General features: G+C 40.7%; 1 protein-coding gene across 1 annotated transcript; it reads left to right on the forward strand.

The window, feature by feature from the left end:
* The first annotated feature begins 7,549 nt into the window (after nucleotides 1-7,549).
* LOC126198659 (putative beta-carotene-binding protein) lies at nucleotides 7,550-114,109 on the forward strand. The gene is made up of 6 exons (XM_049935134.1): nucleotides 7,550-7,639; nucleotides 37,263-37,361; nucleotides 67,315-67,465; nucleotides 98,340-98,476; nucleotides 110,053-110,205; nucleotides 112,839-114,109. Exons 1-6 carry the CDS (start codon nucleotides 7,552-7,554, stop codon nucleotides 113,039-113,041), a joined length of 831 nt encoding a protein of 276 aa, XP_049791091.1. The 5' UTR covers nucleotides 7,550-7,551; the 3' UTR covers nucleotides 113,042-114,109.
* The last annotated feature ends 30,070 nt before the right edge of the window (nucleotides 114,110-144,179 follow it).

Raw genomic sequence — 144,179 nt, forward strand, 5'->3', positions numbered from 1 at the left:
CAGGGAGGGTTTAATACTGTTTGTGGTGATCGAGGCCAAAGTGACATGTCAACTGTCTATAGAGCATGTTGGGTTACAGTTGCGATATGTGGGTGAATGTGGCTACATTCCTGTCAAGTCTTTCTGCAATATGTAGACGGGGCATCCAGTTTCTGTAGCCTTTCTACACCACGTCATTCAGACACAGTGAGGTGTTGACAACGGCGTCTTTGTCGCCTTAAAGACATCCTTCACTAACAGTAACGTACCGCATCCAATCCCAAAGGTAACTAATGCTCAAGATCGTTACATCGTGTATTTAAAGCAAATCTGATCAGCATCCTCATAGTGGCGCTACTAGCGCCAAACTTATGCGACTGGTGCGAAATGTGTTCAAAAATGTTAAGATGTATGTGAAATCTTATGGGACTTAACTGCTAAGGTCATCAGTACCTAAGCTTACACACTACTTAATTTATCCTAAGGACAAACACACACACCCATGCCCGAGGGAGGACTCGAACCTCCGCCGGGACCAGCCCGCGAAAAATGAACAGACAGTATGTTTCAGATGTAGAAACATTCCTACCAATTTTTGCTTATGTTGCACAACTCCCTGGTGTTGTGATTTTTTTTCTGCCAGTGTAGATTTGCTCGAAATCAGGGCGGTCAGACTACAGTATTAGAGCATGTTTCCTTAGTACGCTGATGTTTTATGTTTGATGTTTAGTGTAAACGCATAGCTGTTAGAATTAAACCACCTCTTGAAGCATGCAGGAGCAGCACATAGAACAGTAGGCCTGCAAACGCTGGACGTTCCCCAGGTATATGCCAAGGCCGATTTCTTTCCTTAGCGGTATACACTTGCAGAAATGATTACCTCGACGTCGAACAGTAACATATCGCCGGCCGGAGTGGCCGAGCGGTTCTAGGCGCTTCAGTCTGGAACCGCGCGACCGCTACGGTAGCAGGTTCGAATCTTGCCTCGGGCATGGATGTTGTGATGTCCTTAGGTCAGTTAGGTTTAAGTAGTTCTAAGTTCTAGGGTCTCAGAAGTTAAGACCCATAGTGCTCAGAGCCATTTGAACCACGTAACATATCTTTCTTCCTTCATACTTTACTTATCATAAGATAACTTAGCGGAACAAATCCGGGTCTCTCGTAGGTCATGCATTTTCACTTTCAGTAAGGCTGTTGTTACTTTCAATATGTTTCATCAGTTAGTGGAAAAACAGAGGACGAATGACGAGCAACACGTAAGAGACAGTGGACATGACGCTTCATCTATAAAAGCAAATTAACTGACATACTGAGTAAATCAAAAACCCTGGAAATGTTAAAGAATTAAGACTTACCTGATCTGTCTTCGCAGAGATGGGGGTATGCTAAATAAAGAGCGTGGTTCTAAGTGTTTCGTGCAATAGGACTTTATGATAACCGACGTTAGGATCGTCTAAACTTCCAACTGAAAATCATTTTTCTGGCGAAACATTCTAGAGAGTTATACAGTACATTAATCCATATGGTCACAACTTCAAGTTGGAAAATACAATTTCCTTTACATGAATCATATAGCGTCAACTTAATTTAGTATTATTTCTCACATTTACATACAGAAATCATTAATTACATATACAGGGAGGTCCACTGATCGAGACCGGGGCAAATATCTCACGAAATAAGCGTCAAACGAAAAAACTACAAAGAACAAAACTTGTCTAGCTTGAAGGGTGAAACCAGATGGCGCTATGGTTGGCCCGCTAGATGGCGCTTCCATAGATCAAACGGATATCAAACGCGTTTTTTAAAAATAGCAACCCCCACTTTTTATTACATATTCGTGTAGTACGTAAAGAAATATGATTGTTTTAGTTGGACCACTTTTTTCGCTTTGTGATAGATGGCGCTGTAATAGTCACAAACATATGACAAACATATGCCTCACAATTTTAGACGAACAGTTGGTAACAGGTAGGTTTTTTAAATTAAAATATAGAACGTAGGTATGTTTGAACATTTGATTTTGGTTGTTCCAAAGTGATACATGTACCTTTGTGAACTTATCACTTCTGAGAACGCATGCTTTTACAGCGTGATTACCTGTAAATACCACATTAATGCAATGAATTCTCAGAATGATGTCCGTCAACCTCAATGCATTTGGCAATACGTGTAATGACATTCCTCTCAACAGCGAGTAGTTCGCCTTCCGTAATGTTCGCACATGCATTGACAATGCGCTGACGCATGTTGTCAGGCGTTGTCGGTGGATCACGATAGCAAATATCCTTCAACTTTCCCCACAGAAAGAAATCCGGGGACGTCAGATCCGGTGAACGTGCTTCGACGACCAATCCACCTGTCGTGAAATATGCTATTTAATACCGCTTCAACCGCACGCGAGCTATGTGCCGGACATCCATCATGTTGGACGTACATCGCCATTCTGTCATGCAGTGAAACACCTTGTAGTAACATCGATAGAACATTACGTAGTAAATCAGCATACATTGCACCATTTAGATCACCATCCATAAAATGGAGGCCAATTATCCTCCTCCCATAATGCCGCACCCCACATTAACCCGCCAAGGTCGCTGATGTTCCACTTGTCGCAGCCATCGTGGATTTTCCGTTGCCCAATAGTGCATATTATGCCGGTTTACGTTACCGCTGTTGGTGAATGACGCTTCGTCGCTAAATAGAACGCGTGCAAAAAATCTGTCATCGTCCCGTAATTTCTCTTGTGCCCAGTGGCAGAACTGTACACGACGTTCAAAGTCGTCGCCATGCAATTCCTGGTGCATAGAAATATGGTACGGGTGCAATCGAAGTTGATGTAGCATTCTCAACACCGATGTTTTTGAGATTCCCGATTCTCGCGGAATGTGTCCGCTACTGATGTGCGGATTAGCCGCGACAGCAGCTAGAACACCTATTTGGGCATCATCATTTGTTGCTGGTCGTGGTTGAACACTTCCTGTTTCCTTAAATTACGTTAACTATCCGGCGAACGGTCCGGACACTTGGATGATGTCGTCTAGGATACCGAGCAGCATGCATAGCACACGCCCGTTGGGCATTTTGATCAGAATAGCCATACATCAACACGACACGACCTTTCCCGCAATTGGTAAACGGACCATTTTAACAGGGGTAATGTATCGCGAAGCAAATACCGTCCGCACTGGCGGAATGCTACGTGATACCACGTACTTATACGCCTGTGACTATTACAGCGCGATCTGTCACAAAGCGAAAAAAGTGGTCCAACTAAAACATTCATATTTGTTTACGTACTACACGAATATGTAATAGAAATGGGAGTTCCTATTTTAAAAAAAACGCAGTTGATATCCTTTTGACCTATGGCAGCGTCATCTAGCGGGCCAACCATAGTGCCATCTGGTTTCCCCCTTCAAGCCAGACGAGTTTCGTTCTTTGTAGGTTTTTCGTTTGATGGTTATTTCGTGAGATATTTGGCCCGGTCACTATCAATGGACCCCCTTTATATGCACTACTTAAAGTGGGAAGCGAGGTACACAAACGAAGTAGGAACGCAGACCACAAATTCAGGGAAAAATGACGCAGCTCAATCGATTTCACGATTAACTATTTTCTTCTCCAATTCGTTGCAACATTGAAACCCCCAGCTACAGGGACTACGATTTAAGGAATGCGTGGTTAAAATTTCCTATGTGTTTAGAACGGCAGACAAAAACACTACATAGATTATAGAGTTACGGTCTGGAATGTTTGCATAACACTTTTACACAATGGTAAAAAAAACCTGGGATAAACTTATTTTACTTTGTAATAGCCTAGACCAATTTGTGCAAGAAACAAGTGAAATAAAAATTATTTCTATACTACCTCCAGTCAGTCCTTTCTAAACTTGTTTGCATCTACCTGAGGTCGTAAACTTACAGAAGGTTATAGGTGGTGTGACATATTGCTGCGCCTTATGTTATTCGAATCTGCCGACTCATATAAGAACCGAAATTATTTTTGACAAATGCCAATACTGTCTAGTACGCGGCATATCAGAAGCTAAATAAACAATAGCCACAGTGGCATATAGTTCTTTAACTGTATCACATGTTTACAGTGTTATGAAAACGGATATCTGAGTCGCTGCGAATGCATTGTGAGTGAAGGTTATGCCTTGAAAGTTCAGCTTTTCGTTCTTGATATGTCACTGCTTATTAAGTTGTGAAATGCATTATTTATCATCAAAACTGTCAATCATGTTTCGTGTTCTTTTTTTAATTTCCCCTTAATTGGGTCCGCAGCTCTAGTGGCCAACCTTGCTACCTCTGGATAATGAGGTCCTGTGTTCGATTCCCGGCCGGGCTGGGGATTTTCTCTGCCTGGAGACTGGGTGTTTGTGTTGTCCTCATCATTTCATCATCATCATAATCATCATCATCAGCATTGTTGTGCAAGTGGATAGATTGGACTGTGAAAAAATTGGGACTTTCTACGGGCGCTGATGACGGCGAGGTTGAACGCCCCATAAACCAAACGTCATCATCATTTCCCCTTAATTGGATGTGTTACTTCACTCTCGGTACAGTAGTATATAATTGTTACTATTACCGTCATTGTAGACATTTGATTGTACTGTTGTAAAGTTGTTGTTTAAGAGACCTTAGTTACGTGTAATTTCGATAAATCACAATGACTTAACAGGAACCTGGCATACGCCCCTTGTAACTACAGAAAGACGTGAAGCGTTATATGATATTTATCTGTTAGATATTCTTGATTAAGACATCATTTCGTTACGACTGCGTGATGCCAAAACAATCTGCTCGTGTTGAGTCAATCAGAACTAATATGACAGAGCGAGGTGGCGAATTGGTTAGAACAATGGATTCGCATTCGGGAGGACGACGGTTCAAACCCTCACACGCCATCCAGATTTAGATTTTCTGTAATTTCCCTAAATCACTTCAGGCAAATGCCGGGATGGTTCCTTTGACAGGGCACGGCCGATTTGTTTCCCTATCCTTGACACAATTCGAGCTTGTGCTCCGTCTCAGTAGCGTTCTCGCTTCCCACGCCCGGGTTCCCGAGTTCGATTCCCGGCGGGGTCAGGGATTTTCTCTTCCTCGTGATGACTGGGTGTTGTGTGATGTCCTTAGGTTAGTTAGGTTTAAGTAGTTCTAAGTTCTAGGGGACTGATGACCATAGATGTTAAGTCCCATAGTGCTCAGACCCATTTGAACCATTTTTTTTGCTCCGTCTCATGTAAATGTACATGGATACTCTGCAAATCACATTTAAGTGCCTGGCAGAGGGTTCATCGAACCACCTTCTCAATTCTCTATTATTCCAATCTCGTATAGCGCGCAGAAAGAATGAACACCTATATCTTTCCGTACGAGCTCTGATTTCCCTTATTTTATCGTGGTGATCGTTCCTCCCTATGTAGGTCGGTGTCAACAAAATATTTTCGCATTCGGAGGAGAAAGTTGGTGATTGGAATTTCGTGAGAAGATACCGTTGCAACGAAAAACGCCTTTCTTTTAACAATTTCCAGCCCAAATCCTGTATCATTTCTGTAACACTCTCTCCCATGTTTCGCGATAATACAAAACGTGCTGCCTTTCTTTGAACTTTTTCGATGTACTCCGTCAGTCCTATCTGGTAAGGATCCCACACCGCGCAGCAGTATTCTAAAAGAGGACGGACGAGCATAGTGTAGGCAGTCTCCTTAGTAGATTTGTTACATTTTCCATGTGTCCTGCCAATAAAACGCAGACTTTGTTTCGCCTTCCCCACAACATTTTCTATGTGTTCCTTCCAATTTAGGTTGTTCGTAACTGTAATACCTAGGTATTTAGTTGAATTTACGGCTTTTAGATTAGACTGATTTATCGTGTAACCGAAGTTTAACGAGTTCCTTTTAGCACTCATGTGGATGGTCTCACACTTTTCGTTATTCAGGGTCAACTGCCACCTTTCGCACTATTCAGATATTTTTTCTAAATCCTTTTGCAGTTTGTTTTGATCTTCTGATGACTTTATTAGTCGATAAACGACAGCGTCATCTGCAAACAACCGAAGACGACTGCTCAGATTGTCTCCGAAATCGTTTAGATAGATAAGGAACAGCAAAGGGCTTACAACACTACCTTTGGGAACGGCGGAAATCACTTCTGTTTTACTCGATGACTTTTCCGTCAGTTACTACGAACTGTGACCTCTCTGACAGGAAATCACAAATCCAGTTACAAAACTGAGAAGATATTCCACAAGCACGCAATTTCACTACAAGCGGCTTGTGTGGTACAGCCTTCTGGACATCCGGAAATACGGAATCGATCTGAAATCCCTTTTCAATAGCACTCTACACTTCACATGAATAAAGAGCTAGTTGTGTTTCACAGGAACGATGTTTTCTAAACACATGTTGACTGTGTGTCAATAGACAGTTTTCTTCGAGGTAATTCATAATGTTAGAAAACAATATATGTTCTAAAATCCTGCTACATATCGACGTTAACGATATGGGCCTGTAATTTAGTGGATTACTCACAGTACCTTTCTTGAATATTGGTGTGACCTGTGCAACTTTCCAGTCTTTGGGTACGTATCTTTCGTTGAGCGAACGGTTGTATATGATTGTTAAGTATGGAGCTAATGCATCAGCATACTCCGAAAGGAACCTAATTGGTATACATTCTGGGCCAGAAGACTTGCTTTTATTAAGTGATTTGAGTTCCTTCACTACTCCGAGGATATTTACTTCTACGTTACTCATGTTGGCAGCTGCTATTGATTCGAATTCTGGAATATTTACTTCGTCTTCTTTTGTGAAGGCATTTCGGAAGACTGTGTTTAGTAACTCTGCTTTGGCAGCACTATCTTCGATAGTATCTCCATTGCTACCGAGCTGAGAAGGCATTGATTGTTTATTGCCGCTAACATACTTCACATGTGACCAGAATCTCTTTGGATTTTCTGCCAGGTTTCGAGACAACGTTTCGTTGTAGAAACTGTTATAGGTATCTCGCATTGAAGTCGCGATGTTAAACCAAATCTTCCTTCCTTGGGAACTACTATGTATGGCTACTCAGAGAAGAATGCAATCGAAACTTTTCCTCAACGTGCGTGGACGACGTTGTAAATAACTGGCCCAGTAACTGATATTGTCGTACAGATAGTTTTACTGATGTTGAACGTATGTTACACATTCAAAAATGCTTCAAATGGCTCTGAGCACTATGGGACTTAACAGCTATGGTCATCAGTCCCCTAGAACTTAGGACTACTTAAACCTAACTAACCCAAGGGCATCACACAACACCCAGTCATCACGAGGCAGAGAAAATCCCTGACCCCGCCGGGAATCGAACCCGGGAACCCGGGCGCGGGAAGCGAAAACGCTACCGCACGAGCACGAGCTGCGGACTGTTACACATTTTCCTTATAATTACGTAAGTTTGCAAGTTACCTGCAAACAGCTGTAGCCGCCGTCGAGTTTTTGTCGCGGCCGGAGTGGGGGCGCGTAATGACCTCGCGACGCCGCGTATTCGCCGCAACATATAAGTGCGACCGTACCTGATGTTTGCACTACACGTTCTGCGAGACATGCACCACCGACTGGTCCCCTTTTTCCTGCTCGTCGCCGGGATGGCGGTCGCTGAGTTAGGTAAGCTGCTCCACGCTGTCAGCAAACTACCCCATGCTGCAAGTATCGGCTTCATGCCTTAACGAGCTTGTGGTGATCCCAGATGTTTTCTTACCACGAAATGTATATATGAACACAGGTGTTGATTTTGTATTGACCGAACCTTTCATCTGATTCTGTATTCTACAGTTAGAAGGCCTGTCAGCAGTCCTCCCCAGTTTCTGTACACAAGACACTACTAGTGTCTTTAATTTTGCTGTACTGAAGTTGTTGCAGTCCCACTTCACTGCAGTTTTTGAACTGAACTAGGGCTTTATTTTCACCGTTTTATCAACTCGTCATTATAAAAATGCACTCAGAAAATGTGACAACGGCAGCTGAAAAAATGTTGTGCAAAGTGAAAATCGTAACACGATAGGACATCAGAATTATTTTTACCTACCTGGGGAACCCTTAAAAACTATGCTACAGATATTAATTGTAAGTGTACACCTTAGTTTTCAAGTAACAATGTGATACTAGTGTATTTACTATTGAAGTGTAAAAGCGGGGGACTTATGACCACAGCAGTTGAGTCCCATAGTGCTCAGAGCCATTTGTAAAAGCGGTTTATAGTGCGAATCAAAATTGTTGAAATAAAAATTAAATGGCTCTGAGCACTATGGGACTTAACTTCTGAGGTCATCAGTCGCCTAGAACTAATTAAACCTAACTAACCTAAGGACATCACACACATTTTTTTATTTATTTATTTTATTTATTTATTGCCAAATTATAGACCTGTCACCTGTTGTTTAAAACAGGTCGTACATCTTACAATTTTTGTTTTTCATCTTTTTACAGTTTTCTTTCCTTTGTTTTATCTACAACATTTACAAAGAATGATACTTTTTAAAATAATAATAATTTAAGGTTGAAATATAAATAAAATTTTGTTGTTTTTAAGAAGAATATAAAAAGAAGATAGGATAGATGAGAGATTTGTTAGTACCATCACCGAGTGTGACTGACGGTGAATACCTCGGAATGGTTTCTTCGAGCCGTTGACCGCCAGTCACACACATACACACAAATGGTTATTAGTAGAGAAATAATGTTGCTTATCCTATTTGTTACTAATCCTATGTGTTAACTACTTTAGGTGCCCATCCATGTACAGCATTTGGTGTTTTCTTGGCTAGATTGCCAGCAATTTGCTTATTTACTGTCACATCTCAGCTTCGTCCTCCTGTTCCTCCTCATTGTCACTATTTTCGTTGTCACTGTGCATATCGCTGTCCATCCTCTGGAGATTTCTGTTACGCTGCACATAGGGATGTCTGTGATGTCGTGTCCGCATATACTCTTCATGTGTTGTTTTTGAAATACTGTTTGTCAGCCGCGCGGGATTAGCCGAGCGGTCTAGGCGCTGCAGTCAAGGACTGTGAGGCTGGTCCCGGCGGAGGTTCGAGTCCTCCCTCGGGCATGGGTGTGTGTGTTTGTCCTTAGGATAATTTAGGTTAAGTAGTGTGTAAACTTAGGGACTGATGACCTTAGCAGTTAAGTCCCATAAGATTTCACACACATTTGAACAATTTGAACATTGAACTGTTTGTCAGTGCGTTTAATTGTGCCCATTGTTCTTCGTCTCTTATTACTCTGTATATATCTATGTCTGTATCTGTGTAATCTAAGTGTAGTGTATATCTATTGTTCACGTATTGCCCGCAGAAAAAGACAGTGTGTTCTGGGGAGCCTTCTTCCCCGCATGTGCATGTAGGTGTCTGCCTCAGAATCACGCGGTTTAAGTGCGTGGGATAAGGTCTGTGCCCGCATCTCGTGGTCGTGCGGTAGCGTTCTCGCTTCCCACGCCCGGGTTCCCGGGTTCGATTCCCGGCGGGGTCAGGGATTTTCTCTGCCTCGTGATAGCTGGGTGTTGTGTGATGTCCTTAGGTTAGTTAGGTTTAAGTAGTTCTAAGTTCTAGGGGACTGATGACCATAGATGTTAAGTCCCATAGTGCTCAGAGCCATTTGAACCATTTGATAAGGTCTGTGCCCGGTTAAGAAATGTACCATACCGCGGCTGGGATCGATATGTCTCATTCTCAACCGCTCCCTTATGTCAGGGAGGAAGTCGTGCAGTCTACGTCCCTTATCACTTACATCCCACTCATCTTGCCATGTATCCAAACGCCAACTTTTAAGGTGACATATCGTCTCTAAGGGCACACCGGTTATTGTGTGTACCTTATCTAGTGTCCCCACCTTTAACCAGTACCTTGCAGCTCTGTATTTGATCGTGATATCTATGGGGCATATTCCGAGCACCACACACAGTGCATCCGCTGAGGTGGTACCGAAGGCTCCAGATAGCCTAAGTAGGATACTTCTCTGCCCTCGTCTGACTGATGCTTTGGTGGTGACCACGTTCAGTCTATGTGCCCACGTGCTAACTGCAAAGCTGAGTACTGATTCGAAGAGCGCACAGTGGTATGTACGTATGACTGGTAGAGGTAGTCTGTACTGTTTTGAATTTAGCCTCACCAGTTTGTGGAGTATTTTTTCTGCTTTGTCTGTTGTTAGCCTTATGTGTTCGTGGAAATGCCCGAGGCAGGATTCGAACCTGCGACCATAGCGGTCACTCGGTTCTAGACTGTAGAGCCTAGAACCGCAGGGCCACTCCGGCCGACAAAAATTAAAATGTCAATGAATTATTAAATATTGGTCGATGTTTCAAGATTCTATAACGACTGAAAATGAAGATTACGCTTGAAATAGGCTAACCTCTCATAAACTGTACAATTTCCAGCATTTTTATGGTTACTGGAGCACTTATAATGTGCAGCTCATTCTCTCAGACACATATGCCGAAAGTCAGTGACTAAATTTACTACAACTTTAAACATATAACACAGCAGGTGTAGAGATGCAACGTGGTTCTATTTACAAACAGGTGTTCTTATTGTAAATTGTACCACTACAAATAAAATACTTTTTTTTCACACTTACTTCCACATATTGGGTGTAGAACCGTACACAACATCTGAGGCACTTCATCATTCCTCCTGGTCAATGGCGTACATGTTGTAGAACAGCTTGAAGATCTATTGCCTCACTTGATTCTACCAATTATAGTTTCTTTCGACTTATTTCTGTTCTTCTATGATTTTTTATGAAGCCTCTTTTCCCTAAACAGCAAATGAAGTTAATCTACTACTAATTCTTTTTTGTAGGGTTGGGATGGAAGAGGTGTCGTGTGAGCCTAATGAAACTTTCCTCCTACTTTTTTATTTTGTGGGTATCCGATTCAGGAGTGTATCTTTTCGATTAGTTTACCTTGAAGTCGCTGGGAGTTCTTGAATTGCCGGTCCATTCATTTCTTCATACTCATATCTAGCTTCTGATTTTGAATTGATTTGTCGTCACCAAGAAGTCTGTTCAACGGTCAGATTCCAGTTTTTACGTCACTGGAAGCGTTTTGGCCCCAGGCGGCCAGCAAGCAACACTTCCGAAGACGGTAGCGAATGCGTGCGAATTCTAACGTTTCTATTGATTTGTAACATAGGTTTTACAATGGGGAGTCTACGAAACGCCGTAAAATCGATAGTTACCAAATGATACATTTGTCACTCTTTAGCTTCAAAGGGTCCGGTAACGTACGAAATAGTACATTACGGGACATTCAGTTTACGATTTTCTTGTAACGTACAGATGTTTACCGAATAAAGTCGTTTTCCTTTCATAATAAAAAATTACAAGCAAATACTTGAAGACCTGATGTTTTGCAAAAAGACGTGTATCTACCCAAGAAAGTGAAGTTTCGTTTACCCATATTAGTGAATTTGGAGAGTAGGAAACCTATATGGAGCCGGCCGAAGTGGCCGCGCGGTTCTGGCGCTGCAGTCTGGAACCGCGAGACCGCTACGGTCGCAGGTTCGAATCCTGCCTCGGGCATGGATGTGTGTGATGTCCTTAGGTTAGTTAGGTTTAACTAGTTCTAAGTTCTAGGGGACTAATGACCTCAGCAGTTGAGTCCCATAGTGCTCAGAGCCATTTGAACTATTTTGAAACCTATATGGAATGTAATATCTATATTATTTCAGGTACGAAACAAGCCATCACAGTTGTAGCTTAAGAGAAAAACAACACAGACATGATAATAAGTTGTCAAAAGCAACATAACAAAACTGCTTCCCAAGTTAGAGGAAACGCGCTCCACAACTGTTGCTAAATTTTAACCTCAAACAGCAAGATTCATCAACATATCCGCTTTTGAAGGAAAATAAGCACATTTACAAAATTATTCGTGCATTAGAAAGCCGAGTATAGTGTAAGAATGGGCGAATGAATGGAATCCATAAAAAATGTTCAACTGTTGTGGAGAGTGCCTGTGATAATAGCAACAGCTGGCAACAGAAATATAGGTTTTACATGCATGAATGAAATGTTTATATTCTCTTGCTTCCAGCGGAATAAGCTGCGAACATTTGCATATTCGAAAGTATTTCCTCGTGAATAAGTTGTAGCTTACGTCATTGAATCGGCGTGGTTCGGCTGATTATACGAGTGTTTCATGGAAATTCATGTCTCTTGGCAATTTACTAACGCATGGAGTGCACATTTATAACAACTATTCCGTTAATTAAGTAGAAAATAATAAAAAACGAACATTATCATTTCAACACATGTGACTGTCTGCCTCTTCACCACTTGGAGCTCCAGCTGTCAAAGGGTAACAACTTTCGCACCAGAGATTGTTGTAGCAGCGTTTATTAGACTGTGTTATAACACAGAAGGACACCACCGTCTAATAAATGCAACCACAACACTCTTCCCTGCGAAAGTTGTTACCGTTTGACAGCTGACAGCTGGAGCGACAATAGCGCTCCAAGCAGTGAAGAGGCAGACAGTCACATGTGTCGAAAAGATAATGTTCCTTTTTAATTATTTTCTACTTAATTAAGGATATAGTTGTTATAAATGTGCACTACACGCGTTTTAAATTACCAAGTGACATCAATTACCACGAAAAACATTTAAAATCAGACGAATGACGCTGATTCAATTACATAAGCTGCAACTTAATCATTGGGAAATACCTTCGAATATGATGTATGTTCGCAGCTTACTCCACTGTGAGCAAGAGAATATAAATATTTATTTCATGTATGTAAAACATATATCTGTTGTTGGCCATTGTTACTATCATAGACGCTCACCTGGACACTTACACATTTTTTATGGAGTCCATTGATTTGTCCATTCTTATACTTCACTCAGCTTTCTAATAATAGTTTTGCTAACATAATTTCTTTTATTTCATAAGTGAATGTGTAGAAGATTCTTGCCGTTTGTAGCTCAAATTAAGCAATTATGGAAGTGGTTTCTTCTGTGTTGGGAAGCTGTTTTGTTGCTTTTGACTATTTATCATCACATTGGTGTTCTTTTCTCTTAATCTACAGCTGTGGTGACTTATTTCGTGTGTTAAATAATGTAGATATTACGTTCCATATAGGTATTTATAGACTCCAAATTCACTAATATGGGAGAAAGTGTAGCGGACAAAACTTCACTTTGTTGCGTAGATATACAAAGTCTTCTTGAGAAACATCAGGTCTTCCAGTGTTCAGTAGTAATTTTTTGTTAAGAAAGGAAAAAGACGTTCTTAAGTCAACATGTTTACGCTACAAGAAAATCGTAAATTGACTGTCCTGTAAAGTACCGTATCGTACCTTCCAGGATCGTCAGGAAATTAAAGTATGATAAATACATCATTTTGGAGTTATTGTCGATTTTAACCAACTTCGTAAACTCCGTATTGTAAAAACTGTGTTACAGATCAGTAGAAACGGTAGTATTCGTACTCATTCGCTATCGTATTCGAAAGTGTCGCATGATGGCCGCCTGGGGCGCTGCTATCGCTGTGGATAACAAAAACGAGACAGTGTCTTGACTGTTTTGTTACACTGTGAGGATTCTGTTATTGTCACTGGTATACGTTTCGCATTAGTTGCAAAGATTTCCCTTGCTTCGTTATTAAGAACTTCCATTCCAAAACTGATTTTAATGTTTACTTTATAATAATTCTCTTCAGAAGAGATAAAAAACTCGCTTAGCTTTAGAAAGATCTTAAGCAGCTCACTTTTGGGTAAAATGTCTTGAAATAAAGTCAGTAAGTCTCAAACACGTAATTTCACTGAACTAGAAATCTTAATATCTTGTATCAAAGCTTGACCTGTGTAACAAATGATACTTCAATGCCTAGAAACTTCATTTGACTGAAACATAATAGGATTATCAAATCACTCACCCACAAACCAGTCTTCAAACGATTTTCTGTAAATGTTCAAAATTGTTGTGTTCTTCTTTTAACATCTTTACTGCAATAACTGTTACATTGCAATAATGCTGAGGTGGGCCTTAATAAAAATGATATTTCATTTAATTTTGATTTTACGATTAAATGCTTTCCTGAAGTTCTCCTTTTTAACAATATTAATCTCAAATTATTTGTTACGTTAATGAATGTTAGACTCGCTGCATCTTAAAACATGGGCATACAAGCTGAACAATGTAATAAACTTTTCATATTAATTTCCTTGGCTAGTCAGTTCACTTTAAAGCAAAAGATCTTTAGTTATTAATTACAATTGCGGCCCACACACGCGCGAGAGTATTTTTCTTACCTCCGTTAACCATTGCCACATAGTCGGAGTCCTGGCTCTGGCTCTCGGCTACGGTACTGAAAATAAGAATCTTAAAGCTACGTATTTCTGCAACTTCATGTGGCTGTGGAGAAAAATTAATATTATGTTAATAGCGGGCGAGTATTTCGATTCCGCTAATTTTTCATGAGTTAATATCGCCACGTAATGGCGTCGTTGGCTGCATCGACCGCTGCGATTGTTGAACTGTAAATTACTTGAATGCAGGTTAATTCAAGGAAGGCGGACATGAAATCGGGATCACCTCTTACAAATTAAAAGTGCACAATAATATTAAATGAATATATATATATATATATATATATATATATATATATATATATATATATATATGCTTAACTCATACAAATATGCTTACATTTGCCAGCACTCGCAAGATGTCCGTCTATACACACTCAAGACAAAAGAGGAAGTGAAAACGACTAAAAAATTAACAAAAGAGCGTATCTTGTCTCTTTAGATCACTTTGTTATATTTCTTTGCATTGCATTTCTTTGCATTTCTCGACAGAGAAATTATTGTTTTACGGCTACATGATAAAAGTATATTATTCAATTTTTGAATGTCTCTTCTTTATAAATATTGTTTTTTAAGTCGTTTCGTAATATAGCACTGGGGACGCTATATTGCCCCCCGAAATGTTTATGTCATAAAAAATGTTCGTGTTTTTTGACATAAATATTTCCTCTTTCATGTCCACAGTGTCCACACGCAGATTTTTCTTTCACAGTCTACATATGTCACATCGTATATTTAAACCGTTGTAATTACTGAGGTGTGTTGCACACAAAGTGTAATACAGATGAAGTTATCTACATAACAATATAATATACAATTGGTTACGTATACAGTCATGTACAAAAGGACATAGAATACAATTAGTTTCATTTTGGCTGCTTCTTTTTAGGGTTGCAACTTTTGCAGTGTTAGTCCGTAAACTTGAGGTCCCAGGGGTGTCAACTGTTCGCTCCCCATTTGGCGCGGCCGTAGGGAAACCCTGGGGAAAACCTCGGCGGAGCGACAGACTAACTGCTTTGGTCACTTTCACATAATTGTTTCTGGGATGTCATTGGAGTACAGGAAGTGCATACATTACAAATATTTTTTTGTTGCACTATGGAAAGAAATGAGTTCATTATAACAATTGATTGCGGTGTCGTTGATGATCTACGCCGCGACATTTAGCTCGCGACGGCGTCGGTTGGTGTGTTTTGGTGGTCGGCGTTCGCGGCGGCTGCGGAGAGGTCAACGCCCGCTCGACGCCAGCGTGTCTCTCGCCGTCGCGGAACGTCAGAAACAGCTGATCGGCTACACGGTTGGCGATGCGCTTCTGTCTCGCCCGGGCGTGGCGGAGTGGGATGATATTCGCCCCCCGCGCTTGTTGGCAGTAGTCAGCTCTGCTACGCATCTCCGACGTAGTACATGAAACATACACACAACCAACGTAATATTTGTTTCCCGCTGCAGATGGTTACACTAGTGGGAAAGAAGCATTTATTAGTGCGGCAGTTCAAATGGCTCAAATGGCTCTGAGCACTATGGGACTTAACATCTGTGGTCATCAGTCCCCTAGAACTTAGAACTACTTAAACATAACTAACCTAAGGACATCACATGCCCGAGGCAGGATTCGAACCTGCGACCGTAGCAGTCACGCAGTTCCGGACTGCGCGCCTAGAACCGCTAGACCACCGCGGCCGGCAGTGCGGCAGTTGTTGTTAAGTTTTCGCCAGTTTCCGAGTGTCAAGCTAGCACTGTCTTGCAGAATACATGACATGGATCTTCTCCCGTGAATGAAGTTTTGATGCGCCACTGTTTCCATTACACGTCAGTTTTTGTCTTGATAAAATTATTTATGTTTTCGCCGCACTCGCAGGCACTGGTGAGTGTCCCAGTACGAGCTTAGCACAAACATTCGCCGTTTCTGCGGTCGCTGTTTTGCAACAGTCCACGCATCGCATTCCAATCTCGCATTATTGTGCTCGCTGAAACTACAGTCTGTCCCAAAAATATTTACTGTGGGTTCACTTCACGTTAACAGTTCACATTTATAAGCAAATTCACAGTTTTTCGTGCGTAATATTGGCGTTTGGCGTCCTTACCGCTGTTGAACGTTCAATACTAGCACTTCACTGTCCGTATCACAGTTTCACCTTCACAGTTTTTCACACTGCTTAAAGTAACTGTTTCGATTAGTTCACAAACACTAATGTATTTCATTCAGTCTGAACTGGATTTTGGCTAGTGCTGGATTTTACCAGTCCCTCGCACTCATTATCTCTTTTCATTTTCCTCTTAGAGTCGTACTTGCCTTTAGATTTTTTGGCTATACAATTGTATTTCCGTCTCATCTGCGGTGAGTCCCCATTGTAACACTACGCTACTGCGCACGATACTTATTAAAGCCTGTACTATGGTAAGTTGCCGGGCTTCACCTTATAAGAAAGAATTTTGGTATATATGTTAACCGCGTGTACCTGAATGGAGGCAAAATCAGACTTTCACCCACTCAGTAACAACAATGATACGTCAAGCAAGTCTGAAGTGCAACTACACGTTAGGACGGACAAGAAACGACACCGCAGATGCTACCAAATTATTAATAATACGGTCGCCAGCCTAATTAGGCATTAACTGAGTTTCTTCCCAGTACAAGTTGATGTACGTTCATACAAAACAACACGTAATGACACTGCATAATATGGTAAATTTTAGAACCCGAAAATCTACTGAACTAATGATTTCACTTTCTGTACTAATGTGAACAAGCCATAAATACACAACAATACACTATAATGTTTACTACAAACTTCGTACTGTCTATTGATCTGATTAAAATCGGGCATAGGTTACCCTAGAAATAGCACTTTCGAAACACACATACAATGTCAATTTTGAAAAAGGTAAAACACTAATAAATTTTGGTTTTATATTGACTTTAACTTTGCTGGTCAAATTAGTTCAGTACACTTCAGAATTTGAATGAATAGAAAAGAAAAAGGGGGGGGGCTGAAACTGTTATGATCACTGTGCTGAAATTTTAGTTTATCTAAATCGTTAAGCACTCAAGATTTCCAATATATGAGTTACTACTCTTTTTGGCTTATTTCTTGCTTATTTAACTACCATTATTTTTGTCTCAAATTGACTAAACTTCATTACTAAACCAATTTCAAAATTATCTTCCAACTTTATCAGACCTATATTATTTGCATATTTATTCATTAACAACACAGTTCTTTAAACATCATTCTAACATAGATAGGTCTGCAGGTAAGTATTATTAACATAAACTTTAAATCTTCATTTCGGGACACTCGGATTGCACAACATGTGGAAAGGACCCTGTCTAGGTTAGTGATGAGGATAATTAAATGATAGGACAGTTCTGGTAAAAGTTAAGTTGTTATTGAACAGTCAGGAACAAAAGTAACACTGGTCCACACGAATACAGTACTAAAAGATTCAACCTGTTCGTATCGATGCGGCGGTTGGCGGGCGGCGAGATGGCGAGGCGCAGAGCACACATACAATCACAGCTATGGCTCTTGATGTATCGGCACTTTACTTCTTCATAGCGTCGCAATAATTTTCCATTTAGTGCCTATAGAATTTTGCCATGCTGTATAGTCGTTGGAAACGGCACATCCGAGGCTCAACGAAACCACGTTTTCCAGGAGAGCCTCCTCGATCCAGAACGTGTTGCTTAGATCAAAGCCCAACTCCGACTACTACTGCTGAACCCGTTATGCCGTGCCGCGCCCGTGTGCATTTTCCCGCGCTCGCCTGCCATCCACCTTTTACCGCTCCCCTACAGACAGGGTATTCACCAAAGGTTTTGGATTCCTCATATCCTAATACATTGCCTACGTATGGACCAGGCGCATAAATACAACTTTTACATCTTACAACAGTTTCAACATTTCTTACATTTCCATTTTGTTATAATATTGCTTGCAATTTGACATAAACATTAATATTCACATCGAAAATTGGTTACAGTTCCTTTAACATCATGGCATCAAAAGAAAAAGAATTGAAATCAGAACATCGATTACACTAATTTAACGAAAATCAGAAGAAAAAATTATTATATGTACAGTTGTTGTTGTTACACCATGTCATGTCTGCCCACTCATTTCGTACTTGCCCTCCAGAGCCAGGCTCGACTTACTGAACTTTGCCTCTCGCATTATTGTGCACATTTTATAATCTAGGCTTAGCGTGAAAGTTCCTAGATTAATTTTAGATTTGTGACTTTTGTTTATACTACAAATTCGTGCAAGTCTCTGCCTTAGCAGATGGCAATATATTTTAAACAGTGCTTAGCGGTAGTCGCGTTGACTGATTTGCTTTGTACCTTGTCCACAACACACGAGGTACCTTGGGTGATGTACACCCTGCACTCATGTTGTTTAGTAAATTATGATTGAGCATATTTCAAGATCGGTATAGACATAAATACATGGAACAACATATACTCTATAATATTGAATTCATAAGTTTCATTACTACTACAGTTCAAAAATATTCATGACACACTAATGAAAAATTCTTTCATCATTAAATGCTGTTGAATTTTTTTAAAAATATTTTTTAAAAGCATTTTTAAACATGAAATTTGTAAAATATTCTTAAACCTACGTTCATTTTTTTTCTTTCAAAATGCAATTGCTTAAAAATACTATTATTCCTTAACATCTACAAAATTGAATCGCACTAATCTTGTGTGCCTCATTGTCTTTAAATGTTACACTAAAATCTGAACATTTACACACTATAAACTTAAGCTAATACTCATATATGTAAACGTTGCTCTACTGAGCGAACGTCCTTAAGTCTTTGTATTTTTTCTTATTTCCTTCGTAATTGCCTCCTTCTTTGACCACGGGATGGTGTAGTTTGCGTGACAGAAAGTATCGTGAGGTACCACTTCGATGTTATAGGTGTAGCTCTCGATAACACCGGGTTTTTCGGAAAACACATTCTCATAATCTGTAAGTAGCTGAGTCAATTCGTTTTGTTGTGCTTCAGTCAAATGTTCTGACTCCCTGACTTTCATGGCTATCTGTTTCCTTTTTTCCTCTCTGTCTTCAGTAATAAACTCTTTATAACATGCTTGTCTTGTACTTAAGTCAGAATATAAATTCATTACCTGTATTCCTTCGAATCTCTACTGAAAGCTCCGGCAATATTTACCGTGCACTTCCCGTGTCCTCAACAACGGCAAAATTACCCGTCTACCCTCATCCATAAGGCTTACTTCCCCGCACAAGAGGTCGATTTTTGCGACCCTCTGGCGTAAAAATTCCATCCCCAGGATGCAAGCAACACCTAATCCTATAACTACTAGGAACGAGCTTTTCATTGCTTCATTTCCCACCGTAAACTAGACTTGCACCTGGTGCTTTATGATATGAGATTGTGCACCTATTGCACCTGTTACACGACAATTCTTCACTGGCAATACTGGTATTCTATTATTTTGACTCAAGTACTTGTAAAAATTTGCACTCATGACATTGGTTGACGCACCGGTATCGACTACTATCTGTATTGGTGCTCCGTACATATCTGCTTGCAATATAGCCTGCACAACACTTTTGTCGGTTCGGTTACATTTCTGCGGCATGTCTACAAGTTCCTTTTCTATTTTTATTCTCTCATTGTATCTCAGCATACGAAGTTTATGGCTGTCATCCGTGGATGTGCCCTCACTACACCATCCTGCAACCAACAACGGAGAGCGTAATGTGGCTGTTTTTAGTTTAACGGATGAGCATTAGTGGGTTGACAGTTGTCTGTCACTTCCACTAACCTCACATTGTGGTTCTGGTTGTTGTTGTTGCTACTGTTGGGTTGGCCGCCCTGCCTCCCCGATGGCGTATTTTGATATTGTGTATGGCTCTGGTTTTGCGGTGGTCGGTTGTAACTTCCTGACATGTTCTGTGACGGACCTGGGTTGGCGTTCCATTGTTGCGCTGTGTTTTGTTGCCACTGTGGTGTCGGTTCGTTACGACCACGCCACTGGTTTCGGTTATTCCGCCATTGCGGATTGCCGTTACCATTATATCCATTAGTCATGCGTCCATCATGATGTCTCTTTCGATTCTGACGATTATAACCGTTGCCGTTATAACCATTGCCATTGTTTGTGCCTCGATTCTGTTGCCGGTGCTCTTGCCTATTCCCGTTACCATTTGGTACTAAGTTACTACCGTAACTGTGGCTGCTATTGTAATCGGCTTTTTGTTGATTACAGCCTGCATGGTTCCACTTGTTTTCGGTTTTCATATCTTCGATCAATAAGTCAACAGAATCCACTATTTCCATGAATTGTTCTATATCGTATTCCGGCACATTGATGAAATATTTTTTAATTTCACTGGGCAACTTCATTTTTATTAATCTGATTATGTCACGATCGGACATTGGCTTGTCCCAGTACCTGGTTTTGTTTATATACTTTTCGAAATATTTGCGTAACGTTCCCATCTTAGGATTGTACATTTCTGTACTGTACAACTCCCTTCGTAGTCTTTCTTGGACGCTATCGGACCAGAATTTTTGCAAGAATGCACCTTCAAACTATTGCATCGTTAGACATTTTTCGGACACGTCGGTGGCCAACAGTGCCGCGTCATCTTGAATAAAGGAGACCACGAACTGTATTCTTTGTCTTTCCGTCCATGCCCTGGGAAACACATTCCTGAAGCTCTTAATAAATACCACAGGGTGGACATTTCGTTTTTCGCTATTGAAGGGTTGGAATGTCCTGTGTTTTATTACATTGTTCTCTTTCTTTGCACATCTGATTGCTACATTCTGTGACACTCATTACATCGTGATGTGCGCTGCACGGTATCGCATGTTGTTCGTGCTCATAATTCGCATTAGGTTGTGGTTGCGCACTCGCACCCTGGATACCGTCAGCGTTATTATAGTAACCAGTACGCGGAGTCGGATTCATTATCTGTCCGCCACTGTTTACATTGCTTTCCAACACAGACAGTCTCCGCGCGACCTCCTGTTGCCAATTTGGCAACTCCGCTGTCACACGGGATTTGATCTGTGTTAATTCGGCACGTAGTGCGGCAGCGCTAGCGTCAATATTTACACTCGCGGCCGCAGTCGCTTGTTCTACAGCTGTTTTTACGTCGCTTTCAATCTTTGCAGATATCTCGCGATCCTTTACTTCTAGCCATTCATTGAATTCTTTGTCGACTTTTTGAGCTTGCACTTCCAAATATGTATCAATACTTTTCCGTGCATCTATCTCCACATTATCCACGCGGTTGGTTAAAGTCTGGACATTGTCTTCAAGCCTAGCCTGCGATATCTGTAATTTTTGCATCTCGCCGGCTAAGCTTTGCTTTGGATACTGTCTAGCTTCGCTTCAGTGCGCTGCTCTTACTCACTGAGCTTTTGCGTAAATTCTTTCCCTTGGTCATGTAGCATTTGCGTTAATTTTTTCTCCTGCTCATGTAGCATCTGAGCCAGTTTTTCGTCTCTTTGTTTTTCCCTCTGTTCTGACATTCTTTTTCCCTTTCTTTCTGTTCTCTTTGTTGCTCTTGCTCATAGAGCATCTGAGCCAGTTTTTCGTCTCTTTGTTTTTCCCTCTGGTCTGACATTCTTTCTTTTTCCCTTTCTTTCTGTTCTCTTCGTTGCTCTTGCTCATAGAGCATCTGAGCCAGTTTTTCGTCTCTTTCCCTATCTCTTTCTTCGAGCCTACGCAGAAATTCAGCAAAAGGGTGTGCATTTGGTGAGCATACTGGTGCCCCACTTAATGTAGCACTCGATTGGCCCCCCTGCCCAGGCAGTGGAGTTGTTACTCTATTCCCATTCTGCTGTCGAGCGTCATTCACCGTCCACAGATCCTCGCCCCCCGCTCCGGAAATTATGTTATCCGAGGCGGTGGCTTGGGATTCGTTTACATATTGCAAATGACCCTAACTTTACATATTAACAAAATTTTGTTCGTCTGGTACGGATGCTTTAGCTTGTCCTATCTTACCCATAATAAATTCACTTTAAGCCACTGACGAATCTTTAACACTGATACACGCACGATTAATTATCCCCTCCAAAAATAAACACATAAATACACAAAATGAATAATTATCCCCTCCAAAAATAAACACATAAATACACAAAACACCGAAGGTATCTCATGTGCACATGGGTTCGATATTCCGCACAGAGCTACACAGGATGCTTGCACAATAGGCCTTACCTTTATTTTTCTTTCTCGTAATCCCTTTTCTTTTCTACACTTTTTCTTCTCCAGCTCTCCTCAGGGTGTGGTTTTGTTGTTGTACATGTAAAGGAATTCATATAGGCATTACTATTTTACAACAATTAGACACATACATAATTACATTCATTACAATAGAGTCAGATTTAGTAAATTTCGTATTTTCTTTGATCGGGCCCCAAAGTTGCGGCGCCAATCTCGCGTCCGTCGGCCGTCGTAATTTAATATATTGTTATTGTTATTGTTATTTTTGATTGTTGCCGACTTACGTGGTGGGCCTTAATAAAAATGATATTTCATTTAATTTTGATTTTACGATTAAATGCTTTCCTGAAGTTCTCCTTTTTAACAATATTAATCTCAAATTATTTGTTATGTTAATGAATGTTAGACTCGCTGCATCTTAAAACATGGGCATACAAGCTGAACAATGTAATAAACTTTTCATATTAATTTCCTTGGCTAGTCAGTTCACTTTAAAGCAAAAGATCTTTAGTTATTAATTACAATTGCGGCCCACACACGCACGAGAGTATTTTTCTTATCTCCGTTAACCATTGCCACATAGTCGGAGTCCTGGCTCTGGCTCTCGGCTACGGTACTGAAAATAAGAATCTTAAAGCTACGTATTTCTGCAACTTCGTGCGGCTGTGGAGAAAAATTAATATTATGTTAATAGCGGGCGAGTATTTCGATTCCGCTAATTTTTTATGAGTTAATATCGCCATGTAATGGCGTCGTTGGCTGCATCGACCGCTGCGATTGTTGAACTGTAAATTACTTGAATGCAGGTTAATTCAAGGAAGGCGGACATGAAATCGGGATCACCTCTTACAAATTAAAAGTGCACAATAATATTAAATGAATATATTTAACTCATACAAATATGCTTACATTTGCGAGCACTCGCAAGATGTCCATCTATACACACTCAAGACAAAGGAGGAAGTGAAAACGACTAAAAAATTAACAAAAGAGCGTATCTTGTCGTCTCTTTAGATCACTTTGTTATATTTCTTTGCATTGCATTTCTTTGCATTTCTCGACAGAGAAATTATTGTTTTATGGCTACATGATAAAAATATATTATTCAATTTTTGAATGTCTCTTCTTTATAAATATTGCTTTTTAAGTCTTTTCGTAATATAGCACTGGGGACGCTACAGCATTAATAAATCATTGACATGGATTTCATCTGCTCATGGATAAACTTGAACGTGAATTGGCTACCTATTTTATTTCATTAAAGTTTACAAATATTTATTTAATTTTTTTCAATTATTAGTGTCGGTTTGGGCGAGTCGCATCAAGGGGCCTTCTTCGGACGTCAGCCACCGTTTCAACGCCAACATTGATTAGCAGAGAGAAACTGCCACTTCTCTTACTGTCTTACCCTATACTCCAACCATGAAAAACAAAACAGAACAAATATCTCTTGCAGTATTATATTACAAAACACTAGATATAAGATCTTTTCATTTCAGCATCGTTAGAAAACTTATGACTACTTGCAATCCTTGTGTTGCGTGGTGGAGATTGCTCAATGGTACAGGCACTGACCATTGTATCTGCTCACAACCCCACCGCTAACCACAAGACACAGGAGTTCAAACTAATAGAAACAGCTAAATGCTAAATCTTTTGGACCCATTATAGTACATTACTGAATGAAAGATATTCTTCATGAGAAATTCTTATTCATGTTTACTCGTATATTTTAGAACCTGCATTTAATCGAAAATCATCTTGTAGCCAATGATTGTGTCTTGTATTTAGACCACAGTCATCAGAAACAATTCGTTATTGACTGCTTAATGCCATACATTAAATACTAAGTGTACATAATTCAGTGCACATTTATTTGCCTAAACACTATAATATGAAGAAAAACTTTGAGTCAAGAATCCCTGATTATTAACCCTGTACATATTTTTCTTTTCACCAGGTAGGCAAAACCTCTCCCTTTATGTGTTGTTTTAGTACATTATCCGTAATCGACAATGACTTGGCTCTTCATCATCATATAGAAAGTAGAAGATTACTTAGTTCTAATATACTTATTTGTCTTTACCCCAAATATACCAGTACTACCTTTTCAGCCTACTGTATCTTTCTTATTTAGACAGTGAAATCTGTACAAGAACATATTTTATTCAGTATACGTTCATTAACTTCTGTAAGCTAGCGTTATTACAATGTTGTAATCTATACTGTTTGTATTCTGGTAGATAACTTGAGCAGTAAACCAAAGTGCTCGATTTTTACATGTGTACGACCAATCAGATATTTCATTCTGTGATATCCTCATGACATGAAGTCTACTCATACTATTGTATTTGTACTGTCCATAATTATTTATCTTGGACTCCTGAAGCGAAAAAAACTTGTACGGCTACAGCTTGTTTCCCTCCATCAAGTGTTTAGTTGTAAACAATACAGGAACGCATTTCTGATCTCACGTTGGCCCATTCCTGATCATTATCACATTCATGGATTAATGATTCCACCCACAACATAGCAGAAGTGAGTCACTCTTATAAATTCTGCTAACACCTAAACAAACCAAGACATTTCTGACCAACATCTGAGAGCCTATTTTCACTGCAATAGCGATACCCTCTTCCGAAACCTGCTCATTCTAGTCAAGGTTTAGTACTATCCCACACATTCAACTTTTTCTTTAATCTAGATTTCCATTATAAGGCATACTTCTTGTTGTAGTTTAGCCCACTTCCATCATTACCTTATTTTCGAACTTACAAATTTACACACCTCTCACTTTGTTTTAAACCAACTGATTATTATCCAGGTAGTTCCTTTTTCTTATTCCATGCTTCTAAATTACACTTAAGTCAAATATTAACTTTATTTTAACTCAATTTATAGCAAGCACTTCATCTACTGACTGAATCTACTTAAGTTTATCTTCAGTTCCACATACTTATTAACTCTTGTTTGCGTTTAATGTCATAGTCCAGGATTTCTAATAAATTTTACTGGTTTAATACGTTTAGTTAATTTACGTTTCCCCACTATACGTTCACGTTTTCTTTCTTACATGGAACACTCGAAACCATATCTCCTTTTTCTAGTAATCATTATTGTATAGGGTTGTATGTGATCAATACTGTATAGAGATTTAATTTTTACTGTATCTGTCTCTCTTAATACTGTGGCTTTAGTGTGAGGTATTTCTAGAACCTCCAATGGCCCCTCATCCTTAGAGTAGAATTTATCTATCTTCCCATTCAGTTTTGAGCTCATATGGGGGTGCCCTCACAATTAACTAGTCTCAAAAAGTTTGGTGTCAGTTCCCTGCTATCATACTCATACAACCTCTTTTCAGCATTAGATTTTAACTTTCAATCACTAGTTGAGTAGTCATTACTTCTCCAGCCACTTCAGCCTGGATAACAGTGGTTTCCCTACGATTTTCTGACCTATTATTTGCATAGGAATCAAATGTGTACTGAAATGTGGTAATTCTTTCAGCATTACCGAAAAAATCCTGTATTTAAAGAGCATTTCGAATTCTTAGCCTTCTGACAAATTAAAAAAAAAATTGTGTATAGTTCCTTACTAATCTAGCAATGTTTTTTTCAACACTAAAACTTATTATATGCATTAAACACTTTTTAATGCCAAAATGATCATATCCATGATGAATAAAATTTATGAATCTTACCACCACATGCTTAGACACAGATTCTCTGCTGTTCATTCTTCAAGCTATACATCCAGTATGACACACCTTTGTATACACTCTCTGTGATCTGACTTCTTTTTGCTCCACATCTTATTATACAAAGTATGGATCATCTCTCTTAAGTAATAACCTTTTCCCTATTCCTTCATAATCGACGGTGCTAGTTGTTTCCGTTCCGCCACTATCGTTTTAGAGCGCAAAAACAAATGTGAAATTTCTTTCTTACTCCCTCGATTTCTGAGTGTTCATTTAAGACGATGGGTCGCCTAGATAAGTCATACGGTACTGCGTTCCTCTTCTCTGCGACATAGTGTACTTACAAGGTTGCATTAGTGTAGTTATAGCATCCACTGCATCAGTCGTTGATGTAATAATTTACTATTTAACAAGAAGGACAAAGCTTTTTCATCAGTGTACACAATATTTTTTTACCCAATAACAGATATCTAAAATGCTTGAAACCCCACACAGTAGTGGGTGTTTCCTTCTGAGTAACTGAATAATTCAATTCGCGTTGTCTAACAACATACTGGCAAAAGCTATATCTCTGCGATTCCGAGTTACATCCTTGAAATTGCCCCGAAAAATTTAGCATTCGATCCCATATGAGGAAGCATCAGGAAACGTCTTGCATATCTCAACGATTTTTGGGCTGGTGAAACAGTTTAGCAATTAACATCTCTTGCTTTTTCACATCAAATACCTCTCTTCTCGCCCCATTGCCTTTTCGAGTTTTTCTTTAATAACTGTAACAGGTTTGGATGTACCATATGCAATCCTTTAAAGTATGACCTATAAAAACCAACTATTCCCAGAAAAGCCTTCGACAGCTTTCGGTTTCTGGTCTATGGACACTATCCAGCTGCTTATAACTTGTCAGGCTCAGACTTGATCCTTTGCCTATTAACTCGACGCCCTAAATACCTCACTTCATCGTTCCAAAGGTTGATTTTCTTAACTTTACCTTGATTCCAGCTTTAGAGTGTCTTGTTGTTCTCCCCATGTCATGGCAATAACCATAACATCATCTAGCATACATAAAATACTGATTTTTATACTAGCTCTGCTCCTGATGTCTGGTCTAATGCATCCATAAATATACTTACTGAAATATTTGAGGCAAAATGGAGTACATTAAGTTGATAGCCCTATCCCTCAAATAAGAACGCTGTATGTAGTTTTACCTGCCAGTACCCAGTAGTGAGATCCACACAGCTAATGTACTGAATACTCTCTAATTTTGTATATTTTCATTTTATGTTCAAGTGTCCAAGACTACTTTTACATTACCACAAGGTTTCATAACTATTAATAACAGACAATTGTATGTGCTAAACGGTCTTCCAATTATGTATTGATCAATCGATTTATTTATCTCTTTGCTAGCAGCTTTCTTCAATGCAAACACGATAGGACACAGTTTAAAAAAAATAGTTTCTCGCTCTTTATTTTCAGCTTACGTTCATAACCGTTTTTAGTTTCCAGTTTATCATAAAACCCTGTGCTATATTGTTTTAACAACTCGGATAATTCAATATTTTCTTTACTACTCGAAATATTACTAACGTTTACTTTTTCTTCTATTATATGATTGGTTGTTTCCTGAGACGCATGATCACCAATTCCATGTTACTCTGTTTCAAAACTAGTGCATGCCTTTAAAGTCTTGTTTCTAGTGTTATATTTCACACTATGATTCTCAAACGATATGCTGGCCGAATTACCTTGCTTATAGAAAAATTTTCGTTTTCGAAATGTAAAAGGGCATGTTGCTTATTTCCAGTCTTTGCTTAATTAAAGTTGGACGTTCAGATTGGGACTTACTAAGAAAGTATGGGAAAATGCGTAGTCTCTTAGATGAAAGTTAACATTCCTTTCTCTTTCCTTGGTTGCCCTCTACTTTCTATAATCGCAGTGGTGTGCACTCCAGCACCAGGGAAAATTGGATATGATTTTTGCTGAAGCTTAGAAAACCACTCTCTAGTCAGCATATAAATGCCGCTTCCTGAGTGTAAAATGATAGATACTAGATGCCCACCAATGTTTCCCATCACTAATGGTTTTTTTCTGTTGTATGTTCTCCCTTTCTTCCAATAATTCGTCCCTCAGTACTTGACCCTGACAAATAATTTGTAGTCTTAAAGTGTTGGGCCTGTATGTGTTGTTTATTGGTCCCTTGGTCTGGCTGCTCCCGCAGGACGACTGTCATTTCTCACATTTTCTATGATTACAGTACCTATCTGAGATTAGTCCTGGATCCTATTTCCATTACAATAGGTGAATCTTTCGTGTGAGTGTGGTTTCTAATCGCCTTATTGCAAAATTTGTTTCTTTCCACTTTCAAGACTGATTGTTGCTCACTTCTGACTCCTTTTTCATTCCTCCTCTACCATTATTGTATGTGGTTTCTTGTTTACATGACCAATCATCTTTTCCAAGTATATCTAATCGTTCTAAATAGCTGAACATTACACTTATTTTAGTCCACTTCATACCCACCATCTTTTGCTGTACATGAGATGGCAATCGAATAATAAGTGCTTTTATTAAACGGCTTTTATTTATTGGTTCATGTAATAATTTTACTTTATTAAGTGCCACTCAGAATATTTATTAAAACCACCCCATCTCCTACGATATGGGCTATGATCCAACAATTCTAAAGTGAGTTACTGCTGCTCTCCTCCTGGCCAATATTTTTCTTTAAATAACCGGCAAAACAATTCCCACTCTGCAAATTAATTTCGATGAACTACTTACCACTCTGTTCCCTCTCGCCTAAATATCCAGTGACTACTTGAATTTTCTTCTGATAGTTCCAAGGACTCTGAAATTCCCTGTCAAAAGTGCTCAAGAAAATTACTGGATGCAATCCGTTCCCTGGTTTAAGCACTGGCAACTTGTTACTGAATCCTCCACTATCTCACTAATCCTTTGCTGAAGGTGGAGACTGTTTTCTACTTCAATTACTATTCCACACAAGCTTTCTTTGTTATTATTTGCTTTGATCTCGCACGTAGAATTGCTAGTAGAACTACCACTGGTAATTTGCACAGATATTACAACATTATTCAATGATAGAGTTTTTACTCCATACTGAGGCGATTGTTCTCCTTGCTTCACAGCAACTTACTCTCCATGAAGAGTGCATAACATACTAAGATTACTGATTTTTAACTTTACAATTTCTAAGGCTTTTATATCTAGGTGCATTTGCCCTTTCATCATCTCTGTTTCATGTAATATATACTCTACATCTCTGTTTACTCTTCTAAACCCTTCTTCAGGCAGACTGGAGCCGTCAGGATTTATTTCACTTAAGGCTTCAGAGACTTCTTCCCAGAGGGTACTATTATCACTATTTACTGGTTCTTCTACGATAGTTACCTTATCGTCTGTTTCTTTCCTTGTTTTAAGCTGCATTTCACTAAGTTCGCTAGCTATCATTTCGAAGTGTAATTTGATCTGTGCTTTCTCCTGTCTCGCTTCTTCGGTATGGGTATCTAAACTGTGGTCTACCGTTTTTACCCTATTTCGTACTGCAGCTGTATTCTGTATCAGTTCCTCAGTGAGATCATCTTGCACCTGTTTTATTTCTAATTTTAACTCTTGATTACTGCTGTCTAACTTATTGGTCAGTTCGGTGTTATTGTTATCTGTCTTACTGGACAAGTCGGCGTTGATATCTATTTTAGTAGACAGTTCTGTGTTGTTACTATCTATTTTAGTAGACAGTTTGGTGTTGTTACTGTCCATTTTAGCAAACTATTCCCTTTTATTACTATCTATTTGAGGCAATTTTTCATCTAATTTACGGCTTAAATCTTCCACTTTTGTTTACAAGTGCGATACACTACTTCCACGAGAATGTTACAATTGTATTTACAATATCTCTTTAAACAGTAACAGTCACAAGTGCGTGTACCTAACAGCTTGTTAGTCTCACTATTAGCCTCTTTTCGCTATGCATGTATTCCTCTGATTTACATACAACAATCACTGGATTTGACTCACGAGATTTGTTATTTTATTTGAAAAGCCGCGGCTACTACTGCTGTGCGATGTCTCTCCTCTGTGGCGTCGGTGCTACGATCTCATGCCAACTGCACCTCCACTGCGCTGCCGTCGCACTGCATCTGTCGACTGCGAATGTAATGCGACGCTTTGCCCTGTTGACGCCGACTGCTACAGCAATGCCAAGCCACTGAACTGCAGACTCCGGACCCTTGTCCCAGATGGCCTCTACTTCTTTTTTGTTCGTCGTATTTTCGCTGCCCTTGGATCTTTCCTTTAAAGGTCGCCACATTCTGTGGCTCGCCGTTCTTCTTACTGGTCGATGAAGTATGATACCTGACAGACGCGGCCTGCTGTTCCAATAATGTGAAATTCGTACCACAGGAGCACTTCACTGAATAGTTCCGAAGAGGAATTTTAATGAGTTTCCAGGTTCTACTTTCGCATCAATCGTCGAGGGTTTAAGCTTGTTGTTCTCAACAGCCTCTGACATATTTGTAATTATAAAATCGCCTTTTTTCACTGTCTTCCTGATATATTGTTGGTGTTGTAACCCATAGATATTCACTCGATTTGAAGGATACGCCATAAATTACGTCTGATCTACCAGTATTTGTGGAAAAGTTCGTAATACATCCGCTATCCAGGAGTTCACTTGAAGTGCTTTCTCTGTCTTAGTGAATGCTTTGACTTCTGACTATTATTAATCTGGGATCTTTCGTGAGTTTGATATCTCTTTTAGATTAACACTGTATGCAGTGTAATTTATAATATTCAAGGACACTGTTGTTGTCGCTGGTATAAGCTTCACGTTCGCTGCGAAGATTGACTCCGTTTTGTGATTAATATCTGTCATTCGACAACTGATTTTATGTCCACAAATCTCAAACACGTAATTACACTGAGTAAAGCTTGAGCTACGTAATAAATGAAACTTCAGTGCCTAGAAACTTCATTTGACTAACACACAATAGGCTCTTCAAATCACTCAGCCACAAATCAAAGTATATTTCCGAAAACCTTCAAAATTGTTGTGTTCATCTTTCAACACCTTTATTACAATAACTGCTACACTGCGGTAAAACTGCCACGTGATAAACATTAATAACTTATAAATGATGGTCTGATGTTTGAACTGGGTGACTGATGCAGCGTGTTGTTGTTCTGCCTCTTTCTATATGATGGGAACTGATCAGTGTTGTGAACTGACAAGACAGCCAGTCCACAGCGACGGGTAACCGAAAGGCACGCGCTTAAACTCACGCAGGCTAGAGAGGTCTGAAACAGGATACGTAATGAATGCTATAAAGAAAAGTACGTAGCTTCTGGAATACTTAACTTTAATCCATCCTTGTTGTACATCGCTCCTGACAATACAAGTGAGACTCTGTAGATACATGCTAATTGCGCCTTGCTAGGTCGTAACCATTGACTTAGCTGAAGGCTATTCTAACTATCTGCTCTGCAAATGAGCGAGGCTTCGTCAGTGTGCATCGCTAGCTAAGTCGTCCGTACAACTGGGGCGAGTGCTAGTAAGTCTCTCGAGACCTGCCGTGTGGTGGCGCTCGGTCTGCGATCACTGACATTGGCGACACGCGGGTCCGACATGTACTAATGGACCGCGGCCGATTTAAAGCTACCACCTAGCAAGTGTGGTGTCTGGCGGTGACACCATAACCAGTACAGTCGTTGCCCCCAAAAAGTCTTTGTGCTACAGCCGCCCCCTCCAGGCTACCGACTTTCGAAAACAGCTGTGGACGCTGAATCTCTCCCTAGTGATCATGAACAAGCAACATCCAAAGAGACACAAAAAGTGAAATACACAAGCCACAAAATTTAACAACACCATGAATATTTACGTAAAAAACTATGCTTGTTGCAGGACTACCTCTGTATATAAATACATTTCCCAAAATCTTAATCTAAATACAAAGTTAGAACCAAGTTCCATTGGTGCCTCTTGTCACGTTCAGCCAATGAAGAGGGTGTTCAGCAAAGGTTTCTCTTTAAATTGGAATAAGGGTTTCTTAGGTTCACAGTGACTCAGTTTATAACATGGTAATGACAGCGCGTCCAAATCAGGGATCCTTAAAAACTAATTATTAAAATACACTGACACTATCGTATTTTCACGAGGTAGTGAGAAAAAAGGATTGCTATTTTAGACTTTTTGTACAACAGTCTCCTCGCTAAGCCACGCTAAGCGTGTTAATTTAGTCCTTGGGCAGGGTTTTGAGACCCACTTTCTACTTCTCTATCTCAACATACACACAACACAGATGGGGACGTTTCAAGACAGCAACCATCTGCACGAACAGTTCGACGACATTTGCAGCAGCATGGACTATCAGCTCGGAGGCCATGGCTGCGGTTACTCTTGACGCCGCATCACAGACAGGAACGCCTGCGATGATGTACTCAACGACGAACCTGGGTGCACGAATGACAAAACGTCATTTTTTCGGATGAATCTAGGTTATGTTTACGGTATCATTATAGTCGCATCCGTGTTTGGCGACATCGCGGTGAACGCACATTGGAAGGGTGTATTCGTCATCGCCATACTGGCGTATTACCCGGCGGGATGGTATGGGGTGCCATTGGTTACACGTCTCGGTCACCTCTTGTTCGCATTGACGGCACTTTGAAGAGTGGAAGTTACATTTCAGATGTGTTACGACCCGTGGCTCTATCCTTCATTCGAGGCCTGCGAAACCCTACATTTCAGTAGGATAGTGCACGACCGCATTTGAAGGTCCTGTAGGGGCTTTTCTGTATACAGAAAATGTTCGACTGCTGCTCTGGCCAGCACATTCTCCAGATCTCACACCAATTGAAAATGTCTGGTCAATGGTGGCCGAGCAACTGGTTTGTCACAATACGCCAGTCACTAGTCTTGATGAACTGTGGTATCGTGTTGAAGCTGCATGGGCACCTGTACCTGTACACGCCATCCAAGCTCTGTTTAACTGAATGCCCAGGCGTATCAAGGCCGTTATTACGGCCAGAGGTGGTTGTTCTGGGTACTGATTTCTCAAGCTCTATGCACCTAAATTGCTTGAAAATGTAATCAAATGTCAGTTCTAGTATAATATATGTGTCCAATGAATACCCGTTTATCATCTCCGTTTGTTCTTGGTGTACTTTCCCCCACATACGCCTCGCGTATTGACCACAAGAAGAAAATTCGAGAAATCAGAGCCAGTACAGAAGCTTATTGACAATCATTCTTCCCACGCGCCACTCCCGAGTGGACAGGGTTGGACCGCTCAGTTAGCGGAACAAAAGTACACTCCGCCACACTCCATTGGGTGGCTTGCGGAGTATGATCTACACGCGAGGTGTCACTTCATGGATTTCCGTTTTGTTTCCGGATCCTTAACAGGGTGTACGATGGTCACAGGCGGCGGTGCATGTTCTGCAACGTATTTTCCAAGCTGGTCTCAAGGCTGGTAAAGACTTCTTCTGGTAGGGCGTTCCATTCCTCCACCAGCACTGCTGCATGGTCGTTGGTGTGTGTGATATTGTCGCAAAACGTATCTGCAACACATCCCACATGTGTTCGATGAGATTAAGCAGTGGGATCGGGTAGGATAGTGCATTCACCGAATCTCCTCTCTTCCAACAGCTCCTGCGCTGTTCGATGCGGTAGATTATTTTCACCCATAAAAATAGTCAGGGTTGGATGAACCCTTGAAGAGACGCTCAAGCGGAAAGAGTACAATGTTGCAACAACGTTGAGCAGTATGTTTACCGTGTTCAAAGACTTGGAGGTTAGTATTGCCATGCAACATTATGCCCCCCGCATCACAGCACATGGATCACAAAAACGACGAAGTATTCTGGACGTATTATCCTATGGTGAGTTGTGGGAACACGTCATGCACCCAGGAACATTGTCGAACATGATCGGCAGGCAGATGTGGCCAAGCGGTTCTAGGCGCTTCAGTCTGGAACCGCGCGACCGCTACGGTCGCAGGTTCGGATCCTGCCTCGGGCATGGATGTGTGTGATGTCCTTAGGTTAGTTAGGTTTAAGTAGTTCTAAGTCCTAGGGGACTGATGACCTAAGATGTTAAGCCCCATAGTGCTGAGGGCCATTTTGAACGTGATCGTTTTGATGGTGCAGGTGTTATGGCGAGGGGAGGTAAAGTGTTGCATGATCGTACTGACTTCCAAATCTTTGAACAAATACACTCACCGGTCAACATTATTGTGACACTGTAATCCTCCGCCATGCGCATTTTTTCATGAGTGCATTCGGCTCTAACTGTATTTTTATCGATGCAGTGCAGGTGGAGAAATTCTTGGTCCACGATGATACTTGGCAAAAGGACTGGGCTGCCCATCCCCCCAACGTAAATCCCACCGAGAGCGTGCGGGATGCCTTGAGAAGGTATAGGCCTACTGGAGCACGTCTGCTTGCACAAACGACCTTCCACCAGCTGTCAACCGCCCTCGAAGCGGAATGGAACATCCTACCATAACAACTCTTTATCAACCTTGTGGCGAACAAAGGAGCGTTGCAAATCATCGTGATGATTGCACGCACTGTTGAGGACCATGTCCCATTTTGTGTGTTCAGTGGACCATCATAAAACGCCATGACTTCAATGTGTTATAGTCTCCTAATAAAAATGTCATTTCTGAGCGTCTCATTGCGTATTTCTTTCAGTTAGCTTCTGGCATATAGCAGTTCTTTCTTTGTACAGTCCAAGTTTCATGTAGCTATGTTACTTGGCAGTGGCACATCATGCGGAAATTTTTTTCGTCCTTGTATTTTGCACCCCAGCGTACAACTGAGGTGCAGAGGTTGCTTTCTAATGACTGTTCTGCCCTACAGCCAAACATCTCACTGATGCGCAGCCCACCTTCAGATTGAGATTTTTTATAGACTTTTTTGCCATCCTCGCGATTCGAGCACTTAACTCAAGATATCCGTTCCCTGTGACACGTAACACTCCACCGCCGCGCTGCACTGTGGTCATTGTAGCGTGCCCAGAGCTTAGGGTTACAGAGAACTTTCGGCGCTCTCCGTTCCTCAACTCAGGATGCCGGGTTCGCTAAGCCTGTAACCAGGAAACGAATGCTAAGCTTCCTGAGGTACTTGCCAAGTAAAACGACCCGGGGACCGTTGTGGCTAAAATAAATGGCTCAGAGCACTATGGGACTCAACATCTGAGGTCATCAGTCACCTAGAACAACAACTTAAACGTAATTAACCTAAGGAAATCACACACATCCATGCCCGAGGCAGGATTCGAAAATGCGACCACAGCGGTCGCACGGTTCCAGACTCAAGCGCCTAGAGGCGCTCGGTCACAACGGACGACGACCGTTGTGGCTTTATCGAAATAACATGAATGCTGCATGAGTCCTCCCTTTCCTTCCCGCACAGTGTTAAAACTCACTTTTTAGTGCACAGAGTCTAGGGCGGTTTTCAATGTTGCTACGCATGTTGCCTCTAAATAAGTCCAGTTATATTTTACATAAACTGCAAACAGTCTTTACATTCTAGTAAAAGTAGAGGCTCTTAACTCCACAAACAGATGTTTAATTCCTCAGAGTAGAAAATAATCTTGAACCACTCTGCGCCAGAATTCTCAACAGTCTGTTAGACTGTTCACATTGAGGCACGTTTGTAGGCGACCCCTAATCATTACTGACGTTTTCCGAGATTTACTTTCCACGACAATTTAGCACCGCAAACACGTACTCCCAGCTGCCCTGATTAGCAGGATACGGCGATATATCCAGTTCCTTAGTTATCTTTAGACCAAAACTTTTTTTGGATTCACTGAGGTACCCTCGTGCGCACTCCAGAGTACCGTTAGGGAGAATTGGGGAAAACGACTCGTTTTTTTCCAACGGTAGCGTTCAAAAGCACTCTTCCTGCGGCCGTGAGATGACGAGACGCAAACATCGTAGATCACTGTTAAAGGGGTGCGTAACAATGGTGCATTGCTCCGCAAACTGCCTGGCTTCATTTCCACATAGCTTCCACTTCAAATGATGTAGTAAATCACTGCCACGAGAGTTGATTTGTTGTAAATAATTTGGAATTATATTGGGGTTCTAAAGAATTGAGATGCCGCATTTCCCATGGAAAAAGGTTACCCGTCCTCACGTTCTAGTGGGCCAAATCAGTTACAGCTATGTCCCACTTATTTTGCTCTACATTAATTATGTGGTTTTTATATATTGTTTTCTCAGTTGACTCAGAGTAAGCTGCAATATGCTATCTGAGATCTTCCGCGGCCATTATCCAGTTTGTTTGCCTGAATTTCCGACAATTCGATCCTATAGCCTTCAGCCTTGTTAACTATCATCAAGACTGTTTGTCATAAAGGACGTATCTGGGAATTAGTAAGTCTTTCGCTGAGGACTCCTTGTGATGAGTTGATTCAAAGCAGTTATTAGGTCTTCAGCATAACCCAGAAGTAATATCCTTTATACTATCTGAAGATGAGAACCAGTCGGCACCCGAGTTAAATTAGGAAGAGGGCTGTGTTTGGATCTTGGAACAAGGGACTGTTGGGCCTAATTAAATGTACTGTTATTTCACGATATGATAAACACTGATAAAATTCAAACACCTCATTTACTCTGTAGTACACGTTGGTGAAACAGAACGAGTTGATCACGTATATGACTCATACGTCGATAGTAAAACCATATTTGCTTCTCTTGCATGTTATTAAGTGCAACAGCCAGATAAAATCTATATACATACTCTTCAATAGGTAGCTTCAAGATGCTGACAGTTTGCTCGATGTGTTAGTGGGACAATTCAAAAGGTCGTATAATTTACAAGGCTCTGCCGTATGTTATGTAAGGAATGTGGTTTTCTGTTATCCACGGAAAGACTGAAAATGTCGACGATATGTCACGAGTACGATAATATTTGCACGGTGTAAACATGTCAAAGACCGGACTGTTTGTACAGAGAGCTCCTTATTGTTTACAGTGGCACCTCTGCTTTTCAAGACGTGTGCTGACGATGAACACAACGTTGCGGAATGTCGACGGCAGGCTCTACAGGAAGTGATACCCCTACTGGCCACTGGTAAGTAGAAACTCGCCTATCGTTAGAACACCACATAAGCATGAATCGTTAGTAACAGGAATTCCATCTTCCAAATGTAAGGACCACATAGCTTTAAATGCGACAAAAGATGTGGAAAGTTACTTAGAGTAAAGTTCCAATTACGGTAAACTTAGGTGCCCACTATTGAAAATATTAGAAAAAAGTTCAATTTTTAAGCGGTTAGTGTGCATTTCTGAAGCAATTTTCAAGTGGAGGTGGAACGCCTGTTTAGCAAGACGAATTTTATGCTAGCCTTGTGTCCATGTTTGTCTATAGAGACTGACATACCTTCACTGTCAAGTCAGATTGTAAGAGTGAATGCGAGTGCGAGCGTTAGAAGTGCTAATAACAAAATATATTCACAGGAGCCATCTATGAGTTATACAAACTGTCCCAGGAAGAATGGTGAGTACTCAGGAAGCTGACATGAACGATCCTTCGGAACTAAACAGGCTAGTAATGGGTTCTAAAATGCATACCTTGAGAGTTATGAGCGCTTGTTAACAACATTCACTATCGTGAAAAACATTTCTTCAACTGAATAAGTGTTCATAGCTCTTGAGGTATCGCATTTTAGAGCCCATGTTTACTAGACTTGTTTGCTTCGAATGATCTTTCCTGTCATATCCCTAAATACTGCCCATTCCTGCTGGGAAACCCTGTATAGCGGTCTTTCCAAGAAAGAGCCTCACGGGCTGGAACGCTCACGACCTCAGCTCACAGATGCTCTGGTGAGTGAAGCTGACGTCACGCGCGGTAATACCCTGCAGGTGCAAGTAAACGGATGTGCCTTCGCCTGTTTAGTAATCGTGGATATGAAGTTGTGACGGCAAGAAAGATGTCTGGAGGCGAAAGTCCACTGCCTGCTTCTTTGGAGAGAAAAACAATGGCTGAGATTGACGTCCACAGTGCCTGCAAATGCAATTTACAAAGTCATTAATTCGCCTTCATGCATTAGATTACGATCTAACAGAAGAGAGTCCTCGTAAGAAACTTACTTCCTGTTTGAACAGCAACGTTCAAGAAGATGTAAGTTAAGAACATACAGAGGGGTCCAAAAAAATGTATCCACTGTTTAAAAGCCCATAACTTGCAAACTAATTGACGGAGTTGTCTCATTTTTGGTGAAAGTGTAGCTTAAAGTCCAACTTAAAGGTATCACTGTAGGTGTTCGAAATGGTCACCATTAACATCCACACACAAACGATGCCCCCGGACTGCAGCACGAACTACTGACTGCAACGTGTTCAGTCGGATATTTGCACATCAATGTACGATGGATTCTCGAAGTTCATCCAATGTGCGTGGCTTTTGTTAAACGACGTCATTTAGTGTTCCCCACAGGTAAAAGGTGTGGGGAACGTGGTGGATACTCCACAGCACCTCTACGGTCTATCCATCTTCCTGGTAGATTTTCGTCGAGATACGCCGTAACATGATTTTGGTAGTGGGCTGGGGCACCATCTTGTTGAAAGTAAACTCTTCCGTCTCCATACAAGTCTCGAATGGCAGGTAAAATGGATGTCTGAAGCTTCTGAAGGTACACCTCACCGGTAACTGTGCCGTCAAAGAAGAATGGCCCAATCAAGCCCCGGTAAGATAACACACACCACACATTTTACTCCTGGCAAATTTGAACTGTGCCTCATCAGACCACACAATCATCTCTGCAAACTCTTCATCGTTGCGTACCACGTTAGTAAACCACTCGCAGTACTCCATTCTACGATCTGGGTCGTCCTCGTTCATTGCGTGTAGCAATCGTGGGATGTAGCACTTCCACTTTGCTGTCCTCAAAATTCGCCGAACACTTGGGCGACTCACTCCAGTTTCACGGACACACTGTCTCACAGACAGCGAGTGAATTGTTGTAACACACTATGGAAGTTAGCTGGGCTTATTACTGTTACAAGTTGTCCAGATCGTTGTTGGTGTACATCTTTAACACAGCCTTCGGCTTCAAATTTGTCTCGAATGTGACGAATCGTTAAGGGTGTTTGTGGCTCTGTTTGATATTTATTTAGCCATTGCCGTTGAACCTCATTAATGTTTGCGTACTTAAAATACCACTTCAAAGCTGAATTCCTTTCATCGAATGTAAGCCTTCCGCCAGCCATGCTTACTCGAGTAACTAGGTGCAACTAAGAACAAAACACTGACTATCTGGCGACTATCATCTGACAAAACAAAACAACGCAATACAACACTTGTGTGGCGATTATAGAAAATTCGAGAGGAGTAAGATTTACAATAAACTTATTTATCTTTTCTTATGTAGCTGGTTCCAGTTCTTCATGTCTAGGGGTCTGATTCTTGAAGCTGAAGTTTTCGCATTTTAGGTTCTCAGGTTCGTTCTTCACGTCATGGCCTTTTTCAACCAATAGAAGCATTCCTCTTATTTTGTGGAAACTCTCTCTACCAATAGCTATGTCTCTTCTAGTAAACTGCGTCGCTTCAGTACTTTTCTGCTTCCTAGTGCATTTCCGCCAGTCGGATGTTTTGTGCCCGTTCTAGACGTCTAAAGTAAATTGACCTTCACGTGTGTCGCACTTGCTGGACACGTGATCGAAATGCTTCACTGGTTTTTGTCTGTATCCCTTTGGAATTTCGAAACGCAGCTTTCTAAAACTTTTTCTCTGTCCCTCTGCAGATGTGCCACTACCTGCGTTTCTCCCACCTGAGTCACCTGGTCAGGTCGTTGACTTTCCACCTTCCAGCCCTTTAAGTGGTTTCTGTGGTAACGTTTGCAGCATGCCTTCGCTTCTGCCTGGCTTTCAAACTCAAAAGACTCGTGCAGCTTGTTACACCTTCCGCTCAAAGACATGCATTATATAGGAGTGGTGTGTTAATTACTGTCGATTGACTGTCATCCCTTTTTGCGTTACATACTGGTAAGTAAATTTGCTCATAACCACTGAATTACGTTATGTGTCATATTCACCTTCTCATTGCGGTGTATAAAGCTCTCATGTAAGGTGTGAATCTGACCTTCATTTATTCTGCCACCTTACAATGGTCCCTGTATTGACTGACCAAATGCTACAAGCATGGGAGTAGTAATCTACTCCTCCCTTCTTTGTCATCACTACTGTTGTCGATGCTGAAGTCATTATAGAAAATTCGAGAGGAGTAAGATTTACAATAAACTTATTTATCTTTTCTTTTGTAGCTGGTTCCAGTTCTTCATGTCTAGAGGTCTGATTCTTGAAGCTGAAGTTTTCGCATTTTAGGTTCTCCGTTTCCAATTGACGTAAATAAAGTTGAGGAATGCCCGTGGTGATTTTTTATGTTTATTTGTGTCACATTTTCCTATATCACATTGTCTTTTGAATTTTCTAATTAACAGAGCCAAAATTACATTGTCTTTCCAAAATATAAAAACAAGTCCAATCACAACAGAGGCATACCCTCCACGCCTTTCTCACTCTGCTGTTATAACAATATTCCAAAGGGTTTACAAATTTTCTTGACAAATGAATTTCTATTAATTTATAAATGAATGCAGAAATAAACATAATGAACAGTTCCAGATTGTGTAACAAATAATAAAAATTTTAAGTGTGCCAAATATTTCGTAATTTGAAATGTTTCTAAAAAAATTATTTTAACTGTACATACAGAGCTAGTACATATCGACTGTCTTTCTCCATACATGTGTACACCATAATTACTCTACCACGCAAACATTGGGGCTACACTCGTCTGGTGTGAGACGTTCCCGGGGGGATGGGATGACGGAAGGGGTCCACTGGGAGCCGAACTGCACAATAACCCTGGGTTTGGTGTGCGATGGTGGTGGGGTGCGTGGACTGCTGTAGCCTGTTGTGGGGTTTCGTACCACTGCAGGCTACAGTGGGGATGAATCCTCTCCGTCGTTTCTAGGTCCCCAGTTCCATACAATACAATACATATCGACTGTAGCAACGAAGATAAAGTAATCCAATTTCGTAGTTTTTAGCTTATAATATATTGTGTATAAAATTATATGGCATTTTTCAGATAAACAGTAGAGATAATAAAGACCTGTCCAAAATTCGAAATTAGGTCTGGTATCCACTACTTCTGTTGAGGAAAAGTAACGCTGGAGGAGCGTGTCCCTTTACAGACTCCATCGCATAAACTGACATCGGGCACCTGTGCAACAGAGTTCATGCACACTTGCATGCATGCACTCAACATTCTGGCGGTTGAACTGGTTCTTAATGTGCCAGTAGTTCAAATTTTCAATGGCTTATCTCTCGCTTACATTAACCTGTGATCTCGCAACGTTACTCGCTTAAATATGTTACCTGGAAAAATGTATTCCCGAAATTTCATTACTCTACTTCTATTGTTTTTACTGGTGCAATGCTTTTTTCCGTCAGTGTAATATGATCAACTTACTGGCCATTTCCAGGCGGCACTGTTGGTTAATAATCTATGAATTTAACTCCGTAATTAATCTGATATATTAATATATGTGAACTTTTGTGTATTCAAATTGTTAATCCTATAGTGTATTTGTAAATATTGTTATTTACTCGGAAACATTTATAAGAAAATGTATTTGGTGAGAGGGAGTACTTTGAAGCAATTTGGTTTGTATAAAGAGGTGGGGAATCATATACTGCCAAAAGTTGGCACCTTGTCAATGATTGAGGAATTTGGAAGTTGTGGATTTTTCGAGCTGAGAGTCATCTTGAAATGGAATGGTGCAAAGAATTGCTATGATGTCCTACGATGTGGAAGGACATTGGAGATCCATTGGCTTATAATAAACGTGTGCTCTGAGCGATATTATTGTAGTATTGTGAATTGACTGAAAAGTGAGTTCTTTAAGGAAGACATACGAATCTCACGTAAAAGTTCTCGTTACAAGTGCACAAAGGCGTAATTATGACGAGGCCAGTAGAAACTGATGTGAACTCGGTACGTGTGGATCTTCGTTGTAAGTTCTAAAAATGTGTATTTCGCAATTGTGGTAAAGAGTGACATGAACTAGAAAACACTAAGTCAATACACTTCTTCTCTGTCGAGAGTGTGCTTTGGAGAATTAAAGTAAACCAGTGACCCGGGCCGGCTCCGCTGTGGTTATGTGAAGTACACTCCTGGCCATTAAAATTGCTACACCATGAAGACATGCAGATGATAAACGGGTATTCATTTGACAAATATATTATACTAGAACTGATATGTGATTACATTTTCACGCAATTTGAGTGCATAGATCCTGCGAAATCAGTACCCGGAAGGCGTGTACAGGTACAGGTGCCCATGCAGCTTGAACACGATACCACAGTTCATCAAGAGTAGTAACTGGCGTATTGTGACGAGCCAGTTGCTCGGCCACCATTGACCAGACGTTTTCAATTGGTGCGAGATCTGGAGAATGTGGTGGCCAGGGCAGCAGTCAAACATTTTCTGTATCCAGAATGGCCCGTATAGGACCTGCAACATGCGGTAGTGCATTACCCTGCTGAAATGTAGGGTTTCGCAGGGATCGAATGAAGGGTAGAGCCACGGGTCGTAACATATCTGAAATGTAACGTATACTGCTCAAAGTGCCGTCAATGTGAACAAGAGGTGACTGAGACGTGTAACCAATGGCACCCCATACCATCACTCTGGGTGATACGCCAGTATGGCGATGACGAATACACGCTTCCAATGTGCGTTCACCGCGATATCGCCAAACACGGATGCGACCATCATGATGCTGTAAACAGAACCTCGATTCATCCGAAAAAATGTCGTTTTGCCATTCGTGCACCCAGGTTCGTCGTTGAGTACATCATCGCAGGCGCTCCTGTCTGTGATGCAGCGTCAGGGGTAACCGCAGCCATGGTCCTCGAGCTGATAGTCCATGCTGCTGCAAACGTCGCCGAACTGTTCGTGCAGATGGTTGTTGTTTTGCAAACGTCCCCATCTGTTGACTCAGGGATCGAGACGTGGCTGCACGATCTGCTACAGCCATGCGGATAAGATACCTGTCATCTCGACAGCTAGAGATACGAGGCCGTTTGGATCCAGCACGGCGATCCGTATTACCCTCCTGAAACCACCGATTCCATATTCTGCTCACAGTCATTGGATCTCGACCAACGCGAGCAGCAATGTCGTGATACGATAACCCGCAATCGCGATAGGCTACAATCCGACTTTTATGAAAGTCGGAAACGTGATGGTACGCATTTCTCCTCCTTACACGAGGCATCACAACAACATTTCACCAGGCAAAGCCGGTCAACAGCTGTTTGTGTATGAGAAATTGGTTGGAAACTTTCCTTATGTCAGCACGTTGTAGGTGTCACCACCGGCGCCAACCTTGTGCTCTGAAAAGCTATCATTTGCATATCATAGCACCTTCTTCCTGTCGGTTAAATTTCTCGTTTGTAGCACATCATCTTCGTGGTGTAGCAGTTTTAATGGCCAGTTGTGTATCTACGTCCACACGATTTGAGTGGCGTAGCCTGTTTTGTTTGGAGATCTCGAATAAAATTTAGAGAATAACATTAAGTAAGTGAGAGTATCAACAATTTCATGTACAATGAGGTGACAAAAGTGATGGGGCAACTCCTAATGCCGTATCGGACTTCCTCTTACCTGGCGTAGTGCAGCAGCTCGACGTAGCATGGACTCAACAAATCGATAGAAGTCCACTGCAGAAATATTGCGCTACGCTGTCTCTTTAGTTGTCCACAATTGTGAATGTGTTGCTGGTGTAGGATTTTGTGCACGAATTGACTTCTCGATTACGTCCCATAAATGTTCGATCGGATTCATGTCAGACGATCTGGGCGGGAAAATCATTCGCTCTAATTGTCCATAATGTTCATCAAATCAATGGAGAGCAATTGTGGCCCGGGGATGTGGCTCATTGTCGTCCATAAAAATACCGTCGTTGTTTGGGAACATGTTCTATATGAATGGCTGCAAAAGGTCTCCAAGTAACCGAGGATATAGCCATAATCGGTTCAGGTGGACCAGAGGACCCGGTCCTTTCCATGAAAACACAGCCCGTACCCTTATGGAGCCACCCCCATATTGCACAGTGCCTTTTTGACAACTTGGGTCCATGGCTTCGTGGTGCAATTAGCTCTTACGAACTGAAATCGGGACTCATCTGACCTGGTCGCGGTTTTCCAATCGTCTAGGGTGCAACCGATATGGTCATGCGCCCAGAGAGGCGCGGGTTAGCCGCGCGGTCTGGGGCGCCTTGTCACGGTCCATGCGGCTTTTCCCGTCGGAGGTTCGAACCCTTCCTCGGGCATGGATGTGTGTGTTGTCCATAGCGTAAGTTAGTTTAAGTTAGATTAAATAGTGTGTAGGCTTAGGGACCGATGACCCCAGCAGTTCGGTCCCATAAGACCTTACCACAAATTTCTAATTTCCATGCGCCCAGGAGAGGCGCTGCAGCCGATGTCGCACTGATGCGCTGTTAGCAAAGGCTTTCGCGTCGCTCGTCTGCCACCGCAGCCCATAAACGCCATATCTGGCAGCACTGTCCTAACGGATGTGTTCGTCGTACGCGGCCACGTTGATTTCTGCGGTTATTTCACGCAGTGTTGCTTGTTTGTTAGCACTGACAACTCCACCCGAATGCCGCTGCTCTCGGTCGTTAAGTGGAGGCCGTTGGCCACTGAGTTGTCTGTGAGAAGAGGTAATGCTTGAAATTTGGTATTCGCGACACACTCTTGAAACTGTGGATCTCAGAATATTGAATTCCGAAATGGAACGTCTCATACGTCTATTTATAACTACCATTCCACGTTGAAAGTCTGTTAATTCCTTTTGCGCGGACATAATCACGTCTGAAACCTTTTCACATGAATCACTTGAGTACAAATGACAGCTGCACCAATGTGCTGTCCATTTGTACCTTGTGTACGTGACACTACCGCCATGCCGGCCGGAGTGGTTGTGCGGTTCTAGGCGCTACAGTCTGGAACCGAGCGACCGCTATGGTCGCAGGTTCGAATCCTGCCTCGGGCATGGATGTGTGTGATGTCTTTAGGTTAGTTAGGTTTAATTAGTTCTAAGTTCTAGGCGACTGATGGCCTCAGAAGTTAAGTCGCATAGTGCTCAGAGCTATTTGAACCACTACCGCCATTAGTAATTGTACATATCGCTATCCCATTCGTCACCTCAGTGTAAGTTTCTTAATGCAAGCAGCGCAGGCAAGGAAATTTATCTGCAGGCATTAAAGTTCGATACTGAATGGTGTTTGGAGAGACATCTCATGGCAATAATGTGAACGCATCGTGATATAAGTGATATGTTTACAACCACTTTAAATACTGTAGGCCAATCATGGGTGTATGTGTGTGAGTGATTCAGTATGTATTGAAGGCTGGCTGAGGTCGCACAATAAAAGAAAAAATACAAAGAAACATGCTAATCTACATGTTTAGCCCGTTTTAGAGCACTCCATTTCTGAAGCTTAGCACGCACTGAGATTCATTGTTGAGACTCATTGCCGCTGTTCTTTTTCACGGACTCTTTATGCCAGTATTATTCGCCGTGCCACTCCAGGAATCGTGTAAACATCTAGAAAGAACTGAACGAAGCTAAGTTTCTCAAGCACTTTTTCGTAAACGTTTCACTTGGAGCATAAGCCGTGCGGTTCTAGGCGCAACAGTCCGGAACCGCGGGACTGCTACGGTCGCAGGTTCGAATCCTGCCTCGGGCATGGATGTGTGTGATGACCTTAGGTTAGTTAAGTTTAAGTAGTTCTAAGTTCTAGGGGACTGATGACCTAAGATGTTAGCTCCCATAGTGTTCAGAGCCATTTGAACCATTTTTTTGGAGCATAAAAAAAACACACATTTTGGATTAGAATTTTCTTTTGCTAAGCAGTTGCAGGAAATGAAGCAGGCAAAAAGGAATACAAACGTCTCAAAAATGAGATCGACAGGAAGTGCAATATGGCTAAGCAGGGATGGCTAGAGGACAAATGTAAGGATGTAGAGGCTTGTCTCACTAGGGGTAAGATAGATACTGCCTACAGGAAAATTAAAGAGAACTTTGGAGAAAAGAGAACCACTTGTATGAATATCAAGAGCTCAAATGGAAACCCAGTTCTAACCAAATAATAGAAAGCAGAAAGGAGGAAGGAGTATATAGAGGGTCTATATAAGGGCGATGTACTTGAGGACAATATTATGGAAATGGAAGAGGACGTAGATGAAGATGAAATGGGCATATGATACTGCGTGAAGAGTTTAACAGAGCACTGAAAGACCTGAGTCGAAAGAAAGCCCCGGGAGTAGACAACATTCCATTATAACTACTGACAGCCTTGGGAGAGCCAGTCCTGACAAAACTCTACCATCTGGTGAGCAAGATGTATGAGACAGGTGAAATACCCTCAGACTTCAAAAAGAATATAATAATTCCAATCCCAAAGAAAGCAGGTGTTGACAGATGTGAAAATTACCGAACTATCAGTTTAATAAGTCACAGCAGCAAAATACTAATGCGGATTTTTTACAGACGAAGGAGGGAGAGGAATAATAAAGGGGGAGAAAGGCAGATGTGAGAGGGAATGAAATGAGGCAGAGGAGGGAAATGTAAAAGGAATCGGGGGAGAGAAGGGGGCAAAGAGAGGGGAGGTGGGGAAGAAAGAGGATGGAAGGGGGGAGAGGGAGCCTGGGAAAAGGACAGAGGAAAGGAGGGGGAGTGAGGATCAGAGTTGATAGGAGGGATAAATGGAGGGAGAGAGGGCATCATCCGGGAGGGGGAGTTGATGGAAGCCACCTTGGGAAAGGAGATGAAGGGTGTAGAGATGGAGGGTAGGGGGGACACAACAGTGAAGACGGGGCAGGGGGCGGGGATGGGAGAGGAGAGGAGCAACCAGGGGGTGAGGGGATTCAAGGCGGCGGGAGGTGTAGAGGATGTGGATATGTTCGAGGAATAGGAGCAGTTGGGGGAAAGGAATGAGATCATAATCCGTGTGGGGGACGGGAGGTGTATACGGAAGGCGAGGCGGAGTGCATGACGCTCAAGGATCTGGAGGGACTTATAGAATTTGGGGGGGGGGCAGATATCCAGGCAGGACTGGCATAACAGAGGATGGGACAGATTAAGGATTTGTAGGTGTGGAGGATGGTAGAGGGGTGCCACCCCCATGTCCGGCCAGAGAAGAGTTTGAGGAGTCGGAGGCAGTTGTGGGCTTTGGATTGGATGGAGCGGAGATGAGGGATCCAGGTGAGGTGACGGTCAATGGTGAGGCCAAGGTAGGTGAGGGTGGGGGTGAGGCGGACAGGACGGGTGCAGGACAGTAAGGGAGAAATCCAGGAGCCGGATGGAGCGAGTGGTACGACCTACGATGATTGCCTGGATCTTGGAAGGATTGATTTTCAGGAGCCACTCGTTACACCATGCAGCAAAAAGGTCAAGGTGATTCTGGAGAAGGCGTTGGGACCGTTGGAGGGTAGGAGCGAGGGCGAGGAATGCGGTGTCATCAGCACATTGCAAGAGGTGTACTGGGGGGGGGGGGTTGGGGCATATCTGCCGTGTACAGGAGGTAGAGGAGAGGGGAGAGGACAGAGCCCTGGGGCACAGTCTTCTCTGCTGCTGTGGTGGCCTTATATAGCCCGTGGACGGCTTCTGATTGGTCGGCTTGTGATTGGTCGGCGATTACGTACTGCTGTCGCAGACGGTGTGACTGTGTGCGCCGGTGGCGCCACCGCTTCCTTTGGAACGTAAACCTTGGAAGGAACGTCTCTGCTGCTTCTCTGCATCAAGCGCTCGTTTCCATGCACAGCTCAGATGGTATCCACTATCGCGGTTAAAGTTCTTTTGGCTCATTCTTATTTCAACAGCCTCCATAATAACAGAATCCCAGTATGTGGAGGCATGGGACAGAATTTTTGTTTCATTGAACAATATTTTATGTTTGTTCATGAGGCCTTGCTCCGCATTTGCCGATTTCTCCAGTTCTCTATTTTCAATATGGCGTTGGTGTTGTGCACAGCGGTCGGAAAATGTACGAATGGTTGACCTATATAATTGCTTCCAAACTCACAGGGGATATTATAAAATCCAGGGATCCTTAGGCAAAGATTGTCCTTAACAGGGCGCATCATCTCCTTAATTTTCTTAGGAGGACGAAAAATCGGTCTTTTACCCCGTCTACGCAGGACTCTTCCTATTTTGCTGGAAATAGCGCCACAAAAAGGAAGAACCGTAATTGGTGTTTCATCTTGTGAGTGTGCAGCATTTTCACGTTTCCTTGTTTTGGAGAACGCTGCCTTTATGTCGCGTGCACCATAGCCATTCTTTCGGAATACGTACTTCGGATGGTTAATCTCGGACCTTAAGTGGTCCTCGTCAGAAACAGTTTTTGCTCTATATACAAACGGATTCAGAAGGATGTAGGTTGCAGTAAGTACTGGGAGATGAAGGAGCTTGCACAGGATAGAGTAGCATGGAGAGCTGCATCAAACCAGTCTCAGGACTGAAGACCACAACAACAACAACACCAACGTGTTCAAAACGGCTCTCTTCTGAGCAGGATGATGGAAACTCTGTGCATTCAGGTACAAATCGGTATGCGTCGGCTTACGGTATACAGAGTGGCCAAGACACACGGTCGCCTGTCGTTGTACTGAAACGTCTAAGAAAGGCAGTCTCCCTTCCTTCTCCATCTCGACAGTGAACTGGATGTTCGAATGTATGCTGTTCATGTGTTCCATGAATTGTTCGAGAGCTTCTGCGCCGTGTGGCCAGATCATAAATGTATCGTCAATATAACGATAAAATAAGGATGGGCGGAGGGGAGCCAAATTTAATGCACGTTCCTCAAAATTCTCCATAAAAAAGTTTGCCAGTGATGGAGACAACGGAGAGCCCATCGCCATACCGTCCGTCATTTCATAAAATTTGTTACCATACAATAAGTAGGTGGTCGTCATCACATGCCCGAACAACTTTATAGTTTCAGGAGGAAAAAGATCCGCCAGCATTTCTAAAGTGTCCTCCACCGGAACTTTTGTAAACAGCGATACCACATCCAGGCTGACCAAAATGTCATTTGGACCAACTATAATCTGTTTGATTTTCTCAATGAACATCTGGGAGTCTTTGATGTGATGTTCACACTGGCCGACTATCGGAGTCATCAACTTTGTTAGGTATTTGGCCAGCTTGTAAGTAGGAGAACCAATTGCACTGACAATAGGTCTCATGGGAACATTATCCTTGTGGATCTTCGGTAGTCCGTACAACCTGGGCGGTCTAGGAGCTCGGACTCCGAGATTTTTTATAACATTGCCTGGTAGCCCGGAATTCTTCAGTAACTTCATGGTTTTCCTGCTGCACGTCAAAGTTCGGTCCCGTTTAAGACATTTATACGTACTGTCCTCCAACAGTCATTTCATTTTACTATGATATTCGTTAGTATAGAAAGCTCGAGATCTTATCAAGAATTGACGCGCCAAGAAAACCGAGAAGTTTTATACATAAGTGCCGTCGCGAAAGACTTCGTTCTCATCAATGCCCGAGGTAGGATTCGAACCTGCGAATGTAACAGCTTCGCGGTTCCGGACTGAAGCGCCTAGAACCGCTCGGCCACAGCGGCCGGCTAGGATCACACATGACCCTTTGAGCGACAACCTGCAGACATTGTATGCTACCCTTCATACATGACTATACACCGGTAGCCACAGAAGTCAAAAGTTAATAAAAGGTGGGACATGTTTACGTAGTTCTGCTTTAAGTTGTCTGATACCATTAGCGCCGCAAACGGCGACTTTTCTGGAACATTATTGGCTACTTTCCCATAAGACGATACTTCTGGTTTCATTTGCTCACTTGGGACTTCAAAAGGTAACTCGAAAATCCTTGCTGTTCTCAGACCAAAACCGTAATGGGTAACAATATATTCATCAATGCTTCCGTCAAAGTGCTTGAATCTAAAAGTGCCACTAGGTTCGACAATTTTATCCCTAAGATCGGCATTTATCATTTTGACACTGACAACAGTACTCACGACCGAGAAGTAGATACCAATTAGATCATCACGACATATCTTCACATCTTCTTCAAGAAAAGATTCGTAAGAGTTCGGTTTAGCAAAATTCCAAATGAAGGTGAACTTCAAGGCGTCTGCTCTATTTGATTGACTCACACTGGCGTCGGGTAATATTCACACAAACACAACCACCCATCGGAAAGCTGCAATAAGCGCTCAGGCTTATCGCGAACGAGCAATGCGACCACAGCTCATGGCGGAGGTTCGCACACAACAGCTGCCAAAGGCAGATTGCCACTAGACCACCACAGCAAATGTGAAATTAGTGACGCTTTCGGGTGCCTCAAGGCACTGCTGCTCTCTCGAGTTTCGGTGACTGTTCTTTAGGTGACAGTGGCAATGTGTTCACAACTTAACCTTAATTCTCTATAATTCAGACAATTTGTATGAAATGTTTGTTAATTATGTAGGAAAACCTCCCTCGTGAATCAGTCAATCTATTAGTGAAAACCGGATAAAAATCCATATAGCAGTTTCAGACATAAGACTGCACATACAGATCGACAAGAGAAGGCGACGTGAATCTATGCCTGTACTAGCGGCACGATGGCTGGTATCGAGCATCTGCCGCCAGCCGACGTGATTGGCGTAGCGTATTATGTTTGTGGACCACGAATAAAATTGTTCAGACAACAATAATAAGTAAGTGAGCATCATAACTTTCATATAACGTATTCGATGTAAGCAGCCCACTGCAGGAAAGTGCCCTGGAGGCATGAATATTATGAGTTCCATATAGTAATTGCGTTTCGAGTGTCATCTCATGGCAATGACGGGAGCACACCGTGGTGCAAATAGCATGTTTACAACTAATATAAATATTACATACTTACAGTGCGTGTATGTGTGTGCGAGTGATTCAATGATTCAATACCTCAAATAACTTCCGGGAATTCAGCCGGGTAACACTTTCAGCGACTGCCGATATTTCGGCGGGAGAACACCCCGCCATTTTCAAGGCAAACTGCAACGGACAGGCGACGTACATGCAAATTTAAAACCTCGGTTCTCGGACTGATGCAGGAAAGATAACACGCACACTGAACACTAGTGCCACCAAAGACGACCAAACTCAGGGGTAGCGATAGTGAGACTACGAACTCGCAGGTGAGGTAGCATTGACTCTGCCCCTCTGTTTTTTGACAAGGGAGAGAGCCGGATTCCAAACAGAGTTTAAACAAAAACCTCCATCCCTGTTAATGAGATTGCTCGCCAATTTAATCTCAACTGCCTCCTTAACAACACTGTCCCAATAGCTGGACGTGCATTCCAATATCTCGGTGTTATTATATAACATCGTTATATAACATCGGGTGACTAATCTAAGTCATCCGACTGCCACCTCTTCCTAGGAACTGGTGGGAAGAGGACTCAGTCTGTGCATCAGTCTTTATTCAAACAACTGGAGGCAGTACAGCCATCTAGGGTGTTCGCCATGAGGTCCAGAGTCCAACAACCTAGTACACAGTACTGCCACCAGAGCATGCTGTCATCTGTTTTGTGATGTAATAAAAGGTGGCGGTTTGCCATGGGGGGAAAATGGCAGGAAAAAGCCTGTGCTGGATAGGATGGACGTAAGTCTTTATTTTGCTGGCACTCTTTATTTAAACAATTTGAGGCAGTACCTCCATCCAATGTGTCCACCATGTGGTCTGGAGTCCAACTGACCTAGTACACAGTACTGCCACAAGAGGGTGCTGTCATCCCTCCCATGATGTAATCCTAGATGGCGGTCTGGGGGGAAAAATGGCGGAAAATGACTCAGCGTGTGCTGGGCTGCTGGATACAGGAAGGAGTGTACTTCATTTATTTTCGAGCAATTTACTTAGGGACGGATTTCACATAGTTTATTTATTACACTGATACAAAACACACAGTCTGATGTGCTTGGGGTCACACCACACAGCCTACAGACCAGAAAACTACTCGTAAATTACCGAAATAACGCATGTTAAACGCTCCACAGACACGCTAACAACTCCTAAATTACCGAAATAATTCACTACACAGCACACAGATATGCCAACTAGTTAATAATGCAGAACAATGATGTGCAGACATGAAATCTACTCGTAAATTGTCAAAGTAATGCAGAATACACCATACAGACCTGCAAACTACTCGTAAATCACTGAAATAATGCGGTACACAAATGTGCAGACCTGCAGGTTAGTCGTAAGTCACTGATAAATGCATATACAACGCTCTCCAACACGCTCACAACACTTAAACAGCCGAAATAATGTGGTCCACAAACACTCATTGCATGTAAAAACGCTTTCGAACTATTGTCAGCGTATCAGAGCCTCCAGAGTAGTTGATTTGCTTCGAACTCCATTCTTCTGGATCTCCATCATGCTAAATATCACCCATTTCTTGTTCTTCTTAACCATCTGCTATTACATCACAGCACTTTCAAATCTGTTACTATACACCGATGAGGGGTGCTAACAACCTCAACATGGGTGCATCTGGAGAAATTTTGTGTACTTCGATGGGCGAGACATGAAATGTAGCAGTCTACTTCTGGTGAGTTGCAGATTAAATCGGTAATGGCGCTGCAGGGTGGGTTGGTCAGTGACAGTGTGACAAGGTCTTTCAGTCTCTAATTTTTCCCTAAGACTGCGAGAATGCTCTGTGACCCTCATCAGCATAGAGATAGATCGTAATTGAGCACTATGTTTGAGGTATTAGAAATGTGTAGAGCACTGTCTGCTATACTTTGATGATGCATGTGTTCGACAATTAACAATGAATGGACGTACTGCACAGTCATCTATCTACATTGGCAAAGATACTCGCAAAGTAGACAGGGGCCAGTTTAGCTATGATACTGGAATTTGGAAACATACTGTCACACTGTGCGGCTGGTCCCGGCGGAGGTTCGAATCCTCCCTCGGGCATGGGGTGTGTGTTTATCCTTAGGATAATTTAGGTTAAATAGTGTGTAAGTTTAGGGACTAGTGACCTTAGCAGTTAAGTCCCATAAGATTTCACACACACACACAGTTGTAAGTACAGGGATAAAAGATATGAGGCTGGTTTTTTTTCCTAGGATGATTCTGTCTATGCATGCTTGGCGTTTGTGCCAGTGACCTGTGGTGGGAATGATCCACATTTCCCTTTAACAGTAGGGGCTGTTGGAATGCAGAGGCATGTTGGAGTGTAGGAATATAGCTGAATTAACCATGTTGTCCTCTAGACGACCGAATAGCGAACAAATACTTAGTATGCATAGGATAGCTTTCGTGATTGCGTGGAAATTTGAAAAGATTCAATATGGACGTGTATTTGCACTGGACCATTATCGCCCCCCCCCCTTCCATGTAAATTGTTCAGTTGACTGCTTCTGCACATTTCACGCTTTTATTAAGTTGAGGGGCATCGATTGTGGTATGTGCGTCTAGCATGTGAAAGGCTTGTGGAAGACACATTTTCTGGTTCTCTAGACATGAGAAACACCTTTGTTGACTTTGCAAATTATAGGGATGATTTGGAATCTGTTCCATTACTGACATCAGTATTCGTGAATGGAAATATCAGTTTCCTCTATTGTTTTCCAGTTGTCACGTAAATGTCTTCACAGATGGGATACGTTTCTAGTTACTCAGTGGTTTACAGCACGCTCCACCTCGCTAAAGTTTTCGGTTTGTAGAGTAATAATTTCCAGTCTACATCTTCGGAATAATGTTGCGCAAGCGATAGCTAGGATACTGTTGTGTGCTTGATATCAAGAAGTACCGCGAAAATGGTGTAATATTATGGCAAACCATGCGGAAATACATGTGTTCTTGTAATCCCAGAGTCTGGAGATGGGTGTAGAAAAGCAAGCAAACAAGCAGGTCTGGACCAGAAACAGTAGCGCGTTTGTGCCAAGGGGAAACGATCCTAAATTTCTGATAGTGACATCGGTCTGCTGAGGGTGCTCTGGTCATGCATCGGGAGTGGATGACTTGTGACCGTCCGCTGCTGCAAAATAGATAGTTCTGCAAGGAGTATATAAGGTGCTGTCTGTCCTCGCGGTATATGTACGAGCATCTAGTGGTCGATAGCTATACGAATGATGTAAAAGGGGCCATTTTTGCATGCACAGGATACAAATTGTATGTTTATTCCATCAACATGGTACGTTGCTCGGTTGGAGATGGGTTCACGCTCTAATATTCAAGTTCCTGTCCTGAGCGGCAGAGCAGCATAATTGAGTATTTCCATATCTGACGATCTGTAGGCCACTTTGCAGGGTTTAACTGTCGGTGAAATAGGGTGATATGTGCAGAATACATTTTTGCCACTGAAAGTCTTGTCTGCAGAAAGAAAAAAATAAAGATGGGCGGTGCTTCCACACCAGCGGCATCAGTAATTCGGTGGGTAAATTTAATAAGAACCAATCATAATGCTCCATTCATTCCACAAGACATCCTTTGTTCTGGGATGTAGAAGCCTCTACATAGCAGCGAGAACATTTTCGTTTTGTAGATGTTTGTTGAAAGCAGGACTTAACGATTTCCAGGAAGGGTAGCATGTGATGGACGGGGTGTCAAGTTAGGAGCATCAGGAGGAATGCATTCGGCGTTATTCTGCGCTATTTTCGCAAACAGATTCTGTTAGGACAAGAATTTCCATGCAGACAAGCTGAGACATCATAAAAGCTCCTACAGAAGCGACCAAAACTATTTTGGGGCCCTACACAATTTCCGAGAGGTCGACTTGGCTGTTATTTTACATAGCCATGTGATGTCAGTATAACACTGAGAAACTTTTAGATGCTGAGTCGCCATGCGGATGTTTTGGGGAAATGTGTCAGCTATGCGTTCACGGCTAGATGTGTCTTGCATGTCCTGTTAGGATCATGATGGAGAGAAAGTGATTGAATAGATTTCTATACCACAAGCTGTGATGTCAGTATGCACACGTTTCGCATCAGCAACATGGCCCAGAGGGTGACTTGGGGCTTATATAGATAGACATATGACGTCAGTATAACACTCGAAGAACTTTAACAGTAGACGTGACTTTCACCTACTTGCTGTAGGTTGCAGCGGCGTGAGAGTGATAACTCACACTGGCTTGCATCTGGCAGTGGCTCTTGGTGGCGTTTTCGTGCGTACGCCCCTGGAGCCTCTGATACATTGATGATAGTTCGAAATCGTTTTTACATGCAATGAGTGTTTGTGCACCACATTATTTCCGGCTGTTTAAGCGTTGTGAGCATGTTGGCAGAGTGTTTTATATGCATTATTTCTGTGATATACGAGTAATTTGCAGGTCTGTATGCTGTGTAATGCATTATTCTGACAATTTACGAGTTGATTACATGTCCGCACATCAGTGTACTGCATTATTTACAAGTAGTTTGCATGTCTGTGTGCTGTGTAGTGCATTATTTCGGTAATTTAGGTTTTGTTTGCGTGTCTGCAGAGCGTTTAACATGCGTTATTTCGGTGATTTACGAGTAATTTTCAGGTCTGTAGGCTGTGTGGCGTGACCCTAAGAATGTCAGTGCCCTTGTTTTGCATCACTGTAATAAATAAACTATGTGAAATCCGTCCCCAAATAAGTTCCTCGAAAATAAATAAAGTACGCTGCTTCCTCTCTCCAGCAGTCCAGCACAGGCTGAGTCATTTTCCCACCATTTTCTCCCCTAAACTGCCATCTAGGAATACATCACAGGTGGGACGACAATGCCCTCTTGTGGCAGTACCGTGTACTAGGTCAGTTGGACTCTAGACCTCATTGTGGACACACTGGATGGAGGTACTGCCTGCAAAATAAAGACTTATGTCCATCCTATCCAGCACAGACTGAGTCCTTTTCCCACCGTTTTCCCTTACGCCAAACTGCCATCTTAGATTACATAATGGAATGGATGACATTGCACACTGGTGGAAGTACTGTGTACTATGTCAGTTGGACGCCAGACCTTGTGGCGAACACACTGGATGGGTGTGCTGCCTCCAATTGTTTGGATAAAGACTGAATGTAAAATAATGTGTCCAGCACAGGCTGAGTCCTCTTCCCACCAGTTCCTAGGAGGAGGTGGCTGTCAGAAGACTTAGGTTGGAGGAGGTAACCCAAGAGCCCTTTCTTTCCCACCATTTTCTAAGGTTAGTAGAGATAGTCCAAGTGGCCTTTCTTTAGTGCCACAATTCAAATTTTCCTCAAATCTGTAGGAAGAGGTGGCGGTCAGATGACTTCTGCTAGCGGAGGTAGCCCAATAGACGTATCTTCCCGCCATTTTCTTAGGTTAGTAGAGGTAGTTGTGGTGCGTTGCATTGACCTGATGAAATTTGAACTTCCCACCATTTTCTGGGGGAGGGGACGGGAGTGGGGGTTAGGTTAGTGGAGGTATTTTTTCAAAGAAAATTCCGCACATAGTAACGTTGAACATTGCCCTGTAGCCACTCCCCACCATTCATGTCCAATATACCATCATCTGGTGAAAGCGGTGGTTAAAAATTAAAAATATTTTTAAAAAATTTTTTATATGATGGGAGTGGCAATGACCGTGCAAGTTGAGAGGAGCCATGTGGCAACCAGCCAGATGACGGTATATTGGATGTGAATGATGGGGAGTGGCTACAGAGCAATGTTCAACATTACTATGTTATAAATAGCGTATATTGCCTGAGGGTGCACCGATAACTGATGTGAAACCTGCTATGTCTGCGCAAGCGGAAGAAACTAACGATCAAAGTGTGAAAACAATTAATTGGACTGTTCAATTAACCAAAACAAATTCTCCACGTATAACACCAACATAAAATAGAGATCCGCCAGAAACTTCTCCGATATACCAAGCGTAATCCAGAGATCAGCGAGAAGATCCAAGCTGGGCTGCCAGGGCGGCAGATATCCATGTCTGCTGGCGGTCGATGAACTGCCGATGTGCAGCCAAGCACTGGCCTTTATAGCGCTTCGGCGGATGAGTACCTTGGAACTATTTTCCATCACGTAGTTTGACATGTGGAAATAGTTCTGTGATCTGCGACCTGTTCCTTATGTTTATGTGGGCCGGTAGTGGCCCCTGATGGCTGCTGGTGTCTTTGCAGTGGTGTTGTTGTTGTTGCTGTTGTGGCCATTCATCAATATTGCCTGTCAGTTGAGTAGCGCTTCGGTGTGCCTGCGAGTGGGCAACCCATGGCTGCAGACTGTCAGTTTGATTGCTGATACTCTAGGCGCCGTGATGTCTGGTGGAGAAGGCCACAGCAAAACCGGTCACAGATTTAATAAAAATCATTCATTCAGACATTGCGGAATTTTCTTTGAAAAAGGTCAAAGTTTGGCTGCGATAGCCTGCTCTACAAAACAACATGTTAGTGGAGGTAGCCCAACTGACCTATCTTCCCGCCAAAATCCGCCATCTTGGATGACATCATGTGCTGTCGTCAAGTTTATAGGCTGCCATCTTGGAAGACGTTATCGCCGCCATCTTGGATATGCCTGGCAACAATGGAAAGTGGGGTGACGCCGGACTAGTTCCACTACTAGCGTAGATGACCAATATGTATGATTTTGTACATGTGTTTTAAGAAATAAAATGAGATTTGAAATCGAGTGCGCCAGAAGGAAAAGGAGGGAGTGAACTATGAACTAAAAGCGACTGAAATTGTGGCTTTCAGGTAGCAAAGTCGTACCAAAATTGTGCATGTCATTGAGTACGGAAAGTGTGTCATGAAATATAATTACTGATTGTCGTGAAAAATTAAAAACAGCATCAGTGCTTACGAAAATGTCACAAGTGAAAGAAGATCATCAAGAAGACGTCGTGGGGAAGAAGGAAGAAGATATGGCGAGGCCATACACGTACCGGGAGAAGGCATCGCTGCGTGCAGGGAGTGCAAGGGAAGCAGTCCATCACAAAAGCATCAGTATCGGGTGCACAAGGGACACAGTCGCATATGAGGTCCAGACTCGACATGCGGGCTTGATGTCGGCACATACTTTAATCAATTGCATCGTCAGGAGAGTGAAAAACCTTACACAAAGTAAGTCAACGTTTACATTAGTCACATGGAGCTTGAATTTTAGTGATTAACTGCTGTGGTACATAGTCTACTTTAGAATAGTTAAAATGAGTACGTTAGAAGTGTGTGAGAAGGAAAGAACTAAAATAACCATAAATTTAAGAAAAATCTGTTACAAAGGTGGGAAAAAGAAAGCACAGCATCAGGAGAGAATAAACGACTTTTATGATATATTGTATTAGTAATAAAACTGATACTATGTAGGAATACGTACTAGAGGTTGCTGGTACCATGCAGTACGATATCAGGCAGGATAATCTTGAAGAATTACATGAGATTGGTTGGAATCTTACCAAAATGTGGGGTTGGGTCAATTATTTTAGAGAAGAACTCGATAAATGGCTATTATTATGAGATGTGTCTGATATTCCAGAGGATATTAAAGAGCAACTAAATGCTCCCTATGTAAGGATAACGCAAGGAGAATGCCGATAACTTGGTAAACTATCTAAATGCCGAAATAGGAGACTATAATAGTGACACTCAAAGTAAAACACAATACACCGACGAAGAGTTTTTAGCAAATAGGTGGATAAAGAAAGGTGGAAAAATAGAAGAATCTGATGTGAATTTCGAAGAAAGCTGTACGAAAGTCCTAGACGTCGGAAGGAGCGATTTGAAAGATAATGAGGAGGAAAATTTATTGGACAGAATCTTTGGAAATGCTTAAGAGCAACGAAAAGTTAGGATGAATGATTTAATGATAGATGAGGAAGAGGGAATCGTTAAAGTGGATGTAAATAACAAATAAAGTGTCTGAAGCTAGTAATCCAATAGTTAACAGGGAGGATGCAATTAGAGTATGGAAAAGTTATTTCTCTGATGTAGGAAGACTGCTTCAAGAAATAAGAATATTAACAGAATCTACTAGAGATACCTGTGGTAATATAGACCATACTGAGCAAGATTTGACAGCAAGGGTGGTTCGGTTAAGAATACTAACAATAACAGTAACAAAGTAATAACAGTTATCACTGATACTGATGAAGGAACGACGAAGGACTTGGAAGAACAGTCTGTCGATGTCATGAAACAAATGAATTTAATGACAGATACTTTATTCACTATCGTAAGTGAAAATGAGGATGCCATTAATATTTTAGAAGCTACTGTCAGTGATGAGACTGAATGATTCAAGAGGACAGTCTCTGATGTAAATAATAAATTCGTTCCAGATGAACACGTACAATCAGTACTAAATATTACAATGAATTCTGATGCAAAACTGGACACAAATGAGCAAATCCAAACCACACCGTCTGTTAAAGTAGATTCTGTTAAGAAATTTGATGCCAGAATGCAAATGAGATGGTTGCGAAAGTAGTTGGAATTCAACATAAGACCAGTGATTTTAATAACATAGACATTGAGCATTCTACTCAAAAGGTTAAGAACAAATTAAATTCAAAATCTAGAAGCGGGGTTAAAGTAAGAATTCGTAGTAGAAATGGTTAAGAAGACTTCTACGTAAAAATAGGCAGTTTCAGCAAATGTATCGCTAAGAGAAAAGTACACAATAGTGGGAGCCCTAGAAAAACCAAATGGCAATGGAAACCAGAACAATTCGAATGAAAAGGAAAGATGTGGTACGGTTTTCCTAAGAAAGAAGTAGATGGGAAAAGAAGCGGTTCAGGTTTTCATGGTTGTAGAGAAAATAATGAATGTGACAAGGAAAGTGTAGACAAAAATTTTCATTATCACGATAAGAGACGATGTAGCGATTTTGACAGAGAGCATCTTCTTTGGAGATCAACATTTCACAATAACAGATGATTTAATAATAATTTCAAAGGATGTATGGACCAAGAGACAGGATAAGGAATATGAATAAAGAGAATTGTCAGTTTAGGCTGAGCGCTGAAGATCGTAGGTTTGAAACAGTAGTAACCACTGGAGTCGTTAGCAAGTTATATGTCAATCTAAAAGGTGGATAACAGCTAAAGAGAGCGTACCTGCGATACCAGTGCAGAGATTTGACATCGCAGACACCAGTGAAATAAAGAAACAAAATTTGCTAAAAATGAGGTATAAAGACAAACTAGTGGGAATTATTGACTGGGTGAAACGACATCAACGTGTCAGTTTTATTGTAGGAAAGGATCCGCTGGTACACCATGCTGACGTCGTGAACTTTGAGAAGGCCAATATGACCGTTAAGGTAAGTGGTACGGAAAATAAAGTGAAATTTGAACATATTGATGAACCAGGACGAAGTGCTAAAGTGATGTTACATGACGATGATAAGCGAATGTTTTCAATGCGAATCCAGTAAGGGTGTAATTACATCACAAAGGGAAAGGAACAGTCAGAATTTTTGTGAAACAAAGTTAGCAAACTGTGAAATGAGAGTTAAAGTAAAGGAAATTAATATGGGTAGCAAATAGTTATATGTGGAGTGAGGAATTTGATTTTGAAGAATTTGTTTTCGAAACCACAAAACGGGTTTTCGATATGTAGAAGATTAATGAAAAATGACGAAAAATCATTCAATACTAATGACAAGATGAAAACTTGTTGTGAGAAATTTGAAGAGCAGTGTATAAAGCACAGCGTATTCCATCCACAGGTAGCAGAAGTGGCACGTCCTGAGTCCCAGTTAGTAACAGGCATATAATTACAACATGATTGATGTCAAGAAATACCACATTAACGTTTGAAAAGCCGTTTGGCTATGACTCACATGAATACCTGAAACCGGAAAAGAACCCATTTTGTAATCAAAATAAGAAGAATTGAAATGTAATTGTATATATATAGTAGAAAAAGAAGATTTTATTGGCAAGTGGCCAACATATGTAATATTTTGTCTACTGTTTGTCAAGTTACACGAAGCCACCTCGGTTTAACGGCTGTGTGAACTGGCGTGTAGCGATACATTTTAAAGGCGTCAACCAGGTTATCGACCTGCTGCTAAGGGCTCCCCCGGAGGGGGTGGCATATAGCGAGTCCATCACACAAAAGTGCGTCACAGTGACGTAAACATGGACGCATCAAAAGGCGCAGTGTTTGTGGTTGTTTTGTAATGATTTGAGTTCTACTGTGAAATAATTTGGTTGGAGAATATTGATTATATATCTGAACACATGGAATTAATTAATTAATTATTTGGGAAGTTGGGAAACCTTTCTGTGGCGTTTCGGACATGGAAAGTAAAAGATTACTATTATAAAAATTATGACGAAAATTATAAAAGCCTGTTACTATATTGCGTCTAAAGTATGTTCCTTTGTCACATAATAAAATACATGACGCCTGGAATCGCGGGAAATATGGAGCCGTAATAACGGAACGACCGGAACTGATACCAAACCTTTCTCTGCCTCGTGATGACTGGGTGTTGTGTGATGTCCTTAGGTTAGTTAGGTTTAAGTAGTTCTAAGTTCTAGGGGACTGATGACCATAGATTTTAAGTCCCATACTGCTCAGAGCCATTTGATACCAAACCATGCCTCACTCACTAAACAGGAGCAGGAAACATAACTGGAGCATAGCACACAGAAGAGTCGATCAACGAGGGCAACGTGGTTAAAATGAAGACAGTATCTCAGCGGAGTGTGCCATAAAAGAACATCCGTCGAGTCATAAGTGCTAGTGAAAAATGTTATGGCGGATGGCTAAATGTCGTTACAGAGCAAAAGCAGAGTAAATATCCCGTCTGTGGTGTTACTGAGTATTCAGACTGATAACGATTATCTAGTAAAGGCGTCTATTTTCACGTTTATGTTTATGGAATGGTAAAATGTTAAAGAACGCTCTTATATATTTAGACTGGACGGTAACGAAGCCGCCGAATAAATAGTCAAATTTTGGATTTATAAATTAATATAATGAAATGTTATCTTACTAATGATTAGAATAAAAGAACTCTGTCTAAAAAGAATATTTGCAACTTTGGTATATTATTTGGCAGTGTGAGTTTAAAATATCTCATGTTCTATAATACTTTGTATTTATAATTCATCATATTAAAAAGAATTATGAGTAGAGATCCTACGTGAGGACAGGAAATGAAATGAAAATATGGAGTGTGAGACCTGGTGGTCAAGGAAGGCACGATCGGTTACGATTGCGGATGGGGACGTAATCAATTACTATTGGTTGACTTTTCTTTTAATAACTCACAATTTGTTTAAAATCAACAACAAATTAAATAATGGCAATAATTTAAGATTTGTTTCACGGCTGAAGGCCTTAAAAGCAATAAATTAAGAGTTGATTAAACTTGCTGCAACTTACAATAACAGTTATTAAAATGTAAAAGGCAAGTGACCAAAGTCTTAAAGCTCGTTGCAAAAATACAATTGCCAAATTAAAATTTTAAGACAAATAACGACGCTCACGACTGAAGGCCTTGATGGAAATAAATTAAGAATTGTTTCATGGCTGAAGGCCTTAATGGCAATAAATTAAGAACTGTTTAACTTGTTGCAACTTACAAACTACAGTTATTAAAATATTGGAAACAAATCACCAAGGTCTTAAAGGTTAACTGCAAAAATATAATTGCCACATTAGAATTTTAAGACAAGTCACAGGTGAAGGTCTTTAATACCAAGAATGGCAATTATTAAAAAAAAATTAACAAACATACTGTCAAACAGCAAGGCCATAGAAAAAGTTAATTTAAAAGACAGGCAACTGATCACCAAACAGGTGAGACAAAATGGTAGTAAACTTGGTAGCACAACCGTTTAAACTTGCTGTAACGCCAAGAATGGCAATTATATTAAAAAAATTTAGAAACATACAATAAAACAGCAAATATAATAACAAGGTTAATTCAAAATACAATAATAAAATAATAACACAATAACAAAACACAAGGACTAGTCACAGACAGTGCTCCAGGAATCGACGTCTGAGTCAAGCCAGAAACACTTTCGCGAGCGATGAGAAAGGCAGCCAAGAGTTGCATTCACTTCACAAGATGGTGACTCAGACTACTGGCAGTCTAACGAATGACTAATGATAATCTACTGAAGCTATATAGCGTCCGATAACCAATGCACCGGTGGTAGTGGTGGTCAGCACTACGTCCCCAGAATGCTGTGTTTAGAGCGTCCGAAAGCAGAAAGGAACAAATACTACCACAGTAGAAGAATCACCAATTGGCCTACAATCAAGAAAGCTGTCAAAACTACACGCCTTACCGGACAGCAGTGGCAAGGCGAGGAAACGTACACTGCCAACATACACTAACCTCCAGGGCAAGTTATTGGGGCTCAGCGGCCACCAGGCAGGAAAAATACCGCTGGTTGAACTTAACAAATAGTAACACATAGAATGCAGCAATTAGTAACAAGAAGTCGAGGAAAGCTAATTAGATCCGCCTCCCCAAGCACTCCACTCACTGCTCTTCGTCTCGGCGACACTGCCAGCATTAACACGAACCCAAGTAACTGGAGAACCGCGAGATCTCACATTGGTGGAGGTTTCACTGCTAGGATTAAAATCCACTCAACTAAAAGCTTGTTGGATCCGGGTGTCGACTATGTCGTGTACCCTCTCGACCACAGCCCTTTCATCCGGCAGTGTATGCGTGCCGCCAGCAGTCCCGGCGTGTTCCCGCACTGCCATCTTGGCTCCTCCGGAGTCCCCAACCGAACTGCTCACTCACACGACCCAGAAGAACAACCACGTCATCCCAAAGATAGGGCCACAGTTACTACATATCGATAACGCCGCTGCTGCCACTAGCAGACAGGCAACGGTTGCGAAACCAAGTGGCGCCAGTCAACACAAGAAGAATACAAACAACCGCAACCATGTCAACTAAACGATACAGTCTGGCCTCCTACAATAGCACCAATGCGAGCCGCAGCAATGCTCAGTGTGGATATAAAAAAACTGAAAGTTAGTATGCTTTTGAGATACGCCACCCATATCTAATACGAGCTTGCGCCTTTGAAGACATCTACCCCAGACTATACCGTATTTTCCTAGCCATTTAGTACCAAGGAAGTAGATATTGCACTCAGAAAAGTTAAAGTGGGAAAGGAGCCAGAGCCTGATGTAATTCATCTCACATTTCTCCTGTACTACGGATATATACCAAAAAATGACTTGCGGCGTTCTTTACCGATATCACCATGAGAAGGAGAAAGCCTAAAGTCAGCGCTGTCCGTCAGCCTCGAACACCAACGACGAGCTGAAAAGCTATCGCCCAATACCTCTTCGTATCTCAATATACAAGCTTCTTCAAAGAACCATCTACAAAAGACTATAATACTTGAAAAAATTCCAATTGAACAAGCTTGTTTTTGCGCAGAAAGAAGATATACAGACCAAATAATGTCACTCACTACCTATATAGATTCAGATCTCCAAAAGAAATTAAAAACATCAACTGCATTTATAATCTCTCAGAGTATGGAGACGTCGTCTTCTCTACAGACCCATTCAAACAATCTCGTTCAGAAAGACAGTGCAACTTATTAATAGTGAGCTTGCTGGGAGCTCATTCCAGATAATGCTGGGCAACAGGATAAGCTCTTGAAAGACGGTACCCCATTGCAGTTCTGTTTATACATCTCCTATATGACTGAAACTAGATCACGTAAGTGTTAATACGCTGAAGACTTAGTGTTGGTAGTAGGAAACCGAAATTTCGAAGAAACGGAAGCCGTCTTAACACCTGATCTGGCGGTAATGGGAAAATATGTTATGAGAGGGAGACTGAAACCTAACCCCACTAAGTCAAGAGACTGCTTGCTGCCATTAGTGCAACAGAGCTGCATATAAGCGGCTCCAAGTCTATTTCGGTGACAGAGTACTAAACGACAGAGTACTGAAATATCTAGGGGTTACACTGGGCCCGACACTGTCCTACAGGAAGTATCTGGAAAACAGCCTGCGAAGATACGAATTAGAAACAACATCCTACATAAGCTGTACAGAACTGTCTGGCCCTCCACTGCTGGAAGTGTGGACACTTCACCATTCAGATCACGCTAGTGTCAATACACTGAAGACTTAGTGCTGGTAGTAGGATACTGAAATTTCGAAGAAACGGAAGCCGTTTTAACATCTGATCTGGCGGTAATGGGAAGGTATGCTATGAGATCGAGACTGAAACCAAACACCACTAAGACAAGAGACTGCTTGCTGGCATTAGTGCAACAGAGCGGCATATAAGCGGCTCCAAGTCTATTTCGGTGACAGAGTACTAAACGACAACCAGCGCCTGAAATATCTAGGGGTTACACTGGGCCCGACACTGTCCTACAAGAAGTATCTGGAAAGCAGCCTGCGAAGATATGAACTAGAAACAACATCCTACATAAACTGTACTGATCTGTCTGGCCCTCCACTGCTGGAACTGTGCTCACTTCACCACTTAGATTAGTCTACTGCGGGACATTGTGTTCGTGTATGGTTCAATGGCGCGCACACACACAAGTTTTCGAGACATAGCTTGGCAACACAACGAAATTATCAGTGGTACACTAAGATCAACCCCGTCGAATGGCTGTCCATACTGAGCCACATTTACACCCCCCCCCTCCCCCCTTGACGTTGACCAAAAGTAGCTCTTCTCTGTGAGTCTAAACGCATACAGAATGAGATTTTCAGTCTGCAGCGGAATGTGCGCTGATATGAAACTTCCTGGCAGATTAAAACTGTGTGCCGGACCGAGACTCGAACTCGGGACCTTTGCCTTCCGCGGGCAAGGTCCCGAGTTCGAGTCTCGGTCCAGCACACAGTTTTAATCTGCCAGGAAGTTTCATATCAGCGCACACTCCGCTGCAGAGTGAAAACTCATTCTGGAAACATCCCCCAGGCTGTGGCTAAGCCATGTCTCCTCATATTCTTTCTTTGAGGAGTGCTAGTTCTGCAAGGTTCGCAGGAGAGCTTGTGTTAAGTTTGGAAGGTAGGAGACGAGATACCCTAAACGCATACGGTTCAACCTTCCTATCTATCAAAATATCAAAATGCCGTTACCCTGGAAAGAAACCGGCTCCGATCAACGAAACCATTCATGAAAACTCCCGTTGAAAATCACACGTCTCAGTTCAGCTCAACCGACTCACGGGTACAAGGGCCCCACACGACTGTTTGTAGAGCGTGGGCCAAGATATGGGGGATCTGCAGTACTTATAATATTTTAGAAGACGAAAGGCGACTCGAAAGTAACCATAGAAATTTACATTTTCGACCCTTTTAAAAACCTTTGTAATATCGATTTTTAAATAATTTTCTTGGAAGAAAAGCTCCCTAAAAGCTAGAGCCTGGGTACGGGTGCCCTTGCATTAGAACGAGACTGGACAAAAGTGTTGCCCTCCACATTGCCAGAACCTGCCCTGGCTAAGAAATAAACACCCTGGTTTCGAATAGTCGCGCACAACATGGACAACGATTAAGAGAATACGCACCAATGAAGGCAGAAAAACGGACTCTCTTCGTAGACGGGATAAGGCGCCACGTCAACATGCGATTATTTAACAGCCAGGCAAACCGTTTGTCACGTTGTTATGAAATGTACCAACGTGACACGTCGCGGAACGTTTGACAAGTTCCTGGTAACAACGTACGACTCAACTGATTTTATTAAAAATTTACATGTCTGAATGCAAATTACATGTGTTATCGTTTGCATTATGTTTAATATTGTGCTTAAAAAGTACCGTAAATAAACAATAAATAAACTTGAAGACAGGAACTTTGAAAAGACAATAGTTAAATCAGCTCTTTTTGTTTAACTGGGTACATATTTCTGGTGACACGTGATCAATATACTTTCTTGTCCTTCTCTTTTACTTGGAAGAGTGGCTAATTTTCTAACCTGCAACAATCACACATTGTCGCATTCGCCATGCTAGACTCAACCCACTAAAAGTAATCCAAAGAGGTCCAAAGAAAGAGCAATCTCACTATTGAATCCTTACAATGTGCGCAGGAATTCCAGAGATCGGCGCTCCACCAATCGACCCTGCGGATCAGTTGGCGCCCCTGACGTGGCACACCAGCTCCACAGGGCTCGACATCACGTTCCGTCTGGACAACGGCCGCTTTAGCGGACTGGGGAGCGCCGTCGTCGATAGCCTTCAGTAAGTCCAATTATCTTCCATTGTGTGTGTTGGGAACCAACGTTTCCCTATGGATAAATCGGCACCTCTCTAGTTAAATACATAATTACTCATTACCTACTAAAATTGTCAGATAGTCAACCAGCGACATCTACATCTACATCTTCATGGATACTCTGCAGATCACATTTAAGTGCCTGGAAGAGGGTTCATCGAACCACCTTCACAATTCTCTATTATTACAATCACGTATAGCGCGCGGAAAGAATGAACACCAATATCTTTCCGTACGAGCTCTGATTTCCCTTATTTTATCGTGGTGATCGTTCCGCCCTATGTAGGTAGGTGTCAACAAAATATTTTCGCATTCGGAGAAGAAGGTTGGTGATTGAATTTCGTGAGAAGATTCCGTCGCAACGAAAAACGCCTTTCATTTAATGATTTCCAGCCCAAATCCTGTATCATTTCTGTAACACTCTCTCCCATGTTTCGCGATAATACAAAACGTGCTGCCTTTCTTTGAACTTTATCAATGTACTTCGTCAGTCCTATCTGGTAAGGATCCCACACCGCGCAGCAGTATTCTAAAAGAGGACGGACAAGCGTAGTGTAAGTCTCCTTAGTAGGTCTGTTACATTTTGCAAGTGTCCGGCCAATAAAACGCAGCCTTTGGTTAGCCTTCTCCACAACATTTTCTACGTGTTATTTCCAATTTAAGTTGTTCGTAATTGTAATACCTAGGTATTTAGTTGAATTTACGGCTTTTAGATTATACTGATTTATCGTGTAACCGAAGGTTAACGAGTTCCTTTTAGCACTCATGTGGATGACCTCACACTTTTCGTTATTTAGGGTCAACTGCCACTTTTCGCACCATTCAGATATTTTTTCTAAATCGTTTTGCAGTTTGTTTTGATCTTCTGATGACTTTATTAGTCGATAAATGATAGCGTCATCTGCAAAGAACCGAAGACGACTGCTCAGATTGTCTCCGAAATCGTTTATATAGATAAGGAACAGCAAAGGGCTTACAACACTACCTTTGGGAACGGCGGAAATCACTTCTGTTTTACTCGATGACTTTTCCGTCAGTTACTACGAACTGTGACCTCTCTGACAGGAAATCACAAATCCAGTCACATAACTGAGAAGATATTACATAAGCGCGCAATTTCAATACGAGCCGCTTGTGTGGTACAGTGTCAAAAGCCTTCCGGGAGTTCAGGAATACGGAATCGATCTGAAGTCCCTTCTCAATAGCACTCAGCACTTCATGTGAATAAAGAGCTAGTTGTGTTTCAGAGGAACGATGTTTTCTAAACCCATGTTGACTGTGTGTCAATAAACCGTTTCCTTCGAGGTAATTCATAATGTTCGAACATAATATGTTCCAAAATCCTGCTGCATATCGACGTTAACGATATGAGCCTGTAATTTAGTGGATTACTCCTACTACCCTTCTTGAATATTGGTGTGACCTGTGCAACTTTCCATTCTTTGGGTACGGATCTTTCGTCGAGCGAACGGTTGTATATGATTGTTAAGTATGGAGCTAATTCATCAGCATACTCCGAAAGGAACATAATTGGTCGTAAGAGAAATCAGTAACGGACGCCATTCGGTGGCAGATAATATATTTATTGCGTTAACAGTGTAGAAGCTTCGTTCGAAAAATCATCCATTTTCTACATCCCATATAGGGACTTACAGGACAACTTAAATGAAGAGAGGCTGCACAGTAATAACCTCCTGTTCGAAACATTGAGGGCGACCCAGCCGAACAACTTGTTAAATACTGAATCACCTAGAGAATATACTAAAACCTGCGAGCTGCACACTGGGGTCAAGTATTGTAAAGGAATTGTGATACATTGGGGTAGTATGAATATAGATACCAAAGAACTCCAACAGGAACGGGAAAGCGAAAGTGCCACTGAAGTACAGATAGATGGTGAGCTTGAGAAGTCAGCTTCTTTCATCGTGGTTCTCCATTTACCGAAGTACCAGAGTTTATTGCAGGAGGCTTTCTCCATCTTAAAGTTAGGTCTTATTTACCTAATTCAAACGATTCCTTTAAGGGTCAAAGTTTCAGTCACACCATCAAGGGTTTGTAACGATCACGTACTGCCTGTAAGATGCGGTTCCACGGTCCATGAACCAGGTATTCAATGTACTGCCTCACACGTGTGTCAACTGCACCCATGTCCTTCTAATTTGGAGCAAGGAACGTCCTGTCTTTGTGGAAGAGAAAAAAATACAGGAGATTAAAATCACACAACGAATGGTGACGTTTCAAGCCTCGCAGCCACTCGTCAGGTCGTTTGTGTCAGCGTTGAAGTAACCTGTACAGTAAACAAGCGTTGGCACCAAGCTTTGACAGATGAGCAGAGAACGCCAGCTTGAACCTGTAAATGCAGCTGCAAACTTCCACAGCAAGTCCAACAACTAAGCATTCCTACCACTGAAATGACGGTAATTGTCGAGCCTAATGTATGAAAGCATAACAGACCCTAACGGCAGATAGTAGGAGAGACATAGCAAAATATTTCTGTTAAAGCGACCTTGCCAGCATCCCTAAAATGTATGACGGAAAATAGGCCAAAATGATCAGTTCGAGAGCCATCAGACTACGTGACATGGTATCGTCTGATACATGAGGTACAACGTCGATGTTTGCTTAATATAACCAGAAAGTCCCTGAAGTAACACCCCCCTCCTTCCCCGCCCCTCCTCCACATCTCTTCGCTTCAGTCTTCCGACCAGGGAGGAATGACAACAAATAAGACAGAGAGGAACCTCACTGTTAAAACTACTTCCAAACTTCCGTGGATTCAGGACACATCTGGAGAAAATACATCTGTTGGATTAGGGTAGACCAACTTGTCAAGAGAAATTATTCTAGCGCACACAGTGTGCGTTCAGGCTGTTCAGTCTTCTGTCCCTGGGGAAATCATCAGGAGGACTCCTGGAGAATAGAGAGATGCCCCTTGGCTGCTGTAATAGGGAATCAGTGTTCCCAGACCAAACCCTGAGACATTGGCCAGACGATGGCGGCCTTTTTTGCGACAGTTGCCACAACTGTCAAACAGTACTCAGCCCTCCGACGCTACAAAGCAAAGAACAAAACTGCCTCTTTTTCACGCAGGACCTGGACTCTGAAGCTCTTGACACGGCACTAGGTCATCATGGGTTCCATTAGGATATGTTACTGCACCTCATAGGGTGGGACAAAGAAATTATCGCTGTCCTTTTTAACCTCATTTCGGCTTCAATTCACTTTACCTATTCGAGGCACGAGGCAATTGTAATCCTTCTTTTAAAACCTGGCAATGACCGCTCATAATCGAATAATTATTGTAATTCTGCGTCACTAGCGGCGTGGGAAAGACCTTGAAAAGGATGGTTAACGCCACATTTTCTGTATCTTAGAATCCAGGCAGTTCCTTAGTCGCTCTGAGTGTCGATTCAGGAAGAATCGCTCCACGTTTGATAAACTGATACTGCTGGAAGTTGCTATATAATAGACTTTTCAAGTTCAGGTATATTTTTGACGTTGAGAAGGCCTCTGACACTTCTCGGAAGCCTATTATTCTCAGGCAGCTCCATAAATGTTGTTTTAGTTGATGTCTTTCATATTTATACGTTCCTTACCCTTACCATTCTATTTTAGAAATCAGTGACGTCCTCTATGATAGCTTTGAGCAGGGGATCAGTGTCCGAACAGTGTCCCTCAAGTTGGGTGGGTATTTTGTGTTTAACCGGGGACATAGAAACGACGGAGAGGCCTCGTCCCGCCGTAGCTCGCAGTGGTTCACAACAGGCCACAGTGGTCCATCCACCCTACCGCCACCCCATACCGAACCCAGGGATATTGTGCAGTTTGGCCCCCAGTGGACCCCCCCCCCTCCACCCCCTCCTCAAGGCAATGTCTCATACAAGACGAGTGTAACCCCAAATGTTTGTGTGGTAGAGTAGTTATGGTGTACACGTACGTGGAGACAGTGTTTGCGCGGCAATCGTCGACATACTTTAACTGAGTCGGAAGAAAGGGAACCAGCCCACATGCACCGAGGCAGATGGAAAACCGCCTTGAAACCATCGACAGGCTGGCCGGTACACCGGACCTCGACACTTATCCGCCGGGCGGATTCGTGCCGGGGACCGGTACGCCTTGGAGTGGCCGAGCGGTTCTAGGCGCTTCAGTCTGGAACCGCGCGACCGCTACGGTCGTCGCAGGTTCGAATCCTGCCTCGGGCACGGATGTGTATGATGTCCTTAGGTTAGTTAGGTTTAAGTAATTCTAAGTTCTAGGGGACTGATGACGTCAGCTGTTAAGCCCATAGTGCTCAGAGCCATTTGAACCATTTGAACCGGTACGCCTTCCCGCTCGTGGAGCAGCGTGTTAGACCGCGCGGCTAGCAGGGCGGGCGTCCCTCAATGTCATGTTTTAAATGTGACCGGTTTCGCCACTGCTATAAATAGTATCACGTCAGTAGTTAAATGTATTGTATAATACTCTTTATTTGTTGACCTCTTCTCTGTCTTTTGATCTGCTCAAGCCTTGCAGCAACAACTCTTCAATTAAACGTACTTCTCGAAATTTGGACAAATGGGCAGAGAAGAGTGGTTTTAATATCTCTACCGAGAAGTCTTCGTGGATTCTTTTTAACCATTCGTGTTGTATTTTATACTCTTTAGAGTTGCGAATGGAGCACAAGACTCATATTTTTAAAGATACGGCGAAGTTCTTGTGCCTCTCATTTGATTCTCAACTTGCACGGTTGCCACACCATAGGAATCTGAAAAGATGGTCCCTAAAAGTTTTGGATATTTTAAGATATCTCCGCCATAATTCATGGCGAGCAAACCGAACTTGTCTGATCCGGTTTTTCACGTCCTTCATGCGATCTCGGCTTGAATCCGAGTGTACACTGTATAGGTCGGCACGGCCCTCTTGTTTAGAAATGTTAGGCGTGATGCACAGTGATCACCGGCGCCCTTTCAACCAGCCTAATACCGAGTGGAGTGAGCGGCCACTGCACACCAGGCGACGGTTCCTCATGTCCACTGTAAAGCATTGTCCATGCCGTACGCACCTGCGTTCCATACCGTTGGTAGGTCATCACTGGAAAGTCTTATCTTTAATCCACAACGAACTGTGAGGCCCTGTCCGTTTTAGGGGTGCGAGTGATCGGTCTGCAAGTTTTACACGAATGTTGGAGATCTCCGTCTTAGCTTTGTAGACCCATTATTGTTTTATACTTGACGAGTTATAAGAAGTTTTTTAAGTTATTTTAGGCCGCACCACTGATGGTTTTAAACAAGCGGACCCCCTTCGCGGTTCAGTGATATCCCCCAACATGTCCTTCAGGATATGGCTTCTTTGTGATTAGACTGAGCTTGCCGCAGAGCTCCATGTGAAGAGGCAGTTTCAGACGAACAGTTTCTCATCTGGTCTAAATCTCTTACCGCCTTACAATCGTTGTACAATATATAGCCAGCTAAGAAAATGGTCTAGTTAATACGCGAGGAAGTATATGTCAAGCAACGGCGGGGTAAGCAGGTGGCATCCCGCTGTGTACCAGGCCACGTGAAAGTTTGGGAAAATGAACAAGCAGACGAAACTGCGAAGGATGCCTGCAGCGAATACGACACTACGCAAAGCGTCATTCCTGTTCAGGCAGTCATTTCGGTGTTGTATCGGAGGACCGAGCATTTATAGGCGGAGGAGTGGCTGGCAGCGGCGGACAATAAGCCACGGCTGGTGACGCCAGGCTTCTGTCTACCCCTCGCACCACCCCTCCACCCTGCTTATTGTTTGATGCCTGTGGCACGCAAATTACTGTACTCCATATTTTAATCGAGTGCATTGTATATTGCGATGAGAGGGTGGATGCGAATTTTGGCGTCGATCTGCCCTCGATTTTAGTTGCTGACGAGACGAATGTGCCGAAGGTTTTAAAGTTCTTTTTAGGTGCCTGCTTTTGTTTCAGAAAATTTCACTTCGTGACTTCCTAACTCAACAGGAAGCTCTGCTACAGTCAATTTTCTATTTTCCCTAGTTGGCAAAGACTTTTGTAGTAACTCCATGGACCCATCATGATCACTAAAACTTTATTTATGACGCTTTTCGAGTAAACATTATCATATCACTGTGGCAAAATTTGCACAAAACTCAGGTTAGAAAAGTTAATATATAATTATTACAAGGCCAATGTAACATCAGGAACGGAAGTACATACTAGGTATAAGTACTTACAATATGCTTAGAAAGCGAATACAAGTGAAACATACAAGAAAAACGTACAAACTCAGGTGCAATTGCCAAAGATGCTATTTTGAGACGTCGCATGTCAGACTTGTTTTGGACAAACAGTGAAAGCGAAACTCTGAGAAGACGAAGTCTGAAACAGTCGATGAGCTGGTAAACTAAGAAAAAGAACAAATTTTCTCTGCTGTAAGCAGTAATGACTATAGGTAACAAGCTAGCCGACGAAGGCACGCAAGGTGAAAGTATGACTGGGCTATAAGGGGAGATGGGAAACCCTAAAACAAAAATAAAACAAAAATGTGGCGAACAATACATCAACTGAATCTGAAGTTTCGCGTTTGGCACCGCTGCTTGCCTGAATTTTTATACCGCATTTGGTCTGAATGCTGAAGTCTCTAATGTAATGGTAGTACAGTTACAATGTGTTTCAGTTTAGGGCTCAAATGGCTCTAAGCACTATGGGACTTAACATCTGAGGTCATCTGTCCCCTAGATTTAGAACAACTTAGACCTAACTAACCTACGGACATCACACAAGATTCGAACCTGCGACCGTAGCAGCAGCGTGGTTCCGGACTGGAGCGCCTAGAACCACTCTGCCACAGAGGCCGACTTCAGTTTATGACACACGAGTAATAATAGTTCCGTCGGATAACATTTTTGATTGTCCACCTCTGAACAATGCAAGCACCAGAGTTCTCCGGGGCCCACTTGCTGGTAACCAGCAGCGGCTGCCGCTGCAGTTCTATCCTCCTTCACAATTGGTTCAAATGGCTCTGAGCACTATGGGACTTAACATCTCAGGTCATCAGTCCCCTAGAACTTAGAACTACTTGAAGCTAACTAACCTAAGGACACCACACACATCCATGCCCGAGGCAGGATTCGAACCTGCGACCGTAGCGGTGCGCGGTTCCAGACTGAAGCGCCTAGAACCGCTCGGCCACCAGCGGCCGGCCCTTCACAATTGTTCGAAAGGATCAGCTACCGCTTATCGCTTTGTAGAGTTTAAAACCCTTCACTGAGTGATGCTCCACAAAAAATGACATTTTATGCCATTGAGACATATGTTGGAATTATTTACAAAATAAGCATTTCAAATATTGCTGAAATTACACTGAAGCGCCTAGGAATATGGTATAGGCATGCGTATTCATATACAGAGATACGTAAAGAGGCAGAATACGGCGTTGCGGTCGGCAGTGCCTATATAAGACAACAAGTGTCTGGCGTTGTTGTTAGATCGGTAATCGCTGCTACAATGCCAGGTTATCAACTCACTTAGTAAGTCTGAACGTGGTGTTATAGTCGGCGCACGAATGATGGGCCACAGCGTCTCTGAGAAAGCGATGCAGGGAGATTCTCCCGTTCGACCATTTCATGAGTGTACCGTGTATATCAGGAATCCGGTGAAACACCAAATTTCCGACATCGCTGCGGCCGGAAAAAGATCCTGCAAGAAAGGGACCAACGACGACTGGAGAGAGTCGTTCAGCGTGACAGAAGTGCAACTCTTCCGGAAATTGCTGCTGATTTCAATGATGGGCCATCAACAAGTGTCATCGTGCGAACCATTCAAAGAAACACCATCGATATGGCTTTTCGATGCCTAATCGTGTACCCTTGATGACTAAACGACACACAGCTTTACGCCTTGCCTGGGCCCGTCAATACCGACATCGGACTGTTAATGACTGGAAACATGTGGCCTGGTCGGACTAGTCTCGTTTCAAATTACGTGGAGCAGAAGGACGTGTACGGGTATGGAAACAACCCGGTTAATCCATGGAACCTGCATGTCAGCAGGAGACTGTTCAAGCTGATGGAGGCTCTGTAATGGTGTGAGGAGTGTGCAGTTGAATTGACATGGGACCCCTGATAGGTCTAGATACGACGCTGATAGGTGACACGTACGTAAGCATCCTGTCTCATCACCTGCATCCATTCATGTTCATTGTGCATTCCGACAGACTTGAGTAATGCAACATCCCACAGGTCCAGAATTGCTACAGAGTGGCTCCAGGAACACTATTCTGAGTAAACACTTCTGCTGGTCACCAAACACCCCAGACATCAACGTTACTACGCGTATCTGGGATGGCTTGCAACGTGCTGTTCAGAAGAGATCTCCACTGCCTCGTACTCCTATGGATTTATGGACACCCCTGCCGGATTTAAGGTGTCAGTTCCCTCCAGCACTACTCCAGGCATTAGTCGAGTCCATGTCAGGTCGTGTTGCGGCACTTCTGCGTGCTCGCGGTGGCCCTACACGATATTAGGCAGGTGTACCAGCTTCTTTGGCTCTTCAGTGTATATTTTGTCATCACAAATCCTATATAACCTTAAGTAATTAACAGTAACTGAAAGCGAAGAACACATAAATTGTAGTACATTAATTTATGCCTTAATTTTTACTTTTATATTTCAAGAGAAACAGTGTATTCCCAAGTGTGATATCTGTCATAAAATGTTAAGGGGATAAAAAAAATCGAAGCATCGTCAGCAATGCATGAAGGCACATATGCCACGCCGCGCGGGATTAGCCGAGCGGTCTGGGGCGCTGCAGTCATGGACTGTGCGGCTGGTCCCGGCGGAGGTTCGACCAAACGTGCATTTTATTAATTTCATCGATTTCCGTTTTCTGTGTGATGAGAGTTAGGCATTTTGTAACCGCCGTATGTAAAGTATACGTCGTAGAGTTGACAGAACGGCGCCCACCTTGGTGGAATCACTTTTAACGCAAACTTCGATTTCCCAGTTTCATCGACAGTCAAACGATCGTGTAAGGAGGGTAGAGATCAGTGAAGTACAGAAATAGCACCATTTTTAGGATTCAATACCTCAATCAATAAAAGCGAAACCCACATCGGAGCACTTTGCTGTCCGTCCGTCCGTCTGTCTGTATCTCTGTTCTACTGTTAAGATCCCTTGTTATGGCATAGGTAAAGGTAACAAGACGAAATTTATCTAAATAATCTAAGCGATGTGAATAACTGAAGCTTCTAAGCCAATGAACTTAAAAGATGGACGATATATGTCAAATATTTTGGTACTCGTAACTCATTCATCGAAACAAATAGATTTATTATGTACAAATATGTCAGTTGCATTGATCTAGTCGTGAAATATGTGCGTGCAGCCTGCCGGAGTGGCCGAGCGGTTCTACGCGCTACAGTCTACAACCGCGCGACCGCTACGATCGCAGGTTCGAATCCTGCCTCGGGCATGGGTGTGTGTGATGTCCTTAGATTAGTTAGGTTCATGTAGTTCTAAGTTCTAGGGGACTGATGACCTCAGAAGTTAAGTCCCATAGTGCTCAGAGCCATTTGAACCAGTTTGTGCTTGCAAACCACGAGCTTGCGGGACTGGATCTCGGTGAGACTACCGATTCTATAGTTTTTGTTTTAACCTAGTACCCAACGATGTGAGGAGTCGCCAAAAACAACATGTAGTTCGAATTCCGCGTTACATTGTAGATTCTATTACACCAGTTGTATAATGGGTAGGTTATGGACAATTAAGTCGAAGGGGGTCCAATAGAAAGATTTACACTATGTTACTGAGTCACCTGAAAACATTGTTATTAACTCTTTACACAATTAAGTTTGTACGGAACCCTCAGATCGAGCATTTTTTTTTTTTAATATAAGTTCGCAAAACTTCGTCCGAAAGCTGACGATGGATTTCTTTGTTTCAATTGGCCGACTGCCTTTCTCACTTCAAACTGAAAAGGTTCTCTTACTAGAGATGAGATTCATTCTGTTTGATACGTAATTATAACAAAGTCAGTGTTGACTTCAGGAACCATAGCGCAGGTTTGAAGTTGAAAGAATGTTGCTGTTTTCAATAATTCATCAAACGTAAACTTGTCATTGGTGTTGATGCATTTGGGGCATGACGCTGCAGAATTTTGTGTTTGCCTATGGATGAATCGCACCAGTTGTTTTTGTTTGATACTTTGAATCAAAAACTTGTTCATAGGAATGGGGCTGCTGCAGCCAATGCCCACTGCCATCGTGCTCCAGTTGTCACGACATGCCCATTGCTTATAGCGTCTGTAAAGCAATTGAGCAAACACCAAACGATCATTTTATGTCAAGTCGATGCTCCGCTTGTCACTTGGGTCTTCCATCGCGCTACCAGTTTTGTACTTTTGAGATAGCGCCCTCGTACAGAGCTCAGTATGGATTAAAACTTTCAGAAGAACTGTTATTAACAGTTTTTGTCTGTCTCCAAGAAGTGAGTCTCAGGTGGTGTTAGAAGCAGTTGTATGGTAGCTTTGACGTAAAGTGTTTGTCCTTTAAGCGGGAGAATGCGTTAGTTTTTGGTTCTAATATCGCTGGAGACAAGCTTTTTACATTTTCTGTGAAAGAGCCACTAGCAGAAAGATTGACAGTTAGTGAAGAATTCCTAAGACAACTTCTCTCCCACAAAGTTTATAGCTGCCTTATTACTGTACCCTGTAAATCTAAAGGTGAAAAAGTTTCTTAGTTGCACACTTGTTAGTGCCAGCCTTTTAATCTCCGACGTTGTGCTGACTGAATTGTGTCATTGAATGATTTGTTAGCTGGATCTTGTTACGTATCAACTCCTACTGCTGCGTTTGCATTCTTTCGTGGTAGTCAGGTAATGTACTTCAATATGAATGTGGATTGAACATGGAGACAGACCGTTTCGAAGCCGATTGTGCGTATTATTCCGCTCATTAGTGACAATTTAGGATACTTGCTTATTCGAGTCATGCTGCCACAGGATGGTAGGTGCGCTATTCTTAAGTATTGAGGGAACTGGATAATTTTTTATTTCGTCCGTCTCAGTTGCAAAATGTTCAAATGTGTGTGAATTCCTAAGGGACCAAACTGCTGAGGTCATCGGTCCCTAGACTTAACACACTAGTTAAACTAACTTAAACTAACTTAACGCTAAGACCAACACGCACATCCATGCCCGAGGGAGGACTCGAACCTCCGGTGGGAGGGGCCGCGCAGTCCGTGACATGGCGACTCAGTTGCCCTCAGTTGCACTGATATAAACTTCAGCTGTAGTGGTTACCGGTTTCGGGCTGACACGCCCATTCCAACAACTACACACTTCGCTATTAACCGTAATCATCCATACAATACAGTGTCAAAAGACATGAACAGCTTCTGTACAGCAAAGTATACGGCGGGCAACAAGTACCCTCATTACTCTTAGGCTATGTGTCTGTTGCAACTGACTGACATAGCCAGTGGTTGATTGCACAAGAAGTTGCTGTTACAGTGTAGTTATGACCAAATAGAACTAAACACTTTCTTAATCTCCACGTGTAGCAGCAGTGGAATGACAATAATAACAATGGTAGTAATAACCGAATTATTTGGTGGGTGACTTCAACTCTGAAGCGGCATTTCTCGAAACTAAGAAATTTGTTGAAATAGGGAAAATCTCAAAAGGCTTCGTTCGGATCTGTGATGAGTAGAAGCACCTTTACATCCCACTGGTATGAGACTGGAATGGTTTTCGTGTGAGAAGCTTGCTGTTAATTTACCAGTTAATGGACAGCCGGATTTTCTTCATCGAGTCTAATTTGTAAGTTAAGCTAATTTTCCGTTACAACACAATAAGCGATCTGCGAACTAAGGCATACAGACGTCTAGTGGAATAATTCTAGTTTGACAGGTGTAAGGTAAGGGTTAGATTACAACGTCAGTCGTCCATTTTTACCAGGCATGAAGAGATCTCTTTCACGTCTGCGCCATAGTTCAGAATCCGTATTGAACATAATATCCCTTCGCAACCAAGTGGGGAAGAGCCGGTTTAGATTGGCCCATACCTGAGGCGGAAGTCGGCAAACAGAAACATTGTCAACTGCAAGCTTTATTACACTAAAAATTTTATTTTATGAATGTTCATTTAAGGTTATCAGGATTTATTTTATTTCAACTTGATATTGAAAATTTTGGTGGTGGAGTCGGTTTCGTGTTCGTATCTCCTCTTTCGCAGTATGTTACACTCTCGGAACGATATAATTCAATCATTTCGTTGTTTTCTTCAGGATTAAAAACTTCTCTAGTTCTTCACAATAGGCACGTATCTGGGTTCAAATTGTGGGCAAGCACAAAAGTATCCTTAATTTCATTTCAAGGTCTAGCATGTGCACGTAAAACTGCTAGTGAAAAATAATGATCATTTTTAATTAGTCTTTGTATGTTGTCAATAATGTCTATAGGTGCCGTTATTTCTAGCCAAATATGCAAAGATCTTACTACCGGTGAGTTAGCAGTTGATACTTAACGTCTCTTAGTGGGCAGAAAACAACGGCTGTAGGTACCGGGTTCGATTTCGGGCAGATAAAAAGAATAATTGTGTCTTTATTTCAGATTCAGACATGTCACAGCTGATGAAAAAATTTGACATCCCACATCTGAATTTACTTAATTAACATTCCGATTACATATTGAGTACGAATCCTCGTCATGGAACTTTACATCATGACTTTCAATTTTAAATATGTGCACACTCCTTTATTTGTGAATCGAAGTATATTAAAGTCTTTCTTTGTTACTTAACAGGGAGATAAGTGTGTTGATAGGATACCCAGTTCTAATAAAATTTTCTTCATTTATTTTCAAGTTCAAATTTGATAACTGGTTCTGGGGATAACATCCATATTTCAGGTCTCTTTATGAATAACCAGCAATGACGATTGTTGCCCTGGTCGAGACTCGGTCAGATACTCGATCTTTGCTAATCAAACAAAGTTCATCGTGTCATTTAAAGTTGAAACATATGCACAAATATTTGTTCAGGTATCATGAGTACATTCAAACTTCTGTTAAGAGTTGAAGTTCCCATAGACTGCCTGCCTCTGCCAATTGCGCTTTGTTTTCAACTGGTTAGATCAACAAGCAGTTTATGGAAAAGCACTCAGCAGAAACGACGTTCACCAGGTGCGGGAAAGACTTTTAGAGAATGTAATTATTCAAACTGTCATAGAACTTTTGATGTTCAAATATTGCTTCAAAATGTCTTGTTCACAAAAATATTTAAATTTGCCTAAGGATTACTGAATGATGTATGTGACATAGTCTCAAATCTAATGAGTGTGCAAATGCTTTTGAAATGTCACATATTGTAATAAAATTGAGTTTACAGGCGATAAGGACCTTATTGTCTCTAATGACATGTATCCTAATGTTTGAAATATCGTGATGTTATTTTATGTGTGGACTAATGGACATAAAGAACAATATTCCCTGGTGGTATCCGGATGTATCTACGAGGCCTGTTCAGAAAGTAAGCTCCGATTGATTGCCAAAGTGAAACCACAGTGAACATCAGAAATGTTTTACTTGTAACAATTAGCTACACCTTTCAGCTACTTCTCTACGTAGTCGCCGTTCTGACTTAGACTTTTGTCATAGCGTTGTACCAACTTTTCAATAGCCTCATCATAGAAGGCAGCCGCCAGTGCTTTCCGCCAATTCTCCACGCTGGCCTACACCTCTTTGTCTGTGTCAAAATGTTGTCTTCAAAGACAGCGGTTCATGTGACCAGAGATGAAACTCAGGGGGAGACAATTGCGGACTGTATTGTGGGTAATCTCACATTTCCATTTGAAAACGATGCAGGAGCATCTTCATTGCCCCTGCAGAATGCGGCTGAGAATTGTCTTGAAGAAGAAACAACACGACAGTTATGTAATGTTAGCTGCATAGCTTCAGGCGAAATTTCTCACCAGGCCCTCGTACTTGGCGGCAGACACTATTTTCTCGACATCTTTACGCACTCACTGCGAGCTCAGAAATGAGAAGAGCGACGTGATGCTAACTGGGGTTATACTAGAGACACTACCCAACACATCTGTGCAAAGCTTTATCGGATTTTCATAGTCGTTTCCATTTCGCGACCGATCGGAGCTTCCTTTCTGAACGCCCCTCGTATTTTGTATAGTCAAAAGATTTTGTTAGAGGAGCTACAATAGAGCTACGTTATGTGGGATGCATGCATATCAGGCGGAACGTAATACTGGTCGTTGGGATACGTTCGGGCACGACAGTATAGTGTGGGGCAAATAAAAGTGGCCTGGACGAGTGGATACGATTGGACTTGAAAGTATGCGTGCAGCTATACAACCACACCCAATGGCGCACACCACCATGTGTACGCCCGCCAAGTGAACCACACCGGTTCAGAGCGCAGTGTGGGCTGTGTCAGTATGAGTGGAGCAGTGCAAAGGGTACTCACAGTGGAGCAGCGGGTGTTCGTTGTCGAAATTTATGTGTCAACAAAGTCTGGAAACGTGAGGTTAGTTGTTTGCTGAGAAGTTTAATAGTGTCAGAGTGCTAGCAAATAGTGCCATGCAATGCTTAATGCGTAAATGGCGTCAGTCAGGATCTGGTTTGAGTAAGTGAAAAAGCTTTCCGAAACGTGCCTATATCTCTGACACCGATCTATGTAGAATTTTAGAACATGTTTTTTGCTCGCGTATCATGTCATTTCTGGAAACCCGAATCTACTCTGTAGGAATCAACATGGATCCCGGAAACAGCGATCGTGTGAGACCCAACTCGCTTTATTTGTTCATGAGACCCAGAAAATATTAGATACAGGCTCCCAGGTAGATGCCATTTTCCTTGACTTCCGGAAGGCGTTCGATACAGTTCCGCACTGTCGCCTGATAAACAAAGTAAGAGCCTATGGAATATCAGACAAACTGTGTGGCTGGATTGAAGAGATTTTAGCAAACAGAACACATCATGTTGTTCTCAATGGAGAGACGTCTAAAGACGTTAAAGTAACCTCTGGCGTGCCACAGGGGAGTGTTATGGGACCATTGCTTTTCACAATATATATAAATGACCTAGTAGATAGTGTCAGAAGTTCCATGCGGCTTTTCGCGGATGATGCTGTAGTATACAGAGAAGCTGCAGCATTAGAAAACTGCAGCAAAATGCAGGAAGATTTGCAGCGGATAGGCACTTCGTGCAGGGAGTGGCAACTGACCCTTTACATAGAAAAACGTAATGTATTGCGAATACATAGAAAGAAGGATCCTTTATTGTATGATTATATGACAGCGGAACAAACACTGGTAGCAGTTACTTCTGTAAAATATCTGGGAGTATGTGTATGAAACGATTTGAAGTAGAATGATCATATAAAATTAATTGTTGGTAAGGAGGATGCCAGGTTGACATTCATTGGGAGAGTCCTTAGAAAATGTAGTCCATCAACAAAGGAGGTGGCTTACAAAACACTCTTTCGACCTATACTTGAGTATTGCTCATCAGTGTGGGATCCGTACCAGGTCGGGTTGACGGAGGAGATAGAGAAGATGCAAAAAAGAGCGGCGCGTTTCGTCACAGAGTTCCCGAGGAGATGACGAATGTAAAATTAGAGACATTCGAGCGCGCACGGAGGCTTTCCGGCAGTCGTTCTTTCCTCGAACCATACGCGACTGGAACAGGAAAGGGAGGTAATGACAGTGGCACGTAAAGTACCCTCCGTCACACACCGTTGGGTGGCTTGCGGAGTATAAATGTAGATGTAGACTTATTTACAAACGCCGAGAGAGTCGATATTGTATTTTTATACGGATTTAGCAATGGAAACGCTATTGCTGCTTGTAGAGAATACGGTAGACGATATCCTAACCACAGAGGACCAGATTCAAGAGTGTTTACTGTGTTTTCACTAAACTACGTGAGACTGTGAGACTGGAGCAGTACCCAGCAGTTATAGTATTTCATTTGCTTGTAGAATTGAACACAGTGTGGATGAAGTAGAAGACATTACTCAGTTGGTAGAACTTAGTCCTTCAATGACAATATGCGAAATATCTGCGCATATCGTTTTTCCACCTACAAGAAATTAGCAGACATGTACACAGCTCCCGTCTTTATCATTTACAGTGGATTCAACTCATTTCGAAAGCAAATGAAGGTAGGCGATTTGAATTTTGGAATCGTTAATTGCAAATCGTGGAGTAATAACATTAATACAGTTTTCTGATGAGGAAACGTTCACCAGTGACGGCATCAGTAACACTAGTAACAAATACAGATTCGAACCGACGAAAATCTACAAGTGTTAATGGAGAAACATTTTGAAGAACGCTTCACTCTAAATGTGTGGTGTGCTACGATAGACAATCACTTGATTCGGCTTCTTGTGTTACGGTACTACTTTGCAGGTGCTACTCATCTAGGTTTTCCTAAAACAAACTTCTAATATTGCTGGAAGAGATTCTTTGGATACAGGAATGAGTATGATCTTCCAGTACGACGGGGTTCCTGCTCATTCTAGTCGTCAGGTGACTCATCATCTAAACTTAAGATTTCCCAGAAAATTGATCCATAGAAATGGTCGCGTTTCTTGGCTGCCAAGGCCCTCAGAACTTACACTGTTATGCTTTTGTGATGATGGTTGAAGAGCAAAGTCTACAAAGAAAAAATAAACGCAAGAGAAGAATTGATCAACCTGCTGAACGTCAAGGCGACCACAGAAGATCTGCAGGTAGTGTTGTCATGAGAATTCGAAAGTACGAGGGGCATTTCATAAATAATGCAATGGGTGGTATTACTGTGGATTGTTTGATGCAACAACAGTGAAAATTACGTCATATGTAGTTGGGAGCTTGAGGAAGAAGCAAGTGTTTTTGTTTCTTCGCTTTTTTACACTAACAAAATTGGCAAGAAGTAGGTTTAGAACCCTGCAGGGTCTCGGGTACTGTGACTGTTGAAGACCAGAGGTCTTACATCAAGATCGCAACTTTACGTAGCAAAAGGCATGTTGTTCTCAATGGAGAGACGCATGTTAAGGATACAGTGGACTTATAAATGGTGGAAAAATTGAAATTTTTTTGACTTTATTTAATTCTATAGTCTTTCCTGATTACATTGAGAAATACATTATAGGTTTTCAAATGAGAACCTATATATAACAAATTTTAAAGTTGAGGGCATGTATGCCGCCACGTCCCCTTTATTTCTGTTACAAAAACCAGTATTATTTCGAAAAGAACTGTGAACTTTCTGTTTCCAGCGTTTATACGAATGATACATTGCTAACAGTGTAGGTTTCTAGTGCTTGTAAATGATTACCTTTGCTAGTATTTACTTTTGTTTCGCTGAAGCAGTTCGTTCACGTGTTAGTGAATGTTTGTTGCCCAAGTGCTACTTATATTTGTGGAAGTGCATATCCCTTAGTGTGCAATAAATATGAACAATGCCACGCATCAAGAAATTCAATAAAAGGAAATTCCGTGATAACCAGTTCACAAACAAAGCAAGTCACACTGTTGAATGTAACCTATGTGTCAGTTCTTCAGGGAAGAAACTTCCACATGGCACTCCTCCTGGTGATTCATATTTTTATGTTAACAATGACGCTGTTTGTAGTGGATTTGTTGTTGCTGGTGTGGGCATCTTATCTTCTTTGATAAAGGAAATGGCGAAATGTAAAAAATGTGATGGTATAGGCTGTCTGGAAATAACTGAACAACAAAGCAGCAGCCGGCCGCGGTGGCCGTGCGGTTCTAGGCGCTCCAGTCCGGAGCCGCGCTGTTGCTACGGTCGCAGGTTCGCATCCTGCCTCGGGCATGGGTGTATGTGATGTCCTTAGGTTAGTTAGGTTTAAGTAGTTCTAAGTTCTAGGGGACTGATGACCACAGCAGTTGAGTCCCATAGTGCTCAGAGCCATTTTTGAACAAAGCAGCAGGAAGGGTTTAGCGTCAAAATTAGTTGTTCTATGTAGATCCTGCAATAAATCTACCTCGAAATTGACTTCGAACATTGTGCATAATTCCTATCATGTGAATTTGAAGTTAGTGTATGCAATGCGTGCAGTAGGAAAAGGAGCGTTTTGTTGTTTGATGGACCTTCCTCCTCCTCCCAGTAAGTTCAGCAAGTACATAAAAATACTTTCAGGTGCCTTGCCGGTTGTGTCTAAAGCATCTACAAAACGTGCAGTAGAAGAAACTGTAAATATTAGTGGAAACAGGGACATTGCTGTTGCACTTAATGGGACATGGCAACGTTGAGGACATCATACCTTGAATGTTGTTGTAAGTGCTACTTCTTTGGAGAATGGGAAAGATGTTGATGTTGAGTGCTTATCTAAGTGATGCCACACCCGCTATGGTAAACACTGAAGGACATATTGAACATCAGTTTTCTAAGAATTATCATGGTTACAGTGGAGGTATGGAGAGTGATGGAGCTCTAAAAATGTTTCAGAGGTCGGTGCCAGTTTATAACGTTAGATGTAGGAAGTATCTAGGACATTTTTATGGTGATACCTTGGTAACAAAACTGGAGTGTTGTGGACATGTGCAGAAGAGAATGGATGCTAGATTGAGGAAGCTACGAAGAGAAATGAAAGGAAAGTTGCTATCTGATGGAAAATCTCTCTCTGGCCGAGGCAGATTGACAGAAACTGAAATAGAAAAAAATGGTTCAAATGGCTCTGAGCACTATGGGACTCAACTGCTGAGGTCATTAGTCCCCTAGAACTTAGAACTAGTTAAACCTAACTAACCTAAGGACATCACAAACATCCATGCCCGAGGCAGGATTCGAACCTGCGACCGTAGCGGTCTTGCGGTTCCAGACTGCAGCGCCTTTAACCGCACGGCCACTTCGGCCGGCAAACTGAAATAGACCTTCAGAGTTATTATGGACTGGCTATTAGACGAACTGCACCTCTGAATGATGTTACTGCAATGAGAAAAGCTGAATGTGCCACCTACTTTCATGAGTTGTCCGCAAATGACGACCCTGTTCACGGACTTTGCCCTAAATTGGCAGATTCCTGGTGTGGTTAGCAAAAAGCTAAACAAAGTAGTAAAATATACCATCATAAGCATTCTCTTCCTGCGCCTCTTATGAATGAAATAAAACCAATTTTTTTAGATCTGAGTGACCCTGTTTTGCTTAGTCAATGTCTTCATGGGGGCACTCAGAATACCAATGAAAGTTTCAGCCATTGCATATGGGAAAGATTACCCAAGAATGGTACTGTAGGACTAAATACAGGGTGTTTCAAAAATGACCGGTATATTTGAAACGGCAATAAAAACTAAACGAGCAGCGATAGAAATACACCGTTTGTTGCAATATGCTTGGGACAACAGTACATTTTCAGGCAGACAAACTTTCGAAATTACAGTAGTTACAATTTTCAACAACAGATGGCGCTGCGGTCTGGGAAACTCTATAGTACGATATTTTCCACATATCCACCATGCGTAGCAATAATATGGCGTAGTCTCTGAATGTAATTACCCGAAACCTTTGACAACGTGTCTGGCGGAATGGCTTCATATGCAGATGAGATGTACTGCTTCAGCTGTTCAATTGTTTCTGGATTCTGGCGGTACACCTGATCTTTCAAGTGTCCCCACAGAAAGAAGTCACAGGGGTTCATGTCTGGCGAATAGGGAGGCCAATCCACGCCGCCTCCTGTATGTTTCGGATAGCCCAAAGCAATCACACGATCATCGAAATATTCATTCAGGAAATTAAAGACGTCGGCCGTGCGATGTGGCCGGGCACCATCTTGCATAAACCACGAGGTGTTCGCAGTGTCGTCTAAGGCAGTTTGTACCGCCACAAATTCACGAAGAATGTCCAGATAGTGTGATGCAGTAATCGTTTCGGATCTGAAAAATGGGCCAATGATTCCTTTGGAAGACATGGCGGCCCAGACCAGTACTTTTTGAGGATGCAGGGACGATGGGACTGCAACATGGGGCTTTTCGGTTCCCCATATGCGCCAGTTCTGTTTATTGACGAAGCCGTCCAGGTAAAAATAAGCTTCGTCAGTAAACCAAATGCTGCCCACATGCATATCGCCGTCATCAATCCTGTGCACTATATCGTTAGCGAATGTCTCTCGTGCAGCAATGGTAGCGGCGCTGAGGGGTTGCCGCGTTTGAATTTTGTATGGATAGAGGTGTAAACTCTGGCGCATGAGACGATACGTGGACGTTGGCGTCATTTGGACCGCAGCTACAACACGGCGAACGGAAACCCGAGGCCGCTGTTGGATCACCTGCTGCACTAGCTGCGCGTTGCCCTCTGTGGTTGCCGTACGCGGTCGCCCTACCTTTCCAGCACGTTCATCCGTCACGTTCCCAGTCCATTGAAATTTTTCAAACAGATCCTTTATTGTATCGCTTTTCGGTCCTTTGGTTACATTAAACCTCCGTTGAAAACTTCGTCTTGTTGCAACAACACTGTGTTCTAGGCGGTGGAATTCCAACACCAGAAAAATCCTCTGTTCTAAGGAATAAACCATGTTGTCTACAGCACACTTGCACGTTGTGAACAGCACACGCTTACAGCAGAAAGACGACGTACAGAATGGCGCACCCACAGACTGCGTTGTCTTCTATATCTTTCACATCACTTGCAGCGCCATCTGTTGTTGAAAATTGTAACTACTGTAATTTCGAAAGTCTGTCCGCCTGAAAATGTACTGTTGTCCCAAGCATATTGCAAGAAACGGTGTATTTCTATCGCTGCTCGTTTAGTTTTTATTGCCGTTTCAAATATACCGGTCATTTTTGAAACACCCTGTACATTAAAAGTTGGTGTACTAGATCCAGTGATATGTTTCAATGATGGAGTGACAGGAAGGTTGGAAGTCCTGAGAAATTTAGGCATAAAATGTGGCTCTAATGTCGAAGATAAATTGCTTGCATGTGACAGAGAATGGGAACATGAAGCTGAAAGTGTCGCTCTTCAAGTTACCAGAAAAGCAAGACGTACTAAAAGGAATGCAAAGAGGAAGCTTGAAGATGAAGAAATGCTGCAGGATGAAGACTATGCTTCAGGAATGTTCTGAGGCATATCTTAATTTCCAATTCCCCACAAGTTGTATTTTTCAGAATTCAGGTACAAATATTTCCTAAAGTTTATACAACATTGCTCTAATTTTTTTCTGTGACTTGCAATAGGCCATACTTATGTAGTAGACCTATGCTTTAGTGCAGAATCAACTAAATTACAGAAAAATAACATTTTCATTAGGAAAAAAGCTATAAAAATTAAAATGTAAAATGTGATGTTTTTTATCCTTGTAATATACATAATAGGTCGTATTAAAAAGATCTAGTACCTCAGCCGTCATGTCATGCATATCTGGTAAAATTTTGCTCTCCTTCAAATGTATAACATTGGATGAAATTGTACCGCAATTTGAGGAAGCATTTTGGAAAAAACATTGCATCAATTTCTTTCTAATTTTTTAGTAACCCTAAGCAGCTTAAAAATATTCAAAATACTTCTACATTGTTTAGATAGTTTTCTTCTTTACCTCATATCAACAAAAAAACTGTATAACACAATTTAAACAGTGTCTGAAAGACGTAGGCGTTGATTTTTACATTATGTTGAGCCAGAAAAGTACCCTGTATCCTTAAGTCAAGTTTGCGGTGAGTTAACATTGGAACTTTGAACAGTATCATGTCGGATTAATCTTTTTTGTGGCACAGACGATAATCCAAGACCCAGAAAGCCATAAACGGAAACAGATGAAAAAGCGTGAAACTGGTGACAGATGCTCTTGAAGAAGATCGCAGTGCAACTTTTGAGTAACTCCCTGAGGCTAGGAGAATTTCTCCAACTTCAGGATTCCTTATTCTGCCAAATGATTTGAAGGGGGGAGAAAATATGTGAGAGATGGGTCCCACACTGATTGACTGCTAATGAGAAGTAGAAACGCCGGGATATTGCAACCTTGCTCAAACAACTATTCTACACGAAGGTCAAGAATTCTGGTGTGCAATTGTCCTCTTGATGAAACGTGGATAAGTGTCTTTGAACCTAAGACTGCAATCACAGTTCTGTGAGAGAAAGCTTGAGATTCTCCATGTCCAAAAAAACTTCGGTGCGATCAATTAAAACTCAAGCAAATGATAATTTTTGCTTATAACCACCAAGGATTCATCATGACAGACAGAGTCTCATACGGAACAAGTGTGACAGCGGTGTTGTATCGTAGCTTCATGCGAAACCTGTGCAGAAAATTGCACAAAACCCGACATCACTTTCGTGAGGGTGGGCCACTCATTCTCTACGGCAACCGTCGCCTGCATATCGGTTAATGTTGTAGCTACAAACTGCGCGAGCACGAATGGGAAGTGTTGCCGTGTCCTCCTTACAAACCGGACATGAGTCTATCAGACTTCGACTTGTTCTTGAAGTTTAAAAAACCTATGCATGGATGTCATTAACTTTCTATGGAATAGATTTCTACCAGCGTTACCTGAGGCATTCGAAAATTGTTCTGGATGGAATAATAATAATAGAGCTCCTGAGACGTTGGGATTGAGTCATAGAGAAGCAGGGAGACTATACTGAAGGACTGTAAAGAGATATTGAAAAAAGTATGTATGTAAGCAAAATTAGTGTGCATTATTTTTGTAATGTCCCTCGTACACTTAACTCGGAAGCGGAATTTATCTAAAACAATTTTAAGCTTAATCATTTGCCTTTGGTCAACACCTTCTTTGGTTATCCCAACAACTTTATCTCTGGAACTGATAAAAATTTGACACAAATTATATGAGATGTTTTATTCGAATTGGTTTATACTACCATCTCCTAATATATTTGCTGTACCGTTGAAACACCCTGTATACTTCATTCAGCTGTAACAATATTTCGTTGGTAAGAGAAGGTATTACGTATTAGAAGTGTACTTCAGATTAGTTTTTCACTTAAGGTGGATTCGATACACACCACCTAAATTTTATGATCCTCTCAGTAATAAAATGCTTCACTAAAGTGGGATGTAATCGATTAATTTTGTATTGCCTTTCTGAAGATTTGAATGAAGAATAACTGAATCAACGTCAGCGTAAATAAAGGGTATTGGGTGATATGTTGAACTTCAGTTAACATACGCTGCCTTTAAAATGCTGAGTCTGGTAGCGTAATGAATTTTTAAAATATGTCTGAGGAATACCGTGAGATTTAACACTGACAAGTTAACTGCCAATGAAATAACATATGCTGTATAAACAGCAATAGAACAAAACTTCTACTAATGTTCTTAGAAAACAAAAAATACGAGTTTCATTTGAAAAAAATGGTGATATGTCAATGGTATTTTTAATTTGTTAGATAACACGCCAGTTGTAGCTGCGGTTAGTCCACAATGGATACAATGTTCTGATCACGCTGTTCATTATTTTGTGAGGCCATATTGACTATTTGTAAAATTATTGGTGATACTTCCAGTGCTCAACAGAATTAGGGGATATGGCTTTGGGCGTCTGCCATACGCCACTGAGTAATAATTGAGGACTGGATATGTTACCAAATTATACCATTATCTTCTACAAATTAAGTACACAGCAATACATCATCACATTCTCGAACTTTACATAAAAAGAACTAAAATGTCTGACAGGAGTTGAAAACAAAGTGGAAACGATCATTCGTCTCCTCACCCTGGGTACTTCTCGTTATACTTTGAGGGTTTCAATAACATGTACCCCTTCCTTGAGTGTTTATCACTGACTGACACCTACGTGGCGATCTCCATATAAGTTTACAGATGTCACCTTGTGGTATCTGTTCCCATGCTTTAATGAGTGCCTGTACATGTTTCTGGAGACTCTGTTGGGGAACAAGACTACCATGGACATGCCTGTAAAGGATGTCTCATATATGCAAGACGGGGTTTAGGCCGGCCAGAGTTCTCAAGATACCACCGTATACAGCAGCCACCACATGATACAACAGGATCTATACAATGTACTGCCTGGCAGTAAGGCGACTATGGACAATGAGAAGATCCATATGGCTATCAACACTGAAGCCTCTCCACAACATCAAAGAACTTTGTATATCTGTAGATTTCCTGGACAACATCTGGCAGGTACCGCTACCACCGACCCTGCACTCGAGTCAGTTATCACCTTGCGTCAGAGGATATCTGGACTTATCCGTGACTAGCTCGTTTCGCCAATGACAGAGTTACCGGTTGACATTTGAACGGTAGAACTGAAGACGAGCTGCAAGATATTGTCATGTCAGAGGGAATACTGGAACAGGTCGTACGTTTCTTACTCCTAACTTGTTCATTACAGTCTGATCGGACACAGAGGCGCTAGTGACCCTTCTGAGATCGTCTTTCAGTTTTCTGGCAGTATGAGTACGGAGCAGAGACGGCCAGATCTAGGCCTTCAAGTGTGGATATAATGCACCAACAATATGGAAACTTTCTGGGAGATTAAAACTGCCGCTCGGGGCAGTGGCCAGTCTGATGCGTCTTGTCGCTGTCCACACGGCTCCCTTCGTCGCAGGCTCGAGTCCCCCCTTGGGGGCATGGGTGTGTGTGTTGTCCTTCGCGTAACTTAGCACAAATTTCCAATTTTTCCAGATTAAAACTGTGTGCCAGAACGAGACTCGAACTCGGGACCTTTGCATTTCGTGGGCAAGTGCTCTGCCATATGAGCTACCCAAGCACGACTTGTGACCTGTCCTCACAGCTTTCAAAAAATGGTACAAAAAATCAAATGGTTCAAATGGTTCTAAGAACTATGGGACTTAACATCTGACATCATCAGTCCCCTAGACTTAGAACTACTTAAAGCTAACTAACCTAAGGACATCACACACATCCATCAAACTTACTAGACTAGCTCTTGTGGAAGAAAGGGTATTCTGGAGACATGGCTTAGCCACAACCAGAAAGATGTTTCCAGAATGAAATTTTCACTTTGCTGTGGAATGTGCAATGATATCAAACTTCCTGACTGACTAAAGTTTGGAAGTTAGGATATGAGGTACTGACGGAATTAAAGCTGTGAGAACAGGTCACCAGCTATGCCTGGGTGGTTCAGTTGGTAGGGCACTTGTCAAGGAAGGGCAAAGGTCCTCAGTACGAATCTCAGTCTGGCAGACTGTTTTAATCTGCCAGGAGTTATCTAATGAACCAAAAAAAATTGTATCTGAAATTGTAAATTTAGACCCATCTGATCATGCTGGTTATTATAAGAATATTGATATAAAATTTGCTTTTGTTTCATTTGATGGTAATATACCGGAACAACTACTTAACTATTTGGGAAAAAATGGTCTATACTGTAATATTGACACAATACAAAACTCGTGGTCTATTGTGTCTGTTATAAAACTGCTTTCAGATAATTATAAGTTCAACGATATTTTGAATCTAATAAATGGACCTTTTTGGGAAATAAGCTGCAGCCTGAAGGTCACACAATTAATGGTCAAATAAATTTAGAAAGTATCCAAAAATGGAATTAGAAGCAAAAATTGATACAAAATAGAAAGTTTAATTTTAACAATTTCATATGTAATATTTTTAAAGCAAGTGAAAGATATATTGATTCTAAAGGTAAAAGAAAAATAGATATAAAAGATCCAGTAAGTGGTTATGATCCAGTTACAAAACCTATGCTTTAATTAAACTATCTTGTTAGAATACCTGAATACACATGTATTCTAACACAACTCTGTAATTACGACTGTACTAAAGAACTTACTGAAGAAATTTACCAACTTAATAAAACTGATCTAGCAAATTACTTTCCAAAAAAGGAAATAGGAAAAGCAGATTTAACACTGTATCTAATTCAATTAAGTAATCTTCAGAAAAGATTGTGTGACAATCAAACACTTTAATTTTATTTTGTTAGAATTGATCAAATATTGAAGTGTACATTTGAAAACGATGTAAAATTCAAGAGAATTATTTATTTTGGCCCAATATAGATCGTGATTTGTCAACTACTGATTTTAAAATAGAGATAAAAAGACATAAATCAACGAATTTATGTCCAACTCAGTTCACTAATTCATTACTTGAAAATAAAATAAAATATTTATAGCTCTAAATCAGTCAGTTAAAACTGTACCTGTATCAGGTGACTTACTCATGTTTTGTGAACTTATTTTGGAACAAATGACAATGACAGAATGACACAATAATTTAAATCTTATTAAATTTTTTAACTATGCAAATGTAAACCATATCTGCTTGTTGAAATGTAAAAAATGTACTGAAACATTAATTAAGTCGTAACATTTCTTCACAGTTTGGATGTCCCAGTTGTATGAATCATTGTTGCATACTTATTCTTGGTGTTCTAATTGCATAATAATTATGATCTTAATCACCACCAAATAATTTAAAATAACAAAAGTTTGTCTTAAATTTTCATTTATTCACTGTTTCAGAAACGTCAGGTAATAATGGATTTAGTACTCCTTTTTTTGATGTAATTTTTCTATAGCTCTATCTATTAGCCCATTTAAGTTTTCAAAGTGATGTCTGGATTTCCATTTATATTTTTTGTGAGTTATTTGACGTTTATACATCTCTTTTATTTATTTTTTAATTTTATGTTTTCCATATTTTCTAATTGATGGTAGAACTACTTCATAATCCCAATTATGAAAACATTCTGCAAATGGCATTTTGGATCTCAAAATTAAAGGATATAAACGATGCTCATTGATGATTTTGTTGGATTTTGTATATCTTCAGGTAGTTCTGTAATGGGATTATCAAGATTTTCAAATGATTTACAATACTTTTGTTTAACAAAGTCTTCAATTGCTTTCCTATGTCCACTATGTTCTAAAAGATCTGCAACTTGCTGTGCATAAAACCATAGATTATTTTCCTTCATCAGTTATAATAAACATTTCGTTATAATTGTATGTAAGCTTGTTGTTGAATAGATCTTTATTTGACTCCATTTAATAGAAAACGTTTTTATTAGATTTGTTATTTGTATTATTAAAAAATATAAATACAACATTCAGAATCATTAACAAATACCATTGATGCTTTTGTTTTGATTAATCTTATAATATTTTAAGTGTATATATACATATATATATATATATACACACTTAAAATTCATATATATATATATATATATATATATATATATATATATATATATATATATATATATATATATATATGAATTTACTTGTATCTTATTGTTTGTCAAAACAGTAATTAGGAGTAATGAGAATTATGCAGTAAAATATTTATTTGATTTTTGTTATTTGAATATTCCATCAACACCTGAAACAACTCAAAAGACTGATGATTTATTAAGAGAATCATGAGTATTAGTTCAGTTAACATCCAATCTTCAGGTAACCAGTGAATTAAGTAAACAGACTCTAAATTTTATGAAGAGATGTAGATGTGGTGTACGAGATTCATTTGGTAGTTATACAACTAATATGTGTAAATGGAATAAGAAAAATGTTTGAAGTAACAGAGATAGCCTTTGGTTTATAGCAAAAATATATATTTGTATTCAGTTTGTTTGTAATATAAAAAAATCCTGCTATTTTAATTTCATATAAAAGATTCAAAAAATGTTGATTTTGTCAATGTCATTCCTCAACAAAAATAAAAAGGTTCGCATGATGATCATTTATCTGGAAAATGTATAAATCCATTATATGATTAACGTAATTTACAGATAAAATATCTTAGTTTCGTACAAATTTCTTTACACAATTTATCTGAATACGATTCATGTCTGTTTGTAAAAGAACTTGGATATGACAAAAAGAAGTAGACTGAATACTGAGTGATGAAGATTAATGCCTTAGTTTTGGTCAGAAGAAAGAAAGTTTGAGAATGAGATTTATTGATGCTTTTAAATTTATGGCTCTTTACTTGACACTTTCTTGAAATTTGAAAAAGTAACAAATAAAGAGTATTAAAATTTTTTCTCACAAGAGTTATTCAATTTGTGGATATGATTTCATGAATTCTTGGGAAAAATTGGAAGCGACACAATTACCATCAAAAAGAAAATTTTATAATTCACTGACTGTAAAATAAGTGATGGAGACTATAAACATGCAAAATTAATTTGGGAAAAATTTTTATGGAAAATCTTGACGAATATCATGATTTGTATCTTAAACCTGAGCTATTGTTTGTTATTGGCTGATGTGTACGAACATTTAAGAAATACTTGTATTAAAGCTTATGTTTTCCACCCACCTTGGTATTTTATAGCACCAGGCTGAAAATGACTAAACAACATCTTTATTTATTTCATAATTATGATATGAGATTAATGGTTGAAAAGGGAATAAGAAAAACAATATTGCAGTGTTCTAAAAGATATGTTGAAGCAAATAACAAATATATGGAAGATTTTGATGATAAAATTATATCAAATTATTTAGCATATTTAGATGTGAATAATTTATATGGTTATGCTATGAGTCAATCTTGACCATATGTGAATTTGAATCAGAGGAACTAAATACCTTTGACTGTACAAAAATAGAACTAAATACCTTTGACTGTACAAAAATAAATGAAGTATCAGATACTGTAAAAACTGGATATATATCTGAAGTAGATTTAGAATACACAAAAGAATTACATGATTTACATGAAGATTTACCATTGGTCCTAAAAATAAAATTGTGCCAGGAACTAAAGAAAGAAAATTATTAACTACTTTAGAACACAAATTTAATTATTTAGTTAACTATAGAAATCGCACAGTGTCCGTCATTGGGAATGAAAATAACAAAAATACACAGAGCTTTAAAATTTAAACAATCGGATTGGTTCAAGAAGTATATAGATTTAAACACAGGAGTGAGAACTAAAGCCAAAAATTATTTTGAAAATGATTTCTATAAACTGATAAACTACTCAATATTTGGTAAGACAATTGAAAATATGGGAAATAGGTTGGTTATAAAATTAGTTTTAGGCAGAAAAGAGTGAGACAAACTTATAGCTAAAACAAAATTTAAAGTAATAACTATTTAACGAAAATCTAGTTGCTATTCCTATGAATAAAACAAAAATTAGATCCAAAGAACCAATCGACACTGGAATGAGTATATTTGATTTATCTAATGAACTGATGCCTGATTTTCACTATAGAATGATAAAACCAAAATATAAAGAAAATATGGAGTAGTGTTATCAACACAGTGACAACTATTTCCACAACATAAAAATTGATGATTGATTACTTTGATACAAGTGATTAACCATAAACTAATACTTATGGAGTAAGTAAATTAGAAAGTCTCTGGGAAAATTAATGACTAGTGCAATGGAAAAATAATGGAAGAATTTTGTGGTTTTAGAGCAAAAATGTATGCTTATAAATTTGGTGATAAAACAAAGAAAAATCTAAAGGCATGAACAAATATATTATTAAATATAGAATAACCTCAGAAGATTATAAAGGTTGTTCATTTAACAATAGAGAACAATACAGAAAAATAAATATGATTTGTTGTAAACCTTGAAGTCTATACAATTGAAATAAAGAAGAAAGCATTGAGTCCTCATGATGTCAAAAGGTACATTTTGGAAAATAAGTTAGGTACATTACCATATTTACATTATGATTGTAAAAAATCTAATAAAAATTTGTCTATATAAATGGGGACTCTAATCAAGAAGCTCAGTAATGCTAGTGTCTCGAAGCAGATTAAGAAAATAATTGAGTTAGCAACAAATGTTTTATCTAATATTACTGTATGTGAACATTTAAATACTAGATATGGAGAAAAGATTTATATGGAGCTTAATAATGAATTTAAAATTATTTTATGAGACAGATATTCTAAATTATTAATTAATAAATTAAATTTATTAATTTAATTAATTAATTTTTGATTAGTTGATGGACATATGACACTGAAATATAAAGGAATGAAGAAAAAAATATAAATAATAAATTCTATGGTCTGGAATGTAGTTCATGAATTTTTTTAAATTTTATTTTTAACCTATGGAATTTTGTAATCTTCAAATGGACACTACCAGAGAGCTAAAGCAGTGTAGTAATTGCATGGTTAGAAAGAACATTGAAGAATTTCATAAAGATGAGTATTGTAAAATGGATATCTAATATATGTAACTTAAGGTTACATGTGAATGTGGTAGAATTTTAGGGTAAAAAACACTAAAAAGACATGTACAATCGACATTTCATGAAAATCTTATGGCTGGGTAAGGGATAGAACAGTTGTTACTTATTTTGTAGCATTCATCTCTTACAATGAAATACATTGAACTATTAGCCAGTAAAATTTTAATATGAATTGTTCATTGTGAGAATGAATAAATTTTTATCTTCTTATGTGCATCTTCCATAAAAATATGTTAAATTTATTTTCTTACATTCATCTTTTGCGAGAAAAAATATTTTTTTATAAAAAGTGAATGTGATGAAAGATTGCTAGCTTTTCAATTTTCTAAGTAACTTATTATAAAATATAAGTTTTTTAATGAAAATAAGTGAGTTTGATCAAAAATATTCAACTGCAGCAGAAGACATGTGTAAGTTGTGTTGAGTTAGTGAATGAGTGAATTAGCTAACTTACAAAAACTGAGCCAGAACCTATATTCATCGTCTACCAATGTGAATTAAATGTGTTAGATCTCAGAAACTATTCGGGATGGAGCATAGGTCTAGATGAAGTGTTTTGTTCAGAATCACAAATACTATCTCCCCTTACTCTCTCCCGTCAAAGTATGTACGTTTCGTCTTGGCTTACCCTGTATGTCGCTAGTCACTTCGCCTCCCCTCTCTCTTTTTTCTTGATCGCTCCTATCACTACATTCTGTTTTCTTTTCCAGGGTGGATTCCTTCAGCAAACGTATCCACATTGTCGCTCACCGTGATGGCATTTACACGTTAGAAGGTGCATACACTTTGGCCGGCCATGTACTTGGCATACCTTTGAAGGGCACTGGAATCTTCAAGAGCGTGATGGGTAAGTATTTCAATGCAAAAATATCTCCTCATGAGAGAAAAACGGAATATTCTGGAAGTATAGTAGCATATTTAATCTAAATCCGAGAGGCAGGAGTAAAAAGAATGATGACAGGGATGCAGAAACTCTCTCAAATTTTTCGTATGTTTGATACCAGAAATGGCTCCATCATTAATTACACAAACTGTGAGAGCCAGTTTCTGTGTCAGAGTTAGTGTTACAACTCATGTTGTGTTTTCTGGAGTATCTGATGCAGTAGATTGTTTGAATCTGGGGTGCTGTCATGTTTAATTATAGTTTATGGAGAAAGTACTGGTAGAGTTTTCTGCTGTTCTTTACCATAATTATAATCAAAGATACAACAATTTTCTGTAAGTACTGCATTTGAAAAATATAGAATTGTAATAAGACAGTTAATTTTTAACAGAAATAGGTCTGATACACAGAAAATGAAATACATAATTTATTTATTCAGAACTTAGATGGACCAGGTTAGGCCCTTGAGGCAATCTCTTACATTTACATCTGACGATGGCAACACATACCAAAGATATTGCAAAACACTCACAGGAATAATAATAATAATAATAATAATAATAATAATAATAATAATAATAATAATAATAAACCCCGTGGAGGCCCGGGAAAAGAATAGGCCTCCGGTATGTTCTGCCAGTCGTAAAAGGCGACGAAAAGAACAAACCAATAATAGGGCTAACCCCCCTTTAGTGTGATTAGATGGTTCAGGACAGAACTAAAGAAGCCTCGGACAAGCGCCGTCATGGTCGGGGACGACGCTTGAACCCTATGCCCGCCCACAATGGTAACGACACTGCTAGCCAACTGGAAAATGATTTAAATCCAAATAGAGGTGTTTTGCAGGATATGCTTCCTGCAACCACCCTAGAAGGAAAACAAAGACAGAGGATGAGATGGTCAGATGAAGTTAATCGACACCTCATGTTCTGTTATTACCGAGCAACAAACCTAGGAACCAACACAACTGGATACAGATCACAAGTATACACAACATTTATTACCAGATTCCCAGAATTAAAATTTTTAACAGAACAACGACTAGCTGATCAGATATGTGTAATAATCAAAAATAACAGGATACGCCAGTAGAATTAGAAAACATCAAACAACAAGTACAACAAATACTGGAACAAAATAATGTGCAATCAGAAGAAGAAGAAAATACAGTAATGGACTCAAACATCCCAGAGCAAACAAACAAAGAACAACATGCATCAATTAAACAATCAGAGGAAAACGAAATCTTAAGACAGCCACCAGAACAAGCACAAATAGAACACGAAGTGACACACATGTTAGCCGGCCGAAGTGGCCGTGCGGTTAAAGGCGCTGCAGTCTGGAACCGCAAGACCGCTACGGTCGCAGGTTCGAATCCTGCCTCGGGCATGGATGTTTGTGATGTCATTAGGTTAGTTAGGTTTAACTAGTTCTAAGTTCTAGGGGACTAATGACCTCAGCAGTTGAGTCCCATAGTGCTCAGAGCCATTTGAACCATTTTTGACACACATGTTAGATATAGAAGAAAAATTTCAGCTGACATATATAGAATACAAAGACACAAATACAGACATTCGACCATTCTTGCAAAGACCGCCAAATAACCCACAAGTCGAAACAACAATAAAAACTATCAACACAATCACACACAACAAAATAACTGAAAACACAACTATGGAAGAGTTACAACTACTGGTTTATATAGGAGCACTCACTACACTAAATATACACACTAGGCAGAGATCAGAACCAACCAACACACAGAAGAAACCCACAAAACCAGCATGGCAACACAGGCTACAGATCAGAATAGAAAAACTGAGAAAGGACATGGGACAGCTAACACAATTTATAAGAAATGAAATGTCAGAAAAAAAACGAAAAAGGTTAGGTTAAATCTCACAACAAGAAGCGATAGAGCAATTAGATGACAAGAAGCAGAAATTACAAGCATTGGCCAAACGACTTAGGAGATACAAAAAAAGTGAAAATAGAAGGAAACAAAACCAAACATTCAACGCAAACCAAAAGAAATTTTACCAGACAATAGGTAACACACACATTAAAATAGACAATCCACCAAACATAACAGACATGGAACACTTCTGGAGCAACATATGGTCAAACCCGGTACAACATAACAGGCATGCACAGTGGATACAAGCAGAAACAGACACATACAAGATGATACCACAAATGCCTGAAGTGATAATTTGGCAACATGAAGTCACCCAAGCAATTAATTCTACTCACAATTGGAAAGCCCCTGGAAAAGATAAAATAGCAAATTTCTGGCTAAAGAAGTTCACCTCAACACATTCACATCTAACTAAATTATTTAACAGTTACATTGCAGACCCATACACATTCCCTGATACACTTACACATGGAATAACTTATCTGAAACCTAAAGATCAAGCAGACACACCAAACCCAGCTAAATATCGCCCCATAACATGCCTACCAACAATATACAAAATATTAACTTCAGTCATTACACAGAAATTAATGACACGTACAACACAGAACAAAATTATAAATGAAGAACAAAAAGGCTGCTGCAAAGGAGCACGAGGATGTAAAGAGCAACTGATAATACATGCAGAGGTGACATATCAATTTAAAACCAAACAAAGGTCACTACACTATGCATACATTGATTACCAAAAAGCTTTTGATAGTGTACCCCACTCATGGTTACTACAAATATTGGAAATATACAAAGTAGATCCTAAATTGATACAGTTCCTAAACATAGTAATGAAAAATTGGAAAACCACACTTAATATCCAAACAAATTCAAATAATATCACATCACAGCCAATACAGATTGAGCATGGAATATACCAAGGAGATTCATTAAGTCCTTTCTGGTTCTGCCTTGCTCTGAACCCACTATCCAACATGCTAAATAATACAAATTATGGATACAATATCACTGGAACATACCCACACAAAATCACACATTTGCTATACATGGATGATCTAAAACTACTGGCAGCAACAAATCAACAACTCAACCAATTACTAAAGATGACAGAAGTATTCAGCAATGATATAAATATGGCTTTTGGAACAGACAAATGTAAGAAAAATAGCATAGTCAAGGGAAAACACACTAAACAAGAAGATTACATATTGGATAACCACAGTGACTGCATAGAAGCGATGGAAAAAACAGATGCCTATAAATATCTAGGATACAGACAAAAAATAGGAATAGATAATACAAATATTAAAGAAGAACTAAAAGAAAAATATAGACAAAGACTAACGAAAATACTGAAAACAGAATTCACAGCAAGAAACAAGACAAAAGCTATAAATGCCTATGCTATACCAATATTGACCTACTCATTTGGAGTAGTGAAATGGAGTAACACAGACCTAGAAGCACTCAATACACTTACACGATCACAATGCCACAAATATAGAATACATCACATACATTCAGCAACAGAAAGATTCACATTAAGCAGAAAGGAAGGAGGAAGGGGATTTATCGACATAAAAAACCTACATTATGGACAGGTAGACAATTTAAGAAAATTCTTTATAGAACGAGCAGAAACTAGCAAAATACACAAAGCAATCACTCATATAAATACATCTGCTACACCACTGCAATTTCATAACCACTTCTACAACCCTTTAGATCACATAACATCAACAGATACGAAGAAAGTAAATTGGAAAAAGAAAACACTACATGGCAAGCACCTGTATCATCTAAGACAGCCACACATCGATCAAGACGCATCCAACACATGGCTAAGTAAATGCAATATATACAGTAAGACGGAAGGTTTCATGATTGCAATACAGGATCAAACAATAAACACCAGGTATTACAGCAAGCATATTATTAAAGATTCCAATACCACAACAGATAAATGCAGACTTTGCAAAAAACAAATAGAAACAGTAGATCACATCACAAGCGGATGTACAATACTAGCAAATACAGAATACCCCAGAAGACATGACAATGTTGCAAAAATAATTCATCAACAGCTTGCCTTACAACATAAACTTATAAAACAACACGTTCCTACATACAAGTATGCACCACAAAATCTACAGGAGAATGATGAATACAAATTATACTGGAACAGAACCATTATAACAGATAAAACAACGCCACATAACAAACCTGACATCGTACTCACGAATAAAAAGAAGAAATTAACACAACTAATCGAAATATCCGTACCCAATACAACAAATATACAAAAGAAAACAGGAGAAAAAATTGAAAAATACATCCAACTGGCTGAGGAAGTCAAAGACATGTGGCATCAGGATAAAGTTGACATCATACCAATTATATTATCAACTACAAGAGTCATGCCACACAATATCCACCAGTACATCAACGCAATACAGCTACATCCAAACATATATATACAACTACAGAAGTCCGTAATTATTGATACATGTTCATTTACCCGAAAGTTCCTAAATGCTATGTAACATATACCGTCCAGTTAAAAGGAAGTCACGCTTGATCAAGGTCCGCGTCACTTTCATTTCGAACCAGACCTAAGGTCTGAGAAAGGAAAGAAATAATAATAATCAGAACAATAATTCCCTTTTTATAGCAATAGTAAAGGGCATTAAGAATAATATAGATTAATATAGCACATTTGAATACATTTTTAGTATTGTGGAAGCAGAAGTGATAAAGAAAGAAGAGTAGATTGAAATGACAGGGACAGTTACCATTAGGAAAGAACAGAATTTAAGTAAAGGACTTTGCCAACAAGGGGGACAAAAAGTTGAACAGAGAGAAGACTGACATGAGTTAGCTGCAGGCTAACAGAAGGTGGGGCATCAACTGTATTTTTGAAGTTTGGAAGGAATTTAATTTCTCTGGTTTTTTAAGGAATGTTGTTCATAACTCGGGTTCCTAATACAGGAAATGAATGGAGAGAACATGGCAGTGTTATGTGATAATACAGAGAGGATTTTACTTTGGTGAGAACCATACTTCAGTTGTAATGTTCAGATACCAATGTAAAATCTGAAGTTAAATGAAAGGGAGTGCAATGATAGAGAAGACGAAAGAGTGGACATACACTGATCAGCGAGAACACTATGACCTCGTACCTAAGGGCGAGTATGTCTACCTTTGGCATGGATAACAGTGGCAACACATCGTGGCATGGAAGCATTGAGGTTTTTGTAGGTCGCTGGAGGGAGTTGGCACCACATCTGCACACAGAAATCACCTAATTCTTATAAATTCCGGGGAAGAGACGATGAACTCCGGCCCCACGTTCAATCACAGATGTTTACGATCAGTTTCAGTTCTGGCAAGTTGGAGGGCCAGCACATCAATTGGAACTCGCTATTGTGTTCCTCGAACCTCTCCATCACATTCCTGCTCTTGTGACATGGCACATTACCTTGTTGAAAAATGCCAGTGCTATCGGAAAACATGATGGTCATGAAGGGGTGTACGTGATCTGCAAACAGTGCATGGCACTCCTTGGCCGACATGGTACCTTGCACGAACTCCACTGGACCCATGGATGCCGAAGTGAATGTTCCCCAGAGCATAAAGGAGCCTCCAGCAGCTTGTGTGTGTCAAAGAGTTGTTACCCTGGAAGACAACAGATTCGCGCCCTCCAGTCGACACGATGAACAATGTGATGGATTCATCAGACCATGTAACGCTCTGCCACTACACCAACGTCTAGTGCTGATGGTTATGTGCCCATTTCAGTCATAGTTGCTGACATCGTGGTCTTAACATTGGCAAAGGCATGTGTCGTCGACCCATGGTTGGTGTGATGTTAGCTCTGCCACGGTTGGCCGCCTGTCCTGTTTTACCCACCAGACCCCTCTATGACGTCTGGCATCTGTAACGAAGGGTGGCCGCCAACCCCACGATGTCTGGACGTGGTTTCACATTGGTTTTGAAGACAATCGCCGCAGCATTCCTCTAACACCTGAAAAGTCGCGCAGTTTCCGAAATGCCTATGCCGAGCCTCCAGGCCATCCCTTTGGTCAAACTCAGGTAGATCGCGTTCATTCCCCATTCTACACATGGGTAGCAAGCTCACTGATAGATGCACCATAGGTGTGTCTGCCTAGAAGTCATTCCTCGCCAGGTGGAGCTACTATCGCCTGGACGGGTTTATATCGGTAGTAGGTTGGTGGGCATAAAGTTCTGGCTGATCAGTGTGGAGTATGATAGTCTCTGCGCTTATGGGCACGTACCCATGATGATTGTCCATAGGCAGGAGTGATATGTCTAAATATCACATATCACAAATGCATCGCTCACAAGTTTTCGTCGCCAATTCTAACGTGTGTGAGCTTTCGTACAAAAGTACTTGGAGAGCAGCATCAAGTGTGTGGAACATTAGTGGCTCTACGAGATTCTTTTGAAGCTTGAAAGGAAATACTTTTGTCTATTTCTGAATGAAGCTACGCTGCCACCATCGTAGAGTCTGCAGCTGTGTTTTCAGTCCTAAGTGATGATGCTGAAGTGACCCCAAGTTTTCTGGGAAAAAGAAAAGATTATGTCTATGCCGTTAAGTATTATGGACGGAAAAATTCGGTGATCTGCGTGGTAATAATTCTGTTGTGAGGGACTAAGATTGTTTACATTTTAGATTGGTTGATTTTCAAACCTATGTGATATGCCCCCTCAGATATGGCAAATAGATCAGTATTTACAGGCAGATGACTGTGTACGTTTGTTGGACTTGTACTTAGATATAACTGAGGGTCATTGGAGTATAGATGATATTTGCAGTGGGAGAGAACAGTTGACACATCAATATAGAATGAGAAATCAATGGGCCCTATACTGATACCTGTGGGACCACAGATTCTACATTCCTCCATTGTGACCTCTTAATTCAAGTCATTACATATTGTTGGCAAGATGTAAGGTATGAGTGGAACGATTATACAGCACGTGAGGAAAATTTTGAAGGTTAAATTTAGCAAGTTGAATGTCAAATTAACTGCTTTGAAAGTTTTTCTGAAATCCAGAAGACACATAATGGTCGCCTACTCTTTGTCCATAACTTGTTTCAATTCATCAGTGACTTTTACAAGAGGGGTCGTCGTGCTGAAATTTTGCCTGAAACCCAGCTGGTATTTATCTAAAATGTTATTTGATGTTAGACAACTGGTAAACTGTTCGTGGACTCTATGTTCTAAAGCCTTGGGTATTGTTGGTAGAATGCAAATGGACCTGTAGTCGGAAGGAACTTTGGTAGGTCCCTTCTTGGGTAACGGGTTTATGAGTACATCATGCTTCCAGGACGTTGGGAAGATGCTGGAGGTCAGAGAACAGTTGAAAATGCCTGTTATTTTGGGCAGTACAGGGTCGACGAGAAAGTTAATAATTTGAAAAAATGGTTCAAATGGCTCTGAGCACTATGGCCCTTAACATCTGAGGTCTCCAGTCCCCTAGAGCTTAGAACTACTTAAACCTAGCTAACCTAAGAACATCACACACATCCATACCCGAGGCAGGATTCTGGGACTGTAGCGCCTAGAACCGTGATCATTTGAAATGTTACATTATTATGACCTGCCACTGCCGAACGAATACACACAACAGACTTCCTGGTCGTTTGTACCAATCACTGATACTCTAAGGGAGTCGATGGTCGGCGCTCTTAGTCGTTCGTCAAGTAAAAATGAGTTGCAGTGTCTAAGAATAAGGGTGATCAACATAATGAAGAACGGGGTAGCACACGTAAATGGAGTAGCACACCTAAAGCAGTGAATCAGTTTTCTGTATACAAAAATGGTCTGGCGGACAGGGTAAGCAGCAGTCTGGGGCTGTTTACTGATGATGCTAAGATGTATGGGAAGGTTTCGTCGTTGAGGGGCTTTAGGAGAATACAAGATGACTTAGACGAAGTTTCTAGATGACGTGATGAATATAAGTTAATGCCGATGAGTAGAGGTAACCTACTAATAATGTTCGAGAGCAGCATTAGTAGTGTGCGGCTTGACAAAGTCAAATCGACTAAATATCTAGGCGTAACGTTGCAAAGTAATATGAATTACAACAGGCAATATTAAAACTGAAGAAACTGCAAAAAGGTGGGAATTTAAGGAGATGGGACCTGGATAAACTGAAAGAACCAGAGGTTGTACATTCAGGGAGAGCATAAGGGAACAATTGTCACAAATGGGGGAAAGAAATACAGTAGAAGACGAATGGGTAGCTCTAAGGGATGAAGTAGTGAAGGCAGCAGAGGATCAAGTAGGTAAAAAGACGAGGGCTAGTAGAAATCCTTGGGTAACAGAAGAAATATTGAATTTAATTGATGAAAGGAGAAAATATAAAAATGCAGTAAATGAAGCAGGCAAAAAGGAATACAAACGTCTCAAAAATGAGATCGACAGGAAGTGCAAAATGGCTAAGCAGGGATGGCTAGAGGACAAATGTAAGGATGTAGAGGCTTATCTCACTAGGGGTAAGATAGATACTGCCTACAGGAAAATTAAAGAAACCTTTGGAGAAAAGAGAACCACTTGTATGAATATCAAGAGCTCAGATGGAAACCCAGTTCTAAGCAAAGAAGGGAAAGCAGAAAGGTGGAAGGAGTACATAGAGGGTCTATACAAGGGCGACGTACTTGAGGACAATATTCTGGAAATGGAGGAGAATGTAGCTGAAGACGAAATGGGAGATACAATACTGCGTGAAGAGTTTGACAGAGCACTGAAAGACCTGAGTCGAAACAAAGCCCCGGGAGTAGACAACATTCCATTTGAACTACTGACGGCCTTGGGAGAGCCAGTCCTGACAAAACTCTACCATCTAGTGAGCAAGATGTATGAGACAGGCGAAATACCCTCAGACCTCAAGAAGAATATAATAATTCCAATCCCAAAGAAAGCAGGTGTTGACAGATGTGAAAGTTACCGAACAATCAGTTTAATAAACCACAGCTGCAAAATACTAACGCGAATTCTTTACAGACGAATGGAAAAACTAGTTGAAGCCAACCTTGGGGAAGATCAATTTGGATTCCGTAGAAACATTGGAACACGTGAGGCAATACTGACCTTAAGACTTATCTTAGAAGAAAGAATAAGGAAAGGCAAACCTATGTTTCTAGCATTTGTAGAATTAGAGAAAGCTTTTGACAATGTTGACTGGAATACTCTCTTTCAAATTCTAAAGGTAGCAGGGGTAAAATACAGGGAGCGAAAGGCTATTTACAATTTGTACAGAAAGCAGATGGCAGTTATAAGATTCGGGGGACATGAAAGGGAAGCAGTGGTTGGGAAGGGAGTGGGACAGGGTTGTAGTCTCTCCCTGATGTTATTCAATCTGTATATTGAGCAAGCAGTGACGGAAACAAAAGAAAAATTCGGTGTAGGTATTAAAATCCATGGAGATGAAATAAAAACTTTGAGGTTCGCCGATGACATTGTAATTCTGTCAGAGACAGCAAAGGACTTGGAAGAGCAGTTGAATGGAATGGACAGTATCTTGAAAGGAGGATATAAGATGAACATCAACAAAAGCAAAACGAGGATAATGGAATGTAGTCGAATTAAGTCTGGTGATGCCGAGGGAATTAGATTAGGAAATGAGACACTTAAAGTAGTAAAGGAGTTTTGCTATTTGGGGAGCAAAATAACTGACGATGGTCAAAGTAGAGAGGATATAAAAGGTAGACTGGCAATGGCAAGAAAAGTGTTTCTGAAGAAGAGAAATTTGTTAACATCGAGTATAGATTTAAGTGTCAGGAAGTTGTTTCTGAAAGTATTTGTATGGAGTGTAGCCATGTATAGAAGTGAAACATGGACGATAAATGGTTTAGACAAGAAGAGGATAGAAGCTTTCGAAATGTGGTGCTACAGAAGAATGCTGAAGATTAGATGGGTAGATCACATAACTAATGAGAAGGTATTGAACAGAATTGGGGAGAAGAGGAGTTTGTGGCACAACATGACAAGAAGAAGGGACCGGTTAGTAGGACATGTTCTGAGGCATCAAGGGATCACAAATTTAGCATTGGAGGGCAGTGTGGAGGGTAAAAATCATAGAGGGCGACCAAGAGATGAATACACTAAGCAAATTCAGAAGGACGTAGGTTGCAGCAAGTACTGGGAGATGAAGAAGCTTGCACAGGATAGAGTAGCATGGAGAGCTGCACCAAACCAGTCTCAGGACTGAAGACCACAAAAAAAAAAAAAAAAAAAAAAAAAAAAAAAAAAAAAAAAAAAAAAGTAAAGATTGTGAAGGGAAGGCGCGTGATAGACTTACGTTTATTGGGGGAGTTTTAGGAAAGTGTGGTTTATGTGTAAAAGAGACCACATATAGACCACTAGTGCGACTTATTACTGAGTACTGTTCGAGTGTTCAGGATCCGAACAAGATCGGATTAAGGAAAGACATTGAAGCAATGCAGAGCTAGCTGCTAGATTTGTAACTGGTAGATTTTAAGAACCCGCAAGTACTACGGAGGTGTTTCAGAAACTCAAATGAGAACCTCTGGAGGGAAGCGCCGTTATTTCCCTGTTGATAAAATCTAGAGACTTGGCAACTGAGGCTGACTGCGGAACTATTCTACTGCCACCAACGTACACTTTACGTAAGAACCAAGAAGATAAGATCAGAGAGATTAGAGTTCGTATGGAGGCATACTGATAGTCGTGTTCCCTTCGCTCTATTTTTCGGGTTGAACACGAAAGGAAATGACTAATTGTGGTACAGGTTTTTCTACCCGACGCCCCTCTCGGTGGCTTGCGGAGAATAAGTGTGGATGTAGATGTAAAGGATGGCCCTAGTTATTGCCTTTAATGTTCCCTTGTGAGCACATTGTGAATAACTATCACTAGTTCGCAAACAGATAGTTGTTGAACGAACGCTCACTGAGTGATGCAGTACCCTCAGTAAGGTAATTCAATAAATTGTTCTACTAAAATGGACAGTTGAGAGCACGATGTATTACGCGGGACATTAACTATCGCATTAGTGTGAAAATAAAGAAACTTGAAAGAAGAGGAAAGAGTGGAAGTAAGAGGCATATTACAGAAAAAGTGAACAAACCTAAAATTAAAGTTACAAGATGACGGAAATTTAATGTCTAACGACGTGTGAAGCACTTTGCTGAGGAGAGATTACCTAAGTGATAAGTGACACGTGACTGTTACAAACTGAAAATCAGACGTTCATAGGTCTTTGGCCCAACTGTGAAAATAATTAAGATTCGATAGAGAAAATCAATTAAAAAAAATTGGTGAATGTATGTTGAAAACCATGTTATTATGTTGTTATTCCTCTTCCTCATCTGCTATTTATAAAAAGCAGAGCATCAGTTATGTTGGCACTAATATCTTACTTGCTAGGCTACATTATTGTTTTAAATGCTATATTACCGGTACCAAGAAATCATTTTTATTTGCAGGTACGGTCAGAAGAAAAAACACAACGTCTTTTAAAGACTACTAAAACGTCCCTTTATCAAAACGTCATTTTCATGTTCGGATGTGTGGCTATAAAAAAACGTACATTAAAAGAGAAGTACATACATATTGCATTTCAGGTGGTGGCGCCGTGGACGTCACGTATTCTGGACACCTTGAGAGCGGCCTGGGAGGACGGTCATATCTGAAGCTAGACACTGTCCAAGTCGCATTGGCCTTAGGCAGGTCTCAGTATGAGCTCACTGGTCTCTTTGGGGACTACCAGCCTCTAGGTACGTTACTGAATAAAAATCTATAAACAATATACATCAAAGCATTTTATCTCGCATTTTTATAACATCTTTCTAACAGAGAGAAGTCGGAATTCAATTTCCCAGAACATGTCAAGGCCTAACGGCTTATTTAATTACATGAAAAAAGACTATGCCAGAAATCTTCACCATTGGTCTCTCACTTTTACGGAGCAACTCGTTCCGTTTACGCTGTTGACTGAATGCTTTTTAGAATTAGACTGTAGTGTGCATCTTTGTATAGTTATTTCTACATTACTTCTCAAAGTCTTGATGGTAGTAAGTAAATATACTGTTGATGGTTTCGTAAACTGTAACTTCTCATCCGTCTTACCTTAGAAGAGCAGCTAGTATTTTTTCATTGATTATATCCACTTACATTCATATGGTCCCAGCATCATCCATAATTCTGAGAAACTAACGCATCCTTTCAGAAACACTCACTTTAGTCTTAGGTAGAACAGAGTACACCAATACACTGACGTAAAAAAATTGCAGCACCAAGAAGAAGATGAGAAACATAATCGAAAATTGCAAGGCATGTTACTACATCTGAAAGAGGATGTCTGTTCAGATTTCGCGCCAGTCGATCCAGAGTGGCGCTAATAACGCCACTATGAAGATGAACATCAGGTTTTGCTTTAAATATACTCTGTAACGGTTGTGAAAGTGAGTTATCTTTGGAACTGGACGTGGCGTGTTGATGCTAGTCAAGAATGTCTTTAAAATGACAAAGACGCCATTATAAACATCTCACTGAATTTGAGCGAGGTCGTGTTACTACACGAGACGCAGGATGTGCCACGTGCGATATTGTAGAAAGATCTGGCAGGAAAGTAACCACTATGCACGATAGCTAACATCGGTGGTCACGAGATTGTAAGAAGATCGGACTCTGGACGGCCACGTGGCACTACCAAGAGGGAAAATGGCTCTGAGCGCTATGGGACTTAACATCTGTAGTCATCAGTCCCCTAGAACATAGAACTACTTAAACCTAACTAACCTAAGGACAGCACACACATCCATGCCCGAGGCCGGATTCGAACCTGCGACCGTAGCGGTCACGCGGTTCCAGACTGAAGCGCCTAGAACCGCACGGCCACACAGGCCGGCCTACCAAGAGGGAAGACCATGGTGTTCAGCGTATGGCTCTTCCGCATCGTACTGCATGTACAGCAGACGTTTCAGCAGCAGTTGGCACCAAATTGACACAAAGCACTGTTACAAATCGGTTACTTCAAGGACAGCCCCGAGCCAGATATCCTGTAGCGTGCATACCACTGACCCCAAACCACCACCGTTTGCAACTTTAGTGATGTCAGGCGAGAGACCTTTTGAAGACAGGGTAGAGTTCTTTTGTGTTCTCTGATGAAAGCGATGGTCGTGTTGACCAGGGGAGGCCAATTGAGGACCTACAACCAACCTGTCTGCTTGGTAGATGCACTGGAGTTATGGTCTGGGATGCGATTTAGTATAACAATAGTAGTGCTGTCGTGGTTATCCTACTTACCTTAACTGCAAAATTGTATTCTAATCAGCCCATTATTGAGAAGTATTCTAGGGGGTGTCTTCTGACACGATAACTCTCGTCCATACGCGGCTGTTGTAACCCAGCACACTCTGTAATTGTTGACATGTCTTGGTCTGCTCGATCACCAGATCTGTCTCCAGTCGAGCACATATGGGATGTCATCGGATGACAACTCCTGTCATCAACAAATAGCATTAACCGTGCGGGTACTGACCAACCAAGTGCAACAGGCATGGAACTCTATCCCACAAACTGACATGCGGCACCTGTGCAACACAATACATGCACGTTTGCATGCTTGTATTCAACGTTCAGGTGGTTACATGTGTTATTAACGTATCAGCATTTCACATTTTCAGTGGCTTCCTCGCGCTTACAATTAACCTGTTGTCTTGCGATGTTTATCGTTTAAATATGTTACCTACACAAATATATTCCCGAAATTTCATCAGAGTACCTTAAAAAATTTTTGGTGTTGCGATTTTTTCCGTCAGTGTATTAAATTCTTGGAGGAATTGGGAATATGATTTTATTTTAATATAATTGCAAAGTTATGCATGTACTCCACGTGTATCACCTAGTGTCATACGTAAGTGACTTGTCAAAAAAACCTCAAGTGGAAAGCTACTTTTCAGCCTTCCAAAGTATTTGTTTTGTCTTTCATAAACATTTCAACGGACTACGTATTTTTCCTGCGACTTAGATCAGTAGTTTTAATCTGGCAAGACTGTAAGAAGAATTAGAGGAACTTAAGATGTATAGATTGCAATAAAAATGTCTCTTTTTCTATAAAAAGCACCAACTTTCGTGGCCCAAGGTCTCACTAAATCTGTTCATGCGAATCTAGGAACTGCTTAATTGAACGGTTACATTCCTATACTTCTTCAATTGGGCAACTGCTCCATCTGTAATGACCACACCGTCCATGACTATAAAAGCTGTTCAGTTCCTTAATTCCTAATAACTGGGTTGCACATTTCGATAGTAAGAGTTCTGGTCAGACCACAGCTTGTAAGGCAATAACCTCACAATAACTTTGTCTCAGTTGATCTGTTTAAGACTGTAGTTTCTCTGTTTACAGTGCTCGCCGGTAATATGTTCATCAACAACGTTGCAGCGAACGTAGTGGAACCGAATTTGAAGCCGACGCTGGAAAAGTGGCTGGCCGAAGTGTTCCGCCATTATGCACAAGCCGTCTTCGATACTGTACCCTACGACGAGTTGTTTCCCAAGACGCCCGCTTACAGAGGTTTCTACAGAGCGGTCTTCCCACACAATTTTTGATTTTCCTGCTGATACAGAACGCTTTATAGTTTACTTGGCACGTTCCTACTGTTAACAAATTAAAATAACCAGCGCCACGCTAACAATTCAGTCGATATAATAGCCTAACAATTTAATATTAAGACAACAGTGTGTGAGAGATTCATATCTTCGAAGAAGCCCACATTTACACATCATGCACGTAGTTAAATAATATTGTGAGCTCCCTACGGTACTAAGGTGAAAATGTGCCTACTTCTGGGGTTCTTTCCTTCGTACCAGCAACTGGAGCATTTACATAGATTGAACAGTGAACAGGTGAGTGATGTAAGGTTGTAATTAAGATATTCATCTTGCATATTCTCGAAATGGGCTCAAAACCTTCGACTTATCATCCTGATTTGGATTTTGCGTGGTCTTCCCGAATCACATTAGGCAAATGACGGGATGGGACAGTAACAAGGCCAGGCTAATTCTTCCTCACACTTCTGTGATTCAGTTCCTGTTCCATCTCTGGCGCTGGTGATTTCTATGGGTCCTAAAATTTAACCACACACCTAGAATGATAAGAAATAGGGAAACCTTCAGCCTTTCCTTCCACTCTGACCGTTTTCATTAAAATTATTTAGAAGTCTTAGAACTTGTAAGGAAATTTTACCCATTGTTGAGATATCCCATTGATTCATTTTGTTTATTCATTGGTTTGGCTCCACTACTTTGTGACCCTAGCTATAGGCTTGTACTACATGTTTTGTAGAGCACACGAGATTAAAAAAATTCGCGTGATGAAAATTGGAAAGAGAAAACTATATGATACACTTTTAAGTTACTTAAATTTCTGCAGCTTACACATTTATGATGTTGCCTAATGATCGGTTTCTCCGGCAATCACCCATTGAACCCTCATATAATGCAATTATACTTAGAGGCGTTGTATTAATTCTCTCTTTTCAAAAATATAAAGGTTTCGTGGTTGCTGGTGAACTACACAGTGTATTTTTTTACGTGTATTATTTTAAGCTTCTCAAGAAAGTCCGTGACAATGGGAACTGTACAGTAACTGTGAATAATAAATTTTCTTGTACTAAGTATGTCGATTTGGATTGAGTAATGATATTTTTTTAAGTTTTTTCTTCCTCAGTTTATATGTGTTGAAAACTGTTATAATGCCCCTAAAATATTTCTGCCAGTAGAAAGAATGTGTTTTCTGTCAAGTTCCTCGTTTTTCATAATACACATAAAAAATATAAGACTTTTCTTTCAAATGATATCATCTGTTTAATATAAAACTATGAAGTTAGAGCTTGATATAACCTGCAAGTCTTACTGAAGCAACAAATGAATGAAGTTTAATAGCAACAAGAACTGTCTAGATAACTCATCTTAATTATTCTCATGTATTTCAGTCCCATGTCAGTTATTGCGAATGGAACCAGGAATAGGCTCTTTTTCCCGTTTCTGTCTTCTAGACGTTGGAATGATACCTCTGAAGTATTTATCGGTGACAAAGAGCCAGCAACAGCTAGCAATAGCGATTTGAATCGGCTGAACATTGTTGAAATATCTTATTAGAAAGTTGTGGTGACACCCAGTGATGATGTTCTCTTCAAAGACACTGTTAAAAATCGTGATAGGAGAAATATTTACGCTTACTGATCCTAACACGTGTAGATCTGTTAAATTTGCTTTTGTCACTCCGTTGTAGTAACACAGGTATCTTGATAGATACAACCGTCAGCAACTAGCTCAATACGCCTCATAACCTGCTCCACACTCGTAGCTCAAAATTACTTTCCTTTGAAATATTGTTAGCAATTTAAGAAGTATCAAAACATTATATGAAGCCTCGTAAAGAGTATAGCTAATAACAGGCATAGGTAATTTGGTTTGATAGGTTGAATAGGATACAGAACTCATGTTTGGGCGAAATGCATTTCAAATCATTGTTCTCAAAATTTGAACAGTTTTTTTAAAGTAATTTAGGTGAATCCAAGATGGTAGCTTAAACGCGATACTTTAGCCATGATCTAGGCTTCATTTGCAGAACGAATTTCTAATTTTACGAGCATACAATAAAAATAGTGCTAACCACTGAGATATACCATATTTTCTCTGGCATTTAACACAGCAGCCGTTAATAAATACACATATCCGCAATTCTCATGGAGATACTTACCTTAACTTTGTCCTGATCAACGTGTAGATTTGTTGTGACCTTGTGATGGGAATAATAAAATAAAATATTACGAAACGTTTATTCTTAACTTACAGTACTGACAAAACGTATGCGGAATTACATCCACCTTCATGGCTGCCATCCGTTCATCAACCATACGTAGGAGGGCAGTGGGCATTTTGGCTAAATCGCTGATCCTTAAAAGTATCAGAAAAATTTAAAAAAAATATAGGTCAAAGTATCTGAATTGTGTAATGTATGACGAACTATGGTTGTATTACTGCCTTCTAAAGTCGTTTATGGACTGTCTCAGTAGTAACATCGCCAAATTTCGTTTGAAGGTACATACCATCATGTTGGATGATTGAAAAGTTTATAAAATATACTCTCTGTAAATAATTAAAAATTAGTATTTGCTTATAAAATGCAACTAACAAATTAGTGATACACAGTTGTCAAATATGAGTTTTATTTTAATACTATTCTGCAAACCCCGAGAACACGCAAAATAAACTCGACACCTGTTTTATATCCTGATTGCTCGCTGTCACTAACAAATGTTGCACTACAGAAAACGTGCATTGTTAGTTCTTTGAACCAGAAGTTTCGTCCTATCACCAACAGATGTCTGCAATGGTAACAATGATAAATTTTTGCTGTATATACAATGCTTCGCTCAAGACATAAGAGCCGCTTAAATCAATTATTTTCCACATCCATTAATGTATGTTCTGTCAATAATTTTGCAGACTTCCGCATTAGTTTTTTCTTATCAGTGCTGACACACTGGTGTCATATTACTGCTGACACAACTGCACGCCTCATAAACACAGTCACTGTCGACACATGTCAAGGTTATGAGGGGAGATCCAACATCGACATTGTTGAGGTAAACGTGCTAGTTATATTTTGCTGAGATCAACAATTCCTGGAGTAGTCAGGTATTCGTTACAACAAATTAATTATTGCTCAAAGGTTTCCAAACTAATGGCGACAGACATGTGTTACAAACGTTCATCACATTGGTGTAACATAGGCATCTCTCATGCAAAACACACACACACACACGTGTGTGTGTGTGTGTGTGTGTGTGACTACTATCACAATGCCATCGTCATATAGGTCAGAAAAAGGGTCTACTGTACTTTCAGCTACCTAGTTTTGATTAGTTTCCGGACTCAGGAAACTACACACTTTAAATACATATGAATCACCATAAATAGGAGTCTTTTTTAGCAGTTTTTGGCAGGGTGGGGAATACAAAAACAAATATTTTCTTACAAAATCTTTATTAAATGCGGCATATACATTCACTCACAGAAAACATTCATTTCTTTATTTCTGCTTGATGTAGTTGTAACCTGTGTGAATATAATTGCACGGACTCAACAATCAAAACTTATTTTTTCGGCATTCTGTGAAGCAGGCAAACGCAGTGCTATCACATAAACACAGGCATCTTGTGTCGTCTCAAGTACCTAGCATTAGTTAAGTAACGCCAGAATTTTGCTTTCAGCACTCGCAGACTGAGATAGAGCTTCACAGCATTCAGAATCCAAATAGAGAGTGCAAAATGATCTTATAGCTGTTAACAGAATGGATCATATGGCCGACCCTGTGCGTGATTACTTCAGTGTATTAAACACCAACACAATATTTACCACGACCTCCACTGTACTCTGTTCCAGTCTCTTCCCTGTAGTAACGAGTAATGAGTAACCGAATAACCTATAGAACTCTTTGGTTTGTTGTTATTAACATTAGCAACATATACACCATAAGTTTTGCAATAACATTGTGCTAGTTAAAATTTGTTCAAAAATGGTTCAAATGGCTCTGAGCACTAATGGACTTAACGTCTGAGGTCATCAGTCCCCTAGAACTTAGAACTCCTTAAATCTAACTAACCTAAGGACATCACACACATCCATGCCCGAGGCAGGATTCGAACCTGCGATCGTAGCGGTCGAGCGGTTCCAGATTGTAGCCCCTAGAATTGCTCGGCCACACCGTAAAACATTAGGGTGAAGACGACAGAATTGTTGCTATATATTCTTGGTTGCTGGTATTATACTCAGGTTTCTGAATCACCACGCACACACACATACACACAGTTATAAGGATGGTCTAAGGTCTGATTCAAATGTTCAAATGTGTGTGGATTCCTAACGGATCGAACTGCAAAGGTCATCGGTCCCTGGACTTACTCACTACTTGAACTAACTAAAACTAACTTATGCTAAGAACAATACAGACACTCACACCCATGCCCGAGGGAGGACTCGAACCTCCGGTGGGAGGGGCCGCGCTGAGGTCTGGTAAAAAAGCAAGAAAAATGTTTGTTTTGTAAACAACTCACTCTACTTCTCGACGTAGTCTCCTCTGAGACATACATACCTAAATCGTTTAATAGAAATGCAATTTCAAAAACGAGTGTTTGTCACTGTTGTAACTATGTGCAGTGTGGCCAAGAAGAGGTAGTATGAAATCTACACAGTGCCGGAGCTGTCCCATTAAGTTCACTGAGACTAGACAATGAGGCAATGCCGTGTGGAATGGATATGCAGACACGCCAATGTTTGAGCCACATTCACGCCAAACTTCTTTTCACTTGAAGCATCAGACTATATCTAATTCAAATGCGGTATTTTGTTCATTTCTTTCTGGTACTGTTATCTTCATTTAAACATTAAGACTTTAAATAAACTTCTTATAGACGTAAATGACCATTTTGTTTCATCCATGACACAAATGAAGAAATCAACCCAATAGTAAAGAACTGTGAATACAGTAACATCATCTGTATCCAGTGAGGTACAAAAAACGCGGTAAGTAGGCTACACTAGATTGTACGTTATGCTACACACAATAATTCCATTCTGTACCTTTCCCACCCAGGCTTATCTTCACATAGCCGTTATGTACAAAAATGAGCAACGATCACTTTAGAGAAGATGTTCAAAGCGACCACCTTACATTAGGAACACTTCGCCTTTCGCTGGATCGTACTTCGCTGGACCCTATGCCATACAGCTGCATCAATCATTCCAAAAGCGACATGTACGCGAGCTATTAGGTCGTTTACATCTAGAGGTGGTGTAGCACAAACTTGTTCCTGTAAGTGTCCCCAAAAATAAAAACCTCCGAGAAACGTGGAGGCCAGGACACTGGTCCTCCACTAACAGTCCGTTTCCCTGGAAACGCGTCAGTTAAATAGTTAAATACATTCGTTCCGAAGTGTGGCGGTGCACGTTCATGCTGAAAACATAGCTGTAACGAACACGAAGTGGGACGTTTTCTAATGCGTCATGTAAAGATCTGCAAAGAAACGTATGACACAGGAGCGCATTAAACTTGCCCAGCCCCAATAGGTAAGGGCCCAAAACCTCCTACGATTCCAGCCCACAGGTTTATGGCAGAGCGTGCCTGAAAACCACGTTCATGGGTGACATGTGGGTCGTGTTCAGGCCAATAAGGGCTGCGATGTTCTGGCCGCCGGTGTTGAGTTAACGTGCAATGATACGGATGCAGTTCATCGTGCTGCACTCCAACAACCAGTCTTTGAGACATCTGGAACGGCCTTGCAGTATCACAGGTACTTCGCACAGGTGGCTGGTGGACGGTTTCAAGAATCGCGTCCTGGGTTCGTGGAGTACGTCTTGTCCTTGTACGACTTCTTTCCATTACTTGTGGATGAAGATTACCTGTTTCCCGAAGGCGTTGCTCCAGGCAACGAAAAACATTCGTATCGGGAAAGCGCCTTTTAGGAGGGCACCGTGCAGCATATGCATGAACAGTAGCGGCAGCTTGGCCATCGGATGCGTTCAGTACCAAAAGCATATCGACGTGTTCATCGTTTGTGTACTCCATCGGGAAGCCGCCCTACGTGAACGTGACAGGACCAGTTATGGTTCTGCACTGCGCGTTTAGTAGACACATGCATGTGTTTTAACGGATCCCAGTGTTATGCGACAGGCTGTTGTCACGTGACAAAACGAAGTCGGGCTTTCAACGACGAAAACTAGGGAACGGACGTCTAAAAAATAAAGAAAGGGACCTGACGAGGATTCGAACAATACCACCATCGTGCACGTGGCTTAGATGCCACAGTAGTCTATTCCATGAGCTAGGACGACTAGTACGGTACTTCAGAGTGAAACACGTTCCTGTGTACATTTCGAAGCGCTGCACGACGTAACAGTTTTGCCAGCTCCTTGTTTTCACACATTATTTAGAATGCCCCCTATTTGATTTTGCTAGATAAACTTCTCTCTTGAATCTGAATGAGGAATCGCATGCCGACATTCAAGTGCGATATTTTTTTTCCGCCCTGTATAAAGGGCCGCCTAACCTATGGAACGCTTTCTTTCTGCATCTTTCTGTCAGTTGCTAATAAATAAACAGCATTCATAGCAAAATCGAAACTGTTGATGTTTAATCCAAGATTTAAAAAAAATTGTTCTTTTAGAATGTAAAAAATGCCCTTTTATCATTTAGCGCTAGAAATCGGGACTTCCTTGAAAAAAGGTAAAATTAAAGAGAACCACAAAACGAAAACATATCATATACCTATTAAATACTTTGAGGAGATTGTACTAAACATGTTTCTGTTATTCACAAACAACATTCGCAGTTACCAACAATAGCAGGAAACTCCCGTTTTCCATCGTGATGAACAAAGTTCTATTGAGTAGATTTCTATACGTTTGTGCCTGTAAACTGCATTTGTTTAAAAAGCAATTGATTTGGTTTCATAAGTGCAGAGGTTATGCGATAAACTAATTTTTATTACTTATAAAATGCTTTTTATATTTTGTAAGGATATAAAGCACGCAAGCCCGCATCTCGTGGTCGTGCGGTAGCGTTCTCGCTTCCCACGCCCGGGTTCGATTCCCGGCGGGGTCAGGGATTTTCTCTGCCTCGTGATGGCTGGGTGTTGTGTGCTGTCCTTAGGTTAGTTAGGTTTAAGTAGTTCTAAGTTCTAGGGGACTGATGACCATAGATGTTAAGTCCCATAGTGCTCAGAGCCATTTGAACCATTTTAAAGCACGCAATGGACTAATACTGAGCGACGTGCAGTTCTAGTTATGTACAAAACAAACAAACAATAAACAGGAGAAGGCGCAGGTTACCAGCTTGTTTCTCACGTGTTCGTATAAATCAGTTACACATATACTACCGGTAATTAAACAATTTTACGTCATTTACGTACTGTGAGAAAACTGCTTGATCCGTTGTTTCGGTAGAGTGAAACTCTACGCATAACAATCATCCTCTGTCAGTGTTGTTAGTTGCTAAAGCAACATTTAACCCACTGTGTGTACATTGCATCAGTAATTAATGCCGTGAAGAGTTGCATCGGTAGCAAAAGAATTATCGACCCATGTTAGTATGGAAATATTCGCAGTGTGTCAGAAAACAGTCGTTGCACTAATCGTTAACATTCACGTTCCAGTTTAAGTTTTCCATCCCCTCGTAGGTACGCTCTTAAATGTGCCACTATTTTGCTCTATAAATATATTAGGTGTTGCTATGTCTGCATTTGAATGCACGACATACCTTTTCCTAGTTCCAGAGTCAGTTATATAACTTTCATACCTTCTCTGCATCTAAATTTGCTGCTAACAAATTAAAAGTTTAAATAGCATCTGCCTTGGATGGCCGCTGAAGTAATTTACTTAAAGACATACGAAAATTAAAATACAATCTAATTCGTCTGATAAACGTCGTTCTACTCACATTTGATATAAAACAACCAGATAATGGTTAATTAAAGCTCGAGTCTTGATTCACTGCTTTCACTTTCTTTTTACAGTTTCAGCTTACAAATCAGATAAGGAACGTATTGTTTGTTTACATGCACCAGGTCACATTTTACTTAATAGACACATGTTGTGACAAGACGTGAATAGTTTTCATTCTAAAAGAGTAATGTGTAAGTATCGAATTAATGATTACTGCATTCTGGTACGACATGACTGCTTTCTAGTGTGATTTAATAGACTCAGCTGGCATTATTTTCTCAAAGACACCAAAGTTAGGTGAGCAAATTTGGTCTGCCATAGACAATTTCTTCCTCGCTGTCGAAGCTGATGTACAAATTAATGTATTAATAAAACACTTACTCTAAAGTTATATCATTTATTCACAGCCACATTTCTTCCTTTCCCTTTCGTCTGTTTCCTGCCCATCATGATCTGAGGGTAAAGTATTAAGGACTATTAGTGGATTGCAACTAATGATAGTCGAACACACTGTTCAGTGAACAATAACTACTTTATTAATTATTTCTTCTCCTAACACAAAACACGTACAGACACATTGCATTACCAGAGCACACTGACTCTCTTTCTCCAGAGAACCGACACTTCTCAGGCTTTTGGATGGGAAAGTTTGTTTCTTCCCTCTAACGATCCTGATTGGTTCCATTTTCTTTAACTTTTATTCTTATTATTCTTGTCGCTGCTACATAGCATCCACCCCACTACAGTGCGAAGCACTAGGGGAATGTTCTGTGTATTATGTATGTGTAGCGTTTTCATGGTACACTGTAAGGCACAGTACTGAGACAATAAACATGAAACGTACCGAGAAACGCAAGAATATTACATAACGGATTAGCAAAAATTAATATGTTAACATAAAAAATTAAACACTGTGTAATATATAACTGAAACATATATAAGAATCTTATTGACGCTAGAAATATAATAATGGCAACAGAGTCATCATATATTTGGCAGAAGAAGGATGTATTTGTGAGCCATGCAAATGTACGATAACTGTGTCTGTCAAATGAATAAAAACTGTATTTTAACACCACGTCTGTAATTAATATATACTACTAAACTAAACTAAACTCAGTCCGAACAGGCCTTGGAAGGCCCAACGGTACCGACAGACCGCCGTGTCATCCTCAGCCCACAGGCGTCACTGGATGCGGATATGGAGGGGCAGGTGGTCAGCACACCGCTCTCCTGGCCGTATGTCAGTTTACGAGACCGGAGCCGCTACTTCTCAAACAAGTACCTCCTCAGTTTGCCTCACAAGGGCCAAGTGCACCCCGCTTGCCAAAAGTGCTCGGCAGTTCGGATGAGCGCCCATCCAAGTGCTACTCCAGCTCGACAGCGCTTAACCTCGGTGATCTGACGGGAACCGATGTTACCATTGCGGCAAGGCCGTTGGCATTTAATATATAGGGGAGAGAAAACGACCTAGGCACGGGTATTTACAATGAGAATGATAACTTTTATATCGACAATACAGTCCTCCAGATGCACTGGTAATCTGCATCCACATTCATAACGTGATGGTGTCACGTCAGCTGGTGTAGCAGTAGGAGCTTGTTTGTGGGCAATATGTTGCTGCTGCGTATGGCGTGAATAACCAACACCTTCTGATACACAGGCCTCACGGCGGAACTTGACGTCATCAGCGCTAGGCTAACACCTTCTGCCGCTGCAAGACAGCCTGTGCGCTAGAGCCGATGAACGTGTATTTCTTTCGTGAAACCATAACAAATTCACTGATCGTTAAATTGGCCCTTTACAGAGAAATTGTGCCGCCCTTGTATGATATCGCGCGCAATGTGGCACACTGATTACAACACAGTGTGATCTCCTTCTGTTGTGTTTAAAATCGTATGCAAAATCTGACTTACTTGTTAAGAAAAACGTCGCTACAGAAATCTAGATCCATTAGTCAGCAAATGACACTAACGGAGATACTTCGAAACAGTTAACAGACAGGATGACGAAATTATTGTAGTGATCATAAGTTTATTACTGGGACAAAAATGTAATTCACTGCGGCATGAATGGCTCATCAATGATCGCATAGATACTGGAGATATTGTCACAGTGAAAAGTTTAATTACAAACGCTCATTTTACCAATGCATAAGACTCATTTGTGGTGTAAATTCAAGAACATAATGTATAAATCTACTCAAAGAACTGGGTATTCTAACCACTGCTTCTCAGTATATTTATTCATTAATGCAATTTGTTGCAAACAATATGTCTCTACTTCCAACCAATAGGTCAATACATAGTACCAATACTAGGAATAAGAACAATCAACATAAAGACCTAAAATCACTTACCTTGGTCCAATATTCAGGAATACACATTTTCAATAAATTATCAGCAACCATTAAAAACTTGATCTAAGATAAAGCACAGGCTGAAAAGCTTCTTGGTGGGTAACTCCTTTTGTACTCTACAGATGAATTTTTTTAACAGGGACTGTTAGAACAGCTGAAGTAAAAATGTCTGTTAGATTTAAGGTCGGACAGCACTTGGTGACAACAGTCAAGATTATGTAATTTGTGTATGATATATTTAATAAAAGTGTATAATTATGTTTCGTTCCGACTGTGTGCATTCTGTAGATATTAGCAGTTTCAGTTTACTGTAAAGTATCTGGATATCTTGACAATCTACTGGCAAAATGATCAGGGAAGTGAGTATTATATTAAAGTGTCCTATTTTTTTATGTTATATCTTCTGACATGTCCCACACCCATGAGACTCATATCATTTTTGAATCTACAGTACAAAAACTGAATCTACTCTAACCTTTAACCCACAAAGCAAAATCAGGGATTTTGTAAGTTTGACACCTTTGTCTGTCCCTCTCATCAAAACTCTCAAATATGTAACAGAATATTCTTGATAATGATATGACATCATTGTAAATAGAATCTAGGCCTAATTTTATGAACATTCATTTTAAGCAATGCAGCTACACACATCAAGTAGAGAAAAGTAGGAATTAGGGGAGAATGACAAATGTAAATGTTTGTTAACCTGTCACAAAATTTATTCTAAAATACTTTACAGTTGACAGTTTTCTCTTTTTCATTTTACTGCCAACATGGCTGTCATTAAATTTTTTAACATAATTATTGAGAAATATATTACATGCTAATTTTACTAGAGAGTGAAGAATTTTGTCATCAGCGTGATTTACCTGACTACAAGAAAACTCCATTAGGAAAAAGTCTTCCCTTTCAATTATATCAACAGCTAATCTTATAACTAGATTTATCTGGGATGTACATCTCATGAAGGAGAGCTCATGTTCTCCAGACACCAAGTTTTTAACAGTCAAATAAGTGAAAATAACAGCATTAATGACCTCATTATTAGGGCAATACAGTCCACCTCTATCTACCTTTCTTATAAGTTCATAGCTTTCATCACTTTCTATTACTGATGTTTTATCAAGCACTAATTATGTTTTACATGTTTCACACCTCAGCTTCTTAAGAACAGCTCTGGCACAGTATCCTGACAAGTATGTGAAAACAGGCAAGTATTCCTGAACAGGCTGAACTTGTTCTTCACTGAAATCCATTATGCTCTCAAAGTTTGATGGTGGTGGTAAGGTAATATCATCTACACAATCACTTTCAAAAGAATCTAAATCTATGCCAACTTCACCAAGAGCAGAGGATGAAATTTTCAAGGAAAGCAGAGTCTGAATTCTTAGCTTGGATTCAATTTCAAATACCTGTCTCAAAGATATCAAAACTGAGATCCTGCCATTGTTCGATATTTTCCAAATCGTGCTTCAAGAGCATCTGTCTGAACCTTACCTGGCAAAAGATATTTAAAATTCAGCTCCTCAGTGCAATACTTGGTCAGTTCTAGAAGGGCATTTGATATGGCCAAATGTATATCACTGGATAATCCAAATGTACTATCAGAAATATGTTTCCATTTATCCAGCCATGATAGAAATCTTTCTAAATATCTGATATTTTCATTACTTGTACTGAGAGTGGTTTCAGCATTGCATCCTTGAAACGGATATCTTTACCAGGTGAGCTAACATTAACAATGTTCCACTGTGTACAAATTAATTTAATGAATTTAGCAGTGCTCTCAAAACTATCAATATGATGATGTTCCCCCAAGGCTAACAAACCTAGGACAGTCATCTCATTGAAAACATTAAGTACAAGTTTGACATTTTGTCGCTCCAGGCTACTTGGAAAAAGAGACTTTAAATTAAGCTTATTGGCAAATTTTACTATCTGTGTACACTCTATGTCATGAAGCTTTTTAACTGAAAAGAATCTGGCCATACACAGCTGTGTATTTTCTGAATCTGTTTCAAACTGGGGTTCATAATTGTCTGATCAGGATCTTCACATTTTAAAATGTGAACAGAATCTAAAACATAAAAAGAGGATCAGTGTCATCACAGGGGTGTTTGTAAACAATTGACAGTTGAGGAGGGGAAGCAAAGAATAACATTGCCCTTATGTTAACTGAACTGTTGTCACTAACAACACAGACTACCTTAAAACCTATTGCATGCAGTCTGGAAAATGTTTTCTTTATTACAGTGAAAAGTCCTTCACCAATTATATTTTTTACTGGAAGAATGTGGACTACATCTTTATATGAAGACAACAAACTCTGTATGATAAAAACCTGAGCACTAGTTGCCACATTTTTAGAATTGAAAATAAGGTTTCAAGTATATTTCACCTAACATTAGTGAAACAACATGATCTGATTCACAAAGAAACTGGAAATACTGTTTTATATACATCAGAAAATTACCACCTACCTGCTCAGCTGCTGGGTTTGTTTGAAAATGTGAATAGGTTTTATGCAGGGTATTAGGATGAGGTAGCACAAGATACTGTGTACTTCTTATAAACTTATAAGCATGTGGTGATATTGAAAATAGAATACTACAAAATATAATACAGTCTGTTGAGTATCTGTAATGGCTCTTGTGGATTCCCATTAGATTCAATTGCTCACATAAAAAATTTATTTTGTTGCTTTCACTCTCATCAAAATGTTTTGCCATATCTCTCAAACAATCAGTGACGAATAGCAAGTGGTCTTTCACAGTGCTACCATTGTTTTTCCTAGTAAAGTTCTCCAAGTTATCTATAGTGTTAATTAAGTCATTTAAATGGTTTATAGTTAAAGGGAACTTTCTTGTACCAAGTTTTGAGATTACACTTTTACCTTCATATAAAGACACATTCAGGTCAGTAGTCACCACAACAGAACGCAAAAGTGTACGAATATCTTTGACGTCTATTAGAACAAAAGTTATGGAACTTTCTGACTTTATCAGATGCCAGTCATTAGGCAGCTTGATACCCACTAAACACTTAACAAAACCATTAAATTTCACAAAATGTGTTTCCTGTTCATACTGAGCATGAGTTACTACACTCGCTGCAATAGCTATTTCTAAGTCTCTATTTTCTAGACGCTTTCGTCTCTCATCTCCACTTTCCCTCGAACAAGAAGCTGACGAAAGATACTTCGGACAGTTAGGCAGAATGGATAGTACGGTTACTGTTTAAAGGCGAGGTTTTGGAAGTGGCAAAGAATATTTCTTCCCTGTGGAACTGTCGAAATATTCACTATGTTTCAGAATGAGGTCTTCAATGAAGTGGAGCTCGCAGACCTTGAAATAATGAGAAAATCTTTTATCAGCTACATGTAATAATCCCGAGGGGAACTAATGCTAACACATGGGATTATTGTAGTTATCTTCAGATCAAATCGATTATTATTCACTCGGTATTTCAGGTTATTTTCCAGTGACTCAGTAATGTATGTAATGTAGTTGATCTTCTAGAGAAGGGCATCAAATCAATCGAATTCACGTTGTTAATAAACATCTAAAGAGCGTGATACTTAAATATGTGATTAGTTGCTCCCGCTCTCTAAATTAAAGAACACACACCCTGAGATAATGTAACTGAATTGTAAAGAACCTGAACTTACCTTCGAATTCTGTGTAACCTGGAAATTTTGACGATGTATTGCAGATATCCATTTCTGCTGTAGTTCCGTACTTTTAGGAAAAGAAAACACCGCTACTCGTGGTCCATTTTCGTAATTTCCTCAGCAACGTGGAACAGAACACTTATACACCATTTCGGACGATTAAATCAAATGTCAGAGTTAAACGGAGATGTAATTTTGACGAATCACCACTATACTTTGAAAGTAAACAGAACACAAGTTTTGTTTCCCGGGTAGGTTAGCCAACATAAAAACAGAATTTCGAATTGCTTATAAAGGTAAATCCACACAAATTAAGCACAGCATCTCACGGTGCAGATTTCTTATCGCATATTGCTTTGTAAACGGCGCTACTTTTTCTTGCAGTGCTTCATATACTTATTTTCAACGAAACGAACAATGTATTCTACCGGTGTCTTTTGTTGCTTGGTTGGTATGGCTATTAGATCCAGTTTTGGCCACCAGCAGCGCTAGTTGTAGCAAAATCTGTCTTTCCACCACTGGCCTAGTGTAAGTGTCGTCACATGGCCTACTCGTCTTGGCAGGGAGTCCTGTATGTTAGAAAGTCTTGGAATAACTAGCCCTGCAAGGTGGACGTAGTCGATAAGTCTTGTAGATCTTTTGCTGTGTCCCAATCCTGCAGGATCCTCCAAGCGCCTTGGTGGAATGCGCCGACGTACTTGGCGTGATTGTATAGCATGAGCTGGTGAAGCAATTGCATCATAGTCTGGAGCAGTCAGCTGCGTCTGTGTATGAAGTGAATCCTCTAACCCAGGGTGGCCTATGAATTCGGTTCGCGATCCATGTCCTGACGCGAGTGCCATAGCGCTCGGCCTGGCTGCCACATTTCTCCCACCACCACGGCAAGCTGTCTGAGCGTGAAGAGGCCGAGGAATGGTAAGATTGGAGAAGATGCGAAGGCGCCCCATTTAAATGCCAGTGCAGTCGCACTATGACTTGTTCTTATATTTCACATTTTCTCAACAAAATACGCTGAAGAACCAAAGAAACTGGTACACCTGGCTACTATCGTGCAGGGCCCACGCGAGCACGCAGAAGTCCGCAACACGACGAGGCATGGACTAAACTAATGTCTGAAGTAGTGCCGGAGTGTATTGACACCATGAATGCACGACTGTCCATAAATCCGTATGGGGGGGGGGGGGGGGGGGGGGGAGATCTCTTCTGAACAGCTCGGTGCAAGACCTCTCAGATACGCTCAATAATGTTCTTGTCTTGGGAGTTTGGTGGCCAACGGAAGTGTTTAAACCAGAACAGTGTTTCTGAAACCATTCTGTAGCAATTCTAGACGTGTGGGTGTTGAATTGTCCTGCAAGAATTGCCCAAGTCCGTCGGAATGCAGAATGCACATGAATGGATGCAGGTGATCGGACAGGATGCTTACGCTCGTGTGACCTGTCGGAGTCTTATTTAGACTATGAGGGGTCCCATATTAATCCAACTGCACACGCCCCACACCATTACAGAGCCTTCATCAACTTGTACATTCCCCTTGTGACATGCATGATCCACAGATCATGAGGTTGTCTCCATCTGCTCGATACAATTCGAAACGAGATTCGTCCGACCAGGCAACATGTTTCCAGACATCAACAGACCATTGTCGGCGTTGACGGGCCCAGTCACCCTGGGTACACAAGTGGGAGGGAATTCGGCTTCGAAAGCCCATATCGGTGCTATTTCGGTGAATGGTTCGCACGCTGACAGTTGTTAATGGCCCAGCATTTGCGCAAGGGTTGCATTTCTGTCACGTTGAATGATTCTCTTCAGCCGTCGTTGGTCCCGTTTCTACAGGATCTTTTTCCGGTCTCAGATACGTCGGAGATTTGATGTTTCACCGGATTCCTCATATTCACTGTACATTCGTGAAACAGTCGTTCGGGAAAATCCCCACTTCATCACTACCTCGGAGATGCTATACCCATCGCTCGTGCGCCGACTGTAGCAGCACGCTCAAACTCACTTAAAACTTGAGAACCTACCATTATAGCAGCAGTAGCCGATCTAACAACTGTGCCAGACACTTGTCTTATATAGGCGTTTCCGACCGCAGCACCGTATTGTGCCTGTTTACATCTCTCGGTGTTTGAATACGAATGCCTATACCAGTTTCTTTGTCGCTTCGATGTAGCTCGAAAACAAAACAAATACTCAGTATCTTTTAAATATCTCTGGGGCGCTGAAAACATAATATACTTTTTTGTGCTACAAACTCTTGACATACGAACAGGTGCAGACAGTTATACATATTTTCGCATTCATGATGCCACGTAAGAATCGTGACTTATTTTGTTTCATAATGGAAAAGGTCTTTCACACACATGTTGATCGAAATACTGTAGCACTTTTGTAACCTGATTATGAAGACGGGGAAGCATTACCTGAGAAAAGCAATGTAGACGTCATGAACAGTTATACAGGGATTTGTCTTTAAAATGGGAGTCACCTTGCATAGCAATCAGTTACATCTGCACAGGCACAGGGACGCTTTCAGGTGAAACAGCAAATGATCTCGAAACCAATTCGAAAACAGGTGTAAGATTGCCGTGTCTTTAAAACGTGTAGGAAGCTATCCTTATAATTCTTCCAAGGCCACAACGATTTCTTCAAACTTCGCGTTTTCTTTAACTCCAGTAAGCGTCAGGAAGTGGACTGTGTTTGTCAGAATGTGTGCCTTCTACAATATGATTTTCTTTTTAAATGCATCCGCATCAAATAAGAAAGAGGTTTGTTCTCACTTTGCGAAATCTTACTTTGGGAGTATGCAGTCAAGTCCACAAAATCTGCAGTTCACTCTTGACGTTCCAATTTTCGTTCTTGAACACGTTTTTCCTTCGTAAATTCAACAATAGCCAGTTTTAAATCGAAAAATCGTCCAGGCTTACCCCTTAACATGACTGAAGTACTTTCTAGTAATGTACCAGGTCTCCGTACTCCTCGTTCGCTTCCTGTGACAACTGTTGTAACTGAAAGTGGAATAATGAGAGCGACTTCAGCTATTTTACTATTTGTACCACAAATTTCTTCACGTGATCCATGCCTGGATATTTAGCAGAAAGTGCTTCTTGATGCACAAAACAATGAATCCCTTCTATCGATCGTTGTAAGTTTTTGCTCTTTTATTGGGAACTAAATATTTAAATTCTTTCTGAATGGCATTGAAATGTCGTTTCATAGCAAATTAGCAGAACATGTCGCTTAAGCGACTACACAATACATGTTGAGAATTTTCTCCTTCCACTCTGTCATTCCCATTCTTTTTAAGTGCTTGTAATCATATATCGCTAGACCGCCTCTCTTTGTGCAAACAACAGTTGGAGTTGTGAACGTCCTTCATATCACGAACAAATAGGAAAGGGCAAACAGCACTGACACCGAGATTCTCCCGAACTAAAGAGAGTTGTCCCAACTGAAAAACGCCCCACCGTAACACTCAGTGCAATGTCGCGTTGTTCTGGGTACTTCCGGGAAGGGCAGAGCAAAGCCAAGACAGGCCGGGCCCTAGCTCGCATACACTGCACGCATGAAGTTTGGCAATATGCATTTTCACTCTGTGAACCAGTTTAGGAAATTCCTTGGAATCCGATGCAGGTCTACGCGTTTTACCGTAGGCTGGGGAACCTTGCGACGTAAGAATGTAATGCCATGCCCCGCGTCTGTCTCCTCCAAATAAACTGAAGATGTGTCTTATCTGTTGCATGTCACGTCCTGTCTCTATATCTGGATGAACCACTTTCAGCCATCACTGCACGATCCTGTGTGTTCCACATTCTGCAGCAAGTTATTTAGGCTTGTGCATATAATATCCAACTTGTATTGTCTACTCTTTACTTTTTCTCAAAGTTCTGTATTCTCGATCTAATATCACTTTAAGTTCTAAAATGTCCTTTGTATTGTTTTAGTAGATGTTATCTCTCAAATAAGGCAGAAGGGATAAGTAAGATTCCATCAGAATTTCTAAAATCATTGCGGGAAGCGGCAACAAAACTACTATTCACGTCAGTGTGTAGATTAGATTAGTACTTGTTCCATAGATCATGAATACGACACTTCGTAATGATGTGGAACGTGTCAGGTTAATAAAAGGTGTCTATACAAGATATTACTTTACACAGAATATTACATGTCACTTAACATTTTTAATTTTTTTGGGTGGGGGGGGGGATGGTGGGGGGAATTACCCACTTACTACATCCAAAAATTCATCTAATGAGTAAGAGGAGTTGCAATCAGAAATTCTTTTAATTTCCTTTTAGATGCTATATGGCTATCTGCCAGACTTTTGATGCTATTAGGTAAGTGACCAAAGACTTTTGTGGCAGCATAATTTACCCCTTTCTGAGCCAAAGTTAGATTTGAGTTTGATTATTGAAGATCATCCTTTCTTGTAGCCATGTACACTGCTATTACTTTTGAATTCGTTCGGATTGTTAATAACAAATTTCATAAATGAATGTATATATTGTGAGGCTACAGTGAAGATCCCTAGCTCTTTAAATAAGTGTTTGCAGGATGATCTTGGATGAGCTCCAGCAATTATTCAGATTACACACTTTTGTGCAATGAACACTCTTGTACTCAATGATGAATTACCCCCGAATATGATGCCATACGAAAGCAGAGAATGAAAATAGGCGTGGTAAGCTAGTTTACTGAGCTGTATATCGCCAAAATTTGCAATGACCCTAATAGCATAAATAGCTGAACTCAAACGTTTCAGCAGATCTTCAGTATGTTTTTCCAGTTCAACCCCTCATCAATGCATACACCTAGAAATTTTGAACATTCAACCTGAGCTACCTATTTCTGAACGAAGTCTATATTTATTAATGGTGTCATTCCATTTACTGTGTGGAACTGTATATACTGTGTTTTGTCAAAGTTTAATGAGAGCCCATTTGCAGAGAACCACTTAATGATTTTCTGAAAAACATCGTTTACAATTTCATCAGTTAATTCTTGTATGTTGGGTGTAATAGCTGTACTTGTACTATCGGCAAAAGTGCCAGCTTTGCATCTTCATGAATATAGAATGGCAAGTCATTAATATATATTAAGAACAGCAAAGAACTCAAGACCGAACCTTGCGGCACCCCATTCTTGCTTGTTCCCCAGTTTGAGAAATCAACAGTTTTTCCATATTATGTGAACTGCTTATTTCAACTTTCTGCACTCTTCCAGTTAGCTACGATTTAAACCATTTGAGTGCTGTTCCATTCATACCACAGTACTTGAGGTTACCTAGAAGTATTCCATGATTTACACTATCAAAAGCCTTTGAGAGATCACAAAAAATCCCAATGGGTGATTTCCGTTTACTCAGCGCATTTAATATTTCATTAGTGAAAGTATATATAGCATTTTCCGTTCAAAAACCTTTCTGGAAACCAAACTGATATTCTGTTAAAACTTTATTTTTACAAAGGTGCGAAGCTACTGTACAATACATTACTTTTTCAAGTATTTTGGTGAAGGCAGTCAGAAGAGAGATTGGGCGGTAGTTGTTGACATCAGACATATCCCCTGTTTTATGCAGTGCTTTAACAATGGCATACTTCACTCTATCTGGGAAAATACACTGCTTCAGAGAGCTATTACATATGTGGGTAAGACTCCCACTTATCTCTTGGGAACAAGCTTTTATTATCCTGCTGGAAATGCCATCAATTCCATATGAGCTTTTATTCTTGAGAGTGCTTATTATCTTCCTAATTTCAGAAGGAGAGGTGTGCGGAATTCCAATTGTATGAAACTGTGTGGGTAAGGCCTCTTCCATTAACTGCCTTGCTTCTTATAATGAACATTTAGATCCTATTTTCCCTACAACATTTAAAAAATGTTTATTCAAAATGTTTTCGACTTCTGGCTTGTTATTTGTCAAGTTTCCATTCACTTTATGGTAATGCCGTCATCCTGCACTCTTGGTTGCCCTGTCTCCCTTATAATAATATTCCAAATTGTTTTGATTTTATTATCAGAGGTATTAACCTCAGACATGATGCACATGCTTCTGGACTTTTTAATAACCTATCTTAAAGTAGCACAGTAGTTTTTATAATATTTGGCTGTTTCTGGATCATTAATCTTCCTTGTTGTTAGAGCCCTTCTGTGGTTACAAGATATTTTTATTCGTTTAGTAAGCCAAGTTTTTTTTCATGGTTTCTTATAATTAGATTTAACTACTTTCTTGGGGAAACAGTTTTCAAATTCTCTTACAAGTGTATCATGAAATAATTTATGTTTTAAACTAGCATAGGGTTCCCTGTACACCTCATCCCAGTCTAACTGCTGAAGATTTTCCCATAAATTTCTAATCATTAACCGAATGCACAACTTTGGAGGGTAGTTTTGAATTACTGAATGGAGCTATGTCATATACTGTAACTACCTGAGCCCCATGATCAGAAAGGCCATTTCCAACAGGAGAAGAATTTATGTTTTTAAATTTATCTTGGTCTATAAAAGTGTTATCTATTAATGTGCTGCTGTCCTTCACTACCCAAGTAGGAAAATCAGTGACAGATGTCAGAATGAAAGAAGCGAGCAAGACTTCCAGGTCATTCGTCCTATTACGCTCTTTCAGTGAATCAACATTGAAGTCCCCAAAAATAATAATTTGCTTTCCCCTATCTGACAGATAGCACAACAAGGCACCCAAGTCTTCCAGGAATAAATGAAAGTTTCCTGAAGGGGACCTATATACTGTTACAATTATAAAAGAGCCCTCCTTCAGTTTAAGTTGACAGCCACATGCTTCTGTATGTTGCTCTAGACAAAACTTTTTTGTATCTAAGCTTTTTACACAGTGATATCTTTTGACACATATGGCAACTCCTCCTCTCACCTTATTCTCTCTGCTCATATGTGCAGCTAGTTTATAACTGATATTTACCTTTTCCATATCAGACACAATGTGATGCTCAGACAGGCATAGTATATCTATTACATTATCATCTAAACAAACCAGGAGCTCATCTACTTTATTCTTCAATACCGGAATATTTTGGTGAAAAACGGTAACATTATTTTTTACTTTGCTTTTGTGAGAATCTACTTTTTTCTTTAATCCACCAATATTTTGGTTAAATATGGTAACATTATTACTTACTTTACTGTTGTGAGAATCTTGTGAGTTTTGGACCTCTTTAGCACCTGCCTGCCTGACCTCATTGGACACTGATATTAGTCTAAAAAAGAGGTACATCCATGAGTACTAGTGTCCCCTCTTATGGATTGCGCTAACAACCCTGCCAGTTTACCCTTCCCTTTAATATTGAGGTGTAGGCCATGCTTTGTGAAATCCCCCTATCAATAGCCTCGACAGGAACCAATCCAATGTCTGACAGAGTGGCCACCCTATGCCATGATCCAACTCCATATTTCCCCTCCTGACAGAGCGGTTCACCTGGGGCTGATCATGCTGCACAAAAGCAGGAACCGGCCCAACATTGGTATGGGTCGTTGCCGAGGCTATTTTTACCAGCTCACACTCAATACTCTAGCCCTGATTCCTATCAATACTGTTTCCCACTCCACCCACTATCATCACATGATCATGCTTTGAGAAACCCTTGCACAAGGGACCTATATCCTCTACCACCTGGCTAAGACATGCACTTGGCTTGAAAAAGTTTGTGACCTGGTACCTGTCACCTAATTCAATAATGTAAAATATATGAGTCTTGTGATATAAAACATGACTTTCGGGAAAACATCAATTACATAACACCGAAGACTGCAAGAACTGACAAGTGCGAGAGCTATCGCACAATCAGCTTGACAGGTAATGCGTCCAAGTAGGTGACAAGAATAATATACAGAATAATGGGAAAGAAAATTGAGGGTGCTAGATGACGATCAGTTTGGCTTTAGAAAAGAGAAGCAGTTCTGACGTTGCCGTTGGTAATGGAAGCAAGACGAAAGAAACATCAAGACACTTTCATACGATTTGTTGACTTGGAAAAAGCATTCGACAATGTCAAATGGTGCAAGATGTTCGAAATTCTGAGGAAAGTAGGGGTAAGCTACAAGGAGAGACGGGTAACGTACAACATTTACAAGATTCAAGGAGAAATAATAAGAGTGAAAGACCAAGAACGAAGTGTTGGGATTAAAAAGAGTGTAAGAGAGGAATGAAGTCTTTCGCTCCTGCTGTTCAGTCAATACATCGAAGAAGCAATGATGAAAATAAAAGATAGGTTCGAGAGTGGAATTAAAATTCAAGGTGAAAGAATTTCAGTGATAATATTCGCTGATGACATTGATATCCTCAGTGACGGATGGAGCAAGTAGAACGTCAAAAGCACTAGCAAAGAGAGGATTCCTGTCCAAAAGTAATATCATAGACTTGATTTCGAGGAAGTAGTTTCTGAGAACGTACGTTTGTAGCGGAGAATTGTATGCCATTGAAACATGGACTGTGGGCAAACCGGAACAGAACGGAATCGAAGCATTTGAAATGTGGTGCTACAGACTAAATTTAAAAATTAGGTGCACTGATAAGGTAAGGAATGAGGACGTTCTGCGCAGAATCGGGGAGGGAAGGAATGTATGAAAAACATTGACGATAAGAAGGGACAGAATCATAGGACATTTGTTAGTAGATGAGGAAATAATTTACATGGTATCAGAGGGAGATGTAGAGGGTGAAAAAGAGGGTGAAAACTGTGTAGGAAGGCAGAGATTGACATACATCCAGCAGATAACTGAGGACGTAGGTTGCAAGTGCTACTCTAAGATGAAAAGGTTGGCACAGGAGACGAATTCGTGGCAGGGAGCATAAAACCAGTCAGAGGGCTGATGACTTAAAAAAAATCTATTGTTTTTCATCGTATTTATGAGGCTCCATATTTTGTTTTTATTCTCTCCTTGTGCTGGAATACTCAAAACTTCCGTGGTGTTGGACGTCTGCATTGATTGTCCCATAATGGTACAACTACACCCGTAGCTGAGGTCTGTAAGCTGATAGAGCCTAAGATTATTTTGGTCATCTGCATCTTCGATCCTGGACGCGTCGTGCTTGCGTCTTATATAAGACAACTGTTTCTAGTATTTGAAACCGGAAGGTGCGTTGTTTCTCGTGGTGCCAACACATTTGTCGCGGTCATACCACCAGATCGCGCTGTGTTGTGGTTTAGCCGCAAGGCCGACGACATCGGGGCAATGTGCTTCATTCGTAAGAGGTCTGCTACTTCCGTGCTCTCTCGGCTGACTGTCATCTCGCGTCGTCGCTGTGGTTCCCATGATTCTTTCCGTCTGACATGACCGGCTCGGACGAATTCGTAAACGTTTGTAGTACACCGGAAGCTTACCCTTCTTCCTTTACAAATAATGGCTGACATCGCAGCATTAGGAAAAAACTTCATGCTCGAAAACGATTCGGAATGTAACTGCATTAATGCATGGGTTCTATCGGACAAGACTAATTTGACCTCTCTGGGTTCCTGCGAGGACTGCAGTGAAGGTGCAAGTTCGAATAGCCATATTATCCCCAAGATGTCATCAGAAAAGATGTCGACTTCTACAGCTTGTCGGAGGTGCTACCAGTGGCGTTCATTTAGGGGAAGCAGCTGAAGCACTACTTCGGTAACAATAATTGTAACGATATGAATGTGTGTCGTGGTGCCAGGATGCCAGGTGGCATCTAGTTATGTCTTTCTATACAAATGGATGTCACTTGCTCGCGTCATCTGTATGTGCAAGCTAGTCTCAGGAACTGGTGTATAGATTTTGATCCAGTTTTTACTGATAGGTACACTGGATCGCGAGGATGGTTTTTCTATATAATTTATAAATGTATCATTCGAATTGTCAGAGCTACCGTAAATACTTAACGCTACCCGTGTGAAGCCAGTCGCTAATATAATACAGAACTATGTGCTCATGCATTAAAAAACAGCTTTTTTCTAAACCGTTTTGCGCACATTATTTCTCAGAAATGTAGCAAATAATTGAAAATGGACTTCCAACAGCAGAGCTACCGAACTCGTTTCAAAAGACAAATAAATTCGCTAGACATTTTCAGTGTAATATTAAATTTTGTGCCAAATGTGACTGGTTAGCCGATAACGGTGGCTTAAGTGCGGTGTTTTGTTGGTATTGTCTGTTGTTTGGAAAGGACAAAAAAAAAATGACTCTGAGCACTATGGGACTTAACCTCTGGGGTCATCAGTCCCTAGAACTTAGAACTACTTAAACCTAACTAACCTAAGGACATCACACACATTCATGCCCGAGGCAGGATTCGAACCTGCGACCGTAGCGGTCGCGCGGTTCCAGACTGTAGCGCCTAGAACCGTTTCTGGAAAGGACAGAAATACTAGTTGGACCAAAACCGGCTAAACGCATTTTGGAAATTCTGTGAAGTCGATAACGAGTATGCGATGTCTGTTAGCCGTCTACGATCATCTGTAACTATAGCTGCATTTGGGGAATACACAATAAAAACTGAGTTTGATGACTAGCTTAAAAATGAAATATCTCTTCACAATCCAAAGGTAAGGCAGATGAGGGACATCTTTAAAAGGCTTATTAATGCAGTGAGTTTTCCGGAAAACCTAGAGTTGTCCTTTCGATTACACGATGAAACAACAAATTATGTTAATCAAGGAATTTTGTGGAATTCTTGAAGTAAACTGTGGAGTATGATCCTCGTCGGGCGGAGCACATAGAAACATCTACTGTGTTTCAAGGAATTTCCAATCGAATTCACAATGCTCTAATACAAGCCATAGGCTCGACCGTTTCATTAGCTTAAAGAGAGAAGTTGTAAATGTTCATTTTGTGGCCGTCAGATGCGGAAAATAAAGCACAGTTCTCTACTGTCCTGCGTTGTGTATATGAAGTGGAGATGAAAAGTACGACTCTAAATACTGTGTGATACAAAGAGTGATGCACATATACAGGCTATTGAAGAACTTGTCCAGCACTTCTTATCAGAATTCGGATGTAATGAAAATGAAAGACTGATTGCACAAACGTCTGACGGCTCGCTGAGTATGGCGAGAAACCTGAAGGGAACTCAAGCATTAATCAAAGTCATACATCATGAAGCCATATTTTTCCACTGTTATGCTCACGTACTAATCCTCGTTTTGTCTGAATGCACCAGCCAAATACCGGAGTTTAAAATATTTTTAAATTTTCTTGATATACTTGCAGTTTATTTTTCAAAATCTTCTGAACATACTACATTTTTGGATACACCTTTTCCAACCATTTCGTCACACATTTGTCCAGCATGATGGAACTACTCATCAAAACTGGTGAACACTGTTTTTAGTGCCATGTGAGAACATCCTCAAGAAAATGAGGTTTTGGCACTTTCAGATTTCAGATTAGTTTTTTTTTCTTGAACACAGTCGACAAACTACTTACTGTCAATCATGTGTTGTGCTACGAAACCAAGCAAGTGATATTTTGTACCGTGAACGGAAAATCCAAGAAGCTCGCCAGTCTACAGCAGCGCTACCTGACGACTGTGAAGAAATTTCCCAAGAAACCGTGTCTCAAGTAGGAGAACCTACGAAGAGGATAAATATCAACTATTAACGCGTTTATTGTGAAGTATTTGATATCATTGATACCAACTTGGATTTAAGATTTCAGGATAATTCTAAATTGAAATTTTTAAACTCATTGTCACATGAGAACCGTAAACAATATCCCAACAAGTTATCCCAAAGAAACTTACAAAAACCCTGAGATGCTTTTGCAAAGATTTTCGACGACATTCGATTGAAAACTAAGCTGACTATAGTGTAGAGTACTGAAGGGTTTAGAAGTAAAATAGTGAGTGAGCTTGCAAAAGTAATGAGTACTACTCCAAAGCCAAACAAAAGGTTTCAGCTGCATAATATTTTAGTGTCATTACTATGTACAATTCCTGTAAGAAAGTTTTCGGTAAAAAGGTTGTTTTCAGCTATAAAGAGTATCAAAAACTGTTCTCAAAAATTCTGATGGAGAAGAGAGGCTGACTCATTTTTCAATTGCAGCTCACCTTCTGTGAGAACTCAGAAAGATGTAATATTCCTTTGTGGAGGTGGTTACAAAATTTGCTTCCCAGGAGAGAAGGATGGAACTTCGAGTCCGTTGATAGTGCAGAGGTGGTCTACAACAATGTTCAGGAAGAGATTCAAGTCAGAAACTAGTTATTTTCTCTAAAAGTTTGCTTATACTAACATGAATTGGTATTAGGTCTAATTATTTCAGTATCTTTTCTTTCAGTTTCATCTGTTACCATTTGTGATTTCAGTGATTAATATTTAGTCTTTTACTTTAAAATATTATCAGTTGTGAGCGTTATCAAGATGAGCTTATCCTTCTATTTACTATTATTTACTTAAAAATTACAGTAGTAAGACGATTAATTAATAATGCAACTAGCTACTCTGGTCTTAATTTTTTTCCATAGTTTGTTTTGTTTGCATGTATTATCTTCTTCTAGGTCTGATGTTGCTATATGCTTTATACCTTTTCTTTCAAGTAAGTTTGTTAGATGTATCATTTAATTTCCTGTATTAGAATGTCTTGTCCTTCCAAATAATATTGCTGCTCTCATGTGTTCTATCAGTAAACATTTTAATAATTAACTCTGTACTGGAGCAGAAATATTATAGTGACACTTCTGAACATTGAATAGTAAACTGTTGTTAATTATAATATTATTGTATATTAATATATACAATAATGATATAATTAATAATAGTATACTAATTATATTATAATATTTACTATTATGAATCATAATTAATAATAGTATCATATTAATTATTAATTAATAATAGTATAATATTCAGTCTTTCAGAAGTGTCACTATAATATTTCTGCTCCAGTACAGAGTTAATTATTAAAAATGTTTACTGATAGAACACATGAGAGCAGCAATATTATTTGGAAGGACAAGACATTCTAATACAGGAAATGAAATGATATATCTAACAAACTTACTTGAAAGACAAGGTATAAATCATATAGCAATATCAGATCTAACAGAAGATAATATATGCAAAGAAAATAAGTTATGGAAATAATTAAGACCAGAGTAGCTGGTGTTCGTGGTCAGTCATCAATAGGGTGATGCTAGACCGTGTATCACTAATAAAGACTTGAATCGCCAATGCTGGCGTGCATAAAAATGCGTACAATGAATTGTAATAGGGCTTAAAATTCATTAAAAGACAATTAAGGGAGATTCTATGTTGGATCATGTAAATTTACATATAGACTGTCACTATGGCAGCCGGTCAGTCACATCACCTCATCAACACTTTCACGTCGCCTTGTCTCAAATTAATGCTGAAACAGACAAATATGGGTTAGGACAAGGTAGATACAATGATTCATCTTAAATAAGAACATTTCAGGGATTAAATGATACAGGACATAAAATTTGCAGACACAAAAAATACCGCACCTGCTGTCAAAGCTTGTGTGTACATCGGAAACTAAGACAGAAGAGAGTGAGACAGGACTTCATGCTAAAGAAACTTGAATAATTTGTTTCGGCAGACATTAGCTGATATTTGAAGAGTCTCAGATTACGTTTACACAATTTTGTTACCACGATGCGCCGTTCCATATGTGGAGCGCTCGATTATCCGTTTAAGTTTGAAAAACGTGTATCACACAGCCCCCTTGAAAGGCGTTGACATAGTTTATCGACTAACGGTGACACCATTCAACAAGTAGTGAGGTGGTGACTATTGACTGTCTGTTACCCTCATAATCATTTCTCATTAACACAAATTGACACTAACAGTTCAATGACTTACTTTACGGTACATTGTACAGAGTTTTCACTTTACATATATGTGACTTCATAAATAACAAATGGCATTTTTATTTACATAGGCATGGTCTTTTCTCGATTTGGGAGCTGCAGTTTTACTGAAAACTGAAGTGCAGTGCGCAAGAAAGCATCAATATCTATCCACGACCTACAAAAATATAAAAAACTATTATATCTTGACACAAAAAAGGAACTTGTACTGAGATTCCCTGCATAATCCTCAGGACAGGACAGATAGAATAAATTGTGGAAAGGGGCCAAAATAAGGGGCTGACAGTTACACTCGAACATACAATTATATTTGATAAAACATTACAAGAGCCTAAAATTTTTTTTAAACACACAGCATTTATCTTTGGGACTTAATTACCAGCTGAAAACCACATTAATTTAAAAACGGCAGAAGATCAATAACTTAAAACGCAAGCATAATCCGAAATTTAAAAGGCAAGCCTTATCTTAAAACAGTTCTTTAGTTAGGATGAAGTAAACTAGTTAAATTCAATCGGCTGAAGGTCGAACACTTAAAACTCCAAAACATTAATTTTATTTTTTAAATACCAAAGTCCTTACGTGAAACAGTTCTTTAATTTAGGCTGAAGGCCTTAAGAACAAACAACTGAAACTCAAATTGATCTGAAGGCCGAAGACTTAAAAATTCAAAAATTTTTTAAATGCCACAGGTCTTACGTGAAACAGTACTTCAAACTAGGCCGAAGGGATTAATAGTAAAACAACTCTAATTTAAAACACAAAGCTGGCTAGAAGCCATACAGGTACCAACAACTAGAACAAATAAAAAAAAATAAGGCAGTCCACACAAGGGCGCCCAGATGTTCGAGGGACGGCCTGTAATTCAAACACTAACGCTCGCTTAGGTGAGACAGGCAGTCGGGCCAACCATTCACGATGCGACGACAACCCAACCGACCGACAGTCAGCGGACCTACCGACAAGATAACTTCCGCTTCACCCGACCAGGGTACAACAGGGAGTTCAACGGAACAACGCAGAAGATATTGGCGCCCACAACCTATCATGCACGGAGCTGTCAAACTACACACCGTGCTGGACAGCAACAACACGATGAGGAAACTAAACTGCCTAAAATGTACGTCAACGCTCAGGGCAGGTAACCGGAACGTTAACGGCCACAAGGCAGAAGATTCCGCTGGTGCATTTCAATTCAAATCACCAAATACAGTGAAACTCCACCGGAGGGTGGCTACAATTTTCCAACTTGAAAACCACGTTGTTACTCACAGGAATATCCCAACACCCGACAACGAACTCCGAATGACACAATGTGTACAGTCTTGACTTGCTGTTAGGTTAAGTCAAAATTGAACTTTCGTGTCCAGCGTCAGTGAGCCACAGACCTCGTAGCAATGGGAACAGCGCCACACTGTCTGACACCGCGTAGAGAGCGCCAGCGGGCCCCGGACAAACTGCGCCCTCCGAGAATTCCTCACTGCTCCACGCCAACCTACCGACTCCCCGCACACAGCCCAGCCGTAAACTATAAGCGCCAGGTGCAAATATCGATACATACCGCTGCTGCCACCCGCGGAAGGAGAGGATAACAGCCTAATCGCGATAACCGCGAAAGACTAAAGATAGAATCGCAATGAAGGTTTAATCCAGCGCATAGCATGAGCAAGCCACGGCTCACCCCCCCCCCCCCCCCCCCCCCTCAAACTTAACACAGGAAGAGGGTATTTCAACCCTTATCTTCAATTTTTGTAGTCCTGTCTTCCTCAGTTGCGTGTAATATTACGGTATATTGATAATTTTTACTTATGGACCGTCTGGCAGCAACTGAATAAAACACAATTTTAGTGCCATACGTGTTTCGCCTTTATTTTCTGCAAGGCATCATCAGTGGCCTGAAACATGTACATATGTTTGCTATTTAATTTACAGTTTGGTCAATGTACCTATAGGTTATAAACAGTTCTGGTGGTCAGTTTCTCCTATTAAGTAGTAATGTTTTGAACTGTACTTAGATGCTGAATGGACAATTTCCAACATATTACGCTCCTGTTGCGTTTTTGGTGTTGTTGTTCTTCTTCTTATGAATGCCAATTTGCAGTTTTTTCCCCACATTCCAGAGCACTATGAACTGAACGCTTGTTTCAATGCAATGCTTTGGTTTCTATTGCCGATTGTCAAATGTTTTTGCCAAAGACCGAATGTTATTGCCAAACTTTCGAGTGTAATTATTCACGTATATGTGATCTGTTCCTGTATGAATTTGTGTGTGCGTTTATATATATATATATATATATATATATATATATATATATATATATATATATATACTCCTGGAAATGGAAAAAAGAACACATTGACACCGGTGTGTCAGACCCACCATACTTGCTCCGGACACTGCGAGAGGGCTGTACAAGCAATGAGCACACGCACGGCACAGCGGACACACCAGGAACCGCGGTGTTGGCCGTCGAATGGCGCTAGCTGCGCAGCATTTGTGCACCGCCGCCGTCAGTGTCAGCCAGTTTGCCGTGGCATACGGAGCTCCATCGCAGTCTTTAACACTGGTAGCATGCCGCGACAGCGTGGACGTGAACCGTATGTGCAGTTGACGGACTTTGAGCGAGGGCGTATAGTGGGCATGCGGGAGGCCGGGTGGACGTACCGCCGAATTGCTCAACACGTGGGGCGTGAGGTCTCCACAGTACATCGATGTTGTCGCCAGTGGTCGGCGGAAGGTGCACGTGCCCGTCGACCTGGGACCGGACCGCAGCGACCCACGGATGCACGCCAAGACCGTAGGATCCTACGCAGTGCCGTAGGGGACCGCACCGCCACTTCCCAGCAAATTAGGGACACTGTTGCTCCTGGGGTATCGGCGAGGACCATTCGCAACCGTCTCCATGAAGCTGGGCTACGGTCCCGCACACCGTTAAGCCGTCTTCCGCTCACGCCCCAACATCGTGCAGCCCGCCTCCAGTGGTGTCGCGACAGGCGTGAATGGAGGGACGAATGGAGACGTGTCGTCTTCAGCGATGAGAGACGCTTCTGCCTTGGTGCCAATGATGGTCGTATGCGTGTTTGGCGCCGTGCAGGTGAGCGCCACAATCAGGACTGCATACGACCGAGGCACACAGGGCCAACACCCGGCATCATGGTGTGGGGAGCGATCTCCTACACTGGCCGTACACCACTGGTGATCGTCGAGGGGACACTGAATAGTGCACGGTACATCCAAACCGTCATCGAACCCATCGTTCTACCATTCCTAGACCGGCAAGGGAACTTGCTGTTCCAACAGGACAATGCACGTCCGCATGTATCCCGTGCCACCCAACGTGCTCTAGAAGGTGTAAGTCAACTACCCTGGCCAGCAAGATCTCCGGATCTG

The sequence above is a fragment of the Schistocerca nitens genome, chromosome 8 (genome assembly GCF_023898315.1).
Source record: "Schistocerca nitens isolate TAMUIC-IGC-003100 chromosome 8, iqSchNite1.1, whole genome shotgun sequence".
NCBI classification, from domain to species: Eukaryota; Metazoa; Arthropoda; class Insecta; order Orthoptera; family Acrididae; genus Schistocerca; species Schistocerca nitens.

Excerpts from the sequence above, each read along its gene's own strand:
- LOC126198659 (XM_049935134.1), top strand. The coding sequence starts at position 7,552 with ATGTTTGCACTACACGTTCTGCGAGACATGCACCACCGACTGGTCCCC. Across the intron at positions 7,640-37,262 it reads GATGGCGGTCGCTGAGTTAG|TGGCACCTCTGCTTTTCAAG; the intron begins GTAAGCTGCTCC and ends TATTGTTTACAG. Across the intron at positions 110,206-112,838 it reads TGGGGACTACCAGCCTCTAG|TGCTCGCCGGTAATATGTTC; the intron begins GTACGTTACTGA and ends CTCTGTTTACAG.